This window comes from Crinia signifera, chromosome 7 (genome assembly GCF_055691185.1).
Source record: "Crinia signifera chromosome 7, ASM5569118v1, whole genome shotgun sequence".
Classification (NCBI taxonomy): Eukaryota; Metazoa; Chordata; class Amphibia; order Anura; family Myobatrachidae; genus Crinia; species Crinia signifera.
In genome coordinates this window covers 126,094,541-126,230,847 of record NC_139223.1, presented here as the reverse complement: position 1 = coordinate 126,230,847, position 136,307 = coordinate 126,094,541, and the positions used below count along the sequence as shown (strand labels likewise).

Genomic DNA, 136,307 nt, shown 5'->3' with positions numbered 1-136,307 from the left:
GCTAGAGCAGTGATTCCTAACCTTGGGTACTCTGCAGACCTGTTGGGGGTACTTGAAAATAATATTGGTAATGGCGGAGGATAAAAAAGTCTCTCTATGGCAGAAGACCCATTGCCATGAAGACAAACCATGTTGTGTCACTTACGGTTCTGTCTTCAGCATCATCAGCGTCTCCTTGTGCTTTTGCCTGACCAGCAATTCACTGGGAGATTCTCAGACATCAGCAATCATCTGCCCTGCACTGACACAGGTGGAGGAAGCAGCAGCATTAATCCTACAGGCAGGACCGGCTCTACCATTAGGCAGCTTTAGGCAGCTGCCTAGGGCGCCGGGATCTGGGGGGGGCGCCACCAAGTCTGCCTATCAAAAAATCAAGGATGTCTATAAGGATCATTGTTGTACTTAATGCAGGTGCCAGCTGTAGAACGTCTAAGACCTCACCGCCATACTTACCCTTGAGGCATACATCCCTACTTTGGTGCCCCCTCTTTCTTGTACTCTGGTGTTGGTGGTAAAGGGGAGAGTGCTAGGGGCCTCCAGGGAAAGCAGGGGACTTTCCACCTTCCCGGGGGGCTGGGAAGACCACCCGATTTTTGGGAGCCTCCCTGCCATTCTGGAATGTTAGGCAAGTATGCCTTAAGCGGTTGGAAAGTGGTTATTGGTGGCAGTATGGGGGGAGGGGCAGTAGGCTGAAGTTTTGCCTATGGTGCTAAGAAGCCTTACACTGGCCCTGCCTACAGATGTTAGCGAGAACCCTGGAGACATTACACAACTAGTGGCCAGACATGAAAGAGCACGATTCCTGGCCGCATACTACTCCACCGATACTCCTTAAATATAAGGACATGCATACTGCTCACTTTCAATCCACTTGTAAGTACTGTCTATATTTCAAATTGAGAAGAGGGGTACTCATCAATGAAAATTGTGGAAGTTTGTATTCCTAAGAGAAAGGGGACAACCCAATCTCCTAAGAGCCCCGGCGCTAATTAATAAAAAAGTATGCAATTAATATAAAAAACTCTTTATAAGTAATATATAAAAAATGGTGTTCTGATTGGCTGCTGCAGAAGTGAGAAGTCTGCCAGACTTCAAGGGATGGAAGAAAAGCTGGTTTTTCTTCACACAACGATTGTATGTAAGAGGATACACACTGCGCTGTCAATCAGAACTGTGGTTGAGAAGTAGTTTTTAATAATATGGTATGAAAAAATGAAAATATAAGGCACACCAAGCACAATGAGTAGAGGACACGCTGAAAATGAATGTAAAAACATTTTTTATGTATATAGACAAAAATTAATATAAGAATAAGGTGGGTAATAAACTAAAATTGGAGTATAATTAACATTTATACACATACATATGAATACACAAATAATATACTAAGATTAGAGGTGGGTAATCAACTAAAATTGGAGTATAATGGGCACAATTACATATGTTAATACACAATAAAATGCTTATATCTGGACCAGTATATTGAGGATAAAAATAGCAGACTTGGTGAATTTCATGTACCACAGTAAGCTGGCGTCCCAGCGGGAATGATGATGTGGTGTTGAATAATAAAACTGAAAATGTCCCCTCAGAGGATTGCCGTTTTGGAGTATACACAATAGAAAGCCTTTAGCAGCAAAAGGGTAATAAAGCCAAGTTGACCTGAATTAGCGTGTAAGCTAACACGCACAAGAGTTCATGCAGGTGCTGGTAGGCAGGACAAAAAGCAGGCGTCTGTGTGTTAGTATAGCGTAGCAGGCACAGTTAGTGGTAAGCCCAAACAGCAGGAGTTACAAGTTGCGCTTTAGATTGCGGGTATAGAAACACTCACTGCGTCTTGAGGATAGAGGTAGTGCCTCAGCGGGCTGCTTGTAGATAGCGTGCCGAATGGATGCACACTAGTAGCCGATTCCTGTGTAGAATTGTGCGCCAGGCTGCGTGTTTGAAGATACGGCAAAGCGTCCAGCCGGGTGTAGTCACGGCAAGAGATCCTGGGACTGAGGATGAGGGCGGAAGTCCGTCACAAGTCTGCTGTGTAAACTGGCGGAAGTGGGGCGGAAGTGGGGCAACGCGTTTCGTCTCCCAAACAACTGGAGACTTTTTCAAGCTTGATGTTGGGTGCAGTTACGTAGTTTACGTAGTGCTGTATTGAGAATACCAAAGCAGCACTATGCTGCCTACGTAAACTATGCTTCTCCCAAACAACTGGAGACTTTTTCAAGCTTGAAAAAGTCTCCAGTTGTTTGGGAGATGAAACGCGTTGCCCCACTTCCGACAGTTTACACAGCAGACTTGTGACGGACTTCCGCCCTCATCCTCAGTCCCAGGATCTCTTGCCGTGACTACACCCGGCTGGACGCTTTGCCGTATCTTTAAACACGCAGCCTGGCGCACAATTCTACACAGGAATCGGCTACTAGTGTGCATCCATTCGGCACGCTATCTACAAGCAGCCCGCTGAGGCACTACCTCTATCCTCAAGACGCAGTGAGTGTTTCTATACCCGCAATCTAAAGCGCAACTTGTAACTCCTGCTGTTTGGGCTTACCACTAACTGTGCCTGCTACGCTATACTAACACACAGACGCCTGCTTTTTGTCCTGCCTACCAGCACCTGCATGAACTCTTGTGCGTGTTAGCTTACACGCTAATTCAGGTCAACTTGGCTTTATTACCCTTTTGCTGCTAAAGGCTTTCTATTGTGTATACTCCAAAACGGCAATCCTCTGAGGGGACATTTTCAGTTTTATTATTCAACACCACATCATCATTCCCGCTGGGACGCCAGCTTACTGTGGTACATGAAATTCACCAAGTCTGCTATTTTTATCCTCAATATACTGGTCCAGATATAAGCATTTTATTGTGTATTAACATATGTAATTGTGCCCATTATACTCCAATTTTAGTTGATTACCCACCTCTAATCTTAGTATATTATTTGTGTATTCATATGTATGTGTATAAATGTTAATTATACTCCAATTTTAGTTTATTACCCACCTTATTCTTATATTAATTTTTGTCTATATACATAAAAAATGTTTTTACATTCATTTTCAGCGTGTCCTCTACTCATTGTGCTTGGTGTGCCTTATATTTTCATTTTTTCATACCATATTATTAAAAACTACTTCTCAACCACAGTTCTGATTGACAGCGCAGTGTGTATCCTCTTACATACTCATCAATGAAAAGCCTAATCAAGGGGTACGGGAGAGAAAAAATGTTGTGAATCACTGGGCTAGAGCATCGGCACCAGGGGGAACCTCTGCCAGTATGTGATCTGGCAGATGGGTGATGTGTGCTCCCCTCCCATCAAAGCCCTCAGTCTGGAGACTAGTCCAGCTACTTACTTGTGTAGCCACGCCCCCACTTCTCACAGCTTCTCCTCCTGCTGTCCACCTGACCTGACTGAGAGGAAGTCAGAAGACATTCCCCAGCGGTCCCTTTCCTGTGTGTGTGTGTGTGTGTGTGTGTGTGTATGGTAAGTGCTGCACTCTCAGGTCTGCCATCAGCTACCACCTGCACATTTATGTCACTGTAGTGGGGACATACACCCAGCACTAGTCGGGAGACAGGGGAAGGGAAGGAGGGACTGTGGGTATTTGGTGAGCTATCTGAGAGAAAGGGGTTATTCTTTGCTAAGGGTAAAATGATGTTTCTGAGGAGGGATCTTTTATACTAAAGTGGAAATGATGTCTGAGTAAATGAGGTGGAAGGGTGAGGGGCAGGATGGAATGAGGAACAAGGGTGAGGGATGGAATGTGCAGAGGTGAGGGTCGAGGGAGGGAGGTGTAGGGGTGATGGGTGGAGGGAGGGAGGTGCAGGAGGTGAGAGGTAGATGGAGTGAGTGAGGTGAAGGGGAAAGAGGTGCAATAAGGGAGAGAGGTACAGGGTTTAGAGGTGCAGTGGGGGGTGCAATGAGGGAGCGAGGAACTGGGTGAGAGGTGCAATGATGTAGTGAGGTGAGGGGTGCAAGTGGGAGTGAGGGGTGAAAGGAGGAAGTGGGGTTACTGGGTGAGGGGTGCAAAGAGGGAGTGAGGTGCAGTGGAGAGAAATGAAATGAGGGAGTGAAAACTGTGGGGTTAATTTACTAAGATGAGGGTTCTATTGAAGATGGGATGTTGTTGCCCATAACAAAATAAGATTATATCTGTTATCTTTTAGAAGGAGCTAAATAAATAAGAAATATAATTGAATTGGTTGCTATGGGCAACAGCACAGCTACAATAGAACTCCCATTTTAGTAAATTTACCTCTGCAAGAGGGACAGAGGGTGTGAAAGGTGCAGGGGAAAGTGAGAGCAGCAGCGGGGATGAGGGAGACAGGGTGAAATCAAACAGATATTAGGAAGATATTAGCAACCTCCTCCAATACAAAAACAAAAACCAGGACAAGCAACTGAACGAAGTACCATTCATCACGAACTACTCCAGACAAGCAAGCATACAAAAAATAATACGCAAACACTGGCCCCTATTACTACAAGACGAACAACTAGCAGAGCACATTAAAGAAAAACCAAAAATCATCTTCAAAAAAGCACCAAATATCAAAGACAAACTGGTCCACAGCTATATCCCACCGAAATCAACAACCCAAAGCACAATCACCGGCACAAATCCCACAAATGGCTTCTACCACTGCGGAAAATGCATAGGATGCAAACACCAAAAAGCATGGAGCACTCAACCAGTCAAGGGATTCACATCTTCAGAAACAGGAAAAACATACCCAATAAAGAGCCGAATAACATGCGACAGCAAAGGACTAATGTATCTGTTAGAATGCCCCTGCAAGAAGCAATACATAGGCAGAACCACAAGGCCACTAAAGACACGTTTGAATGAACACATCCGCAACATCAAGAAAGGATTTGAAGACCACAATCTATCCCTACATTACAAAGAACACCATAACAGCAACCCAAACTGCATAACATTCATAGGAATAGAAACCCAATGCAACCCAATTGGAGAGGGGGGGGGGGAACTATACACAGCTCATAAACACAACTGAACTGAAATGGATGTACGAACTAAGAACACTAAATCCACGGGGCATAAATCTGGACAATGAAATAAAATCAATAGTCGGCAAGAAGTAATTACCTAAACAAACCAAGCAACAAACCAACACGAAAAGGACATTGTAACCTGACGGATACCCAACCCTGATAGCCTTTTTGAACCCCGAAGAACAACAGCCCGCTCCCCGACTCCCAACCACAAAATCACTTTGCACAGCTTGAATTAATAAATACACATCATCATCATTCTATCCAATTCAATCCATCCTAATCCATCTCATTGTCATTTATACTGTACTCATCACCATACACTATAATATATCACAAATTATTCAAATTGTTTAATTTTATTATATTTTGTATTATTTTATTGTATTCCATTATTGTATTATATCACAGTATCAGCAACAACTATTATGTACTATTTTATTGTATTCCATTATTGTATTATGTCACATCATCAGCAACAACTCAGTTCAATTTCTTACCTGACACCTACAATCCCTAAGATTATCCCACAGATGTAATCACCCGAACAGCCAAGATGTCAACCAAACAATAAGGACATCCACCATACACCACATGTATTCCATTTTGAAGGGACAGCATCACACCGACATAACCATGACACTTATGCAGAAAACTACATGAACGAGAACCACTTAACGCAACTTAATTGAATGACAGAGGACCAATCAGCACACTGCCACAAGCACCAAGCAAAAGAGCAACAAGAGAACCGCCCCCAGCCTGTAAACAGGAGAAAAGACAGACACTCTGTAAACTCCCTAGAAGAAGGCCAGCACAAGGCCGAAACGCGTTGGGTGATACAAAGAAAAGAAACACCGATCACAATACACCAACACTGACCCCAAGAAAGAACCAGGGAGAACACGTCGCCCGCTGCACAAAGACGTCCAGCCAGTCACGGAGAGGCTACGTCACCGGCATCCGACCCCAAGAAAGAGCAAGGGTAAACACCGCCCCATACTAACATCAAGCCGGGCACTGAGAAGGTGACGTCACCAGCAGAAAGAGACCGCTGCTGAGAATATGGGGAGCACCTGCAGCGAGACGGAAGGAAGAAGCGTCGTTGGGAGCGGGAGTAGGTGAGTTGGTGAGGTCCGTAGGTAAGGAAACGGGGCAGGAAGGAGCGATCAAAAGCTCCACCTGCCCACGGCCTCTGCCAGATGCTCCATGTCCCGCAATCCACAACAGCCAGCAGCAAAGGCATACGGTGAAAAACTGGACACCTGCGCAGCAAGGCAGAATTGTGGAAAGGACACAAGGAGCACCCAGACCCGCCGCCATCACCCCCCACCCCGGCCGCATTCGCACTCGCTCCTGCCCCTGCCAAGGAGGAAAAGAGAACCTCCCACACTCCGCAATCGAAACATCCACCAGCTGGGTTCAACAACTCAGGCGGCAGCAGCTACATGGCACAGCGGGACGCCGCAACCTTGCGGACACATCACCACTGACTGTAATCTCCCTGGACTACCCCAAACCCTGAGGATACACTGTCCCCCAACCTGCCCATCCCCCAAAGCCCCAACCCAAATCAGTCGTGACAGAACTGCTTTGGGAATAAGGGAATCACGCCTAGAGGGGAATTTGGATACAGTAGCAGAAAACCTTGCAATCAATTTATTTGTAACAACTTTGGGTACTTATGTATTATCTGGGCTCCCATGTTAAATGCACCCCATTTTTTCATACCCCTACTATCCAACTACGCATGGAGTTGACTTTATATAGTGTGGCGAGCGCAGCGAGCCACCATGCCCGAAGCGTGGTGAGTGCACGCGGTCTCATAAGAAAAACGGGAGCCCAGATATTACATATGTACGGTTTTTTTCAGCAAACAACCAAAAAAAAAAATTACTCATCATTTCAGAGACCCAAACCCCACCAAAAACACACACACCATAGGAGCAGAGCGCTTCACTAAAATCCATTTTGCAAATTGCCAACCCTGCCCAGACTGGTCAGCTGGAAAGTGAAGAAGTTAATTGAGGATAGTGCGCAGACACCAAAAAAACTTTAAGATATTAGGAAGAGGTGGATGGACACAAATGTGTTGGTAGGGAAATTTATATCATATAATATGGATTCCTTTATACCAGGGGTGGGATACCTCAGGCCCGGGGGCCGTATGCTTTGCCGGGAGTCAAGTATAGGGGAATTCTCGCGAGATTCCTCTTAATCAACAGCAGCCGGAGACTGTCAGTCCTATTCAGTGGCAGCCGCCGGAGCCTGGGACGGCTGCAGCAGGACAATTTGTAAGAGAATTTTTTACATATGACCCCCGAATGCTTTTCTCCCCATACAAATGGCCCTTGGCACAAAAAAGGTTCCCCACCCCTGCTTTATACCATATATTGTTTCAAAAAATTGTTATCAAAATCCCTAATCCCTGGGGTTTTAGGTGTATAGCAGAACCACGGCCATTATATAAATTCTCCACACCCACTAAATTCTCTCTGTGACCACTGTGTAAAATCCAATAGGTTACATTGTGTTTCTGAGACTTGTACATTGTAATAAAATGGTTAAATACTTTCTAAAATGTAAATAGATTTTTTCTCTTTGTTGCACTTAACTGTCGTACGTGCTGTGGGGTACGTGGAGATTGAAGTTTTTGAAGGTAGCTGCTAATCACACTCCCATAGAACAAGCCACACCCCCTATACAGCCCACACACCCCACATCACTTGTCACACCACTGCAGTACTGGCCACACCCCCTGTGGCAGCGCTCAACAGGCCTTTCATAATTTTCAGCTCCAAGCCCATGTGGACCTTAATCTGGCACTACCACATTATGATATGTACTCAGTTTTTTACCTATGTTGACTATATAGTTAAATCAGTAACTCATATAGCACCCTGTTTATGCACCTAAACAGTTATAGAAAAATCCCTAGCAATACTACATGTAATAAGCTACATTTCTGCATAAAAGGCTTACTGATTTGTGAATGGAGCTTTCTACAATAATTGCCGTTTCCTTGTTTTAATCAACAGAATGATACAACCTGATTTTCAAAAAATTGACGTTTCCCTCTAAGGGCATTTTGATATTTATCTCTTACGGCACTTTGCCAATTTATTTTGTAGTTCCACTTCTAAAGCTCCCAGCTGGTGGATTACACTTTAGTGCGTTTAAGGACATAACTTCAAAGTCATCAAGTCTTCTGTATTTAACAGAAATTTGTTTAAAGTACAATTTCTTGTGAGCAGCTTTACCTACTAGCTAATGTATTCATGTATATAACCTCAGTGCTGCATCATCACAGATGCTGCAGACAGCAGCACTGTACAAAGCCAGACTAGGAATTAATAGACATACAAATATATAACAATCTAAATTACTTTTTTCACAAGAAAAGCTGGATCATCCTTTAGCCCAGAGGTGTCTCTGCCAATACCGACCAGGCTTTAATGATTTCCATGTTTAAGCACAGTTGACTACAGTCAATCTGCTTAAAGCTGTGTACACATGGTGCAATATATTGCTGAGTGTCCCGTTTTCATCAGCGACCAGAGATGGTTGCTGATGAAAAGGAGACTCTGCCGGGGGAGCCGCAGAGGGAAACGGCTGGTCGCAGGAGAATGCTTCTGGGACCAGCGACCATTAGGGGGCTGAACACGGGAGGGCGCACCCGTCGATTTATCCATGCAGCACAAACAAATCACTGGCAATATGGTCGCTCAGCGACCATATTACCAGTGATATTGCACCATGTGTACACAGCTTTAGGGAATCACAGCTCTTTCCTAGTGCTCTTTCATAGGGTATGAGGATCCCATATTATTCTAATCTTTTTTAGATTTTTAAAATTTATTTTTCAAGGGGCTAAACATTATTGTGATCAGAGCTTAACCGCAAAAGACGCCATTGAGGGAGCATCCAATCACTGGCGAGACTGCAACCTATGTAAAACATACTTTCTGTAGTCAACCCTCTAATTTAGGGTAAATTTGCCTCTTCCAGGACAGTGGACCAGTAATTTCTGCAAATAGTGTGTTAATAGTAAATTCTAATCATTCCCGGCCTTGGCAAAATTGAAAATGATTATTGTTTTGTTAAACAAGTGTGACTGGAAACAGAGAAATGGTTCTCTGGACCGGTCACGGAACTGTGCCCTTCCTTGGAAGCAAGAACCTCTACCAAGCTTGAAATGGTTAACAGGTTAAGCTGCCTCTCTTTACAGAACGAAGAGGTTTTTATATTATTTTGTCACGTTGGCAGCTCCGAAAGGGAAGCCCATCCCTGCCCACTATTGTTGTTTGACAGAGTTAATCAGATCATTTAATCCTGTTGTGGAAATATTGGGCCTCATATCAAAACAATAGAGACCATAGGCTGTTCTGGTTAAAATTCAACCAGCATCTAACACTGCTGTTTAGAGAGCAGCCTTAACCTTTATCCCAAAGGGCCAGAGTCCCTTTGTGTCTGTTCCTCTGATAAGGGGAGGTGCAGTAAAAAGGCCAAACTTCAGATTGCTCCTGGATTTGCAGCAATTGTGAAAATGACATACATTAACGGATGGGTTCATTCTGCCCAGGTGTCTGCAAAAGGGAGAGAAGTGAGTTCTTCTAGAGCAGAGCACTTGTCGAGAGTGAAATGGGTCAGTCCCATGCAAGAACAGATGTGCTTGTAAAGACTGCGCAGTGAATGTATCACTACACTGGTCATATTACAGTAGGTGGCCTCTATGTAGCTTTACAGCAAATCTATGATCCTATACTCTTTTACAGCCGATAAAACTAGTATGTGATGTACTGTATATCTGAAAAATGCTAATATGCAATAAATAATGTGCATCTGCTCACTACAAAATAATAAACCCATCTTGTGATTATGGTGGATTTAATTGCTATACTAAATGACTTTTGTAAGCTGTAGTAAAGCGACAGGTTTACAGGCTAACAATAACATTGTTAATAAACAAGAGATTAAGGGGCCATTTATTAAATTATATTTGCTGCTTTTTCTTCTAAAACATCCATTATGGGGGTTAGTCACAAACATTCTGGGGGGAAATGTAATAGAATGAGAGATTCAGAAAGTGAGAGATTTGTTAAGAAATAAGTTTTTTAAAGCGGCAATCATTTACACTGTTTTGCAGTGGAAAGGTCCATACACCCAGGGTGTATGGACAGCGATGATGTCAATCACCGCTGTGGGGAAAGCCGCTCAGTGCATACACACTGAGCGGCTTTTCCCCTGCTCGGCGCCATCGGAGGGGGGAGGACGGCTTTGCGTAGCGCAGAGCTATGCAAAGCCGTCCTGAAAGCCGCTCATCTGCTCATCGCCGGGGCATACACATTGGGTGGCTTTGAACTGAAAGCCGCTCAAACTGGGTGTTTTAAGCGACTTTTAGCTCAAAGTCGCCCAGTGTGTATGGGTCTTAAATGATTGCTGATTTAAAAAAACTGGAGATTTCTTACCAAATCTCTCACTTTCTGAATCTCTCATCCTATTAAATTTCACCCTATCAGTGCAATGTATGAAGAAGGGTCAAAAGCAGATATCTTTGATAACTGCTGCAATTCCTACATTCCATTCAGCAGCCACATCCCCTGTAGGTTCCTGTTGGGATGGGATGCTGCCCAATGCATCAATATTAGAATGCGAAGCAACCGCAGCTTCCAGCATCTGAAAATGATGTACTTGTTGTACTCCCAGAAACCTCCCCAGAATTGGGGTCTGTGAATGGGAGGTTAGCAGGAACCACGAATACGCAGCCACCCGGGCACCGCACTTCGGACATCACAGGGACGTTATCCTTTAGATTACCTGTCCCTGCTATTACAGGTAATACATTCACTCTATAAGGTATATTCAATGTCTTTTAGGTGAGCTATGATGGCGAGCAGTGCCTATTGTTCACCCTCATAGCCCATCCTCAGTGTTCAACCCACCGCCTGCACTCCAAAAAGCAAGGTGGAAAAGGCAAGTGCGGCCATCAAAACGGCGAGGCTGACTGCATTTGCAGCGAACCTTGCCACTCGGGGGAATCCTCGGCATCCTCTGATGGGTATATTTTGTTTGGTCACAGCAGAGATAGCCATTTATCTGGCTGAACACATATTGTTCTATTGTGCCTATTAATATATTATGACCAATATATATTATCTAGTGCCTCCTTTTAGTGAACTGATAAAGGCCCTACACACATAGCGATGTGTGTAGGGCGACCTAGCTATGCTAGGTCGGGCTGTGCTGCGCCCCTATCGCATAGTACACAGAGCTGACAGCCCACACACAGAGCGAGCTGTCAGCTCTGTGTGCTAAGCGAGCAGACAGCGCCAGTTTTCTCCGGTGGGAGAACCCTGCCAATGCCGAGATTGATGGACACTGTCCATCAATCTCGTCACGCGACAAAGACGCGCGGGGGCGCGCATCTCTGTTGATATAGCCCACACACACCGATGTGAGGGCATTTTCTAAGCGACCTTGCCAAACTAAGCAAAATCCCTTAGAAAATGCCTTAATATCGGCATGTGTGTAGGCCGAATGACTGCATTTGCTTGAGTATTTGTTCAGTAAACACAGTATACACTTATATTTATACACAGTTAACTGTATGTATCATATATGCACATCAATGAAATACTGCCCCCAAGTGTTCAAATCATCATGAAAAAGATGCGTGTGTGTTCTTATAATATGGAGTATGAGGAGACACAGAAACTAGTGATATTTGTTCTCATAATCAATCTTTTGGTGTGAATGTAACCTCTACTGCCTTTCAGTGCCGAGTACAAAAAGCCATGTGGAAAAACAACAGTCATTATCAGTATAGAATTATGGGCATTATACGATCAATCTCCATGGTGTAAAGTCAGTCAGGATGTGATTGGCTGGATGTTTATCTCTCTTTATCACCCTTGCATTTATCTCTTGTTAAGGCTTAATACATCTGCCCCATTGTAACCAGTGTCTCATATGGATGCTCAGGAAGGGTTGGGATCATTTGGTCTATACCATGGGTCCTCAAACTGCGGCCCTCCAGATGTGGTGAAACTACAATTCCCAGCATGCCTTGCCACAGTTTTAACACTCCCTTATAGGAAAACTGTGGCAAGGCATGCTGGAAATTGTAGTTTCACCACATCTGGAGGGCCGCAGTTTGAGGACCCATGGTCTATACCATGATGGTCGACAGTCATTGGGTCGACATGGGAAAAGGTTGACATGGGTCCATATCGATATGGGAAAAGGTTGACATGGGTCTAGGTCGAAAGGTCATTAGTTCGACACGTCGTTAGCTCGACCGGTCATTAGTTCGACAATGTGTAGATCGACAGTCAAAAGGTCGACAGGGGGTTTTTCACTGTTTTTTTTTACCTGAATGTCAACACAGTCGACATGGACACAGTTTCAAGTGCACCGCATACCCTCGCAACTCTCGCTGCGCTCGCAATGCGTCGAGCACGGTGCATCGATGCGCTCGGCACACTATTTTATTCTTCCACCACGCCCTAGTGGATGGTAGGGCATGAAATACCGCCTGTCGGCACATGTCGGCTCAAAACACATTGAAAATCCCCATGTCGACCTTTTGACTGTCGACCTAAACATTGTCGAACTAATGACCTGTCGAACTAACGACCTTTCGAACTAATGACCTTTCGACCTAGAACCATGTTGACCTTTCCCTATGTCGACATAGGCCCATGTCGACCTAATGGTGTTGACCTAATGACTGTCGACCATCATGATGTAGACCAAATGACCGTAGCCCCTCAGGAAAAGCAGAGTGATCCATAGAATATCAGGCAGAGGTGGGACAGGGTGTGGCCTCAGCAGGATCCTGATTTTTCATCTCCTCCAGCCAGCCATAGAAGATAGTAAAACCAATTTAACCCATACATATCTATTCGCTATATAATAAACACAATGCTATGGAATCCAAACATGCAAAATCAACATGACTGAGAAATGTAAGGTCCATAGTCTATAGATTTTAAGTTTGCAAGCAGGGGCCTCTTACCTTTATGCCTATTACCCAGATTTGTTTTACTGCTATATCTTTCCAATTGTAAAGTGCAACAGAATATGCAGGCAGTATATGAATAACTGTATATATATATATGTGTGTGTGTTTTTATTATTTATTAACAGTTTCTTACAATCTATAGGGAAATAGGCATTGATAAATAAGGATAGATACTGCATTCTTTTTTGCATTAATTCCACCAGAATGCAAGGTTCCTGGTGTGCTCTAAAATACGGTGATCCGGCATTTTTGGGTATATATATATATATATATATATATATATATGTCAGGTCAGGAAATTGAGCGTCGCTCCGGGACTCCAATTTTAAAGTAAAGTGCTGTGCTTTTTAATCAATGGCGTTTCAGTGTATCCTGAAGATGGGCTGTTGCCCGAAACGCTGTTGATTAAAAAGCACAGCACTTTACTTTAAAAATGGAGTCCCGGAGTGACACTCATTTTCCTGACCTGACTGCGTATACCAAGGACCCGTACATGGGGAGGAGGCACCCAGGCACTTAAACTGTGAGCAGCAAGGAGTGCCGTGCATATCCTAATATATCTATCTATCTATATATATATAAAAGAGCCAATGGGCTCAGAAACATTGGTAACCCATCGTGGTGTTATTCTTTTGTGCCAAGTGCCGCCATCCTCACCTCTCTCTCTCTCTCTCTCTCTCTCTCTCTCTCTCTCTCTCTCTCTCTCTCTCTCTCTCTCTCTCTCTCTCTCTCTCTCTCTCTCTCTCTCTCTCTCTCTCTCTCTCTCTCTCTCTCTCTCTCTCTCTCTCTCTCTCTCTCTCTCTCTTCTTCCAATATGCTGGTACATGGAGCAAGCACTCCAAACATACATTATATCAATTGTCTGAGTTTAGGTAAGCAAAGCTATACCCAGGATCACTGAAAAACATAATATAATATATATATTTTTTTTCAATATTAATAAATAATTTACAGTATCAATATCTTTACATTCGAACATATGTCTTTTCCAAATTAACATGAATTATAATATACATAATATAATATTGGCAAAAAAAAAAAAAGATTTTACGGGGTATTTATTAAAGCTTTCAAAGAGGTAACTGTAATTTTTCAAATACAGCCTGTAAATGGTAAGGTAGAAGCTGATTGGCTGGTATTTTATCTCTGACAAATTTTATCTCTCTCCCTGCTTAGATAAATACCTCCCTTGATATGTTTTTGTTTAGTTTTTTTGTTAATGCTCCAGCATAAGTCCTACAGTAATAATATCATGTGAGCCCGACCACTTGTCCTGCAGAATGTCTGTGTCAGTGTGTCAGTTATCTATATCTCTGACCAGCAAGCATTCTACTTTTACAGGAGCTGGAGGCTGGAGGCTGGCTGAGGTGCAGTGTACAGGGAGAGGCACCCTGTAACTTTCCATCCAATAAAAAAAAAAAAAAAAGGGGGGGGGGGGGGGGGGGGTGGTAAATGAACTACAAGTCCCAGCAGGGTCTGACTGTTACATTCTGGCTTGTCAGACCCTGCTGAGACTTGTAGTTGTACACCAGGTGGAGTGCCATTCTTGGGTCCCATTGTGCCGCAGGACAGTGCCCCAGTGTGTGAGGGATGCTGTGTTCCCTAGTGTGGCAGACATCACTACAGACTGGGGGAGCCACCCCCGGGGCACAGAGCGGCAGAGTAGTAGCCAGGTACGTCACCCAGGGGGAGAGACCGCTCATTCATCCAGTGACAGCCCCATGACAGCCCATGAAGACAGCCCGAGACAGTCTATGTGACAGCCCCACACACACCTCAGTCACAGAGGCTGACGCGGGCAGCCCTGAGTGCGACTCCAGTAGTGTCATGAAGTGGGCGTGAGAGTGAGTGTGAGCTCCGCAGACCCCGATATAACCCCCACCCCCCGTCCTGTGATCCATGTGCCAAAACAAACCGCCTTTCCTATTTATTGCGGCCAGATAGTGGCAGCTCCCAGACGGAGAAGCGGTGCACTCACAGTCCCGGGATACTGCAGCAGTGCCGGCACTGCGCTGGGCAAGGGGACCAGCAGAGACAGCAAGCACCTGCCGGGCAACACCGGGCACCCAGCAGGGACGAAGCGCAGCCACCCGGGACCACTCATCTCCTCCCTGGCCGCGGGTGAGGTGTCAGACGGCGGATGGAGCTCCCGTGATCCGCAGCCCCAGGGAGCCCCGGACGCCCCATGCAGCTGCCCCTGATCGTGCTGCTGCTCTGCGGCGCTGCGCTGCTCCTAAGCCCGGCGGTGCGTGGCTGCGGGCCGGGCAGAGTGGTGGGCAGGAGGCGAAGACCTACCAAGCTCAGCCCGCTCTCCTACAAGCAGTTCAGTCCCAATGTGCCCGAGAAAACCCTGGGGGCCAGCGGGAAGTACGAGGGGAAGATCGCCCGCAACTCGGAGCGCTTCAAGGAGCTCACCCCGAACTACAACTCGGACATTATCTTCAAGGACGAGGAGAACACCGGGGCGGACAGGCTGATGACACAGGTGAGGGATGGCAGTGACGCGCAGGTGGGGGGCTGTGGGCGACGTCTGGGCACGGGTGAAGGAGATGAGCGCAGGATGGCACAGGTGAGGGAGCGGGAGGTGGCACAGGTGAGGGAGCGGGAGGTGAGCGCAGGATGGCACAGATGAGGGAGGTGAACGCAGGATGGCACAGGTGAGGGAGCGGAAGGTGGGCGCAGGGTGGTACAGGTGAGGGAGCGGGAGGTGGGCGTAGGATGGCACAGCAGGTGAGGCTTTTATTTAGGAATGGTGTTGGTGTGGGCACTGATCCTGGCAATTGCGTTTTCCAGGGTGTAATATGACAGGTAGGAATATGAGGGTGAGACTTTGGTCTCATACACCTGTGAGGATGCCCTGGTTATATGGCAGCACTGGACAGTGGCACACATGGGAGACCGGCTGCTCCGTGCTCATGTGACATGTCAGGCAGCGCTGGCTAGGGTCCTGATAGACGAGACTACACACCTGACAGTAGCGCGGAGAAGGAAACCTACTGTATAGTGGGTTATTTACTAACAGAATGCGTGTGACCGGCATCCCATCTCACCCAATTACCACTGCTGCTTCTAGTGCCAGTTTGAGGAGCAGACTAATGGCTGATATAAGACACTGATCATTTGCAGTGTAGAAATCTCTATCAAAATGGTTATGGCTTCTGGTTCATTATCATGGACTAGCTCCGTTGCAGTGAGTATTCCCAGAAAAGAACCATTACAGCTTGTAAGTAGAGACTATATATATAGGATAGATCTCTTCATGTAGAAATCAGTGTATCACCCACAGAAAGATTGTCCTAAGTCCTATGAAGGGTCATGTTGATGATGATGTCTGTGCCAAAGTATGTGTCATTACAGGACAGTCTTCATTAACTGCACAATAAATGTAATTCAGCAATGCAGATCAGACATTGCCATACCTTCTATTAGGATTATTGTGTGTATTTAATGACTGTATTTATTGTGAAAATCAATAAGAGCAGGATGTTCATCACAAACTGTACAATGCAGGTGGTAGTGGATCCTTGGAAGATATAGGAGACTTCTTTGTCTGGAGAAAATATATAGCTTCTGTTCAGCAATGGAAACCTCTTAAATAGAATTAAAACTTGCAATATACTTTGATCTATTTTATTAAGAGATTAATGTAATCTCAAATTATAAGCAGAAACCATCAGCAATTGCTTACTACACTCAGCCATATTTCTGGAAAAGTCAGAATCAGAAATTCTTAATCACTAGTCTGTAACCTTGTGTGCTGGAATAATTTTAGCTGGTGTTTCTATTATTTAGTTATTATGTATGACCAATTGTTTATATAGCACATGCTTATTTTGCTGCTCCTTAAAGAGTATATTTGGCCATTTTCATCAGTCCTAGCCAAGTTGATCTTACAATCTATATTCCATACCATGTACATGCACACATAAATACATACTAAGGTTAATTATTTCTTGTGAACCAATTGATTTACCTGTATATTTGCAGTCTGTATTACTTATATTTTTTTCTGTTTAGTTGTAAGAACTGCAGACAATCAGAGAGTTATAAGTTTAAGGAGCCTATTTATCAATGATCAGGTTTTAGAACTGATAATTGTAGTGTTTTATTGACTGTATTCATGTGCAATAAGAAATTAAGGTACATCTTAATGTCTTAATATAGATATGCAGGAACAGAGGCTAGAAAGGAGACCATCCCTGCGATGTGTAAGAAATGACATGATGGCTAAAAGGATCACTTCACTCTTCTTTAGGGAGTCCTGTGCCCTACTGCACATGCGCAGGGTAGTAACTAGTCACCACACTTGTGCGGTTGGCATTGTCAGGGAGGGTTCCAGAGTAATGCCTGGTACACACCAGAATGATCCTGATTGTTAGCAGATTGTGCATACGATCTGTTGACGATCTGAATACGATCCGATCCCAATCTGATCTGGATCTGTATCCAGTTGAATGGATCTTTTACAGATCCTACCTGCAGCAGTGAGGATCTGCAAAATGACCAAACGACCAGCGGGGACTCGCATCGGATCAGAATCGGATCAGATCTAACATGCCAAAACATGCCCAATTTAGCTACAATCAACATACAATCAATCGGAATTGGATTGAAATTGGGGGAAATTTGGCCAAATTGTTCTGGTGTGTACCCTACATTACCCTCTTATGGCAATTTGTGTGAAGTGAAGCCCATAGGCTACAGAGCCTAACACCATCTTCCGATCTCACTAGTTGCCAATGCCAAGCTCTTCATTCTAGCGCTTGGTAAATCTAACCGCTTTGCAGCCCCCTATGCGGACTGTAGTTATTGGATATTATTATTATTATAATTTTATTTATCAGGCGCCATAAGTGTTTCGCAGCGCCGTACAAAGGAACAGTACAGGGAGACTGGAGATGTTTACCGCCGTCCCTCCGTGGTATATTCAGGGGGTACTTAACATTTGTGGGCATGGTTCCAAGAATGTCTGTTTCTGAGGTATATCCTACAAATATTGTTTAATAAATATGCCCCTCTATGAATAATTTTTTGGGTCTATTACATTTTGTAAGGAATACTTGGGGGGGGGGGGTTATTTGGGAAAGGTAAAGTGGAATAAGCACATGTTCTGCAAATCTGGAGAAATTCTGGCACTGCAAGTTATTGTTAAAATGTGTAAAAGGGGTAAAATATGAGGAAGTTATGAATGAAGCAAGTGTACAACTTGATATAATTATCCTTATAAAACATAAATTCATAATACACACAAATTAATCTATAACTGTGGTTAGAAGTAATGAAGTAGGGTAATATAGGTCTGCCTAATTCTTAGATGAAACATTAATTAAGGTGAATCAGGAGCCTGGAAAATAATAGGTTAAATATAGGGAAATCTTTTTTTTAAGTTGTTAAAAAATTAAATAAAAAGGGCAGTATGCTGAGAAGTCTAGAACATATATGAACCTTAAGATAATATCAAGAATAGGGGCTTGATTTAGAAACTATAACAATGTAACAACAACGTGATGCACTAGCTCATGTTTGATTTTTTTTTAGGTAGAGGCAAAGAATGTAGGCATTGTACAAGTTATATGACAACTCTATATAAAGTATTGTACAGAATGAGAGACAGACTCGTGCTGTATGATGCATATAAACAGTTTATGCAACCTGTGGTACTATAATACCCAACATCCCCTGCAACATCTTACACAGCCTCTCTTGTGAAATTACACCCCAGTTTAGTTGAGCTGTTGGCTCCCTGGCTGTAGTAGAACAATATACACAGAAAAGCCAGCTTGTCACCTAAACCTAGGTGTTAAATGAATAATTATAGTTGTTTGCATTTATTCCGCAATTTATAAGGAGTCAGTGAGTTTCTGCTTGGGGATCCCTGATTTTAGATGTGGGCAATAGCTATTTAATTGAAAAGCGTTTACCATGAAACGCATGGCAATTGTTTGACAGTTAGCTGTGGGGTAAACACTGCAGCTATTTGAATATGCCTGAATGTTTCTTGTCAGCTTTATTATCACTAATTAGCCTTTGCTTGGCCATACAACTTTGTCAGCCTGTCCTCATACAGCATGGTTGCCTACCTGACCCTCTCCATGAGGGAGAAAATGCTCTGTTCCTGGACTTCGCTGGTAATGTATGATTGCCATCACCTGTGGGAAGCTAGGGAATTGATAATAAGGGTGTTTCACCACAGGTGAAGGTAATCCTACATTACCAGGGAAGTCCAGGAATAGAACATTTTCTCTCTCATGGAGCGGGTCAGGTAGGCAACCATGAAATACAGTAGTTTCCAGCTCCTATTTGACTGGCTGGTGTGGCTGGGGATAACCATTCACAATCTAAACACCACCGTTTGTCACCCACATGTCCACATTATCACCTGATTCAGTGATTGTATGTTCATTGTGAGGTTTTATTAAGGCCTATAAAGACAGTGATATGCATCCATTGTCATCTAAAACTACCATGTGTTTCATTAAAAGAGCATACATTGCACAGCTAAGAAATGCAAGATCCAATCAGAAATGACAATTTGTGGTAGTGGCAGGAAGATTGCTCAACTTTTCTACTAAATGTGACATCGGAGATGTTAGAAAGTGACAAATGAGATGGTAGGATGATATAGAAGGATGTTAGTGGCCATAGGAAAGTGCTGTAGGTTTTTAAAAGGTGTCAAATGGATGTTTTTTTATACTGGTTGAAAAAATGATTGTAAGTGGTTGTCATGATGACAAAGCCTTTCCAGTATTCTAGGATACCGAAAAATGCATTCAGTGGTTCTCTACAAATTTGTAAATTCTATAATCCAGTGATCTGCAATGTAATCCCTCTGCCATCTATGATCCCTTGTGTACCTGTTCCACAGCATTTAACACGTTATTTGGGATTTTTAGTGAAATTCACCAAAACCTGATTTGTTTTTATTGGCCAAATTATGCTATTTAGACCTCTCCAAGTGCATGATTGTTAATTAGGAGGGGTGTACCAGTGGTATTGCACTGTGTCCTGGCATATTTTACCTGCGCACAATGTGAACTACATCTACAAAATCAATTTGAGTTTGGTACTGGATTGCAAATGTAATTTGAGTTTGGTGTGATATCTCGCTGGAACCAACTCTCACCTAATTGGATTAATCCTAGAGAATCTTTGCAAAACATTTTTTTAATGACAGATGCAAGAAGTATCTAACTATTACTGACCACGTCTACTTAAAAGGACAAGATTAATTTTCCACTTGAGCTGCAGCAGATATGTTACCTTTTGGAGTTGATGTAACTCTTTTAGCAATGAGTTTCTGTTAATGGCATAAATACATCTCTCTAAAATACTACAAGGCAGCCCCAGCTGCCGCTTGGGGGAGCAAGTCACAGTGGGGTCTGTGTGGGCGCCGGCACCCGCTCGATGCACTGATATGCTGCTCCGGAGGCGAGTCAACTGCAGCAAGGGTGCGGCCATGGCAGAGATGACAAATCCCTCCACTGATTCAATTGACTGTACACAGAGACGGCTATTGGCTACTGTGTACAGGATGGGCGGGCAGATGGACGTGCTAGGGCGGACTGGGATGCGCTGGAACCAAGGGAAGCAGCAGTGTCTGCTGGTCTCTCTTACTCTATCCTGCTTCAGCTTCTCCGTTATGTGTGTTACGTCATCACGTCAGGCAGGGGGGAGCAAAATTTATAGTTACGCCACTGCCCATTAGGAAGTTATCCCCAAAAGTATTTGTATTGTATAACATCCAGATCTTTTTGTTTGCTCTGATTAATTGCTCGGGGCAACATCCCATCGTCAATAGAAGTCCCATAGTAGTAAAGTTACCCCATTGTGTCTTACAAAAAATGTTTTATGGCCAGTGTATAATTCTACAAAACTGTCCTTGTATATTGATTATACAAAAAAGATTACTTTTCTTTTGCTTGCTTTGCACAGTGACTCTCATCAACAGAGATTGAATATAAACAAATACTAGGAGGTTTTTACAGGCTGAAATCATGTGCTTTTTGGTCTAACTTTTTAAGATAAAAATAAACATAAACTGTCCATGAGCCCAAGCCACTGAATGAAATGGCTTTACAGATGGCTCAATGGAAATTGTGATTGAGTCTTCTATGAATGTATTCAAATCATGACAATGGAATCATTTAAGACAAAGGTCAAACAGCCCGATCTGTACTCTTTTGGGTCCTCCTCTACCTTTTGGTACAGCCTGGAACAGATCTGTACATTAGTGAACTGATGCTTAGTGGCATATGGATGGACCTTGTGATATTTAGTACTGAGCATGCTCCATGACGGTGTGTATGAACTATAAGCCAGTACAGGTGATTCCAAGTCATGTGCATCACCAATTGCAGGTGGATGTATCTGGATAATAATGGGCAGAGCAGTGGCATATGAGTTCAACTCTGCATATTGCTCAATATCCTCCTTTATGTTTGTCAGTGTAATGCATCAGTCAGGTGATCAGCAACCAGATCACTGTTTTAGGGATAGGGCATCTAATCTGAATTGCTCTGTGTATTGTACCCCAGTGAATACATAGGCTATAATACCTACTTTTGTCCCATAATATCATGATTATTTTAGTCACCTTTGCACTTTAGTGAAGCAGCAAACTATATTCACGTAATGTAATGAGTTCTCCATGGATTGCTGTTAAAGCAGTGGTGGGATTCAAATAAATTAACAACAGGTTCTATATCCTAATGCCGATTGCGCATAAAGCCGCATGCCATAACGCCAATAACACATAAGGCCACACACCGTAATGCCCATTACACATTGTGCTACACGCCGTGATGCCAGTTACACATTTTGCCGCACACCATGATGCCCATTACATATTTGAAACATGTGCCACTTACCTACATGCTCATTGCTAAGGGGGGTGTTGCTCGATGCCAGGGGCTTCATGCTGGATGCCAGGGGCTTCATGCTGGATGCCAGGGGCCTCATGCTGGATGCCAAGGGGGCTTCATGCTCGTTGCCAAGGGGGAATACATGCTGGTTGCCAGGGGCGTAACTAGAACTTGTTGGGCCCCATAGAAACTGCAAACATAGGAGACTGCAGGGACACCATGGAGCGCTCAGCTAATAGAAAGGAGAGGCGCTGTAAGCAGCTGTGACAGCCGGGCAGAGAGCTGCGTGCTGCCCGGCTGTATACTGAACTGAAAGCAGGTCCCCGGCTATTTTGAATTCTCCCGCTGGACCGAGAGACAGTAGGAGCTTGCGGCCGGCAGCCAATAAGAAGCCCCCATTGCCGCTCCTTATTAGCTGCCAGACCGCAAGCTCCTATTGGCTCACGGTCCAGCAGCTGCAGTAGCATTCAAAATAGCCACAGACGGTGGCGGACCTGCTTTCAGTATACAGTCGGGCAGAACGCAGCTCTCTGCCTAGCTGTCACAGCTACTTCAAGAAGTTCAAGTACCTTGTCAGTGCTCCTTTAGCCACCGGTTCTGCAGAACCGATCGTATATTAGGTATCGGTTCTGCAGAACCGGTGCGAACCAGCTGAATCTGAATGGTAATAAGGGTACACCTTGGAGTTTGCCATGAATGTTTAACAGTAAAGATCTATCTATCTATCTATCTATCTATCTATCTATCTGTCTATCTATCTTTTTTAAATGTGTTTTTTTTTGTTAACTTCATCTCATTGCGTTTATGATGCGCTCACATTGAGATGGATGTACATTGTAGATTACGTTGTTATACCTCAGACCTACTGAAATGGAGCAGAAAACATTCAAAATAAGGCCCCGCTGTCCATGTAACATTCCACATGGTTAAAGGATCTGTAGGTCACCTGTATGTTCATGCATTTAGCCTGTATTAAAATATAACGTTTCATTAGTAATTCCATTAGGTTTGTAGTGTAAGGAGTGAAAGAGTTAAAGTTACAGTATAAAAACTACTGTAAAACTTACTTACAATTTCCAGGTTATATTTTTAACTATATGGGTTCTTATCTATGGTAGTAAATCTGTGACCATAACTGTGGAATGTCAATTGCTTACAACATGAGGAAGTTTTCTCAAAAAAGGGATTTCGCCAAGCCGATGGAACCTTCTAAAGCGCCTTCTATTCACAAAGGAACGTCCTGGCATGCCTAATAGGCTATATACGTAATATTAAAGTGTAACCCCATCTTAAAATCTATAATAAACTAATGTTTCCAAAGAAATGTATGTGTTTGTGTATTATTATGATTAGGATGATGATGATGATGATGATACCGTAAATACCTTTTAAAACAGCTCCTGTTTTCAGCATTCAGTCCTAGTGGGGAAGGGCAGCAATTGGTAATATCTCAGCATTATGGTCCTTATTCTGGTTTACTCGCAAAGGCAAACTCCTTCTCAAATGTACAAAACCCATGTGCACTGCAGGGGGGGTGGGGGAAGATTTAACATGTGCAGAGAGAGTTAGATTTGGGTGGGGTTTCACTTCAAAGTGAGATCTATATTGCAGTGTAAAAATAAAGCAGCCAGTATTTTCCCTGCACAGAAACAAAATAACTCACCCAAATCTAATTCTCTTTGCACAAGTTATACCTGCCCCCCCTGCAGTGCACATGGTTTTGTCCATTTGAGAAGGAATTTGCCTTTGCGAGTGAACCAGAATAAGGACCACTGTTCAATGATTGTGTCAATAACAAGTTACAACATGTTCATTTCACTGTATATATATCAGGGTTGCCGACCCTTCCGGAATTTGCGGGAGTCTCCCGAAAATCGGGTCCTCCCTCCCGGAATCAGGGGGACCCCCACTGAGCCCCCCGATTGCGGCATTTATATGCCGCAATCCGCGGGTCTCAGGGGAGGGGGCGGAGCTAAAACGGCACAATCGTGACGTTTTAGCCCCGCCCCCTCCATGGATATCAGTTATTTAGGCTATTTCCCGTAATGGGGGTGGGGCTTAATGACGTCACGGTTAAGCCCCGCCCCCAAAATCGTCATGAAAGCTTCCTCTCCGGGCTTCTCCCGGAGAGGATTTTCTGAAAGTCGGCAACCCTGATATATATATGGGCAGAGCCTGAAGAAAACAATACTATGTCCATCATTATTCCAGGTATTTCACAACTCCATGCTTGCTCATGACAATGCAGCCCCTGTAATGTACTTTCTGTAATGTACTTTCTGCATTGAGCCCTTTAGCTGACAGAGAGGGAAAGTACTGTACACTTCAGAGCGCTGTATCATCCCAGTTTGTCTACTTTACAACTTTTAGTAACAGAAGTCCAAAACGTAACCAAGTGACACATGGGTTCCTATATAATTAACAATTGGGTAATACTCTACACCTTACATAATGCAATGGGACTGTTAAAGTTTTACAGCAGTTCTGAAGAGTATCTGCCTTACATCATCACTAAGCTGACTGCAACCAATGAAACAGTATTACTGTACATGAGACCAAGCACTGTCAGATCTTCTAAGTTTAAGTTCACATTTAGCTACAATAGCTTACTATAAGAAAAGAATATATTGCACCCCAGAAAGAACAGTCGCTGTGAGCAGCACTTGTATTTTTTACGGATATTTTGAGGATCAACAACATTAGCACTCAAATGGGTTAATAAAATGATTGCTTGTCAATTTTCACACCTATTTTGACAGAATCCCTTGGCACTCAAAGGGTTAATAACATTGGGTATGACATCAATGGGGTTATTCTAATTGAATTTTTTTTAAATCTGCGCATTTACAGGCGCATTTCTGTGCATGTGCAGACGCTGGGTGCAAGCGGGCGTGGCAAACTACATGTTCCCTGTCCCACTTGCACCTAGCAGTGTGGGCGGTGGGCACGGGGAAGCGGCAGGGGGCACAGGCCATGGCCATGCCCAACGTTTCATGGACGTTCCCATAAAAACACTGGGCGTTCCCCTTCAAATGGGCCGATGACGCGGTGCGGGGGGGTGGGCAGCTGACATCAGCGGATGTCAGCTGCTCGCCCATTTCCCACACAGGGGGCTCTCAGATCTGAGACACCATAGAGGTGTCTCAGATCTGCAAGCACTGGAAAAATCATTCGATGATCGAAATTCACAGCCTTGTGAGTCAACCAGAATAAGGGCCAAAGTGTGCCGGGCAAGGCATCGTATGACCCTAATAAGGTTGTTATGCTCTTGCACATTCAGGGGCAGATTTATTAAGCTTGGAGAAAAGATAAACTGGAGATAAAGCGGAGAAAAGGTAAAAGGAGATAAAGCTCCAGCCAATCGGCTGTGTTTGAAAAAGACAGTTGGGAGCTGATTGGCTGGTGCTTTATCTCCTTTTACCCTTTTCTCCGCTTTATCTCCAGTTTATCTCTTCTCCAAGCTTAATAAATCTGCCCCTCAGTGCCCACACTGCAGACTGATCAATACCATTACAGGGATCCGTTTTTTCTGTCATAAGCCCAGGAGACAATTGGACATTTACCATGTTGTCTAGTTGACCCTAATACATTCAGTTTAAGCCACTGGTCTATGGATGTAATTTTCATTTCCAACATGTGAATAACAAGTATGTTGGGACACTGCTTTTAACCAGAACACTGCATAGATTTCTCTACAAAAGAAATGTTGCTGCGTTTGGAATTCCCCTAATTAGAAGAGTGTTGTTGGAGACTGAACAATCACTCCCATTGGAAGGGATATTAGTGATACATTTTTTAATGTTTTGTTGCTCCAGAAAAATCTAGGAGCGGCAGTACTCTGCATGTCCCTCTCTCTAGTAGTGAGGTGTGTGTATATTTTGGAGGGGGCTTATACCAAGTGAGGTATGTGAAATATTTATTTGACACTGTAAAATGTACAGGAACAGCAAGTCTCTTCTCTCCCATTCTCTCTGGTTCCTGCACAGAGGCACAGTAGCAGCACTACCATTAAAATAATTGAGATCATGTAAATTAATGCTAATATGTAAAGTATTTTAAATATACTAAGTACAAAACAAACATCCACAGTGGCAGTACTTATGGGGCAGGTCCAGGTACCCACGGTGTCTGAGCTTGTCTACATTTTTGGAGAACAGGCTGAGACAGATACAGAGGGTAAAAAAGTGCCATGTGCTGCGGACCTGATGACAAAGGGATGTGCTTCATCAGGTGGCAAACGGGCATGTCTGAAGCTCACATAGGGACACTTCTATACCAATAAAATCTGTAAGTTACTGTATTTTTTTCAATGTTTAATTTCATGTATTTTTTTTTTTTAAGAAATTGAATTATTTGATGTGATTTATTGATGGGCTAGGCAGTGGTGGCATAGGTGCGACCAGTGTGTGATTTACTTATGTGGGCCTTTAATCAGCTCTTTGCACCCTACTGGCTGAGCCCATTAAATAATTTTATTAAATTATTATAGTGTAGATGCATGTGGCAGACATGGGCAGTATTCAATGGTCCTGGCGAGCAGCGGCGAGAGTGGTTTGTACGGTATATAGCACCGAGCTTCACCATTTTCACGGCCGCTCTTGCTGTTTCCAACTCGCTGCAAAAAAAACAGATAGGTGGAAATGGCGAGTGAAGGGGGGGGGGGGGGGTCAGTTAAATACTGACCTGCAAGCTAAGGATGGCCATCGTTACCATTGCCATCGATGGTTGCCATCGATGGCAATTTGGCAACTGGCCATTGATAGTGCTTAACTATGCAATGGATGACCATCAATATTTTTACATATCGATGGTCATCCATTGTGTTTGATTGATTGGCCTCTGGGCCAATCAAAACACGGGGGCGGGGCTTTGCGGGTGTCGGGGGCGGAGCTATGCTCAGTGTCGGCACTTTGGAAAAAAAAAACCAGCAAAACATTGTTTTGCTATTCCATCGATGGAGGGAAACCATCTGGTACTCCCCCATCGATGGCAAAAGTATTCGACATCGGCCATGAACCATCGATGATTTCAAATCATCGATGGTCGATGGCCATCCCTACTGCAAGCTATGACGGCAAGCTATCAGCACTGCTCGCCATCATAGCTCACCTAAACGATTGAATATATCCCTAACTGTGGTTCAGCCCATTCCACCTTACTCTTGGAATAACCGTGAAATAACAAATATTGGAGTCCGCACAGTGATTCCATAGGAGTCACAATGTTCACTGAGAAATGCACAAATGGATGATGATGATGATGTTGAAGCATTTTCCATCTGGTTTCCATTTCTTACAACTAAACAGGGAATGGTGTCCAGTTAGACCATTTTTCACTAGATGGTGTGAAGGGTTTTTTTCCATGAGATTTGCTGTTGTCTGATTCAAGTTTGTATGTGTGAACTTCTTGTTATTTGATGTGGAGAAAGAAAAGAAATGGCATGTGTACTTACAGGAGGAGAACCTGGTTTGTTTTTTTCTAACACTTATGCCAGATAACATGCTATTGCATCAGTGTGTAAGGTTCCAGTGGAAGCTTGTAACTAACTTAATCTCCCCTGAAATCTAGTAATGTTATAATAAATGGTTGTAAAGAAGATTACCATTTTCCATTGGTTTGTTTGTACAGGCTGCTATTAAGTTTTATATTTTTGTACAGTGCCATGTGACTGCCTTGGCAACCACAGTCACACAACACATTATGTAGTGAGTAGAAAGGCTTTGGAAAGGACCTTCTGAACTCCACTTGCCTGTGTACTTTAAACTCCTCCCCCTCCTCCCATCACAAAGCATGGTGAAAGGTGTTATGCTGGGTACACACCAGGACGACTAGGGCCCGATCCCCTCAATCTAGATCCAATTCCGACCAATTGGATGTAGATTGTGTGCTGATTGGGCCCTTTTCTGTCCTGGTGTGGACCGATACCGATCCGATGCGCGGTCCCGCGGGTCGGTCGGTCGTTATTGAGATCCTACCTGCTGCAGGTAGGATCTCAATGACGACCATACAGCCGGGTGCGGGTCGCCATCGGATCGGACCCGCTCACGGTGCACATCGTGAGCGGGTCGTGCCCCCCCCGCATCACCGTGAGCGGGTCGGACGAGCCACTGACGACCCGCTCACGATGTGCATCGTGAGCGGGTCGTCCTGGTGTGTACCCTACATAAGTCTGTCTCTGGCAGACCTTTTTATTATTTGTTCTCAAGAACAGTTTTGAAAGGAGATAATGATTTGTAGGAGTATAGGTAAGAAAAAGGGCTATGGGATGAAAAAATATTAACATGCGATGTAGAGAGAAGAAAACGTAACTTATTTTGTGGCATTGCTTCTTAAATACGCCATCTGTGATTATGCTTATTTCTATTACTGAAGGCTAGGAGACTATCAGATAAGCACTTTTAACTATGGATGAGCAAGTTCGGATCTCAGAGATCCGAGCACCCAGAACTTTACGATCTGAGGCGGGATCCGAGTCTGTCATACTCGGATCCCAGAAGGAGGCAAAATGTCATCATCCCGCTGTCTGATTGTTGGGTTTTGGATCCTATATAAGTCCTCTCCGATCGGCTCCATCTTCACTCCAGCATAGGAGAGTGTGGGTGGTGGCGTTGGGTGGGTCTTTGCTGTGTCTGTCTGCTATCTTACTCCAGGGTACCCTGTCTTCCTGTCTATAATTGTGTGCTGCCACTGTGGGGGAAATTTACTAAGATGTGTATTCTACTTCACATGTGATGTTGCTATGGGCAACCAAACAGATCCTGTCTTCTATCTTCTAGAGGGTAGAAATAAGAAGTAGATTCTGATTGGTCGCCCAACATCACATGTGAAGTAGAATACATGTCTTAGTGAATTTCCCCCTGTGTGTCCTATAACTGGGTGCTGCCAGTGTCTGCCCATTTAGGTGCTGCTACTGTCTGCATTATAACTGGGTGTGGCCACTGTTTGCACTATAACTGGGTGCTGTCATTGTCTGCCAAATAATTTTGTGCTGCCACTGTCTGAGTGGGAAATGGAGGATAAAGATTTGGAAGGAAAAATAGTAAAAGATCAAGAACCATTTTCTAGTGCTGAAGCTGCTGCCACTAGTCATGACATTGATGATGCAATTCCATCAACGTTGTCTGCTAAGGCCGATGCCCAATGTCATAGAGGGCATGTAAAATAATAGTTACATAGTAGTTAAGGCCGAATACAGATGTGCATTCATCGAGTTCAACCTTGGTTAAAAAATGCCCTTGTACCCACTGTCCACTTAACCACGGACATGTGGACAAGTGGAACAGGGCAAACTAAGGACTATATGACTGTCACAGCCCACTGGGTCGAATTATTCCCTTCAGCAGCAACAACAGCAGAGGCATCTCACAAATGCCAACTCGTTCCTCGGCTGCAAGGAAAAAACGTACATTTCCTAGACAACCTGCTGTCGGTGATGCAGGGTAGTCAGGAGCATGCACTTTATCGCATGTAATAAATGGCACATCAATTGCCAAATCTGATGTAAGGACTCTCGGGGACTGCCAGGGAAGTTTAAGGGAAATCAGTTCTGACTTGTCTGAGCCACAAGTTGGACAAGTGTATGGGACCTTTACAACTTTGCACAACTTGAAGCGCAAGTCACTTTAATTTGGATCACTGATGGTATTAATGTACCCCTAATTTTTTCCCCTGTGTTCTATATTGGCTGTTGAGCCTTTAAATGTGAGTAAAGAGGAGCTGGAACAAGGGGATGGAAATATACTGATATAAGCTTGATTAATTTTTATATCTGGTATGCGTATAGAAAGGTTTTCAATAAGAATAGTTTTTCAGCACTGAGTTCCACTTTTTTTTTTTTTTAAATATTCATTTATTTGAGAACACTTTTAGTTGCCACTTTAATAGGAGTGCCGCTTTAACACGTTGTCATTTTAAAGTGTTGGAATATGGTATAATGTCAGCATTGTGAAAAATATCCATAGGTCACTAAGGGTGTAGTACTTTTTTTTTATTTTTTGCATTAGAAAAAGAACATACATACATGCAATAAAAAAATAAACAAACTATGACAAACATGCATACTGTGTACAATTACAATATCTCATGAACAATTCTATTATGACTATCACCATATTGTTCTGCCAACTTTGCTACATTAACCAAATTCTTTATGTTGTGGCTGAAACACATGGCTACTTTAATTTGTGGCGGCATCCTCCTCTGGCTACTAGCCCGATACAAACTTATCCATTTTGCACAGTTAAATCTACCATCCAATTATAGGGTAATGATTTGTTATTTTGTTATGCCCATCGTTTTGTCTACCTTTTTTTTTATTTTTTTATCTACCGTGATGAAGGACGGGGGAGAATGGGAAAGAACGAGGTATAGAGGGCTTACTTCTTTAGCTGTCTAGATACGAAGGTACAGTGGTGTTAGAGGTGAATAATTCTCTTTTTTTTTTTTTCTATTTTATTGGCAACCTATAGGGAAAAAAAAAGTGCCATAGTGTTTGAGGTAGCTTATTCTCCTCCGTGTTTGGTCAAAGTATGGCAAAAGATATTCTGTGTTTTGCTATATATTAGTGTTTACTTATTTTACATCAAGTGCATATATTATTATTATTTTTTTTTATTATTATTTTTTTTTTATATCTGTGTGTATCTTTTTAATTAATGCACGTGATTTCTCCAATACGCGGAGGTGATCCAATGGTGCCATATTTTTTCATACTTCTCTATTGTGTTACGGTTTAAGTGCACTGCTTTCTCACATTTAATTGTATAGTTTACAAGTGCCTTCCAGCTCTCAATTTCTGGGCCCTTACTCGATAGCCACACTCTGGCCACTATGACTTTTGCAAGTGAGCACATGTTTATTACATACTGTCTCTCTTCAGATTTTAGGCGTTCTTTATCCACTATCCCCAGTAGACAACATTTAGGGGTAAGGGTTTCCCTTCCAATCCCCGAGTCGGATTCTGGCCCTTATTCTTATCGGCACGGTACGGCCCGCGTGCGGCCGTACCGCCGATGTTTGTGGTCTGCACATGCGCAGAGGTCATTCTGCGCATGTGCAGCCCCCTTCGCCGCAGACGGATTTCGTCCGCCGCAAAGGGGGCGGATAGGGGCGTGAGAGGCATCATGCCCTCATTTCCCTATGTGTACGCCCCGCGTTTCATGGGCGTTCCCATGCAAACGCGGGGCGTATGCATGGTAATGAGGGCATGACGCCCTCATTACCATGACATGGGGGCGGAAAGCTGACGTCGCCGGATGTCAGCTTTCAGCCCCCATACAAGCTACCACACGGACGATTGTCCGTGTGGTCTTAGCTTGCGGGAGCTGCCGCGGCGTGCGGGCCTGCCTTCGATGGTCGTCGACCATCGAAGGCAGGGGGCAGCTCCCACCATGGTGGAGGCGTAGCCTCCACCATTTTTGAGCGGATCGCCAGCCGTCCGTGTATGGACGGCCGTGGCGATCCGTCTGGTGGGCGGCCCTAGGTTTGTGCGGTCGGAGCCCCGTGTGCGGCTCTGACCGCACCAACCAGAATAAGGGCCATTATCTGAATGATTCCCTCCCAATATTCAGCCATCACACGACAACTCCAGAGCAGGTGAATGAAAGTACCGGGTTCATTTTTACATTTAGGACAAATGTCCGACCTATTTTTATCAATTTTTAACATACGAGTCATTGACTGAAGGGTGTAGTACTTTTGACACTATCGTATGTGTATATTTCTATAAGTTGTGCACTTATATATTACTCAGGAATTCTACTAAGGCTAAAGTATTTTTCTGTGACTTCCTTAAAATGTTCTTTATGTTATCTCTTTACACCTATGTTTGGATTTTGATCATAGTTTGTGTTGTCTTCTTACTTCTAATGAAATATTTGTTTTTCTTTATTTACTGATCAAAGTAATTCAGAGCAGTTAAGGTGAATAATACATGGTACAAGCGATTGGTCTAATTGTGTCCCTGAAAGAGCCCACTTGCCTGTGAAAACAGAAATACCAACTTCTCCAATGTTTTAGTGTGCGGATATTCTACAATAGCCTGAATATTGGCTCATCAGACAAAAAAAGTCGATATATATTTTTTTAATCTTAAAACATGGTTAATGATGTGGTTTATACTGCCACATGGAAGCGGTACATCTGTCAGAATGAACTTAGGTCTACAGTCATTAGGTCGACCCCACTAGGTCGACTGGCAGGAAGGTCGACCTGACTTAAGGTCGACATGGGCCAAGGTCGACATGACTTAGGGTCGAATTTGCATAAAGGTCGACATGAGGAAGGTCGACTGGTCATAAGGTCGACGTGGGTTTTTCACTGTTTTTTTATCCGAATGTCGACACAGTCGACATGGACACAGTTGGCAATGAGAATCGGACCCTCGCATCGCTCGCCATGCTTCGGGCACGGTGCCTCGCTGCGCTCGGCACACTATTTTATTCTCCCACCACTCCCTAGTGGATGGTAGGGCATGAAATACCACCTGTCGGCACATGTCGGCTCAAAAAAACAGTGAAAAATCCATGTGGACCTTATGACCAGTCGACCTTCCTCATGTCGACCTTTATGCAAATTCGACCTTAAGTCATGTCGACCTTGGCCCATGTCGACCTTAAGTCAGGTCGACCTTCCTGCCAGTCGACCTAGTGGGGTCGATCTAATGACTGTAGACCTAAGTTCATTCTAATAGATGACCGCTTCCCCTGCCACATATACTGAACATTAGAAGTAGATTTTCCATAAGTCAATAATAAATTATATAATACTGTTTCACAGTGGATGAAAAGTGTTGTAGTCAGTGTGGATCAAAGCGTTGACAGTCATTAGGTCGACATAAAAAAGTTTTTCACTTTGGATGTGGATCCCACATTGGTGTAGCACGTACCCTCACTTGGCTTGCTTCACTCATCAAGTCAAGGGCCTGATGCCACGCTCCATTACTGCTGCCCTCAGCACACTCTACCGTTCCCAATTGTAGTCCACATGGATTGTGAAGCAAACGTCCAACAACAAAATTTGTGGAAAACGCACATCGACCTTGTCATGATAACATTTAGCTTGTCGTCCTTTTGTTAGTGTAGACCTAGACCATGTTGAGTGTCTGCTGATGTGCGGCCAACCCCCATAAGCATATGGGAATGCCCAGCATTTTATAAGCGTTCGCATGAGAACGCTGGGTGTTCTCAGGCTAATGAGGCCGTGATGGACATCACTGGATGTCAGCTGCCCACCCGGACATATAGGTGTCTCTGAACGGCAAGCGCTGGAGAGATCATTTGATGGTTGGCGAATGGATGATTATGTAAATCATCCATTCACAGCCGTGCGGGGGGGGGGGGGGGGGTTTCCTGAGTGCAAGGGGGGGCGGCCGGGACTGTGGGCGCCATCTGTTGGACTCACAAGACTGCAAAATGTGCAGCCTTGCCAGTCAATCAGAATAAGGTCCTGTATGTGCAGCACATACTTTTTAAGATGTGCGCTGAGATGTGTGACGGGAGCGCACATCTCATCGCACCCAGCAATTGTACCGTGTATGGGCACCTGAAGTCTCACTATTGGTTATGTTATTAGTCCACTATTTTTGGCATAGTGCCAAAACGCTGTCAATCACAACTTCAAGGAATTACATTATTATGTCTATATATCAGATTATCCTTTCATTTATCTTTTTCCATGAATAGGTCTCAACTTCAACTTAAAATGAAGCAAAATAAAATGATGCCAAACTTAGCTAGGCGATAGAGGGTGATTCTAAAATTGTGGTTTGGAAAATTGCAGCTTTGGAAAGAATTCAAGGTTCACCAGGTGAATTTTAAGATGTTTGCAGCATTTCTAAAACTGTGCAGTGTTTGCCAGCAGAGGTGTAAGAAGTAATGGGGGGGGGGGGGGGGGGAAACTGATGGTGGTATGGGTTTATTTTACCACAAAGTGCTATTATTAACCTTACCATTTATACAGGGGGCATACACACAAGGCAATCCTGTGCTTAGCGATGTGTGCTAAGCGATCGAGCCACGGCAATCTGACTAGATATTTAGTGCATACACTAAATATCTGAGCCGGCAGTGGAGACGTGCGGGACCGTGCATCACCATTGCTATGTAGTGGACACACAAACCAATCGTGTGCCTACTTTCTAAGCGATCATGTGTATGCCCCATTAGACAAACTACTAAAAATGAGACTGTAGTAATTATTATTTTGATTAAATACTTCACACTGGGAATACAGTGGCTGCTGTGCAGTGCCAAACAGCCTCTAAGCAATGTTAAATGGAATGGTATCCTGCAACACACAATGCTATATAGACCCTTACAGTATATAAAGATTGGAAGGGTATTAAAGCAATATTCCTGGATACACTTTCCATTTTCCTTGAGCTCGGCGATACTATACACATTTCACACCACACCTCAAACACAGGTTGTTGCCGAGTCGACATAGCAATTCAACCCTCGTATATAAGAAGGGTTAAACTCAGGTCGCCCTGTGTATAATGGGCAACCCGGGTTTAATGTGAAAGTGCCTGACCCGGGTGGGACTCAGCAAATGCCATGTGAAAGCTGTATAAGTGGAAACCCCAGAGACCACGGCCGGATTGGTACAGGGAAGGTCTACTGTATATCCATTTGGACATATGTGTAAAGGTACAAGAGTGGGTGTAACAATTTGGGTGTGTAACAATTTCTGGGGTGTTTATGGGCACCACTGGGGGAAGAGTGGGGATATTTGGGATATTATGGAAATAATTTGTTTGTCTGATTTAGAGGCTTTGGTCAGTCTCGGTGGGGTAGGCGGGGTATTTTTTACAAATGTGGAGGTTTATGGTTTGTCAGAGCAGCTTAGGGGCCAACTAGACTCTAGTATATTGAGATCAGTGGTGTACTGATGTAGTCTAGTGAATCCCACCTATTTGGTATTGGTTCTGCCTACATTTGATTTGGTACCACCCAACAGAAGCCACTTCTAGAACATTTTCCAGGGCAGCTTTTAGTTCCCAATCTGTCCCCGCCCAAAGACTACATGATGAGATAGTGGGCCAGTTGTACTAAGCTTCAAAGAGTGATAGTTCCAGTCAATCACCTCCCAACTGTCATTTTACCGGCTGGGTTTGAAAAATGACAGATAGGAGCTGGTTGTTTATCACTCTCCACTTTATCACTTTTTGAAGCTTAGTACATCTTGCCCAGTCTCTCTAGGGCAGTGGTTCTTAAACTGTGGGTCCTGACCTTCTCAGCATGGGGTTGTGACTCCATGTTGCTGACCATCAGGATGATGACTTTTCTAATCTCAGTCAATGATGAAAGGATTCTGTAAGATCTGTTGAGTTGTCTGTTACTTCAGACTCCTCCCATCATTTTGTGCCTCCACAATGCTGCCATGTATGTGCTGTCTGCTGACTACACATGTGATGTGATGACCTTCTGCAGTAACTTGTTGGGGTCCTGTAATTATTTTTATTGTCTGATGGAGTCCCAGAGCAAATAGCTTGAGGATCCCTGCTCTAGAGTCCTGGTCTAGACACCGTTTCTCTACTGCTTTGGATGGGTGGCAGCCCTGATTAAAATGGAGCCTGACAAAGAAAACTTGGATAAAAAGCATTTGTTACCGTAGATGTAAAGTTGCTGTATTGCGACCAATCTGTAGTATAGTGAAAGTGAGTCTATGGTCAATATGGTGAATTACTGCATTATGTAAGTAATTAGCACAGTCATTTGTCTGGTTTATGTTAGCTACAAAATGAGTTATCAGTGGAATTGAAAGACAATATTTATCCGAGCAGCTGCTATTCCCTGCTGCCCTGTCACTACTGGCCGTCACTACTGGCCCACAAGTCTTTGCAGATATCTGAATGTGTAACCTGGCTATGGCTTCACTTGCAGGGGATTGATACATCAAACGATGAAAAGAGTGGAGCAGGGGACCAGTGGAAATGTTGCCCATAGCAACTAATCAGTCATCATCTACCTATCATGTTATAGAGCAGGCATGCCCAACGTTGGCACTCCAGATGCTGTGAAACTACACATCCCAGCATGCTTTGCCACAGTTTTGCTATTAGAGAATGCTAAAACTATTGCAAAGCATGCTGGGATGTGTAGTTACACAACATCTGGAGGGCCAACGTTGGACATGCCTGTTATAGAGTGTACTTCACAAAATGTTTCCTCAGAGGTTATTGGCTGCAATGGGCAACTCCTCCACTGGTCTACTTCTTCACTGTTTTTACTGCGCGATATATTAACCCCTTAGAGAGACATTTATCAAGCAATATTTGTGTCTATTTCGCAGAAACCACTCATTTAAGGAGGTTAGGAACAATATTAGGTATCACCTGGATGTGTGAAGTAGGGACCACAGCAGGTATCTCTACCTATGGTGATCTATCCATTCCCACTTGCAGCCACATGCCCCATGGGTTTCTATGGGGGATGCGATGCTGCCAGATTTAATAATATCTGGAATGTGAAACAGATCCTGCAATCTCCAGCAGTAGCCAATAAGTGGCGTAGAGAGGAGGGGTCTGAAGAAGAAGCTCGGGGCCTGCTAACCCTCCTCCCCTGTTGCAAATAACTAGACAGTGGGAGAGAATGCCATGTGCTGAACTAGGGAGAGAGATAGCTGCAGCGGAAGCCTGTCCTTTGTCTCCCTGAGCAGGCATCATCGGCACTTGCCACACCCCTTCATTTTTACCGGGGCTGTTAACATTTTGGCAGTGCTGTTGGCCAACCTGCCCGTGTAGGTGAAGTTCCAGCAGGGTTCCTCAGATGAGAGGTCGCTGTGCATAACTCAGTGGGGTCCTTGCAAACCCTCCACTGCATTCCATATCAGTCAGCGGGGACCTCGCATGACTGCCATGCAGCCCCTGGATACACACTGTGTACATTGCTGTGTGCACATTTCGGAGCCTAAGCTGGGAGTTACATTTACCCTATGTGATCAGATTTTGCAAATATAGTAACTGATAAATGGGCCCCATTGGGGGGTCATCAATTAGGTCAGTTTATTGCAGCATAGGCAAAAAAAGGGAACTAATCTGACCTCCGACTATTCAATTGCGCCCATTCTGCACCAGTTGAAGGCATTTTTCATCAATGCTCATTCACTTTTTTTTTTTTGAGCGGGACTTGCAAATAATGCCTCAAATAGCAACAAAAATGGACACAATTTCTCTGGTAATGTGGTAAAAATGTGGATTGGGGGCTAATTCGCTGATCCAGGTGCTTTTTGCCACTTTCGCATTTTTCACTTAGGCGAAGAATTGACCCTCCAGTTGTATAGGGTGAATCCTCTTTCACCCTAAAATATGAAGGATACTTTGGTTCCAATAATGTAGAAAATTAGAGTAGCCCAGACTACTACAGAAGTTACATTTCCAGTGCAAATAAAACGAAAATAATATAGATGGAGTTAGTGAAGGTGCTTGTTAAATATTCGATAGTTAACATCAACCTACTTTACATGGTTACTGCCGGTTATGCACTACACTGGATATAGGGGCTTTACTGACCCTCATAAATAAATCCCGTCAACCTGTTAACAAAGCTAAAGTAGTACTTAAGTGTAAACTCTATTATACTGCATTTATGGTGCTGATACGTGCACTTCTAAATGAGGGTACCTGTTTTGCACATGCATTTATATTGCTTAAATACATTCCATGTGCACTTCCTAGATCTGACTCTACCTCTCTATTGAGTTTCATATTTTTACTGAAATAAACAGCAACAGCACTTTAAACTAATATTTTTTTTTTTTATTATTGGAAAAAGGCCAATAAACGAATGAAACTCTTTCCCTAGGTGCACTATCTGCTGATCGCTTTAAAGATTATTAGTGGATGTATTAATTCCTTTTACCCAAAATGCTTAGTCAAAAAAAATAACATTAATCAAAAAGTGATTAGGACCTCTGCTTAACTTAAGTCTTTGATCCACATGTCTTACTGCATGTTCAGGGCAATTAAACATAATTTATGCAAAGGTGAAGCACTTTGGTAGCAGTGTCATGTGATATAACAACTCGTGTTGTTAGGTCACGCTAGTCTGTCACCTTAACTGTGCTACCCTTGTCCCTCATTGGAAACGGCCAAAATATTATTCTATTTCATAGACAGTAAATGTGAAAATGGCATTTTTATTGTATTGCAGTCCTTGGGACTTAGAATACCGTGTTCCTGAGGTAGCATGCTAAACGTTGTGCTGTGTGCACAGTGCTGTTGAAATTTTAGCTTAGCTTACTGTACCATATCATAAATTATGTCAGACATGTACAATGGGTTGTTAAAAATGTTTGTTGGCTCAATGCACCATACTCTGTTCATTTGTTAATACTTAACATATGCAATTCAGCAAACAGGATCTACCAATACAAACTTATGAAGTGTGTTATATGTAACATGGTGCATGTGTTTTAGTAGTCCAGGTTAGGGAATGTACGCATCCATCTGTCCCTAGTATTAGGGACTAAACTTGCCTATCAATGCTCAGCTCCATCACACTAACACAGGGTGCCGGATGACGCTCTGACAGTGGGGATCCTGACAGTCAGGATCCCGATGTCGGGATCCCGACTGCTGGTGCTCCGACTGGGGGTTCCCGACTCACAGGGGCTATTCCCATAGAGGGAGAATTGAACCTGTGGCGAGCGGAGCGAGCCACTGTGCCCGCAGCGTGGCGAGCACAGCGAGCACGCAAGGGGCTTCTTTGCACTGGTCCCCCTGTCGGAGCACCGGTAGTCGGGATCCCAACTGTAGGGATTCCCACTGTCAGAGCCCCATACCACACCCCTAACTCAGATGTGCCCAAATGTGCTTCTCAAGCCATACAGTTTTTAAGTATATCTATGCTTGGCCACAGGTGATTGAACCCTCTGTGCTAAACCATGGATACTCTCAAAATATGGACTGTTGAGGTGCCTTGATGGCCATGTTTGGTAACCTGGACTAGCCTACAACAGCATTAGTACTCTTACTGGGTTCAAATACACTTACTCCTGAGTGCCAAGGGATTTGCTGAAAATAGCTGTGAAAATTGGCAAGCAAACTTTTTTATTAACCCTTTGAATGTCAATGTTGCTGGGAGAGATCTTCAAAATATCCTTTAAAAATGCCTCTGCCGCTTTCAGCGACTGTTCTTTTTTTGGGTGCCATATTTAACTAAACTTCATTTCATTGACTTGGCTGTATTTGTATTTATTTTTACTAAAAGAACAGTCACTATGAATGATGCAGGGATTTTTAGTTATCCCCCCAGGCTGCGCAGCCTGACCCTATTCCCCCATCCACCATCACTGCGCAGCTTGACCCTATTCCCCACACCACTATCACTCTGCAGCCTGACCCTATTCCCCCACCACCGTCACTGCGCAGCCTGACCCTATTCCCCACACCACTATCACTCTGCAGCCTGACCCTATTCCCCCACCACCGTCACTGCCCAGCCTGACCCTATTCCCCACCAGCACCATCACTGCGCAGCCACTCTATTAACCCCACCAATGTCACTGCGCAGCCTGACCATATTCCCCCTCCCACCACATCATTCCGCAGCCTGACCCTCTTCCCCCCCATCACCGTCACTGTGCAGCTTGACCCTATTTCCCCCACCACCACCATTCCATAGCCTGACCCTATTCCTCCACCACCGTCACTGCACAGCCTGACCCTATTCCCACCACCACCCTCACTCCGCAGCCTGAATCTATTCCCCCCACCTCCGTCACTGTGCAGCCTGACCATATTCCCCACACCACCATCACTGCGCAACCACTCTATTAACCCCACCGTCACTGCGCAGCCTGACCATATTCCCCCTCCCACCACCGTCATTCCGAAGCCTGACACTATTGCTCTCACCCACCGTCACTCCACAGCCTGACCCTTTTCCTTTTACCCACTGTCACTTCGCAGCCTGACCCTTTCCCCCCACCACCCTCATTTCGCAGCCTAACACTATTCCCCCACTCATCAATTGCCTCAGCATTTCCCCTGCATCACTATCTCCCCATCACATTGTCTCCTATCACCCTCTGCTTCCCCAAGACAGCACCCTCTCATACGTATTCTACATTTTCATTGATGTCCTTGTTGAAAGGCCACATCCATTTGGTACTTGTTTCCTAGCACGGCGCCCATCGCATCATATACCATTACACTAAATAAGGTATACGATGGTATGCGATTCGATGCAATGCGACGCGATATTGTACAATATCGATTGTGCTTGTATACGATTGTATAAGATTTTTGATTGTACAAGCACCCTGATGGGTCCTTACAATGTTGAATGGCCCCCCCATAGTGAACGCCACCCCCAGGATCAACGCCAACCCGAAGCGTGGCGAGCGCAGCGAGCCCGCTAGGGTGGCGGTACGCGTTCTCCAACCTTTTCATACCCCCACTATCTACGTCGGCGTGGAGTTGATTTAAAAGCCCCGTGAGGGGACGCACAATACATGTAAAGTAATCCGTGCCACGCTTCGGGCTCGGTGGCTCGCTGCGCTCGCCACACTATCTGAAATCAACTCCACGCCGACGTGGATAGTGGGGGTATGAAATGGTCGGAGGACACGTACCGCCGCCCTTCGTGGGCTTGCTGCGCTCGCCATGCTTCAGGTTGGCGTTGATAGTGGGGGTGGCGTTGCCAATGGAGGTGCATTTAACATTAAAAGCACCCATCAGGTGCTTGTACAATTAAAAATTGCATGCTGCTATATTGCATGCGATGCTATTGTATAACATGTAATACAATCAAAATCGGGGGCGCCGTGCTAGGAAACAAGTACCATCCATGTTAACTGGAGTGGTGCAAGTAACCCCTACCCCCTTTCATGGTTTTCACCTTGTGGCATGTGTACGCTTCATTCATTGTGCTGTTAAGTATCCATTTCCTCCTATCTAGTGCAACAGTGGTGTTTTCCAGCTGTCTTTTCTGGACGTTTTAGGGTTTACAACTCCCATCATATTTAGGCCATTATAAATATTTGCTTAGGTCAAAATAACATTCTGAATAACAGCCTTCTGGCCAAGTAATTTGTCAGTATTGTATGAAACCAGAAGTGTTATTTGATAGTTCTAATGCAAATGATTATAAAAAAAAGCATATACAAATGGCCCTACTGGTATGAGTTTACAATCTTTCTGTTTCTTTATGAATCCATTATTGTCACTTGTGGAGTGCTTTATAATAATCTTACTTCTAAGGGAAGAGCCCGTTTTGTACCTGACTGTGTACATTTATTTTTTTACCTGGTGCCTCTTCTTCTGCTCTTCATACTAAGGCCCTTATTCTGGTTCATTCGCTGCGGCCTCTAATTCGCACAGGGACCGATGATTTGCATACACAGCAGCATTTCTGCGCATGTGTATACACTGGGTGCGTGCGAACTCACCGAATAGTCTGTTTGTCGGGTGCATACACCCAGCCTTGCGAGCAGGGGGTGGAGTCGGGCGTGGGGTGCCGGGCTGGGTCATTAGCATATGTGAACACCCAGCATTTCATGGGCGTTCCCATGAAAATGCTGGGTGTACACATGCTAATGCGTCCATGACGCCCATGTGGGGGGCGGACAGCTGACATAACCAGATGTCAGCTGCCCGACCAATTCCCTGCAATTTCATGCGCATATGTAAGGGTGGTCTAGACCATCCTTACATATGTGTGACCATCGAAAGATGGGGGAGGTTCCCACTGACATGCAAATGGATGTTCATGTAAAACATCCATTTGCGAGCCTTGTGAACGAATCCCGCTTGCGAATGGGTGGTGCTGGCTAAACATTCGCAAGGCGGGGTTAGGGTGACTCGCAAGAATGCAAATTCATATCCGATCGAGTCAACCAGAATAAGGGCCCAAATGCATTTTCTTTTCATAGATGTTTAAACACTGGCAAATCCAACAAACTGAGGCTGTAGTTGATAATATAACCGGAATGGCCTTAAATATATATATATATATATATATATTTTTTTTTCATATATGTTTTTGGAAATGGTGGAAGGTACTCCGTCATGAAACTTAGTTTTAAAATTGGAATTCCTAGGCACAGTAAGGTGAAATGTTCTGGTCTTTGCTGTATTGAAAATAGAAGAAACATACTAAACTGATAAATATGTAAACCTGCCATTGGAAATTTAGGGACCATTGGCCAAGTGGTTTTCAGGTGCATCAGCTTATACAGTATAGTTAACAGCAGTGGTCGAAGTGGAAATTTTAAAGTGTGGGTATGGAAATTGAAGGTTGTTGTTATGCGCGTGCTACAGGAAAAGGGGGCGCCGTCACTTATAGGGGGCGTGTCCTTGAGTGTGGTGTACCACGCAATATACCTCTAATACACATTATGCAACACAATAGTAGACCCCCTTATACTTGCACCATAAACATTATGCCACACGGAATGAGCCAAAATTCACCTTATGCGACACACAATGAGCCAAATTTCAAATGGAATGAGCAAAAAATTACATTATACCATCCGGATGGCGCAAAAATTTACGTTAAGGTGCCAATACATGGAGTGATGTGCGTTTTGAACTAGATCACATTGCATCTAGTTAAAAACATATACGATGTACTAAAGCAGCATGCGTTTTGAACTAAATGCGATCTAGTTCAAAAAGTATATCCAACACATTCACATCCTGGTACACGGACTGAGCCAAAATTCACGTCATGCCATCCAAATTGAGCCAACATTCACGTTTTGTCACACGGATTGAGCTAAACTTTATACAATGCCACACAGATTGAGCCAAAATTCAGGGACGCAGAGACAGGGACCTCAGGGAGGCAGGGACCGGGGAAAGGCGGGGGCAAGGACAGGGACTCTGCAGGGATGTAGGGACAAGGGTCTCGTGATGAGAGAGAGTGTAGGATGAGATGGGACAGTGGTACAAGTAGAATTTTTTTCTTGGTGGTACTGATAGCCTCCACCAAAAATGGGTGTGGCCATGTGTCATAACTGTGATGAATGACTAAATGACAATAGTGGCGTGGCATAAGGAGACAGGAATGAGAAACAGAGAATTACTGGGGGTAGGTTGGCTCTTCCTTGGGGTAGAGCCGGGCAGCTTGTGCTTATAATTGTGGAGCCTGCTCTTCATGCTGTCGGCACCGCTGATGCCTGTCAATGTGACAGGCTAAATCAGCAGTAGCCGGTAGCTGCATACAGCACCAATCATAACGCTGGGTGGGAGGGCTGCGGATGCATTATATTTAGACTTAAAATAAAAATAGAATTGACAGTGGGTCAGGGGGTAAGTTGTACTGCGTACCTACAACATATTTCTTACAGGTACTCCGTACCATGCCGTACCCCCTTACTTGCAACACTGGATGGGACACAGGGTGGTGGCAGGATACAGTGAGGGGGGGGGAGGGGGGAGTTTAGCACGAGAGGGACAGAGAGAGAGAGGGGGATGCACAGAGAAGATGAAGGGTGGGAGGAGGACATATTGGGGAGAGGGACAGAGGAAGGGTGGATGTTGGGCGGGAGAGGGACATATTGGGGATAAGAACACTGGTTGAGAGAGGATTCCGGGCGGGAGAGGTACATATTGGGCATTGGGACATATTGTGGTAAAGGACGCAGGATTGGAGAGAATGCAGGGTGAGGAGGGACACAGAGAGAGCGAGAGGGGGGATGCAGAGAGAGGGGGGACGTAGAGAGAAAGAGTGGGAACACAGAGAGAGAGAGTGGGGAAGGAGCACACAGACGCTGGCCGCAGAGCGGACAGAAGGTCACAGTCACCGGATGCAGTGGAGAAGCACACATATGCTTGGCACAGAGGAGGACTGCGGATCGGGGCAGGTAGGGGCCACAGGTGCCGGTCCGGTAAGAGCAAGGGGGAGGTGGGAGCATAGACACAGCTACAGCCACCGGATAGAAATGTCTGTGGCCTCCAAATCGCTGCTGGCCATGGTGATCGGGAGCAAGGGGAACTGAATTTTTTTTTTATCAGTGCTTGAAGTGCCGGTATACCATACTGTCGTATAATGACCCACTTTGAGCACTGGTTTACAGTACTTGATTATTTTTACCAGTGTTCCAAATTGCTTTAGCTCATTCAAGGCTTGTGTAGGCTTAATTAAAATGTAGCATATTAATTAACAAGAAAAAATGTATATAAATTGTCCCACCAACACTGTAAGCATTCCTACAAGCTTGTTGTGCAAGTTGTAGCTAGTTGTCAGACAATGCTAAATGTTAGTTAACCAACAAATATAGAGGACCCAATGTAGAAATGGTAGCTAGACACTTCAGATTAGTTAGTGGTCCGATTTGTAAACACTGATTAACAATAGATCGCTAACCATTATGGACAGAACTTGGTACAATCTCCACATTCTTGTCCCTTTAAAATAGTAAATTGTTACACCACTTATTATGTTTTAAAGTAAGGTGTGCATTACGTTGTTTGGTATCTACCCTAGTTGGCTTTGTTCTTGGAATTCTTGTTTGACTTTATGTAGATTTCCCATGGTATTGTTATTAATTGTAGGTCTATAACATATTTTTACTGATGTCTAATTCCATAATCGACTGTTATGGTTCTCTGCATATGTCTTCTTATTGCATGCCTGTTATTGAAAATGTGAATATATTGATTTTTTAAAATAGATTAAAAAATAAAGTGTGTGATTCAGCACCACCCCATTAAATGAGGTCTGTCTTCGTCACTATTACCAGCATTAACAGATGTCTTTACATAGCAATTTAGCATACAGTCACACTAGGAAAGTGCATCAAATAGGAGCGGTGATGACTGTGTACCTTTGACTATTATCACATCTGTGAAAATCGGAACTTAACACTGTGTTCTACTGTGTATGACCACATATGCGCACAGTCCAAGAGCTTGCAAGGTACTGAAAGATCCCTCTCCAGTGGCATTGTAGCTGATATGTCATCTGAAGATGGCATTAGCTATCATGGCCAAGCCAATTTTTGGATATTGATAAATAAGTCTAAACCGAGACTTTTGCCTTTTGTTGGATATTTATTTTTATTAACAGTTTATTATATAGTGCACACATATTCCGCAGCGCCTTACAGAGAATATTTGAACATTCACATCAGTCCCTGCCCCAGTGGTGCTTACAATTTATATTCCCTACCACATATACACGAACACGAAGACATTCTAGGGTTAATTTGTTGGGAGCCAATTAACCTACCAGTAAATGTTTGGATTGTGGGAGGAAACCAGAGTACCCGGAGGAAACCCACGCAAGCATGGGGAGAATAGTTAGGATCATGGTGGGAATTGAACCCATGACCTCGGTGCTGTGCAGCATAAAAAAATGTTCTGAAAAGGTAGGCTTATACTCGAGTATATATGGTACATCCGTAATTACTCTTCAGTATTGTCTCTTTATATAGCGCACAAATATTCTGCAGCTCTTTACAGATAATATTTGAACAATCACATCAGTCCATGCTGTGGATCTTACAATATATATTCCCTACCACATGTACAGATACACACACACACACACACACACACACACATTCTAAGGTTATCATTGTTGAGACAATTACACTACCAGTACATGTTTGGTTTGTGGGAGGAACCCACGCAATATACAAAGTCCACACAGTTAGGGCCTTGGTGGGAATTGAACCCATAACCTCAGTACTATGAGGCAGTAATGCTAACCATTACACCATCCGTACTGCCACACTACTAGTACTCTCACAAGTTTTCAAGTCACTGCAAATGTTCCACTAGTTTCCACAACACAATAACTCTGGAATCTTTAGCTCTGATTCATTTTACCTCCATCGTGTGAATAAAGAGGAGGTAGACACCTTCGAAAAAATGGAGCGCATAAATAAAGGATCATTTTCTTTGTACGGTGTCTGGAATATACCGAATCCATACTTATGACTAGTCTGCTGGGCTGGGATTTCTCAGCAGTGGAAGATGTGCATTGCACATTGTATAAGGGGATATTGTAGGAGCTGCACCTTTGTATGAAAATGGACACAAATATTATTTTTAGTCTGCAAACAGCATGATGGTTTCTTTCCATTCAAAAGCGCTCAGAAAGGTGAACATTTTTCTCGTTGTGTTTACTTTGTTTCAACTCCGACTGAAAAGCACAAATTCTAGGTGAAAAGTGCCCGTTGTCAATGTGTTTACCTTGTGGGTCTGGTTCCAGGTCAGCAGAAAAGTAATAACCCAGCTTGGCTATCACTGACAGTGTAGCTGGGGGCTGCTGTTACAAAGCAGCTGACTCCTCTGCTGTTAATAGTGGGAATCTCTATACCAATACTTACCTATAGCTGCTGGATCTCCTAGTGTAAAATGAAGAATTATTGACTGACATGGTGAACCACCCTGCATGACGATGCAGCACAGATTAGTGGTGGAATTCTACCGATATCGTACTGCTGATAACAGATATTACACGTCTCCTCCCTGTCAGAGAACCACAGGCATAGGGCAAAGTTCTCCACAAACACTATATGTACAGTGTCGGGTATAGGGCACTGAGTAACTGAGTAACAAGACAGACAGGGCCCAGCAAAACTATTGTACAATAAAAATAGATTGTACTCTTCTTGGAAAAAGGGCTGAGGGTGGCTGGAGACTTTGAAGGTTATTCTGGTTGACTCGTAAAGCTGCAAATTTTTTGAGTCCAACAGACACCGCCCGCCCCCCTGGCATACCGCGATCCCCTGCAGGCATGTGCGCGGGGACAAAATAATTCAATGATCGCCGACCATCTAATGATTTTGGAAGCACTCGCAGATCTGTGACACCTCTGTAGTGTCTCTTCTATGCAGGCGCCCTGTGCGGGAAGCAGGCAGGCAGCTGACATCTGCACCCACTTCTTTAGGGAATTACGTTTTCATGGGAACGTCCATAAAATGATGGGCTTTCCCTTGGGTGAATCCCCGTCCCACTGCTCCACGTTCCCCTGGCCGCACATTTGTGTGCACGCGCCTGACGAATAATTTATTTGCGGCGCACATGCACATAAATATGCACATGTGCAATCGCAAAAAAATAAATAAAAATATATATATATATATTTATGTGTGTAACGGCAAAGTTCTTATTCAAGCATTAGGATACAGACCACAACATTTCAGGCAGTTAAGGCATGCTCAAAATTTTCTGGATTTGTAGTGCCCATTTCTCACTCCATTCAAATAAATAAAATATGTGTGTATGTTTATGTATGTTATAAAATGCAACGGAATATGCTGCGCGATATAAGAAACTGTAAATAATAATATGTATGTACTGTATGTGGTAGGCAATAGGCGGCTGAGTGTGTGTGTATGTGTATGTATATACTGTGTGTGTGTAAATATATATATATATATATATATATATCTATAGCAATCGGTACAAACAGAGAGCGGCACTCAGCGGGTGTCCAACGTTTTCGGAGCAGCTAAGCTCCTTTTTCAAGGTGTACAAAAAACAACATGTGAACTCTTACCTTAAATACCCAACCCGACAGCGTGCGCAAGGACCTCGCACACCGTGTCGGGTATTTAAGGTAAGAGTTCACATGTTGTTTTTTGTACACCTTGAAAAAGGAGCTTAGCTGCTCCGAAACATGGGACATCCCACCATAAATAATTTCTGCACCAAGACCGCTGAGTGCCGCTCTCTGTTTGTACCGATTGCTATCCTCCCTCCCCCCGGGAAGGCACCGACGGCAGCTGTTCACTCAAGGAGAGTGCCGGGCTGACATTGTCATATATATATATATATATGATGATATTGGACGTTGCTGATGCCCTCTTTGCTACATTTGTGCAGAACCACGGTTGCATAAAGCCACCATACAAGTGTTTTTACAGTAACGTCTGTTTGTGCGAAAGTAGTTCCATCTTCACCACCCTGTTCACCCTAGATAACATCTGGAAGAATCACTCTAGCATTAAGCCACCATATAAGTATCTATACAGCAACGTCTGTTCATGCGGACTTAGTTCCACCTGCACCATCTGGTCTACCCCAGATAAACATCTGGAAGAAATCTCGGTCGTTTGACCTCTTAAGAACGTCCATCCAGTCTTGTTCTATTCAGTCCAGACCCATTCAGACATTTACCTACATCATACGGCAGGTGCTGTTTTGATTATCCTGTGAAGATTCTCCACATCGAGTATGGGACCAACATTAGTCTCATCATAAAATTTTCTCACTCAGTTGTAACATCTATTTAAGATTGCGAGTTCGCTCTTGTCATTGAGTTTCATCATACATTTTGAAAATATTTGAGGCATCTCCATGTATTCTTTGTATTTTAAAAACCCCTGATGAAGTCTTTCTAAAGACGAAACGCGTTGGGTTGTTACCGTCTTCAAAAGAACTGAGACACCACACGTTTTCTCATAAACGTTTTAATAAAATATGTTAATTTTTAAAAACATGTTTTGATCATTTGTATATCTAATTCATGCACTGCACTTAAGGTGGTGGAAACCTCTGGCGCTCTCTACTCTTTCTACTATCCATACCCTTTGTCTCCCACTAACAGGGGAGTCTTTTTAGAGTAGCGGCCTTCTGAGTGGCGCGACTAGAGTCACCCTTAGTTATATATATATATATATATATAGCAATGTAATTTGGCAGAAAAAGTCAAATTGCTGGGGTGCCTTGCTGAGACCAAGCATGTATAAACGAGTCGGCCCTCCAGAGGGTAATCCAGTTGATGTATTCAGATAAGGAAAATATACATTACATACAAGACAGCATCATCAATGTTTCATGGCCCCCCGGCCATTTCGTCAGGATGTGGAGCTGCATGTGAATAAAGTGCAAGTGCAGGAGTGTGGACCCTCAAGTGTCAGTGGTGAGCTGGACACATTGGAGGACACACACGTTTTATTCTCTAGGACTGGGAATCATCGTTCATCATATCCCAAATTCCACGGTCTAAGGGAGGTGGAGTTATTGTTTCACCAGTACGATATTTTATCTTTCTGAATTGTCCATATGTCAAAAACCATCAATAATAGAGAAGCCTTTTAAAATAATCTGAAGGCGAGCCTTCAAGGGACACCCTAGATCACATATAGAGATATATATATTTCTGAAAACCATAAAGGTTCCATCCTCATAACTATGGCCCTTATTCTGATCGGTGCGGAAATTCCCGCATGCGGACGGACCGCCGATGTTGATCGTCTGCGCATGTGCAGAGGTCACTCTGCGCATGTGCCGGCGATTTCGCCGCACGGATTCTCTATACGCCGCACAGGGGGCGTAGAGGGGCGTGAGGGGCTACTTAGCCTCATTACCCTATGCATACGCCCCGCGTTTCATGGGCGTTCCCATGCAAACGCGGGGCGTATGCATGGTAATGAGGCCGTGACGCGTGGGTACGGGGCGGGCATCTGACATCGCCGGATGTCAGCTGCCCGCCCCCATACATGATTTCACACGGACAAGTGTCCGTGTGGTCTTGTGTTGCGGGACCTGGTGGAGCGTGCGGCCCTGCATTCGATGTTCGGCGACCATCGAATGCAGGGGCTGCTCCCAAGACGGAGGAGGCGTATCCCCGTCCAATTTCATGCGGATCGCCACATATCCGCGTACGGACGGCAGGTGGCGATCCGTATGGAAGGCGGGGATTCGCCTGCACGGTTGCGGCCGCATATTCTGATCGGGCCGCACCGATCAGAATAAGGGCCTATGAGATTCCTAATTAGGAAATACATATAACTCAATTTCCTTATACTGAGGATTTTTAATATTCTAAAGATCCCGAATATTCTGACTATTCAAACAGATATTCCTAAGAGATCACCATTATTTACCCCATATGAAGTATTTTGCATAAGACGAAACGCGTTGGATATGCTACATCTGTGATTGCAAACTACTGTGTACAACAATATTTACTCCAGCTACAAGGAGATGTCAAATGCACAATTTTAAATAAATTTTTTATGACTGTTCCAATTCTATTCTCTATTGTTATGGAATATATACCATGTAATTTTGGGCGCTGTTGACACTGTTGTGTTGGAGATTGGTGATTTAAGTTCTGACTAGTGGGAGACAGGGCCTTATTTTGGTTCATTCTTTCTGACAAAATCCTTCTTAGATGGGCAAAACCATGTGCACTGCAGGTGGGGCAGGTGTTACTTGTGCAGAGAGAATTAGATTTGGGTGGGGTTTTACTTCAAAGTGAGATCTATATTGCAGTGTAAAAATAAAGCAGTCAGTATTTTCCCTGCACAGAAACAAAATTACTCACCCAAATCTAATTCTCTCTGCACATGTTACATCTGCCACCCCTGCAGTGCACATGGTTTTGTCCATCTAAGAAGGATTTTGTCAGAAAGAATGAACCAAAATAAGGCCCTTAGTGCCGATAGCGACCTATAATCGGAACAATCCAATAATTATAATTGCAACTGTTAGAGATAATTCTGTTACACATATATATATATATATATATATATACAGAGGGGTGCTCACAGGGGAGCGATGGTCGGCACTCACAAAGTCTCTTCAAGGAATTCAACAGTCAACACAGCAGTGTTAAGTCAACGTTTCTGAGGTTTTTAATGTACCTCTTTCGTCAGGACAACTATATATATTCCCTGATGAAAATGAGCTGATTGTCATTAAAATGTTGGCTTAATGTAAGCAAACTGTCTCAGTTGTTTTCTTTTGGACCTGAGTGCCGCCGTACACACTGCTATGTTTTGGAGTAGTTTCTCGTTAAAATTACAGATGGCAACAGGCACAGTTATACATTAATCAGTGAGTGCCATCACCCTTCTCTGTTAATATATATATATATAAAAAGGAAAAAACCCTTTCCTGCGCTAATAGAGTGAAAGCAGCACCTCTGAAGGGTCCTCTGTTAGCAAAGACCCAATCAAATAGACATAGAAAAGAAGGGGAGATCAGAGTGCGCTAATAGACCAATAAATGTCACTTAGTAGAAGTATATTTAATATAAAATACAAATAAAAAGTACATATAAATCATGTACAATAAAAACCCTTCAAGGGGTATCACAAAATATACAGTTGGTGAACATCAATAATTGCTCAGAGATTTCTTAATCACAAACAGAAGGCCCAACGCGTTTCGTCTGAACCAGACTTCATCAGGGGCAGAAATTGCGGTCAGCAGTAACTATGGATGTTCAGTACAGATAATATTATGAATCAGATGTCAATAAGACATGATCCAGTAAATTTCCGCAATCAGGAAAAAGAGTATTCAGGCTTGAAATAACCAAAAAAATATGGTAATAGCCAGATGTGACAGAATCCTCAAATTAACATTGGCAATGTCAGGAGCAGTAGCATACAGCAGGAGTTCACCAGTGTGAACTCCTGCTGTATGCTACTGCTCCTGACATTGCCAATGTTAATTTGAGGATTCTGTCACATCTGGCTATTACCATATTTTTTTGGTTATTTCAAGCCTGAATACTCTTTTTCCTGATTGCGGAAATTTACTGGATTATGTCTTATTGACATCTGATTCATAATATTATCTGTACTGAACATCCATAGTTACTGCTGACCGCAATTTCTGCCCCTGATGAAGTCTGGTTCAGACGAAACGCATTGGGCCTTCTGTTTGTGATTAAGAAATCTCTGAGCAATTATTGATGTTCACCAACTGTATATTTTGTGATACCCCTTGAAGGGTTTTTATTGTACATGATTTATATGTACTTTTTATTTGTATTTTATATTAAATATACTTCTACTAAGTGACATTTATTGGTCTATTAGCGCACTCTGATCTCCCCTTCTTTTCTATATATATATATATATATCTATATATATATCTATCTATATATATATATATATATATATATAGGAATACAAAAATGCAGGCACTCCAGGGTTTAAATAAGCAACATACTCCGGTGCCAGAGAAGTAATAGTACACAGTCCAATGATTACAAGGTGTGGGACAAAAACGGCACTCAGAGATGAACAACTTTTGAATACTTGTATTAGAATACAAACATGTAGGGCATCACAGGTCTGCCCTACATGTGATGCCCTACATGTTTGTATTCTATATATATATATATATATATATATATATATATATATATATATATATATATATATTCCAGTGTCACAAACATTTGAGTGATGTCCTTGATCCTTAACATACAGTATGGATACTTTTATATAGGTTTATAAGAGCATGATATAAACTGTAATTGTGTTAACTAATAGAATATTGATTTTTAGTCAGATCTGATTTGTCGGAAATGGACGTAGAGTGTTGAATTCAAGGCCGTTTTTTCGATAATCTAAACTGTTTTCACCGATTTGTGAACTTTTAGACACTCAACAGTCGGTACATTAATTATCATCAACCGTCAAATTCCTTTAGTAAGGAACAAAAAACGTCCCAGATTGGATCGGGGTTTCCCGACAGTTGGAATCCGGGATTGAACACCCCCTTATGGTAAATTGCAGCAGAAAGACTAGTGAGTACATTTTAGGTCTCAAGTTTGGACGCAAATGTTTGAGCATCAAAATTTGTAGTGTTGCAGGAATTCTGTACTTTTTTTGTTAAAAATAATATCAGGACAGTCTATACTAATGTAGTGTACCTGTTTATTTACCAACTTAATATAAGTAGTTAAAGTGTTGTAACTAATTGGTTATTCAAACCAAATAGCAGATCTGCAAATTAGGTAGCTGGGGCGATAATTGAACAACGGTCGCGTGTGGTTACGGCTTGTAATACTTTTTTTTTATTGGTGAACGTAGGCAAGTTGAGTGACAGGAAGCCGGTGTTTGGAGGTGGTAAAAGGACATATTCTGGGAGTGTCAGGGAAAATGCAGATGTACCCAAGTGTCTGAAGGGAAGTCGTGTAACGTCAGCTTCGGCCCGAACAGCCTGTTTGAATCAGACCGGCTGAGTAAGTACTGGGTTATGCACAGACTGCACATAGTGGAAAAATCATACGATGGTGGGTGAGTTGTGAATGGATTTGGAGCTAATTGCAGGCCTGTGACATTTTCACAAGCCGTGCACATCAATTTGCAGCGGGATGCACAGGGTGGGATGTTGCTCTGGCTGGGTGGTGAATACCTGAGTGAAAGGCTTCTGCAAATTAGCAGCCGTGCAGTCAGGTCTGAATAACCCCCATAGTCTCAACTACACCATGGGTACTCTTTTTATCTTTAAATAAGAAATTATAATAATGATGATTCACTTAATCTGGCCTAAGCAGTCTGTGCCCAAGCTTACTTTGCACACCCTGATGTCACGCCCTGATTTAAGATCAACAGTGTTCTTCTAGGTCAAGGCTGTTGGCAGGTGGGCATAAATTCTCATGTTAACTAAGGTGTAATGTTCTAGGTATTGATCTGTGGATTCCTCAGTGTAATCTCATCGCTGATCCAGCTGGACTTTTGAACCTCAATTCAGAGATGACATGAGACGGGTGTTATTATGTGTGGCTGTGGGGTTTCTAGGTGGAACTCCACCTTTTAAATAGAGAGCAAACATTGGGCTGCATTCCAGCAACATCACTCACCACTGGGGTGGGAAGGAGCAAGGAGCTGACCTGTTAACCCCTTCTCAGACAGGGTGAGGGGCAAAAACCTATAATAACTAAATAAGTGTTAACTCTTTCCATTTTATATGATTTTTTTTCAGAAGCCCTGGGTCTAATTCAGACCTGATTGCAGGACAATTTTTTTTTATCAAAATGGTCAAAACCATGTGCACTGCAGGTAGGGCAAATGTAATATGTGCAGAGAGTTAAAGTCCATACACACAGGGCGATTTTGCCCAGCGTGTATGGTGAGCGATGTTTTTCTCGGGGGTGGATGACTATTCATAGCATGACGCTATGGAAAGCCGTCCACCCCGTCGCTCATCTGCTGGTAATACCAGCAGATGATTGGCGGGGCCAGTGATGATGCGGGAGTGCACATCAGCGCTTACACTGGCCCATACACACTGGGTGACTTTTGAGCTGAAAGCAGCTCAAATGACATAACTGAGCTGCTTTCAGCTCAAAGTTGCCCAGTGTGTATGGGTCTTTAGATTTGGGTGAGTTATTTTGTTTCTGTGCAGAGTAAATACTGGCTGCTTTATCTAAATAACACAAATCTAAAGGTGCCCATCCACATTGCGGGGATACCCCGCCAACTAACCTAGCAGCTCCCAGGTGGCTGGACAGCACACGATACATCATATGTGGCCCTTTTGCATACAGTGCATACATTTGCATACATATGCGATCCGAGTTATGGCTGCAGGATCAGATAGATCCTTGGTGCAGCGGGTCCGATATCCAGCTCCATTCCAATGGTTACACGATCAAAACACATCCGATTTCTTTGCCCGATCCTTCAAAATCGGATAAAAAGGACCCAAATCGGACTAGTGGATGGACACCTTAATTCTCACTTTACATATTACACCTGCAGTGCACATTGTTTTGACAAGTTTCAGAACAAATTTGTGCTGCGATTAGGTCTGAATTATGCCACTTGTACAGTGTTGTATTTCTTAGGGACCATACTTGCAGTGGCAGACCAGTTGGGGGTACTTGAAAATAAATTTGTTAATGGTGGAAGAAGAAGACTCCAGATGGCAGAAGAACCATGTTGCATCACTTCCGGTTCTGTCTGCAGTTTCATCAGGGACTCTGGGTGCTTTTGCCCGACCAGCAATCCACTGCGCTACCCTCAGATATTAGTGATCATCTTCCCTGCACCAACATGGTTGGCGGAAGCAGCTGCATTAATCCTACAAGCATTAGTGGGAACCCTGGAGACAGTACATAACCAGCGGCTAGACACAGAGGGACCCGATTCCTGACTATACACTACTTCTACGCTACTCCTTTATATAAGGACACACAAACGGCTCACTTCCACTCCACTCGTAAGTACATGTTTTACGTATATATTCAAATTGAGAGATGGGGTACTCATAAATGAAAAGCCTAATCAAGGGGTATGGGAGAGAAAAAAGTTTTGGTACTTGTTTCCTAGCACAGCGCCCATCGGGTCCCATCGCATACCATTAGCTAAGGTATGCGATGGGACCCGATCTGACCCGATATTAGAGTTTTAAGAGCTTCCTATACAATTTTAACATTGCGTCGCATCGCATGCCATTACAATGGCATGCAATGCGACGCGATTACACTTGATTTCACATTGTACAGGCACACTGATGGGTTAAATGCACCCCATAGTTAACGCCACCCCCACTATCAATGCCAACCCGAAGCGTGGCGAGCACAGCGAGCCCGCGAGGGGCAGCGGTACGCGTCCTCCGACCTTTTCATACCCCCACTATCCATGTCGGCGTGGAGTTGACTTTAGACAGTGTGGCGAGCGCAGCGAGCCACCGAGCCTGAAGCATGGCTAGCGCACGGAATACATGTGAATAATCCTCGGCCCCTCGCAGGGCTCGCTGCGCTCGCCACGCTTCGGGCTCGCCACACTGTATAACATCAACTCCACACCAACGTGGATAGTGGAGGTATGAAAAGGTCAGAGGACGCGTACCACCGCCCCTCACGGGCTCGGTGCGCTCGCCAAGCTTCGGGTTGGGGTTCATAGTGGCGTTAACAATGGGGGTGCATATAACATAGTAATCACCCATCAGGGTGCATGTACAATTAAAAAATCGTTTTGATTGCATTGATCCATCGCATGCGATCTGGTTGCATGTGATGTGATGCGATCAAAATGATGGCATAAGATTAAAATCGTGGGAGCCGTGCTAGGAAACAAGTAACAAAGTTTCTATGTGCGATGCGATGCTGCCCGTTGTCGGTAGCACATGCAGGGGGGTTTCTGAGTACCCAGAAACCCCCAGGAGTCTAGACTGAAAGCTGAGGGTCCCCTCTTTCCAGGGGTACAAGAATTTTAAAAATCGGCCCTTGGGAACTGGAGATATTTGACTTCAAAGCAGTGGTCCCCATCCAAGCCTGTTAATTGCTCTCCCCAGTCAGATATTTTAAGTTCTGTCTGACTTAGAGTTTTTCTGAGGGTATATTCTAAAAGCTAGGACTCTCCCCCTTTAATGGACACTAGGAGCTTGTCTCTACTCTTCCCAAAACCAGATATATCAGCCTTCCAGCAGCTGGTTACTGCTCCAGCTCCACACACCTGGTTCATACCTCCCAACTGTCCCGCTAAACACGGGAGCGTCCCGATTTTTGGGGACGTTCCCGCATCCCTCCCGCGGCCGGCAGTGTCCCGCTGCGGGGGGGGGGGGGGGGCAGTTGGGAGTCCCCCCCAATCTCACAGAATAGACGCTGTGCCCATGCACACAGCGTCTATTCGCGGACGAAAACTAGGGTGCGGCCTAATTTGCATAAACCGCACCCTCATTTGCATACACAACGCCCCCTTTTCGGGCGCTAGTGTCCCTATTCTAATCTTATGAAAGTTGGGAGGTATGCCTGGTATGTAGTTTTATATTCTCGTTGGCGGATTGCTCTGCCTCCTGAACTCTGATCCCCTAGTCCCCAATAGCATTTGGTAGGTGGGATTCTCTGGGTTTTTAGTTAATTCCATTAAAATCTAAGAAATCTATTTCTGGGAACTGGAGATATCTGCAGTCAAGCAAGCTGTCCTACCACCAGAAAATTATGAATAATAAGCCCCTCTACCACCCTGAAAGTTATGTATCAGGGCCCCTTCATTTAGCCCAATGCCCCCTTCTCCCACCCCATCTCCCACCATCTGTGCAGTAAAGGGGTAATTAGTGGAAATTACTGATCCAGGCCCTACATGCTTTAATTATTATTATTATTATTATTTATATACATTTGGTCTATCTATAATACTTTAACTGACCCGGCATATACTGGGTCACCTAAGGGGCCATCTGCGTGCTTTGCTCCGCCCCTCTGGAAACCCCCTTCTGAAAATCCTGTGTTTGCCCCTGGTTGTACATTGGGCAGCATCGCATCAGATCCCAGAGCTTCCGCCAAAATGGCGGTAGCGCATTGTAGCCCATTGCTGAGATATTAAACTACAGTATTAAAGCAAAAAGTCATGTCTATCACTGCTGCAGTGAAATATGCTTCGCTGGGGCAGCATCTTCTATTGTTATCCCAGGGGCACCACCATTTAACATTACATCATTCTTTGTTTTTTATATATGTAACACTTTCACATACCTATCTTTTCGCTTTTAACAATCAACACCAAGCAGCCATTTTTTTCACTTTCCTAACACTGATACTGCACTTCACTTTTATTTTTAATCTAACACTCTGATATCTCACTCCTTTTTATTTTAACACTTACACTCTGATACTGGGGTGCCCAGGGGTGAACCCCTATAATGTTAGGGACCTCATATATTACATATAAAAATGTAAATGGTGTATGGTGCACCTTCTACTCTGTTCCTATGTTGTAACACAAAGTCTCAGTTATTTCACATGGTGCCTATAGACTTGCAACTGTTCCCCCAATGCAAATTCTAACATAATGTCCCCAGTTCATATTATGCCACATTACAATGTTCCCTGTTCACACTGTGCCATATTACAGTGCTCATCAGTTAAAATTATGCCATGGTTCACTGTTCCAGGTTGTGCCACATAATTGCCCAAGTTCATATTGTGTAACATTATAATGCTCCCCCACATTACAATGAGCAAATCAAGTTATGCCATATTACTGTGCCCTCCAGTTCATATTGTGCCACATGATAGTGCCCTCCAGTATAAATGATTCCGCATTACAGTGCCTCCCTGCCATTATAACATCCACTACACACACCTCACTGTAAATGCAACATTACACAATTCAAGCACACCAGTGAATCAGTCCCAAATGCTTAGCAGGCACTTTACAACCTGGTCCCAGCCTCTGTTCCTCATAACAATGGCACCCACTGCACTGCACCCATTATTGTTAAGCTTATGGTACTGTATATCCTAAAACTGAATGCTATATCAAAGTATAAAGATGTGATGTATTATTAGTAGGATCTTTATTAGTAAGTAATTGTAGCAGCCAGTTTCCCCATTTTGTAAGCACATCTGTTAGATGCTTCCATAGTTACGGAATACAGGTGATTTGGAAATAAGGGTTAATCTTGTTACTCTCATACAGAATACAGCAGATCAATAAAGCTGTCAGTGGCCACAAGACACCTTCTGAGGCTTTTGCATATGTCTGCAGCGTACAAAGGGCAGCAGTGGTGACATTCTGGCCCTATGTACTTACAGGGATTTTTAGCGGATGCTATATAAAAGATGGTAGAATACGTGTTGTCTTTAACAATCCATAGCATTTGAACAAAGTATCAGAGTTGGATGACATTGCACAGCATCAACACATTCCTCTTGCAGGAATAAATTGTGCATATTTTTTTGCTACATTTGATCAGATTAATTTCTATTCTGATTATCTGCATAAATGTGGAAACAAAGGGAGATCACACTGTGCGATGTTATGCACAGACCTATACTAAATTGTGACATATCCACTATAACCTTGTAGATACCGGCAGGAATGCAGCAATGGGCCAAGCCAATGGACTGTACTGTATGTGTTTATATTACTTATAACCATTCTGTTTGCGCTGTGATACCCCAGGTCGGTATATAACAGCTGTCAGCTCCTATATCAATATAGAACAAAGTAGAACATACAGCAGAACAGGTAGTCGGAGTGCCCTTTATGAACATGTTGGGAGATGGAAGTAAATTGGCCATACAGAAATATTGTATATTTGCCCATATACAGAACTGCAAGCATCTCGGGATGTGGTTCCAGTTGATAATCTACAGTGTCTAGATAGACAGGTCAATAGGTCTACCCCAAAAGGTTGACATGGTCAAAATGTCGACAGGTTTAAAATGTTGACAATGCGCTGAGCATATCGATGCACCGGGCCCGAAGCATGGCAAGCGAAGCGAGCCATGCAAGGGTATGCGTTACACTAATTGGGGATCCATGTCGACAGTTGGAATGTCAACATTGGCAGCATTAAATGTGGAAAACCGTCCACCTTTTCACGTGTCTACTTTTTTATGTTGACATTTTGACCCTGTCGGCCATTCCCATGTCAGCATTTCCCATGTTGACATTTTGACTCTGTCAACCTTATTGTATGTCGACCTTTTAAGGTCGTCCTATTAAATGTCTATCCAGACACTGCCTATCTAATAATCCACACCCCTCGGGATGCTCCTGTGTTTATTGGAGGCAATGAGCATAACGATCCTAAAGTGTCCATCCATTAAAGAGCTGGCGGATTGTATTCTCCCTCTTTTGGCTTTTTTGACCGTCACTTGCGTCAAATGTTCTTAGCTACACCTCGGGCGGAGGAAGTATGCTTGGCTGCATACTCCAACAGCCAGGGACAGTGCTGGAGCTGTCAAAATCAAACAGCTGAACAAAACTAAGCAGCCGTGCCATTGCCCTCTTCATAACTTGCCCAACCACTTGGCACTGTGTCTGCTTAATAGCAGTGCTGATAATGACAGAGTGCCTTCAAATCACTATTTTGCATTATTTGCAAATAATGGAGATGATGCAGCATGGCTTGCATATGATAAACTGCTCGCAGTAGCTTAGCATATGTGATCCATCTCAATGCAAATGCAGGCATCTACACCGGAGTAGCAGCATACCTCCTCCTGCCTGCTTTTGTGGTTGATTAAAACTGTGATTGTATCGCTGTTCTATAGGTGGACGCAATGCTCCTATTCGACTGCAGCCAAAGTGAGCCATACCTTACTCAGACTACCACTGTTTCCGGCAACGCCGGCAGACCCCACCCCTCCCCCGGATGTATTTGCCTGTCAATCAAGAGGAGATGTTTGCTAAACTACTATGCAAAAGTAGGACCCATCCTGCATGTTCGCAGTTTACCGATCATCGAGAATCAGGCCCCCAGACCCTTTGTACTCAGGGCCAGATGTATCAAGCTTCAAAAGTGATAAAGTGGAGAGTGATCAACCACCAGCCTATCAGCTGCTACCTGTCATTTTTCAAACCCAGCCTGTAACATGGCAGGTAGGAGCTGCTTGGCTGGTGGTTTATCACTCTTCATTTGATCACTTTTTGAAGCTTGATACATCTGGCCCTTATTGCGGAAAAATGGGGATTGTGGTCCGAGGTGTTAGCTTGCCTACAGAGTTCCGGAAGTTCAGCCATTGTAAAATACTGTATGCGATAGTACTGTAATCATGCAGAAAGTGAACCACCATTTATACATGAAATGGTACTAATAAATAGGGCCCCCTAGTCACTGCCGTTCAATCTGTTGAAAGAAAAACAAGATCCCATCCCTTACTAGTGTGCTTTTTTTGACATTGATAATACAAAATATTGGACAATTTGGGACTAGGGTGTGACTACTCTCTGCACCACAATACCATGCTACAATGCAATGCAGGGAGTACAGACCTCCATAAAATTAGCAGTCTCTGTTACTATTTATGTGCATTATTGATTTTTATTTCACATCCTGCAGTGTGCTGCAGTTGTGTATACCAGCTTTTTAAATAGCAAGGACAAGGTCATAGCTGCTGCAGAACCTCTTATACGCTGTATTATTGGCACGATACTCATGTACATTTTATGTAAACTGTCTATTATGATAATGGTGGCACAAGCTGTGTACAGTAGGCTATGCTCACTGCAAAATACAGTTTAAACAATACTTGACGCCGCCGGTATAGTGGTCCAGGTATAGTACCTCCAGTACCCTAGTGGAGGTAGAATGCTGTTTTTTTCCACCTGAACGAAGACCGGTGTTCGGGTTAGTTCTCCTGGCACACAGAGGTCATAAGAACTGTTTTTGTTTTTTTCTCTTTTCACCCTGTGCAGCCCATTACCACATTTTGGTTTGTAAACATTCCTGCTTGTGATGATGGATGAAATATTAATGAATCATCCATATTTTATAAGTGTAGCTGGGCGAGGGCAGACAGCAGCTCCTATACTGCCCAATACTGGCACTGATCACACACCCCATGAGGGAGATAAAACAATCTATTAGATCCTGACAGGCTGGCTGATATTAGAATGTTTTTTACGGCTTTACTTTTGCTGTATGTTTATCAGGGGTATGAGCTGTGTACAGTAAGAAGTGGAGCTAAAATCCAGATCCAATTAAGAGCAAGAGGAGATAAAATCCACCGGGTACAAAAAAGGATCAAAGAATCTGTGGATTGGGGCAATTCTAATGGAAGCATGGATCTTCATTCCAATATAAATCTAAGTACTGTTTATATGATATACATAATCGGTACTTATGTAATATCTGGGCTCCCGTTTTTCTTATGAGACCGCGTCCGCTCGCCACGCTTCGGGCACGGTGGCTCGCTGCGCTCGCCACACTATATAAAATCTACTCCATGCGTAGTTGGATAGTAGGGGTATGAAAAAATGGGGTGCATTTAACATGGGAGCCCAGATAATACATAAGTACCACATAATCTATTCCTGCACAATAAAGTCTCCGTTTTGTATACAGTGACATCGGAGATCAACATTCACAGCTAGGAAGACACTTCCCAACCTCCCCAGCTTCTCCACTTAGAAAGCACCGACATACTGCCTTTTAAAGTTTATTATTTTCTATTGAATTCTAGTACGATTAATAGCATTGTTTATATGGCAATACAAATTTCCACAGCACACGCGCATAAGCTCAGTGCAAGCGGTCACGGCAAACTACTAGTTCGATGTCTCCTGCACACCCAACAGTGCGAGTTGGTGGCATAGGCCGGTGGTGAGCAGACGTGCCCATGGGAACGCCCAGCTTTTCATGTGTGTTCCCATGAAAACACTGGGCATTCCCATGGAAATAAGGCAGTGATGCAGCTGCCAGGGACCGCACCAGCAGACAGCAAGCACCTCCGATTTGTGCCCCCCCCCCAGCCCCCCGTGCTCCCCCCTTAAATAAAAATGTGACTGGGGTGGGAGGCACACGCATCACTCACCCTGAACCGCCTGTAGAGCATCAGGTAGTGCCCAGAGCCGGTGCGCTGCCTACAGTGCGTGCCCTCTCTGCTCACCGTCCGCTGCTCTCTGCTCATGTTATCAGCAGCGCTTTCTGCTACATGGATGTCCAAACCTGTGCTTGGACCATTTACACCAGCCTCTACCCAGGTCCTGCCCTTGTTCCACCCTGGTCAGGACCTGGGCAGGAGTCCAGTGTAAATGGACACGGGTTGACTCCTTTTACACCGCCACTGACCCCCACGAAGCAAAAGCCCGGGTTTTTGCGGTGGTGTAAAAGGGGTATTCGTGTTCTGTGGCCTCCGTCTTTCCTACATCCGTTCAGGACACAACTGCATCCACCTCTACATGAGATGCAGTTGCAATTGTATTTATTATTTATTTGCTATTACAGTGCAACTTATATACTGTACTTCTGTGATGAATGAATTCAGTGTAAAAGATGAATCTCCCTGCTCTGTAGTCCTGTAGAAGACAGACTTCACTTAGATGGATGGAAATGGGGAAATGATTCACATTAGTGTTGTGCTGATATACGTCAGTCACCACCAGGGGAGGAATCCAATCAGCTAGCTTCACTAATGTATATGCATTTTCAGTTCAGGTGACATTTTCTTTTTGAACCTGGTTACACTAATAGGATGTAATGCAATGTGATCAGAACTATGAATGAGAAGTTTGCTTTGTGGGCAGGGTAACTCCAGGGCAGCCCAGCAGTATAGTGGGTACAATTCAGTTGTATAAAATGAAAAATGTGCATTAAATACATGTTTTATGTAGACAGACGGTGTTTGTGCGCTGGAACTGTAAGACCACTTGTGACTTTCTGTGTTTACTCCTATGAATCAAAAAGAACGAGCTACATTCCTCTAGCCAATCAGAAAGTGGCAGACACATGGCAGGGACAAATCGGTTACTTTCACTCCTTTCTCTCCATTACTGGCGTCGATCTTGATACTGATCTTGAATGAGTCTCCTATATATACAATCAGCGAGCTAACCAAAGAGAACACACTTATGATGCAGATATTAAAGTTTGGCTCACAGTTCCTGAGTACTGAATATAAAAATGAATTCCAGTTACTTGTCATTCTTGTCTATTAAAATATAAAATTCTTGGGGTTAGGACTAGGACAGTGCACATCTATAATGGGTAAGAAAATGTGCAGGGGGTGCGACCTGCTCGCCCCAGGGGCTGTGATCTGCACACTTTGCACCTAAAGAACCTGTCCTGTGACAAATGGCACCAGTGCAGTATTTATGAAGCAATCACCAGACAATTGGTGCCGGCAGCACCATATTCCAGAGCTTAGAGCGGAGTGCTAAATGTATTTATTTTATAATTTTTTTATACTGATGTGTAAAGTGCCACAGTGCTCATCAATGCCTGACAGTGGGGAAGAATGGAGATGCATACAACAGGGACACTGGTTTCAGATTTGAAAACAAAGGGGGTGATTCAGACCGGCAGAGGGCTGGAGCAGGACAGCCTAGATAACAGGCCTGAATCAGGACCAAAGGGTTCTGTGGGGGCTGGTCCTACTCATGAGAAGGGAATAGTTACAATGTTGATGACACGACACTGTTGCTGTACACATTTATTACAGCATTTTAACGGCTTCTGTATTAAAGGTTGTAAAGTAAACATGATGGTAAAACATGATAATTAGTGTTAATTAGCATCAGCTCGTCCTCTATGCCAGTTTTATGATGGTGACATTACACTTGCCACATAATTGCTGCCATTGTCGTACCAGTCCCAATGAGAGAGCTTGAGTTCAAATTGGAAGAGGGTGCAGCTGAAACCATAGGAAGGAATGTTATTCAAAGCGATTGGGGTCATTGTGAGGCTGCGTTAGTGTGGGTAGTAGGGAATATAACAGGGTGTTGTATAGGTGGTACTATGGTAGGTGTAAGGAAGCATAGTGTGGGAAGTACAGGTTGAAGTAGGGTAGATGTGTGAAGGTATAGTAGTATAGTTGTGAGTAGGTTAGGCAGAGCCAGATTAGGGGAAGGGTTTAGGGAGTGAGTACCCCTGTCTTAATGGGGTCAAGGCAATCTCCAGCCTCCGCTCTGCTGCAGCTGGCAGCAGAGGCTGGAGATTGCATGAATCAGTTGTGCTGTCCAGGATAATGGGATAGCGCACAGGCCCACACTGGACAGCGCACAATCAACATCCTAGAATCTCTTTCCCTGCACCGGGTGCCCTGCCCCCAACAGCTACTACGGGATAGGGTGGGTTTTCTGATTTAAGGGTTTGTGCATCATTCATGGGGAGGCACACAACATGTGCATCTGTTGATCTGGGGAGGTTTCACCTGTTTTGCGTGCCCTGGGCCCCCGATGGCTTAATCCAGCCCAGAGGGTAGGTAAAAATGTGCATTTGTTTGGTTAGTATACCTGTGAGTATGATAGGTGTGATGGTGCATTAGTGTGGGTAGTAAAGGTGGCAGTAGGGTAGGTGTGTAAGTGTGAATTAGTGTTATTAGTATACATAAGAGTAGGATAGGCTTGAGGGGGCATTAGTTTGGGTAAAGTAGGTGGGAGTAGAGTAGGTGTATGGGTGGGTAGTATAAGTGTGAGTATGCTTCTAGATTAGACTAACTTGCCCTTTGTCCATCCTTGATGTATATACTGTATAATATAAAACTTTAGATGCCAGTTTCCCATTTATTTGGAGGACACTTGTGACAATCTGGTTGCGCCACTCTCGGAATACACTATAGTCCATCCAGAGTGATGTAATTTGAATCCCCTTTTTTAATGGCTTGGCTTGTCCTCCAATGTGTTGTAAGAAAAACTTGACCTTATTTCCTATCTGACTCCTTGCTGTTTATAAACCTGTTTGGCCAGCCCTGACAGTGCCCCTATGGACTAGGGGGTGCCTGGTAAGGGGCATACACACACGGCGATTTCTGCCAGCGACGGGTAGTTCTACGCCTCTGTTGCTCAGCACATAGAGCTGACAGCCCACACACAGAACGAGCTGTCAGCTCTGTGTGTTGAGCGAGCTGACAGCGCCAGTGTTCTCCCGGGGGAGAACACTGGCGACAAGCGAGATTGATGGACACTGTTCATCAATCTCGGCCAGCGATATCGATGCGCGGGGACGCGCATCGCTGTCACTATAACCCCTACACACACACACACCGATGTAGGGCCGTTTTCTCAGCGACTTTGCCAAACTAAGCAAAGTCGCTTAGAAAATGCCTTAATATCGGCATGTGTGTAGGCCCCTCTAGATTCCATGCTCCCAGGGAGCCTATGCCAAGTACTGGTAGCACTCATGGTCCACATTCAGTGCAACTTCTGCAATACACAACACCTTACTAGGACAACACAATATGGGAATGTTGTGCATGCTATACGTTTCCGTGCTGACCAGATGGTAGAACTGATTAGGCTCCTAATAACAATCTAAGTTTGAATTAGAGCTTTGAGGTTGGAGATGCGGAGGAAAGTAATAAGCAGAGCGTAGCAATAAATATAATGAAGAATTTGTTCTCCTCTATCCTGTAGCTTATGGGTTTCTTCTCTCTTACAGCGCTGCAAAGACCGCCTAAACTCTTTGGCCATCTCTGTCATGAACCAGTGGCCAGGCATTAAACTGAGAGTGACGGAAGGCTGGGATGAGGATGGTCATCACTCTGATGAATCCTTACATTATGAAGGAAGAGCGGTGGACATCACCACTTCTGACAGGGACCGCAATAAATACGGAATGCTGGCTAGATTGGCTGTGGAAGCTGGCTTCGACTGGGTCTACTATGAATCTAAAGCTCATATTCACTGCTCTGTGAAGTCAGGTAAGAGCATTGCTCTATATAAGCTTAAAAAATATGATGGTGGGAAATATACTAAGATGGGAGTTCCTTTTCAAATGGGATGTTGCTATGGTCAACCAATCAGAATCTACTTATTTATTTAGCACCTTCTAGATTAGAACCTTGATGACTAACCTTGACACTCCAGCTGTTGTTCAACTACACATCCCAGCATGCTCTACATCAGATTTAGCATGGCCAAATAGAAAAACTGAAGCAGAGCATGCTGGGATGTGTAGTTCAATAACAGCTGGAGTGTCAAGGTTAGCCATCAAGGTTCTAGAGCATAATAGATAGTATCTGATTGGTTATCCATAGAAATACCATGTGGAATAGAACTCTCATCTTAGTACATTTCCCCTGATATGTTATACAGTATTAAATATTTCATCTAAGGCAGAAAGAGCTTGGTACTTTTTTTGTGTATATTTCATATCCATTGACTAATAATAATATTAATCATGTCACTATCAGTATTTCAATGAGCAGTAAAGCATTAAGGTGGAAGTAAACTAAACTAAAAATGCAAGAAAGTTAAGAATAATACAAATCTATGCAAGTCAACATGTAATAATACACTTTGAGTTTATACTGATGTATATCAGTTCTACAGTCCATGGCTTTCCTGACTGATAGCTGCGATTATCATATATAAGACAGAAAAAAATATTCACCACCATTGGTTCCCAAATTATGTGAGTAAGCACCCTGGGGTGCTGTGAGACACCTGCAGGGGTGCCTCAGGTTGGTGGCCCAGAACCAAAATAATTTTTTTATGGTGAAGTGATAGGTAAAACCATTGATATTTCCTGCCAAAATATTGGAAACTGGAACTGCCACCACATAACAACCTAAGGGTGCCAGGTAAGCACAATTTACAATTCAATATATATATTTAAGTTTGTCAATAAGAACTGTTGGACTAGGAGTGCATTGAAAAAATAATGATCCTCTAATGTAGAGGTAGCCAACTCCAGTCCTCGAGAGCTACCAACAGTTCATGTTTTCCAGACCACCTAGCTGGTGCACAGGTGCACTCTTTACTCACTGGCAAATTACAAAAGATCCACAGGAAGAGATAATTACTTAACTTGTGATTCTGTGAGGAGACCTGGAAAATGTTAACTGTTGGTAGCTCTCGAGGACTGGAGTTGGCTACCCCTGTTTTAGGGCACCATACTTCAAGAACCGCTGTTCTACACGAATGCAATATTTCGTTTTTGGTTGTTTTTTTGTGTGTGATATCTAAATAAATAAGAGGCAAGTACCACTGTCTTTCTACTATACTTATCTGCAGTTATTCATCCAAGTGAGTAACTTGTGATGGATTTCCACAGAAATATGTCAGTCCTTAGTAAATAATGTCTGGCTGACATCTTGTTTAAACAGAATTCTGATAGAGTACATGTCATCCTCCTTTACAACTTGAGACCATAGGCGTGCACACATTGAGAGTTAGGGGTGCACAGGCACCCCCTAATGCTGTGCCCACCCTTATGAACACCTCCCTGCCGCTAGCAACCACCAATACCTTTTACTAAAGACTTCTGCTTTTTAGAACTGTATTCTATTAAAAGAAGCACCCATCAATCAATTATGTATGTTTTACATTATTACTTGTACTAGACCATTGTCATATCACTACATACCGGCATCATCCATATATATTTTTTTAACTTTATTTGCATGTACTATTACACAGACTAATTAGAAGATTAAAACAGAAATAGGTAGGAGATTACGGTGTGGCTGAGAGATGTTTTATATTGTAGTGAGTGCCAGTAGATGATAGGAGACACGCTTGATTGGTGCTAGACACAACCAATGGCAGTGTTAGACATGCTCAATAGGTGGTGCACCCCCTAATAAAATGTGCTGCGCACGCCTATGCTTGAGACCAACCAATATTGTTAAGATTTTGGTCTAAAATATACATATTTCTTGTACAGTGGTGAGGTTTACTGTAATAGAATAGAGATGGAAGTCTTTAAAGCAGTTTAAGTCACTACCATTACAGCACTTAATAGAATAAAACATAGGACAAAAAATTACTAATTATTAGATGAGCATGTTACAGTGTGTAAGGTAACGCACCATTATTCTGTACATAATTCCACCTGTATATTGCAAGAAGCTTTTTTTTCTTTTTTCTTTTTCGCTTCCCTTTAAGACTTGCTAGCCAATCAGACAAGTTCTTGCTTAAGATAGAGAAGTGCCACCCAATGTTTGCTTTCTCAAACCAATAAAATATGTAGGCCTGCTGTGTATCAGTCATAACTGTAAAACCACTGACTGGTGAAGTGAACAACATTGTCTACAATGGCACCTAGTGGTGGCATATATAAGTCAGCAAGGGATATCAGCTGAGATTGGGAGTAGGCAAAATGGGTAAGGGAAAGTGACTTTAACAAGAGACAGATTGTGATGGCTGGGTATTGTGGGGTGTTCCCTGTATGCAGTGATTAGTACCTACCAAAAGTGGTCTAAGGAAGGGGGGTCATGCTGACCCTGTCCACTGCTGTAATGCCTACAATGGACACAAGGGGGCTCGGAAGTGGACCATGGAGTGATGGGGTATATTTACAATTGTGCAGGTTTTTGGAGATGTTGGACATGAAGATGTTGCCCATAGCAACAAATCAGATTCTAACTTTTATCTTCTAGAAGGAGCTAGATAAATAAGTCTGATTGGTTGCGTTGGAGAACATCTCCACTTCTAAAAGCCTGTTTTTGAGTAAATATACCCTAAGGCTTGATCTGATGAACTCTATTTTCTTTTACATCATGATAAGGTACATACACACCTGTGATCCCCTTAGCCATCAATATCGGTGGTCGTGTGGACGTGGCGGGCTGACGGCATTGGCAAGTGCCTACACCCTTGCTGATGATGGCAGGGGGAGGTGGGCACGCTGCATTCTGCAGGGGCAAGTTGCTCTATGGGGGGTGTGTGATGCGGCGCCCGCTGTGTCGTTCCACGAGGCATATGAGGGGGTGATGAGGTGGCCGCCGAGCCACTCCACGGGGGAGGGGGGGGGGGGGGTTGCAAGCGCCGGTCATCTGGATCCAGGGGGGGGACCTGCTCCCAAGTTCCGCCCTCCAGTGGCTGGCACCCCCAGGCAAATGCCTAAAGCTGCCTAGTGGTGGCGCCGGTCTTGCGGGCAATTTGACTTGCGAGTCCATAAGTGCCCATACACGTGTGTTTAGCAGCATTACAAGGGGAGTTACATGTGAATTTGCCTAGGGCACCTGGAACCTTTAATTAGGCCCTGACCCTACGTGTGTGTGTGTTTATCTATATATATTTGATATATATGATGAAAATGTCATAATAGAATTGAAACGCTAAGCTCTTACCCGCAGTAGCTTGTATTATTTCAAACGCCGTAAGTGCCGCCATCCATACCTCACTATATATATATATATATATATATATATATATATATGAAGAACAATTCTAAGATGGCGCCCCTCTTGTTGATCTCACAATTAGATCAATATAGCCTTATACATTCACTGTCCTTAGAAGCATACAATAGAAGTCTGTATAGTTCAAAAATTTATTAAAACAGTCTCTTTTTCTAACATTGATGGTAATATTCCAGACAATATAGATGTATTTTCTGGTATTTCAAACTTCATCAGGGGTTTGCAAGTATGTTATTTGTGACACTATTCACAAGATGAGTATTGTCTTAGTATACTGGTTGATAGGTCCTTATATAGGTGGAATACCTGAATATAAAATGATATGACACTATCTGGATCAATGTTTGATCTTATTTTGAAGAGGGGAATAATCTTCTTAAAGGCCTTCTAATCCGAAAAGATTATATGAGGCAAATTAAAAAGTGGAAGTAAAATATGGAACTTCTTATCCTTCCTGTAAGGCCGTACCTTTATTTGATTGAGGTTGGGGTAATGGCCTCGTTGAGGACTGGGTGGGCTCAAAAAGATATTTTGGGCTGTTTTAGCCACCATTACAATTACCGTTTAAAAGCTGCAGTGGGAAAGGGTCTTTGTGGCTCTTACCCGGGTAAAGACCCATTTAAAAAAACGGGTCTTTACCCGGGTAGGCAGTGGGAAAGCAGCATAACATAGAATTCCGCTTTGCAAATAATTGCTTGTGCCATCATGGGCCGGGGTATATATGAATATTATATTATTTCAGTATGCATAGACAGTATTATATAACACAGTATTATTATTATTAATAATAATAATATTTATTGTATTACTTCCAGTTATTGAAAGCACATACAGTATGCTTTATACAGTAGGTCGACAACACAACTCCAAGACTGTAATGTATGTTCTAGTACAAAACTTACATCTAATTTGTGTAGAAAAAAAACAAATATTCCTACAAATCGTCTTCTCTAGCCCTAACCCTAAATATGGGTGCAGCACATTGAGAGTGGTAATCACCCCATGCCCCTCCCATACTGTATGTGTGAACATCTATGCACCTACAGTATGTATTATATAGAAAGATGGTCAGTTACAGGGTGAGGGGGAAGGGCTTGATGTATTTTATATGCTGCTTGAAGGACTGAAGTTCTCTGATTGAAACTGTGCCAAATGTTTAATTGTACAAAATCCATAACAAAAAATAGTAAAAACTTGGACGCTCTCCTAAAACTGTTCAGGTGTTTATTTGTTATTGACAAAGGTTAAAGCGTTACTTACTCTACCTCCCTTTCCTCTTCTGTAGAACAGGAGATCAATAATGAATCAATAATGTACTGCTCTCTTTCTTTAGGTGACAAGTAAATCTCATATACAACAGCTCTAATGGAAAATACAGTAAAACATTGGCAAGTTATATTACCAATAAAAATCAGACCATTTCTGCAGTGCCCCCTACATTGTAAGGAAGATAACTACATGAAATGAAGCATTTGTGTAGGTTGAAGTATATAATATGACAAGTACTTCAAAGTAGCTGGTGTTTTCCTCATGAAAAGGTGCAGAAGATGTATAGATTGAATTAGAACAATTACAGATATTCTTATGGATTAGGGGAGCATTCAGTGCATTTTGTCAAATGCCTTGTGATCTGTAGGCATTCTTTATAATACAGTACATGAGTGCATAAATGAAAATCGTCCATCACCGTTGTCTGGTATATGTGAATCCTACCATAGTTTATTCAGTGCTGCGGGCGAGCTGTGACAGCTTGCAGGGTCAGTATTCAACTGACCCCCTGCATACGCCGATTCCCCGTTGCTCATTTTCTGGAGCGAGGTGGAATCGGCGTATGTGGCCGCTAAAACAGCAAGACTCGCGGCCAAATGCAGCGGGCTCCCTGCATTAGCCGTGAGCCTCGCTGTTTGGGGGAATCCTCGCTGTCCTCTGACAGTGAGGATTCCCCCGGAACATTGAATAGAGTAGGCAGCTGACGCGGGGGTTGAACAGAGAGGATCGCTTGTTTTCTGTGATCCCCGCAGTTTAACCCCCTCGCCGGCCGCATTGAATACGGGTCATAGTATGCAGTTTTAATTGAAGAACTCTCTCATGATCACCTGAAATTCTATGTTCACTTTTAGTATTTTAATATTCATTTTCTTGGGGTATTCCACAATCGTATATCCTCCCCTAAAGGCACACAGCAAATAAACACTTGTATTCTAAATGACAACACAAGACATTGACAATGCATCTGATATCACAAGAACAACAGTCAAGTAAGACAGAGGAAGTCTGTTTCTATGTTCTCATGGCTTGGTACAACTATAGGTGAATTGTGGACCTGGAAATAGGCCTTAATAAAATGATGCATATAAAGCAGCTCATATGCTGCTATCAGAGCTCTGTAAGGGAACCAGAAAAAAAAAAGAATTTGCTTAGTCTTCCTGACATTCCATTAACCAGCAGTTTAAGGTCGGAAGTTTCTAATCTCCACTCCTCACACAGCCCCGGGACGCACTGTTATTACACGTTTTGTCACTTGCTAACTTCTAATTCCCATTTGCCTTGAGATTTCCTTTGTAAAATTAAAAAACAAACATTCCACACAAATATTTGCAGAGTGTTCTGGCAGAGTCTGTACATAGCTCACTAGACCGTTCTAGACGTTTGCATAATGTGCCGTACCCCCTGGGGTTTCAGACTGGCAAGGAAGGCGAAAAAGCCAGCGGTACATGGTCAAATGTGCTGTTGTATCATAGGCGATTATCAAATATATGCTGCTGCTGAGCAAAAGTAAACCTAATAACATAGCGATACGAGTCTCAGGATTACGTATATCCTGCCTGTGAGTGTACTTTCAGCAATGTTACAAAGAAAACCATAGTTTATAATGGTTACCTGCTGTATTTAATGTGGCTGCCCCAAATAAAATAGAAATGCACACATTGGTGAGAGTCATTCACTGAGAATAGAATACGTTTTTGGAATAAATTTGTGTTCTGGCATTTTTACCTCAAATCTTGTTGCGGCATGTCCTACTGGTGATGCAGTGGTAATGGATGCTGCACATCATCAATGCAGTTTCGGACAGTCATGTATGAGTGTGGGATGTAGTGTGAGTGTGTGGTATGCACAGGAGTGATACGCTGAGAATGTAGCAAGCTGCCCTATAGGTTTTGTTTTATTTTGTTGATGATGATCGTCACAGGGGTACATGGTTGAAGACCCATCCCCTTTTGACTTGGTAAGTATATTTTATTTTAATGTCTTTCATATTTTTTGGTTGTGGCCCTCTGACATGGGTGTGGCTTATGGCAATATGTCTATTTTTTTGGCAGAGTATTCTCCAGGAGGACACCCGCCAAGTACCCCCAAAGACCAAGCCAGGAAGTCTTCCGTATACAAGGGGAGACCAGAGGATGTTCAGGATCCACACTCTGACTGGAGAACACAGGGGGCTTCTGATGTACGAGCAGAAGGGGGAAATGACCATTGGAACAAGCAGCTAAGGTGGGTGAGGTGTCATACTGTATATGGATTTACTCATTAGGGAATAGTGTGAGAGCTAAAATAAGGGCCCATAAATCCATAGATGCTCTAATTTACAAAGGCCATTTTCTTTTACACAACTGGAAACATTACTGCACACATTGGGTTAGATCAGTGGTCAGGGAACTCGGTCCTCATTACCCCACGCAGTGCATGTTTTGCAGGTCTCCTCACAGAATCACAAGTGAAATAATTAACTCCACCTGCGGACCTTATAAAATGTGTCTGAGTAATTAGTACACCTGTGCACCTGCTGGGTTACCAGCAAAACATGCACTGTGTGGGGTAATGAGGACGGATTCAGTATTGAATCCCGGTGGTCGGGATCCCGGCGTTCAGAATCCCGACGCCGGAATCCCGACAGCCGAAATGCCGACAAGGGGGGACGTGGATCGCCCCCCCTTGCGGGCTCGCTGCGCTCGCTACGCTCGGCACACTAATTTATTCTCCCTCCAGGGGTGTCGTGGACACCCACGGAGGGAGAAAGTGTCGGCATTTCGGCGGTCGGGATTCCGGCGTCGGGATTCTGAACGCCGGGATCCCGACCGCCGGGATTGTAACTGCATCCCATGAGGACAGAGTTCCCTGACCAGTGGGTTAGATGCTTAGATTGAACCAAACATATTATTTTGTCAATTATCACCCCAGAAGGGTCAATTATTATCCCAATTTTGGGATGCAGAAAAGAGAAGGGGCGAGAGACTAAACAAAAATTACCTCAGTACCAGAAGGTAATACAAAAGAAAAAGGCATAAAGGGAGAAAATAGAGCAGTAGTACAAAAAACAGCATCACAATGAAAACACAATATACATGGGTCTTGAGCTATAAATATTGTGTCTAAAGCCATTGGATAAAAAAAAAAAAAACACGGTACAGGTGTAGTTTCACAGCACCGATATATCAGATGCGATATCGGTCGATATATCGGATGTGATATCGGCCGATATATCGATGCGATCCAAAGCGATTTTTGACCTGTTCATAACCCCATTATCCACTACGCGTGGAGTTGATTTTATATAGTGTGGCGAGCGCAGCGAGCCACCGAGCCCGAAGCGTGGCAAGCCCTGCGAGGGGACGGGGATCGCTGCGCTCACTACACTATATAAAATCAACTCCATGCGTAGTGGATAGTGGGGCTATGAACAGGTCAAAAATCACTTCGGATCGCATCGATATATCGGCCGATATCACATCCGATATATCAGCCGATATCACATCTGATACATCGGGCGCCGTGAAACTACACAAGTACCAAAACCACAAGGAAGAGGGAGCATTTTGAAAAGAAACACTTCAAAATTGAGATGTATTGTCTGTATGAGACAGAATCTTCTACATATTGGGCATACAAACTAGTAACGTAATGGTGACTACAAATGCAGAGATTTTGCAGAGCAATCTGAGTGATGCAAGATCGCTCAGCAACACAGCACTGCACAGCGATGTGTCAGTGGTGTGTGCTGAGCGATATGTTAAGGCAAGTGTTCTCTGGTGAGAACACTGGCCCTGACCATAGATCTAACTAGATTTATCCAGAATAATTAATTTTAATCCCAGGGCGATATCAAAGCATGGGGCAGCGCATCGCTATCGCTATGGCCCCTACACACGGATCGATGTAGGGGTATTTTCTAAGCGATCTAGTCAAATTGAGTGAGATCGCTTAGAAAATGCCCTGAAATTGCCCCATGTGTATGCCTCATTAGTCTACAAAGTAATCCTACACTTTCATGGGACAAACTTTTCTGAAAGATTTCTACTCTGACATAGGTAATATCTGCTGCCTTGACAATAGAAGACATTTTATTTTTGCATAATATAAGCTCATTCTGGTAAACAATCACTTTGTACCTAAATCCATCAGCAACAATATAAATAAATCACCTACAATTACCATGATTACCATGCAGGCCATTGGAAATCTGGTGGGTTATAGTGGGCGGGATGTATCAACATACATCCCCGCCCTTCGCACGGCAGCCGCCGCGATGCTACCGCATATGTACTAACATATGCGGCCAGCATCGGGCTGCGGTAACGGAGACCCCCGCGATACCTGTGATGTTGGCTGCGGGGGTCTCCGTCACCTCCCGGCGGCTGCCAGCGTCCCCCTGCATCTCCTCCTCCCCCCTGAAGCCGGATGTCCTCCCGGCTGTCACACCAGGGGGAGGAGGAGGTTAAAGGAGGACGGGAGGGGGGGGCGGCGCGCGGACGGCGCACGTCGGGCGGCGAAAGAAGCCCATAGGCTTCTATAGGGTATCGCCACCCTCTGGGTGGCGATACCCTGGCCTGCGAAAACGGGGCGAACCGGTGATAGTACATAGGAAAATGCGGGGGTTTTACCGCATTTTCCCTTTAGTTTCCGCATTTTCCCTTTAGTACATCCCGCCCACTGTGTTTGTTATTGTTACAATGAGTTTTTTTCCCCCATATATGTGGTGCCAACATTTTTTAGAGACTTTTATTCACTATTTACTAACAGGTTTTAGCATACCTCCCAACTGTCACGATTACAGCGGGACAGTCCCGATTTTCGGGTCCTGTCCCGCTGTCCCACCCGCGGCAGGCATTGTCCCGCTGCGGGGGGTGGCAGTTGGGAGACCCCCCAATCTAATAGAATAGACGCTGTGCGCATGCGCACAGCGTCTATTCTCGTATGAAAATGAGGTTGCGGCTAATTAGCATAAGCCGCAACCTCATTTGCATATGCCCCGCCCCCTTTTCGGGCGCTCGCGCAGCAAAGCCGCGCGAGTGTCCCTATTTCTGAAGCACAGAAGTTGGGAGGTATGGTTTTAGTCTAACCCCCAATATAAAGTTATTATTTTAATTTTCTAAAAGAAAAATCCTTTATCTTGTATAAATGCCATCTAGAACAGTGACAGGCATCCTAATACACTTCATTGACTGTGTGTGACCCACTCTTTTTCAAAAGGGCTTCACATGACCCTTCTTGGCAAGAAATTCAAATAATATATATTTAATAAAAGTAAAAAAACCTGTGTGAAGGAATGTTATCAGTGTACAAACTATAACAAACAAAACTGACAAAAAAACAAGAAAGAGTCTGACGCAGCAGGCAAAGTCCCAGAGAGCCTCTTGCAGCCCTGAAGCTACCTGTCGCACATCAGTGATCTAGATGTTTATTTTTACAGATTTTCTTCTGTGTTTTTCTAGTGATGTACAGAACATTTTTGTATTCTTGCTGCCCAGTTCTAGATACATCTTGTCAGTGATAACATGCCACTTAGACTGCTCCAGTCACGTACATATCTGTGTTTTATCTCTTGTGCCACCATTATGTACGGTCTTCTGATGCTGGCTTAGAGTTCAGGAATATTCCTTGTGAGCTGTGTACAACCAATTCCAGAAACAATTAGAAATGGAAACTTATATGGAGGCTTTTTATTTTTTATATATAATAATATTAGGCATGGAGGAGTAATGGGAATTATACCCCTTTTGGAATCTATAAGCAGGAAGAATGGGAATGGTAGATGGGTTAAAAATTTTTTTTTTTTATATATATATATTTGTGTCTATTCTGGGATCCTAAAGAGGGATTTCAATAAGCCTCAATATTTTTTCATGTACTTTCACTTTTTTTCCCCTTAATTTTTTCCAATTTTGTTTAGTTAGCTTCCATTATTTGTGCCTGAAAAAGACCCATTTTCAGATGAAAATACATAGAATCCGTGATAAATTCATGGAACTATCTTTTTATCTGCCAGCTGAGGTCCTGAAAAAAATGTTCGATAATAGTTGCCAGCTAACTGGAATGCCCACAGGGATCAATTATCCCGTGGTAAATGAGTGCGAGTATTTGAATCTCACCCCCCACCCCAAGTAGGATATGTGTACTCTCCAGACGTATGATAACGCGGAGACTTGACAGTTTATTGAAACACCATATAAGTTATCCATGTTATTTATCTTCTTAAAGAATATAAACCAGCAGCAACATACAAAGTAATTGTACATTATATCATAGATTTATAATTGTGTATCCACCATAAGATGTGTAGCATGTTAAGATCCATTTATCAATTAGATTTTAGCAACTGGATCAATATTTACACAGCACAACACTTGGAATTTTAAGGGAATGGTGGAATTCAAAATTGCCCACTGCCTTATGAAATTTTAATTGCTAAACCACAGGTTCTCAAAGTCGGTCCTCAGGACCCCACACAGCGCATGTTTTGCAGGTCTCCTCACAGAATTAAGTGAGATAATTACTATAGCTCCACCTGTGGATCTTTTAAAATGTGTCACTCAGTAATGAGTGCACCTGTGCACCTGTCGGGTGACATGGAAAACGTGAACTGTGTGGGGTCCTGAGGACTAATGTAAATAGTCCAACACAAAGTAGTGTAACAAAATGCGCTGTCACAAAGAGTGCACTACGCAAAGGATATTAGTACCAAGGAACAGCTGATCAGAGCCCCTCAAAGCAACATTAGTGTATTCAGTTTACATTAGCGTATAACCTTCATCATTCTTTATATTATTGGAGTTCTGGATACTACATATTTATAGGTTCTGAAAGCAAAATATATTACTCCTATTCTTCTACTATAGACAAAGAAATTAAATCAAAACAGCACCTTTAAAACAAGACCAATTCACTCTTTTCTTTCTACCTTAAACATCTGGTGCATTATATACCTGGCACACTATTAATCATTGGGGTGTATTTAATGCGGCCGGCGAGGGGGTTTAACGGCAGGGAGCGCAGAAAACAAGCGATCCTCGCTGTTTAACCCTTGTGCCGGTCGCTCACCCTGTTCGCTGTCAGAGGACAGTGAGGATTCCCCCAAACAGCAAGGCTCTCTGCTAATGCAGGGAGCCCATTGCATTTTGCCACAAGCCTTGCTGTTTTAGCAGCCGCACACGCCGTTTCCGCCTTGCTCCAAAATCCTAGCGAGAGGGGAAACGGCTTGTGCAGGGGGGTCAATTGAATACTGACCCTGCGATCTGTCACAGCTTGCAGAAAGCATTGAAAACACCCCATTATCTTGAAGGTGGTAGGTATATTCTCTGAAAACCCTGCATTGTAACTGATCTTTGTCAATGCCATTGAAGCAGTGCGTTTACTAAAATGTGTGTTTTCTCCAATAGCAACCAATCATATTATAAGAATATAATAGTGAGAATTTGATTGGTTGCTATGACTGGTTGCTATTAAAGTAAGTAAAGTGTTTGATACTTAGGATAATACGTTATTGAGGTCACCTGTTTCTGATGTCTGTTTTTCATTACTTCAGGACTCCAGGTGCAGAAGAATTAGGCTCCACCAGCTGGAAAGAACTGATCAAGAAGAAGAAGAAAAAGAAAAAAGAAGATAGAAAGAAGTATAAAAAGGAAATGGAAGGGAAGAGGGAAGGTGGTGATGAGAAAAGAGCCAAGAAACTGAAAAAAGAAGGGAAGAATGCAAGAACATTGCGAAAAGAGAGGAAACAACAAAAGGGAAGAGGGATCACAGAGGACTGAAGGAACATATAAGGCTGACACTGGACAAAGCTGGAGAAAGTTGATGGTCTTATCATGCACAGGCAGAGGAAAGATGCTACAGTCTGAGACGTTAGACCTTCCTAATACCAAACCCAGCCTGACACCATAGAAGCAAAATCTAGAAGACCATGAACAGAAAAACAAGATCTGAAAAGGCAACAAGAACAGAGAATTCATCAAAGAGCAGGACTAGCTGAAAAACTTAAGGCATGATAAACCTAAATGTTAATTTAGACATCCAAAAATGAATATTTGGCCAGTCATTTCTAGTTATTAAACTAATAAGCTGAGCAATCATACTAAATGCATCAATATTTCTGACTTTCTCCGTTAATCAAAAAAAAAAAGGTTGTTGTGGATAACTTTTGATTCTTAAAGCTATGGTCAGATCGTACTGCGTTGATAAGCGTATGTGAAAAACATGGAAAGGCATTAATTTTTTAAGTGGAAGTATCTGAATATATTTGTGCTGATTAAAACAGGGACCAGTATTGTGCCACTCAAAGTATCATGTGATAGTACTGTACATCCCCAAAGCAGTCATCAAACAATTATTAGCATTGTCAATAGCTAATATTGGTATTCATTTATTTATATATCATGTACTGGACACAGAGAAAGACAGTGTAGCATATGGAACATAAATATTACTAAGACTAGTAGTAAAATCTAAAATGACTATATTCTAGGTTTGATGAATGGGGAGAATTGATTATGTTTGCAAAATGAGAAAATTCGTTCATAATGAGATATATTTGGGGATCACCGTGTCGCCTACTGCTTTTAAAAATGTCTCTGAAAATGTAAATAGAAAATGATCATGAAAGGTTTTGGTGGGAGACGAGAGACAGTATTGGGGTATATGATTGGAGTTAGCACAGGAACAAAATAGCATTATAATGTCTTTCTAGAATTTTAGCATTGAAATGACAGCCTGTCACTTATTTGCAGTGCAGCAATTGGTTAGATATTTTGGTTGAGTATTAGTTGTGGAGTAAGTACAGGTAGGAGAATTAAGAGGTACAGTGTTAAGAGTTTGCTTTTTTTATTAGGTCTGGTCATGAAATGTCCACATCTATATATAACCCTATATGTAAGCCAGCCATACAGTATATATGGCGCTGCCCTTTTTTTGATGAAATGGGGTAGAGAGGTGAATTAGCATTCTCACATGTACATCATAAGTCCCTTTGCACCCTGAAACTATCCCGCCCCCCTGTAAAAGTTGGTACTTGTGAGAGGTCTCATGGGGACTGCAGCTTACGTAGGACCTTGTTTTCTTCAGCACACAAAATACTGAACTTATTCATTGCGTTGACCCTTCTACTTTACTGTATGATGGTAGAAGAGCTGAACGTATAAGGTACGCCAGGACAGATGATACTTTCTGAATGTTCTTTTTTTTTTACGAGCTAATTTATTACTGTAAGCAATGTATATTTTTTATTTACAAAATGAGAGTGATTATTTGGTACTTTCACAATTGTAGAGTGTATATTTTGCTGCTGTAAAAAATGTACAATGTATTTATAATAAATAGATCTATGTGAATATATCATTTGTGTATTTTTCGTGCCTTTTGTAATGAGTATGTGTGTACAAATGTGTGCTGTGCAGAGTGTGCAATTCATATACATCAGCTAGTTCTGGGGTTGAGATGACAGATCAACAGTCAATAGGTCTACACCATATGGTTGACATTGACAAGATCAACACTGATATAAAGTCGACAAAAGCAACAGGATAATTTGGCAATGGTCGATACATGAGTTTTTTTTACAATTCTTTTCATTCTTTAAACTTTTTCAAAGTTTACTACAAATGGTTGCAGTGAATTGGTAACCTGGCCCGAACAATGGTTAATACACAAATAGGGGGTTCATATGCGCAAATCTACAAATTGACTCTAAGGAGGGTAATCAGTTATTGACGATTTTTTTAGAGTTGGAAAATCGTCACTTTTCAACGATTTTTGGTCAAATTTTTCTCTTTCTCTTTCTCTTTCACATGCCAACCTTTTGAGGTCAACCTAATGACTGTCGACATTATGACCAAGTTCTGTTGGGTTCATTCTTACATTATGCGTTTTTAAAACGAAGGATTTTAGACCCCTGCGCAATTTGCAGCTTTAACACTACCAGCAACGAGAATATGAGGGGGATATTTTCCACACACTCTGCTTATGCTGGGCATATGAATACAGATAAAATGCCTGTCAGACCGCAAGCATCTTATCTGACAGCCTTGGCCAGTGCAGATATCAGGGATATACAATGAGATCTCTCTCAGTGTATTGGCCATGAGGTTGGTGCTCCGCCCCCTGGGAGGTGACATTTTCCTGTTCCTTCCCATGTGAAGCAACAGGAAAAATGTCTGCTGAACAGCTACTGTAGGGCATACACTGCCCAATGCGGCCAACTTTCATCATTGTGTCGAACAGGCATGCCCTGTCCAATCAATATCTACAATTATCTGGGCATTTTACACTCGCCGGGGCATTTGCACAGAGGGGGCACGAAAACGGTGGACACACCCATAGAAACGCTGGGCGGACCCCTACGAATGCAGGTGTTCCCCTGCCTGTTCGGGCGGGTTGATGACGTCAGAACCCGCCCCCAATTCGCAGAAGAACGGGCAGCATAAAAGTACGTCCAGGCTTAACCTGAAAAATCATTATATGGTGAGTAACCGTCGGATGGTTTTTCCTCCGTGTGGGCGCATGTGAGTGGACGTGCAAGCATACACATCTGCTTGCAGCGCAGTGTGGGGATTTGGGCAGTGGGATGGGTGTGTGTTCTGCGTGGCAGTGTTGCAGCATTTACCTGCTCGCTAGGTAGTAAATATACGCAGCATAGTGAGCAGGTCTGAATTGGACCGTATGTGCTGTTTTGTTTTGTCTGTTCATGTTGTTGATAAGTTGTGGCGGAACATGAACTTCTTCTGCCCTGTCTTTTGCTGAGTGCTATAAAAGTAGCATTCTGAAATTGCTTACTACATGCTGCTAAACTTGTTTCTATTCCATGTCCCAAATCATCGGCTCAATACTATTTAAGACTTTCTACAAAATATGGCAGATTATTTATTTTTTGTCATTTATTTTCGCCCTGTAAGTGCTACACAGGGCTGATTTTCTCATTTATGGAAGTCAGCATGAAAGTGATGATTTTGGCATCCTGGCATTGGGGATGCCGGCATTAGAAAAACCAATGTTGGAATCCCAACACTAGTGAGACCAGCCCCAGAACTCCAACACTGCGCACATTATCAGCACCAGAATCCTGACTGTCAGCCTTCTGAGCATAAGTATGCTGGGGCTGGTTAGGGGGGACCTGTTAGGCAATATAGGGGAGTGTAGGGGATTCTAGGATAGGCTGCAGAAAGAGGGGAGGATTAGGCACTAGAGAGCAAAGGTTAGGCACTTGGAGGATAGGGTTAGGCTGCGAGGGGCGTAAGGGTTAGTCACGGGTAGACGGGGGGGGGGGGGGTTAATCTGCAAGTAGGGGGAGGTTAAGGGTTAGGCTGCAGATAGGGAGATTTAGGGTTAGGGGAGAGGGTTGGAATATATTGCTAGAAGGAGAGACTCTGTGCTTAACTACAAGGGGAATTAGGATAGTAGAAGCTGAACCCTAGGGTTACCCAAAGTCCCTATTTGCCAGCATATACTGTACAATTAATCAACTAACCATCGACTGTGGGTCACTGCTTGGAATAAATTATATGTAATTTTGAGTAGCATTTTATTATAAACTTTTATTATAACAGATTCACAGTGCTCCACATACATATGTGTATGACTACCAAAATGCAATACATAGGTTAAAATCAGGCAAAGTGTATAGATGGATGGATGCAGATTATAATGGGCAGTATGGATGGTGTAATTGTTAGCATTACTGCCTCACAGTGCTGAGGTCATGGGTTCGATTCCCACCATGGCTTTAACTGTGCAAAGTTTGTATATTCTCCCCGTACTTGCGTGGGTTTCCTCCGGTAACTCTGGTCTCCTCCCACAATCGAAAAATATACTGGTAGGCAAATTGGCTCCCAACAACATTAACCCTAGAATACCTGTGTGTGTGTAAATGTGGTAGGGAATATAGATTGTAAGCTCCACTGGGGCAGGGACTGATGTGAATGTTCAAATATTCTCTGTAAAGCGCTGTGGAATATGTGTGCGCTATATAAGAAACTGTTAATAAATAAATAAATATAATGTATAAAATAAGTCACAGTTGTCCTGAATAGAACGGTGCTGCAGGCTTCAAGTTGGTTAAAACTTATTCGGAGTAAGTGTCAGTTTGTGGTAGTGAAGACCAAATTTTGAAATGTTTTTCGAAAGTTTAAAAATATGACCATATACAGGTCCCTGAAGGAAGAGGACATTGAGTCCTTGATAAGTATACCCTTTTGGAGCCTTTTGCAGTTGCAGACCTCTGTGTGTCCTCTCCTTAGTTCCTGTCTCTACTGTGGTCCTATTCTTATCAGCGTGGAAGCCTGCAGACTGGCTGGTAGCAGTGGGGACTGCCGCGCGACTTCTGGGGTTAGCGATCTTGCGAGATCATGCTGTAACTCTGTGGCATGTGGCTGTTCCGACCGCTCAACTCCACCAGCTGGAGAGGAGTCTTAGATGGTGGTGGGAGGGAATGGATACCGGTGGCATGTCCGCGCAGTCCTACAAAAGTACAATAGTGTGTTTTTGAGTGTCCTCCAACGCGTATCGGCTTTCTGGCCTTCTTCAGGGAGTTCTAAGTGCGCCATCTTGGATGTGTTCAGGTTTATAACAGTGTCTTCTGGTGATGTCATTAGTGGTTGAGTCTCAATATGAAAAGCAGCTCTTAAAGGTTTATGCACACATAATTGTTACTGTTTAATTGATTGTATGTGTAAGTATTTAACAGGATGGTTTCACAGTGAGGGATCGGTTGGATTTTTAGATGATGGGCATATAGGTTTATAAATATATAGTATGTCTCTAATCTAGTGATACTGTGTAATTATTTACAAATTCTGTAGATAGTTCCTTCAATTTTGTTTAGGTTGTCAGTTACTGTATGGTGGGTAACTTGGTGTGTCTGACTGCTACCATCAGACCTAGTTGGATATGGCAAAAAGTGGGTGTTAATGGTATATATTCTGCACTTGGTTAGTGAATGTTGCCATATTCAAGGTAAAGTCTGGTTCACTGTTTTTGTCCCATAATTGTATTTTAGATTCTGTGGTTGACTGGTACGGATAAAATACTTACCACCTGGATGTCAGGATTCTGCGCATCCAGAGGCCACTTTCCCTCTTTAGACGGCTGGCGTCCCAAGCACCAGGATGCCGATACCCGCCCGTATAAAATACTTATGATTTTCATATCTGTAAATACCATAAAAGCTTAAGCTCAAAAAAAGAGAAGGTGAAAATGTCAGATTTCAACATTTTAATTTCAAATATGGCAAAACCAATTTTTTAATCATGATAGGTTAAAGCTGAAGCTTTTTGTGCAAATCAGATTGGATAACTCAAAGAAGAAATACACTTGGAGATGTCAGTTTTAAGTTAAGGCATTGTTTCCCAACCACGGTCCTTAAGGCAAACTAACAGTCCAAGTTTTAGTACTATATCCATTATCAAGTACGGATCGTTAAATAAAAATAACTGAGGAACTGATTAAATTACATGTGCTCAAGTATGGCCATTCTTAAAACCTAGACTGTTGGTGTGCCTTCAGAACCATGGTTGGGAACCCCTGCCTTAGGTTTGTGATTCAAGACCCTATCTATCATTTATACTGTAGTTTAAAGTGTTAATTGGTTACCATGACAACCACAGGCATATAACATATATGTCACACAGAGCCTTTGGAAGTTTATAACACATCCTCCCCACTTCTTTGTTGCAATGGACCACCAAGGAGCTTGGTTAGTGACTTTTTCATGTTGCACAAGCACAAATAAAATGTATTCACAAGAAACTTTTTTTACATTTTTTTGCAGAGAAAGTAATATAAATTGACAGTACAGACTCAGAGTGGTATTATAAAGTGAACAATGGTTCTTAATAAATCACAATCCTGGATATCTTTAAAAGGTGAACAGTAAATGGCCGTGGAGGACCAAGTTGCGTAAACACTGTACTAGTTTCTTTCAGAATTACAGTAAACACTTTTAGTTCCTATTAGTTTCCATTGCTTGGCAGGTCTGTGTGACAGGGCGAGGGTTAAGTAGTGGCATTAAGCATTGTGACAAAGGTGAGTGCTGTCACGTTATGCCATATCCGGTGCACTTAAGACAATGGGCTGGTAAATTCAGACGATTTTTGCATATCTCGATTTTTTTTGCAATTAGTGGTTAATGATTAGACACAATTTTCCTGTCCGTGCACTAGTGTGAGCTGGTCTGGGCAGGTCGAATCCTGCTGCACACCCCTTACTGTGATCTCACCTCTCTGGGTCAGGTACTCAGTGACAAACCAGGAAGTCCCGAGTGTGCCAGGCTGTGGGTGAACTGTGCAAAACCTTTGAGACTTATTGCCTACATAGGGTACCAGCACTGCACCACCCAGTTTAACCAGGACAGTCCCAGTCATAAGCACCAGACATCTGCAACCTGCAGTATTCTCTTTCCTAAAGTTCAGGCTCATGACATAATACCTATACTTAATGGTAATATGTTCCTGACGCTCTCTTACTGTGCTGCTGTGGATTTTTGGAATGGAGCTAAATACACTGCCAATAAAGACTAAAAGGAAAGCAGCAGTGACATAAATCTAGGTTAAACATAAAAAGTGCTGTTATCAGTATAGGAAGGTGGTTTACAGGAAGTAATGGCCATTATTGTAGTGATAATTACCCTGTTACTAATCACAAGGCTTTTGGAGGGGAGAACACAGAATGAGGAGGTTAGATAGGGACATACACTCTAAGGAAGGAAAGAGTGAACAGGAGGACAAGGTAGCAAAAGACAGGAGGTGAGAGGAGAGGGGAGGAGGGCATTGGCCCACGTAGTGACTTGCAGTGCCAGACAGCTCCCCTCTGTGGTTAGACGCAGCATCTTAAACCCACATCCCAAGACCACAGAGAACACACAGCCCAGCCCAGCAAAACAAGACGGATATTAAAAATAATCACAGTTAGGACCTTGGAAAAGTTCAAAACGACCTGATCACCTATATTTAAACCAAAAGCAAACAGAGTTTTAAGGCAGAGAGGCGTGTGTGTGTCAGAGGGGGGCAGAGGGAGGGGACCACTCCTCAAATAACACCTTTTATTTGCCAGAGACCTTAGCGATATGGAGGGCTTATGCATTGCTTTCCTGCATTATGAAATAAATATATACAACATGCAATTAATAATAGAACCGATGAATGCGGCATTTGCTATTGATTGTAGATTTCATATAACAGTTCTGTGTATTAATTGTTTAAGGGGTTCTGAGAGAGAGAAAGAGGAGCTAATTCAGGTCTGGTTGTAACTGCGACCATTGGCGCAAACCGCAGATTTTCAGAACTTTGTGTATGTGCAAGACCCGTTCTGTGTGTGCGTGAACTGGTCCTGCGGCACAGGATGCAGGTCATTATGAGACGCAAGTCCTGGGTTGATGCTCGTTCATGTGAAAAAAACGGAGATTTGCGTATTTCTGAAAGGGGTATGAACGATCCGATACTGCATCCTAGGATGCAGCTCGGATCACAACTGCAACAGGAGGTTACTGCTTTTAATAGACACCTCCTGCTGCATTAACCTACAGCAAATCCAGCTGCACCTGAATCTGTCCGGGAAAGTACTGACGCTCAGAAGTAGGATGAAGCTTGCTTTGAAACCCTCTGATTAGACATGTGCAATACACAGCGGCACTCCAAGACTTGGCAAAATGGTCTCACCAACATTTCCGAGCTACCGAGCTCTCTACAAACACCAAGTATAAACTTTATTTCTGTGTCTGTACATATTTAAAAAAAAGAGCTCAGTAGCTCTGAAAGGTTGCAGAGCTCTAATGCATTTTGCAAAGCCTTGGAGTGTGCTGTGTCTTTATTTACTGTATGTATATGTATATTTTTTAAATGGTAACATTAATGCATGAATCCTGGAGATGCCGAGGGAGGTATGATAAAGTTGGGCATGATGATGGGGTAGTATAAGATGAAATCAATTGTGCTACTAAATTCCTATATAGCCAAATGACCCGCATGTTCAGCGGATCCTAATGACGACACTGAACGATATCGTGTACCGATATCGTTCTGTGTGTACTCTCAATATTGGCGTGTTCTTCTGAGGCCTACACAGATACAGTATAAGTAGAACAACAACTGCCACTCCTGTTAGTGAATGCATCTGTGTAGAGAATGGAGGTGCTGTGCATGCAATGATATGGCTGATATGTTTATTACACACACAAGTTATAGAGATGGAAGGGATGCACCAACACCGTATATTCTTATTTCTATACTGGATCTTGCATTAGTTGCATCCCTACCTAAAACACAGCGATAACATCCCCTACTTAGATACATTACATGGTCCCTTTAGGAGATCTTTGTCCAGCAGGGAAGAGGTAAACCCTTACTTCTATTCTGAAAAATCTCACCAATGGGGACATTTGTAAAAAAAAAAAGGGCACAAGACAGCTTGCCCCGACCGCACCTGGCGCCTTTCCCGTCACCGCAGGCATTTCCATGCCCAGCTCAATATTTGTGATATCTTTTTTGTTTATGTTACTAATTTTTATTTGCGGCTTGTGGGTTGCGGGAACATCAATTCTTCACATGGGCCTGTTTGTAAGCACACATGGCTAATGCTGGACTATTTACTTGGCCTGTATGCTCTCTCCGGGGGTTCACTGGCAACAGTTTTATTTTGGGTACAGAGTAAATTTATGACTATTTTAGATGTGTCTTTCTACATACAGAAGGAAATGAAAAAATGATAATGAAACAAAAAAACACAATTAAACAGAAGCAACATTATAAGAAGCAGTTAAAAACATGTTTAATGTAAATACAATATAATTACATGCCCAAATATTATGTAGTCTTTTCATGCAGTGTCAATCCATACCTGGTTGAGGATGATTATTGTCTTCCCATATTGGTAATTGTCATAAACAATTCACATACCTGGATTTACTTTTCTTAATCTTATTTTATTTGTTTTTATCCAGAACATTCTGCTGCGGCAAAGACTGGAGGCTGCTTCCCAGGAACGGCAACAACCACCTTAGTGTCCGGTGAGAAAATCCCTATCTCAGAACTTCGCCCAGGCATGCAAGTGCCAGCCATGGACATCTACGGTCGCACGACCTACAGTGACTTTGTGACCTTTTTAGATCAAGATCCCAAAGCTGTGCTTACCTTCCAGGTAATTGAGACCCTGGACCCACCTCGAAGGCTTTCCCTAACTCCAACTCATCTCATCTTTGTAGCAGACAATTTTTCCACACCAGCTGCTGACTTCAAAGCAATGTTTGCTAGCCACGTAAAGCCTGGGCAATATATCCTAGTGTCTGGAGCACCCGGTCTTGTGCCAGCTAGAGTAAGCTCAGTTAGTATGCAGGAGGACACAGGACTTTATGCTCCTCTCACCCAACATGGGACAATATTGGTCGATGACGTAGTAGTGTCCTGTTTTGCTCTGGTACAAAAACAGAGGCTGGCACAGTTTGTTTTTTGGCCTTTGCGGGTTTTATACAGTCTAGGTGCAATAGTGGGAACAGAGTCCTCCCAACAGATAGGTCTTCATTGGTATAGCCAGTTTTTATATCAGTTGGGGCGCTGGATCCTGAACAGGAATGATTTCCATCCATTGGGCCTTCTGCAATTGGAAAGCTGACTTTCAGGCAAGAGACAATAGAAAAGAATCCATGATATAACCATGGACTGCATTCCATAGGGTGGATGAACTGTCTCATTTTATGTGGTCTACTGATCTCCAAAAAAGATATAGAACAGCTTTATGTGGCATGGAGGCCATATCTTCCTTCATAATTGGTCCAGGACATAAATAGAAGCTAGAAATCCTCTTGTATTAATTATCTTAACCTAACGATGGGACACATCAACACTCATAAAACAAGACTGCACTCAACAGTCGCGCAGAAACAACCTGATTAGCCAAATGGAACCAGGACAGTATCAGGATAGAGAAATCTTTTCTGTAGCATTTCTGTGGGCTAAAGATATCGGCTCCAACAAGCAGTCGGTGGTTTTGCTATGTGGGCATCACCCTGGCCCTCAAATGACTCGTTAGCAAAAAACAGTACTTTACTGGGTTCATAAAGAACCTAATAGTTACTAGTGCTATGTGTGCTTCGTCTAAAACTTTGAATAAACTCAGTGGTTTTCTCTGCTAGAGTTTAAATTTCCAAGGTACTAACCGAAGGAGGAACTGACACCCACAGAAAGATCAGAGATAAAAGGGGGACTTTCTGCTTTCAGATTGCAGTAAATCAGACTTCTGTATAGGAGAGGATTCCGAAAATGCACGGGAAGAGAAGAAGACTACAGGAAACATGAATGGTTCCATATGAATCTTAGACCGCATATAAATGCTAGACTTCTATATTGGTACAAATGAAATGTCTGCTACTATGTATCAGGGTGGTACATTCCCAGGGGTGGTCACTTCCCACTTACTGAGGAAGCCCTGTTAGATAATGACATAATTTATTAAAAAGAATCAGGATAACATTAACCCTTTTTTTAATGCTGCCTGCCAAGGCCTGTGTGTACTGGGGCACGAATTATATGCTTCTAGTCTACTGATTGCTCAATTACATCTCATTTTAAACCCATTCAGCTGGTGCCATGTAGCTTGTAAAATGAATTCATGTATGTACATACCCGGTATTTAATGTCTTCCAGTGAGAGGTTATAGAGCATGGCATCACAAAACAAATTGACTCATTTCCTTACCTCCCCCAACACCACCCTATTTATTTTATTATGCAACTGTGTATTATAGGTGTATAAATGTTTCTTGTTTATATATAAATATATAAGACAAAGTTATTAATATTATATTTCTGCCAGTACTTATAAGGGGGTAAAAGGATGTTTTTAAGGTAAAATGATTTAGTACGTTGTAAAAGCTCTGCGAATATTTGGAATATTCGTGCTCTACTCTAGTAGTAGCTGCGCACCCCAGGCGGAGAACCCATTTAAGCACATTTCAGCTCAGGTCTTCCAATAAAATTACATTCTGACTTATGTGTGTTTGTCTCTTTTCTTTGTGCAATGAACAACATGCCACGGTGCTTTAAACGACCAATCACCCCTGGACAGACAACATTTGACAAGTTGTCTTAGACACAAATCTGCTTTTCATATTTGTCCTTCACCAGATTCATAGGAATTTCATTTCACTACTCTGAGCACTCGTTCTGGAATGCTCAGAGTAGGGAAATAGACCATTGGGTAGGCATGCACTTTGTATATAGGCCCTTATTCTGGTTCACTCGCAAAGGCAAATTCCTTATCAAATGGACACAAAACCATGTGCACTGCAGGGGGGCAGATGGAACACGTGCAGACAGAATTACAATTGGGTGAGTTATTTTGTTTCTGTGCAGGGAAAATACTGGCTGCTTTATTTTTACACTGCAATATAGATCTCACTTTGAAGTAACACCCCCCCCCCAATCTAATTCTCTCTGCACAAGTTACATCTGCCCCCCCGCAGTGCACACTGTTTTGTCCATTTGAGAGGGAATTTGTCTTTGTTAGTGAACCAGAGTGAGGGCCATAGACCAGGACATGTCAGGAATTGTAATTCCACATAGTCTTATGGAGCCCACACACGCACCGTTGCTGGCGGTGCGATGCTGTACGATGGGGTGCACGCTCCCGCGGCACCTCATCGTACAGTACAAAAAGTATGTGCTGCACATACTTTTTGTATTAGCTTTTTCTAGCATAGCATCGCATGCACATCGTATGCACAAGGCATACGATGCAATGCTATGTGTGCTAGATAAGCCCACAACGCATGCTGGGATCGGTGCGTGTGTGGGATCCATTAGAGTTTTCATAGCCTGAAGAAGATATCAACCTGTTCCTTGAACATCATCTATGCCCATGGTATACAGTCCTTGTGCTGTGCAGATGCCTATAAATATCTGTTTAATAAAGTGGCTGTGTCACTGTGTGGTGGAGCCGCAGGTTCTGAAGAAGTGTGGGTCCTCACCACTATTATGGACCACTGTAATCTGGTATGTCTGCCAGTGTAGGCAATTTACTGCATACTGCATTAGTCTAAAGGCCCCTATACAACTATGCGATTTTGACTTTGGTCTAGTGTATGGTGCTTTAAAATTCCCCTAGCCTATCAGCACTGAGGTGTCTAGTGTAACTTGTATTTAAAATTGATGGACATGTCTGCAGATGTTTTTCAGTACCCAGGCTGCACTGAATACAGAAATGCTGAAGGTAGCAGAAACCAAAATCATGCTCCAATGAAAAAGAAATAATAATAAATAAAAAAAAATTAAAATAAATAAGACAATTTTCGGTACTTGTGTAGTTTCATGGCGGCAGCATGGCCACCGGCTACTTCCGGGTTGTGCGCTCGGCAAACTATCTAAAATAAACTAACTTAACTCCATGGCAACGTGGATAGTGCATACCCCCCCTCATTAGTTCGACAGGTCGTTAGTTCGTCAGGTCGTTAGTTCGTCAGGTCATTAGTTCGACATGGTGTTTTTCACTGTTTTTCTGAGCCGACATGTGCCAACAGGCGGTATTTCATGCCCTACTATCCACTAGGGCAGGGCTGGGCAATTGCGGCCCTCCAGATGTTGAGGAACTACACATCCCAGGATGCTTTGCATTATTTTTGCTATGTGGCCATGCTGAAACTGATGCAAGGCATGTTGGGATGTGTAGTTCCTCAACATCTGGAGGGCCGCAATTGCCCAGCCCTGCACGAGGGCATGGTGGGAGAATAAAATAGTGCGCTCGGCACTGTGCCTGATGTGGTGCACTTTAAACTGTGTCCATGTCGACTGTGTTGACATTCAGGTAAAAATAAAACAGTGAAAAACCCCATATCGACCTTTTGACGGTCGACCTAAACATTGTCGAACTAACGCCCTGTCAAACTAATGACCTTTCGACCTAGAAACATGTCGACCTAGACACATGTCGACCTTTTCCATGTCGACGTAATGGTGTCGACCTAATGACTGTTGACCATCATGCTGTAGACCAAATGATCCCAACCCACCTAAACAAGTACCCAATTTTCTTGTGTAGCTGTAATTGGGTGGATGTGAATATAAGATCAAACAGGTTTCTCCTATTTTCCTTGCTTTGCCTATATAATGCTTTTCTGGTCAATGCACCAACAGCAGGGGGCAGAGGAAAACAAAGCAACGCTGCGCTCATTTCTATCCAGTCAGCACTAATGTTAGAACAATGCTTGTCATTATCCTGCACTATCATCATGGGAGAGGGTCTGATGCTGCTCTGTTGGCAGGGATGCTATAATATGCCCTTAATCTGGGACATATGTGAAATGAAAAGGATCTGAGGCTGGTATCTTGAAGTGTATTTTGGGTATAGGAATTCAGAGATGGATGCGATGCTGCGATGCTGCGATGCTGACATATGCCACAGGATGCATCTGGCGACATAAGGCGCCCACTGCCGGTAAGGATACTCAGGATGTCCGTCTCAGCTCCATAGCTGACGGAGGTAGATCAGTGTTATGGGTAACATTCACCTCCCCCTCAAAAGGTATACAGTCATTATGTCAACAGTGTCTAGGTCGACAGCCAAAATGTCAACTGCTTTTGGTTGACAGGTAGAAGGTCAACAAATGAAAAAGGTCAAAACAATAGATCAACATGGTTAAAAGGTCAACACAATCAAAAAGTCGACATGAGTGACTTGATCCTACTTTACCATCCCAGTAGGCATAGAGGGAGAATATAATAGTGTGTAGAGCGCAGGAAAGCACCGTGCCCGAAGCGTGTCCATGTCGACCTATGTTGACATCGGCACCAAAGAAACATAAAAAATGCATGTTGACCTTTTACCACATGAACCTTTTCCATATCTACCTTTTGCTTGTGTTGACCTTTTGACCATGTTAACCTAATGCATTTCGACCTTTCATGTGTTGAACTTCTGCCTGTCAACTATCAGTGATCAACCCATCGACTGTCAGCCAAACGATCCACACCTCCCTCAAATGGCCACAGCCTGTCAATCAGGGGGCACTGCACGGGGACGCGGTACACTTATACGGTGTCCAATTCAACCTATGTCGACATGGGCACCAAAAAAAATGAAAAACTCATGTTGACCTTTGTCCATGTCAACCTTTTGCTTGTCAACCTTTTGACCATGTTGACCTAATGCATGTCGACCTTTTACATGTGTCAACCCTATGCCTATCAACCAATAGTGATAAACCAATTGACTGTCGACCAAATAGGGGTACTGCATCCAACCATACAGGATGTGAGCTGCACAAGCGCAGAACGGATCCTTTGCATGCACACAGGGCCGGCGCCACCACTAGGCAGCTCTAGGCATTTGCCTAGGGCGCCGGCACCTGGAGGGCGGCAGTTCGCCCCTCACCCCCAGCGAACTGTGTAAAAAAATTGCTGCCCCGGCGTCCCTGCAGTGCTGGGGCGGTCAGGGGTGTCCGTGCCGTAGGGGTACCTGCGGCGCCGTCATGTGTATAAAGCTGGCTGCGGCCGGCGGGATCCCTGTAGTGAATAGCAAATAACTAGCGCTATGCGCGCGGCAGCGCCGGAAGCGCTAGTTATTTGCTATTCACTACAGGGACCCCGCCGCCCGCAGCCAGCTTTATACACATGACGGCGCCGCAGGTACCCCTACGGCACGGACACCCCTGACCGCCCCAGCACTGCAGGGACGCCGGGGCAGCAATTTTTTATACAGGTACCACCCCCCCTCCCTCCCCCCGGCACCGGGGCGCCCCCATCCAGACTCGCCTGGGGCGCTCCGGTGCCTCGCACCGGCCCTGCATGCACGGGTTAGTACACAATGGAGACATAAACCCTCGGTTTGCACACATCTCTGATCCAAACCATAGTAGGTTATGTCAACGAGCCATCAAAGCAGAATGTTCACAGTAAAACTACCAATACCATAACAATGCTTATAGTCGACGTAATACCATACTTGCATTATTGTGATTAAAGGGTTATTCTAGCCGTCATATATTGGGGATAGATATTCCCTAGCATGTGCTGCTGCTATAAGGAGAAGCACTGGCATAAACGTGGTCTGGTTATAATATTATGAAATGTCCTGTTATTCTCTGAGGCAATGTAGCCACTGGGGGGCACTGTTCCATTGCAGTCTATGGAAGGAATTATAATTTGCAATAATATTGCAGAATAACTTAATTGAAAATAAACTCTGTAAAAATAATGTTTATGTTCCTTTAAACATAATCTTTAAAGTACAGTTATCCATACATAAGTGTTACATTTTGTGGTGATTATAAACTTCTCTTCACCAGGAAGTTGGGAAAGTTCATGAGCAACAATGTATCAGAAGGTATCTGATGATGATCCAAAAGAAATGTTTCTGTGCTAAATGCATTTCGTGGCTTGTTTATTTTCACAGAGAAAGCTGATCTCAATCAACATTGAAGTATTTTCTTTTTAAATAGCCAGACGTATAAAAAAAATGCATACACTAGCACTGTATTAGTGAGAAGTCAGACCTACGATGTTTTACCGTGTGACTATAAATTAGAAGTAGCAACCTTCATCCCAATGGTCATATATATTAGTATACTACTAACCTCATGCTGCTAGTCTGCCATGCCCCAGGGGGAATTCTGTAGTTAATAGTACTATACTGCCCTCTTCAGGCTTTCACTGGTATAACAACGGTACTTTAAGACAATTTGGCCATTTTTGAAACTGGGGCATACTTTAGTTTTAGGTCCTCTTCTCTTCACAGCTTTTAAAGAAATGTTGAATATTTATTTTGTAAGAATCCTGATTTTTTTTTTGTACATTAATTAATTTAGACTGGAGGTACTTGTGAGTTATCTGGACGCCCGATTTTTTGATTGTATGCCTTAAGTTAAGGCATACAATCAGATACGATGCGATGCGATATCGCATCGCATCGCATCGCATCGCATGCGACCATCGGATGCGATGACCCGATTTTTCCATAGGAATCAATGTTAAAATGATTCCTATGGAAAAAGGGGTCCTTTTCATACCCCTACTATCCAAGTGGGCATGGAGTTGGATATAAACCTGTGGCGAGCGTAGCGAGCCACCGAGCCCGAAGCGTGGCGAGCGAAGCGAGCCCCGCGAGGGGACGGTATTCCGTGTCCCCTCGCGGGGCTCGCTACGCTCGCCACGCTTCGGGCTCGGTGGCTCGCTACGCTCGCCACAGGTTTATATCCAACTCCATGCCCACTTGGATAGTAGGGGTATGAAAAGGACCCCTTTTTCCCATTGAATTACATGTTAAAATGGACTCAGTCCATTTTAACATTGATTCCTATGGAAAAATCGGGTCATCGCATCGCATCGCATTGCATCGCATCCGATGGTCGCATGCGATGCGATGCGATGTGCCCGATCCGACCCGATTTTGAAATCGGGCGTCCGGATAACTCACAAGTACCAGACTGGATTACCACAGTGGAAAATAGAAAGCAGAATGGTGGAATAGGTCATTGTAAAATAAATCTTGTTGACTCCAAAGCTGTGAAATATTAAGCATCAACAACTGAAATTTGAGTCTGTTAGAGGACGAGAGAGGGAGTGGCCGATGCGGTCAGTGAATAGCTGGGCTGCGGGTCAGCACTCACCGCACATGTGCAGACCACCCTTGTACTATATACTAGCAGCAAACGTCTGTTTTTTAAAGGAGTATCTACATGTATTGTATCGAGGTGTATAAAGGCCCATTTCCAGCAACCATCACTCCAGTGTTCTAATGGTACATTGTGGATGAATAGAAAACCCTTGTGTATGTTAGTACAGCTAAAAACTGGTTTGCTTGTTAGAGAAGCTACAGATGAAGCCAGCCTCCCCCTTGCTGCCAGCATGTCAGATTCCACTAGCTGGCAGGCACTTACGGAGGGTGGGCTGGCAGACATGGATGGTCAAGTGCACCCTGTCCACCAGTTGGTGGCATCCCAGTGTGGCAGGCCGCACGATGGTAAGCATGCCATACCCTATGGGCATCACTTGATTGGAGCCAATTTCCTCCTCCAACAGGACAATGACCCAGAGCACACCTTCAATTTATGCAACAACTATTCAGGGAAATAGCAGGCAGCTGGGATTCTGTCTGTAATGGAGTGACCAGCGCAGTCAGCAGATCACAACCCCATTGAGCTGTTGTGGGAGCAGCTTGACCGTATGGTACACAAGAAGGGCCCATCAAGCCAATCCAACTTGCGGGAGATGCTTCAGGAAGCGTGGGGTGAAATTCAGATCTAAGCAACTTAACAACTAGGCTTGTAAAGTATATTCAGATAATGAATCCATAGCGATCATATCTACGTTTCTATACCTATCAGGGCTGCCATTAGGAATTTTGGGGTCCGGGACTGATTTTCAGTCTGGGCCCCAGCACACCCCCCCCCCCTCCTCAGTTGACTTAACGCTTTCGGCTCCCCCATCCCCTCCTCCGATGTGCTGCGCTTAATGCACTGAACGAAGCCGGTCCGGGAGCGCAGGCTTCTTTAACTCTGGATACCAGCGGACAATTAAAATGCAGCACCGGCTGGTGAGCCAATCGGAGCTTGCGTACCGGCAGCTGCTCTGATTGGCTAACGGTCCGCAAGCTCTGATCGGCTCAAAAGCATGTGCCGCATTTTAATTGCCTGCCGGAGTCCTGAGTTGAAGAAGCCTGTGCTCTGGAACCTGCTTCATTCAGCACTCTGAGCGCAGCGCAGGCAGCACAGCGGAGGCAGTTGGGGGGAGGGGGGGGGCTGCTGTGTAAAAAATTAGATGCCCGGGCCCTTCCATATCTCTCATAGAGGTACCCACAGCACCCCCTAATAGCGGCCCTGATACCTATAGCCTTTTCATCAGGACGGGCTACAATGTGCACATAGTGCTTGTGCAGGTTAAATAAGCAGAATAACGCTTGTGACTTACCAGGTACCTTAAATACCAGAGACTGTTAGTGTGACGTGTTCCCGGCATCTGCTTGAGGTGCATCTGGGGGAGCACCAGAACATGCCCACCTATGACATCAGGCCCCGGTCCACCTTCCCATGGAGTCGCTGCCTGCATCATCTGCTCGGGAATTATTTTTTTTATTCAAGACCCACCCACAACCTGGTTGGAAACAAGGGTAATCCGAGGAGGCGCTTGTCATGAGCCGTTCTCGCAATAAAAGCTGCTGCTGAATAACAGGGCAGTCACATCTGTATATATTCTAAAGAAAAAAGTAATGAACCAATAGCAGCGCTGAGTGAATAAAAACAAATCTAGCAAATGGACTGATTTCACAAATTTGATCATCTTTATAAAAATACACATACATTAGACATACATAAAATATATATGACCCATTAAGAAGATGCCACACCAGAAAATGCAGGGACTTACCCAGGAATATGGTCCCAGGATCATGCAGAAACATTCCCGGGCTGGCCCCTTTGGCACTTGTTTCCTAGCACGGCGCCCAGTATGTATTTAGCGTACTGGACTATTCCCCGTAGTGAAACCGCATTGCATCGCATTGTATGCCGTGTTATAGTAGCATGCAATGTGATGCGATGCGATGTCCATATAAAGTGCATAGGAGCAGAGGCATAGCAAGGGCGGTGCCGGTGGAGCACCAGCTCCGGGCGCTGGAAGCTATCCTGGCGCTGTAGCCGTGTCGGCACCGCCAGCCCGCCCTCTCCATCTCCCCCGCTACCTCCCGGCTCCCCGGCCCGCTGTGTGCGGGACACGTGATGCTATTTAAAATTCACCAATCAACTGGTGGCTGCTGGACCGCGAGCGCCTATTGGCTAGCGGGGTCCAGCGGGAGATGTGAATCTTAAATAGCAGGCGCAGCTACAGTGGGGAGCCGGGACAGTGGACAGCTGGGGGGTCCCACTGTCGAACTGATAGATGTCGCATGCACAGCACATATACTGTGTATTGACCTTGGCTGCTGAGAATAGCAGTGGTGATCACCGCCCCCCCCCCCCCCAACGGTCCCCGGCCGGCAGATCTCCTCTGTAGAGTTTTTTTATCTCATACATATCTAACCTTAATGTGTTGTATCCTTCGTACTACTCACTCCCTCCTCCCCCTGTTCCACACTACTCCCTCCCTCCCCCCCTGTTCCACACTACTCCCTCCCACCCTCTGTCCCTGCTCTGCACTATCACTACCACCCTCCCTGATATATAGCAATATTAATCCCCCTTGGCAATGAGCAACTTTAGCCCCCCTTGGCAACAAGCCATTTTAGTCCCCCTTGGCAATGAGCATGAAGCTCCTTGGCATTGAGCATGAAGTTCCTAGCAATGAGCATGTAGGTAAGTGGCACTCATGTGTCAGATGTGTAATAGGCATTATGGTTTGTTATAAATGTTATGGGCATCATGTGTGGCTTTATGTGTAATTGGCATTACAGTATGTGGCTTTATGTGCAATGGGCATTGTGGTGTGTGGTATAATGTTAGGCCGTGTCCCCTTTTCGCCTCGGAAGAGCCCCGCCTACTACAAATGGGGGGGGGGGGGGTGAAACATGCCCTTGCTTCGGGCACAGTGGCACCTAGCTACACCGCTGCATATGAGTGCTTATACAATGAAATATTGAATCTGATCTCAGTGTACCAAATGCGATGCGATGCGATTCGATATTTAATTGTACAAGCACCCATGCCACAAAATGTGATGGGTGCTTACAATTCGATGTGATGGTATAACATGTGATGTGTGCATAGATGGGTGCTTACAATTGAAAGCACCTGCACCTATGCCATTGTTTAGCGTCAACCTCAGTATCAAGGACACCCCAAAGCGTGGCGAGCGGTGGCAGAACGCGTCCTCCGACCTGTTCATACCCCCACTATCCACGTCGGCGTGGAGTTGATTTTATATAGTGGCGAGTGGCCGTGCTTCGGGCTCGGTGGCTCGCTGCGCTCGCCACACTATATAAATTCACTATATAAATTCAACTCCACGCCGATATGGATAGTGGGGGTATGAAAAGGTCGGAGGACGCGTTCCGGCGCCCCTTGCGGGGCTCGCTGTGCTCGCCACGCTTCGGGGTGGCGTGGATAGTGGTGGTGTTTTAGGAACACATTCACACATGCAAATTCATACAGCTCACACAGTAATGACAACATGTATTAACTATTAACTAATTTACAGAAATTGCATCTCATCGCATGCTACTACTATACGTGATGCAATGCGATTTCAGTATGCTTGCGTACGTAATAAATCTGGGCGCCGTGCTAGGAAACAAGTACCGCCCCTTTTACACCAGCCTAGTCCCTGCATTTTCTGGTGTGAGGGGGTAGAGAAAACCAACCCCCCTTTAATCAACCGGCTATATCTTCGGAACCAACTGACCCATTTACATGAGACAGTATCATATCAAAGAACTTTTGAGTGGCATTCGAATGGTTTTGGTCCCGTGAAACTGGGTCATTCAGTTCCAGAGAAATCTGCCCTCAAACAGCATGAACAGCCCTGAAATTACATTTCAGAAATAAAAAAAATAGGTTTACCCGGTTTATCTCTGGAACAAATTAACCTATATGGACCAGCTTGGTATCAGATTGAAGGCCCAGCAATTTGGGTTCCCACTGGCGGAAGTTACGGGGCAGAAGAACAGGAGGCAGGGCAGTGATAGAGGTGTAGTAAAGGTTTTTGGCTGTTGCAGAGTAGGGATGGGCATTGGTGCAGATGCCATCGATGGTTGGCATTGATGGCGATTTTGCACCATGCCATCGATAGTAGTAACATATTACTCGGATAACCATCGATTGTTGTAGCTATCGATGGTCATCCAATATATCTGACTGAATAGGCCGTGGGTCAATCAGAACTCGGTGGCGGGACTTCCGGGTGTGGGGGGGCGGAGTTATGCTCCGTGTCCCGGCACCTTAAAAAAAATTGAAACTTGATTGGTTCTCCTTTGCCATTGATGTAGGGAAACCATCGTGGGAGGGGGGGTCGCGGGGGTCCCGCGAATGGGGGGAGGGGGGGTCGCGGGGGGGTGCCGCGAATCGCGGGAGGGGGGTCGTGGGTGTCCAGGGGGTTTTGCTGGCAGAGGGGGGGGGGGGGGGGTGTGTGGGAGTAATGGTGGATGGTGGCTGTGGAGTAATGGTGGATGGTGGGCGTGTACTGTAGCCCTGGCTGGGCAGGGGGAGGTGATGTCAAGGGGGTGGGATGTGTAGAACGTTATACACATAGAACACTTTTCCCTGGAGGGGGCGGATTTGTGTATCCTGCTGGGCGGGAACGTTACCTACACAGGGGATGAGTGACAGATCTGGCTAAATATATAAGAGATGTGTATCATTATTTTTTTAATTTAATTATATTTTAGTGTGACAGTCACTTGCTGCAATATATATATTGTGTTTTAACTTTTTAATATACCTAATATTACTACCCAATTGATTCTCCAGTTAGTCTAACTTTTAGCGCTCCACCACACCTTTTTGTTTTTTCACTGTGAATTTGGTCCTCAGAATAAGGTCCTCAATCAGAAGACAATCGCTAGGATGGCATCACCACCTTCACCCCTGCATACCTCCCAACATGACCCTCTCCAGGAGGGACACAATGCTCTGTTTCTGGACTTCTCTCTTAATTTATGACTGCCATCATCATGTTTTAAACAGGTTAAGTGATCAGAAAGGTGCTTTAACACATGTGATGGTAATCCTAAATTAAGAGGGAAGACCAAGAACAGAGCATTGTGTCGCTCCTGGAGAGGGTCATGTTGGGAGGTATGCCCCTGCATTGGCAAGTGTGTATGCACTTGCTCATTCAAGGTCCTGTCGTCTGTGATATCGGCCATGTTGTGTTTACACATTCCCTTCCAGTTGTACTGTAAGTCACAGAAGGGTTTGTAACCAGTCGCACAGGAGAAATTGATGTTAACCCCTATATCACTAATAATAGCAGTGTGCTGATAATGTGTGGGGTGTGCTGCCACTAAGACAGGGATTTGATATAATATAACGGTGCCGACACAACCCTCAACCCTCAATGTCGGCACCACAACCTTTTAGCCTAAGCCATGAGCTGAACAGCAGGCAAACTAACCTGAAAAAATGTATGGAAACGATGTTAGAAAAAGGTATCACCCAGATAGATACAACACAAGAGGATTGGGTTAACGATCTATATGCACTTAAGAATGTCTTGGCCAAACAGACCAAGACATTCTGGAACAAAGCAACCTTTGAGAGCTATGTCAGACAACAAGTCACCCCAAGAGGCCTTCAACCCAGAGTCTTTCCTTCATACGAATTGGCAACTAAAACCCTGAAAAAACGAATGGGAAAAAATATTGACCACCTGCTCATTCAACCTAATAAGTGTCCTCATAAAACATGATGAAATCATGTTAGAGAATTATGCACAAGAAATTAATAGCCTGGGCGAGAAATTAAAGAACTTTGAAGGCCTAGAGAAATTTCAGAGGACATATCAAAAAATTAAGGGAGAATTGGAGAATTGGAGAGCATAGAGAAAGATACAATTAGCCGTAAAAAAGGCAAATTACAGAGAGATCTCAACGATTTCAGAACCAACAGAGTTTATAGATGGAATAGCACCAATAGGAAAAGACCCATGAATAACACAATCTCAAACAGGGGAACTGACATTGGGGTTCACCATAAAAGGATTATATTCCCCTTTTTTAAAGTTTCTTACTTTCTATGTACCTCCTATGGTAAATGTTTTTATATGTCGCAGTTCTTTAAATGAAAATTATTAAAAGTTACATATTATGTTTGTTTTTTCTGATATCCTGAGTGCGCCACAGCACATGACATTCTTCTCTTTCTCTTATATTTATGTACTGTAAGTCACCAGAGGCCTCTGCAGCAAGTTGTACACACAGGTGTAAAACTATTTTAGGTGTAAAACTATTTTATTTGTGGAAGATTGTGTGGAAGATTAGTCCAACCAGTAAAAAAAATCAGTAAAAAAAGTAAAAACTAAGAGACTTTACCCCAAGATAGTTTAGGTGTCACATGCAGAATCCCATCCCAGTAACAATTGAAGAATAATATAAGTAGGCCTCCAATCTCTGTAATAATGTATAATTGTTAGCTTAAAAAATGACAAGTACAAAAGCTAGAGTACTGTTAGTGTCCACTAGGTGGCGAACCAGGCTAATAATCAGATAGTGTTATAATGATAATAGAGATGCAAAAGAAGTAGGTTGCATGAAGATACAAAGAAAAAAAATTACTATAACTGTATAGAAGCAGAAAGGCCACAGGCGCCAATACTGAGGGGAAGTGTGGGCAATATTGGGAAGGCGTGTTCAAGGCCCCTTTAAAAAAAAATTAAATAGTATTTGCGCCTCTGCCATGTGTGCGCTGTACAGCAATATCTGCACCATCAGGATGGTGGGTAGGAGTAGGGCACATAAGGATGATGGCCATGTCCACTGAAGAGGAAGTGTCTCCATGTAGGTGCATATGCTATGTGATCTACAGGGGATGCCCCACCTCCTGCAGATACACACAGCGTTTTCAGGGCATTTACTAAGCGATCTGACTTATATTGACTAGATCATTTAGAAAATGCCCCTATTTCGCTCCGTGTGTTCGACCATGCGCGCCGCTTTCGCCCAGCGATTAAGATCCAGCATGCTGGATAAATCTAGTTAGATTCTCACCAGAGAATACCGGCCCTGAGAGATTGCTCAGCACAGCGATCTAGCAAGTGCGTATGCTCCATTACAGTGACAAATTATTCATTACTAATCATTGATGCGCATGTGCAGCTGCTTGGTGCGAGCAGGCAAGGTGAACTGCTTGTTTGCCATCCCGATCGCACCTAGCAGTGCGTGTGGGAACACCCAGCGTTTCATAGGTGCTCCCATGAAAACGCTGGGCCTTTCCATGGAAATTTCCTGATGACGTGGGTGCGGGGGGCAGGCAGCTGACATCAGCAGAAGTGACCATTTAGAGGCGTTAATGGGGGAGTGGCTGGAAAATGCAGGAGTGTCCTGTATGTTTTTAGGACATGTATTTGTGAGCTGAGCTCATACCTGCTTCAATAGTCCCATGTCCAGTCTGTATAGCCAAAGGCCTACCCAGGGGCGTAACTAGATATTCATAGGCCCCATAGCAATTGTTTGTAAGGGCCCTCTATTTAGCAACTGATGGTGACATATGTATGTAAAACATATTAGTTAGACCGTAAAGATGGGCCCCCTTCAGCTCTGGGCCCCATAGCAGCTGCACCCCTTGCACCTATGGTAGTTACGCCCTTGCGCCTACCCTTAACTCCAATGTTTCCCATTTTTGCATATAAGCTTCAGATGTGTCTGCAATGCAAATGAGTTTCTAAAAGTTTGTAGGGGAGGGGGGGGGGGGCTCCTTTTAATTTCTGGGCAGCAGCTCCACTTGCTTTAGTAGCTTTATAGCCTAGAATATCACAATTGCGTACAAACATGAATTAGTATCACCTTTTTTTTAATATGTATGAATCAATGGCTGCTGACTTTCCAATGCAGAGGGTAATGTCAGTTTTTCCGCATGCCGTCACCCCGCAATACTCACTCTGCCCACTCACCTCAGTCCTGGCAGCCTCTGCACACGTTACCTGCATCCTGTAACCCTCTTCTCCCTAGCAACACTGACAGTATCTTCCGGGTGCAGGGAGGAGGAGCACAGGAGTCACTGTAGCCATCAGCATCAGGAGGCTCCAGGGGCTAGGAAGCAAAGGACATCTGTGGGCACCCTCTCACCCAGCGACAGTGGCGTTGCAAAGGGCAGCTCTTTTTGGCAGAGCTATCCTTTGCGTTACTCATCGCATATGTTAAAACATATGTGATTAGTATCTTTGAGATACTTGGCTGGATGTATTTCCCACTGTTAATACATCCCACCCTTATGAGTTAAAAAAAAAACAACAGTTGCCAAACAGTTAGCTCTATGGATAATACAAGCTGATAGCCAACAATTAGAGATGGCTACTGAATAAATGGCCCGTATTTAATGGTACGGCGAGCGCACAGCACTTTGGATTCGCCGTGTGCTTGCCATGATTCTTCGGGGTCCCCGTTTTGCCGCCAGCCCCTCTTCCACCCTATTCAACTTGTCAGGGGCTCGCTGCCTCTGACCGCGAAATTCAACCTCACCGGCAGACGGAGGATGGCAGAAGGCAGGGGTATAGCAGCCTCCCTGCCAGTGCCACACACAGCAGCAGGGGGGACGGCAGGGAGGCTGGCAAAATGATGAAACTCGGCGAAAATAACGGTGAAAGCAGTTCTCCGTTCTAGCTTTGAATACACTCTTGGTGAAACCCCATTGAAATACACCAGCGAATTGCAGCGACTATGAAACGGAGGCCGGCATTCATTGTTCGCTTTCGGCGAACAGTGAACATTGAATACAGTAAATATCATTTTTGGTGAAAAAATTCACAGTTTCGCTGAAAAACAGCCCAGTTCACCGAAAAAAGCAGTGAATCAAGAGCATTGAATACTGGCCAATGTCTTGTCACGTTGAACAAAATTCTGTATGTGTTCAAATCATTTTAGTCACAAAAATTTGATGTGTAAAAAACAGCAGCTTCGCTCATGATTCCTCCTCTTCAATTCAAAGTGCTCTGCATCCTGACAGTTTCTCTGCAGTGCATATTTCCAAGGGCTGGGTGCCGAGACACTCCACTGCACTGATTTATGTGGATTGAGACTAGGGTGGCCAATCTCGGGAGCCTGGTAAATTTAAATGTAAGGACATATATAGCAAAGGTAGGAACACTAACGTTTTTAAAAAACGGGTCCTGCTTCTCCTGCATAACGTGGAGCACCCGTTACAGCCTTATGTATTAATCGCCCCCCAGCCGATAAGGAGAGCCATTATGTCCTGTCTCTTGTGCAGTCAGTGTGCCTCAGCTCCCAATGCTCAGCACCATTAATCATTGTCACATCGGCAGATAGGTGAAGCTGCAGCACTACCCCACTGCCATGCACAAAACCTTTAGCTAAAAAATACATGCCAGCCACAGGGGGCCACTAGATAGAGGGGGGGGGGGGGGGGCAGGGGTATTGACCCTCCTGAGCTCCCCTTAATCCAGACCTGACCTTTGGGATTGCTTTGCACCTGTGCAGTTGGATATTTAAATGCCGGGCAGCTCTAAGCAGCAGACGATTTAGACAATGTCCGGGTGCTCCTGCCCATCAGCTGTACTCTAAACTTGATAGCAGAGGTCTTACTGCGCAGTCCAAAAGTCTCCACACTGCCTGACTGCTGAGTCATCTGACAAGATGCCTGGCTGCCGGTCTGCCTGCCCACCATGGGTCCTCATGGAGAGAGTCAGCCGCTGAAGAAGCACACAAGTACAGGGAAGGGTAGAGAGATAAAAGTACTGAGGGGAGAGACAGACAGAGGATGGGATGTACCAAGCATTTGCAGTATATCCGACCACAATTTGCATTGTTACTAGATGTACTAACATATGCGATTAGTATTGCGAAGGGCAGCTCTTGCGATAAGAGCTTCCCTTTGCGAAGCAGCCAGCGGGGGGTTGAGCGGGTATCCACAGCCAGTGGCATAACTATGGAAGGTGCAGAGGATGCAACTGCAATGGGGCCCAGCCATTGGTGGGGGCCGAGCCCAGTTGGCAATCCCCTGCACCCTTCACCCTTTAAAGTTTTAATAAGTAGTCCCATAGGATTCCAGTTCTCCCACAAGCGGCGCAGTACCACACTCCCCTCCCACTGCCAGCAGTGCCTCCGCTGTCCCATGCTCCCCCCCGCTGGTTCTTGTAAGAGGGAGACCTAGTAGCTGGCGGGCACCAAACGGAAGACCCGTCACCAGTGAACCCAGGCGGCAGCCTGAGATAAGAGGCAGGTGACACCTGGTGGGCTCCGCAAAGAAGAACCGGCGGTGCCAAACAAGTGACCCGGTGCATGCGAACTGGAGACCTGGCCTCAGTGGACAGGGGACCCGGACGGACGAACGCCAGTGATAGAGGTGGGGTTGTAACTGAATACTTAAACTTCTTTCAAGTACACAGTGCCATTTGCATGGGAGGGGGGGGGGGGGTTGATGCTGGGGGGCTAGTAAAGTCATGGAGGGGGATTGCTGGTGAGTGTACTGGCCTGGGTACATCCCGCCTGTACTGTGGGTGGCTGTAGAAATAATTGTTGTAAATAAATGGATAGGACAGCGTCTATGCAAGAAACACGGGGCCTGATTCAGACATGTTGGATAGGCTGTGGCCAAAAGGGAGAGAATAATTTTTCTCTCCTTCGGTAATAAAAGTAATTCTAGACTGACTTTTATTCCAGCCGCTATCCGCCAACGTCAGCTGCCCCCCCTCCCCCCACACCTGAGCAGGCATTTTTTAGGAGAATGCCCACCGGAATTATAAGGGATGCCCATAAATGCTGGGTGTTCCCCTGCTGTGCTGACGCTCCCTGCCCATCCCTGCTTCTACAGAATGAACGGTGGTGGAGGGGGTCCCATTCAAGATTTTGCTATGGGGCCCACACAGTTCTAGTTACGCCCCAGCCCACAGCTCTCCCCTTCCTGCTGTTCTCAGCAGCCTTCTGCCTGGGCTGGCTCTCTGGACTTGCACCTGCATGGACTACTTTTACTTTCTGGACATTATTTTGAGGTACTTTTCTGTGGTGAACTCTCTGACATTTAAGACCGATCCGGAAGGTCCAATGTCTGGAGAGCTCCTTTGCATCATACCACTTACTTCCATCTTTTGTTCCAGTGGACTTTAAGATTGTTCCTTTTATATAGGTTTTTTAAAAGAAATTACTATTAAAAAGTTTTTTAATTATTACTATTGGTCATTTGGATTTTCTGGATAAAGATACCTAGATGTGTTTGAAAATCCCATTGTGAATTATGAGTTCTTGGTACGCTCATCAAAAGAAACCGTTATATGTATTTACCCATGTTTTCTGAGTGAGTGAAAAAGGTATGTTCTAAATCTTCGTACCACCTGGTGAATTTGGTGAAGGCTTCCAACACCATTTAAAAGATACCTTTATGAGCTTTCCTTTACACACTTTATTGTGAGTGTGGTACGTTCTGTGAAACTCACACCCATTTCCCTTTTAAACGTGACAACTATTTATAAATGACAATCCTACACATTTAATTCTTTTTTTCCCCATAAACCCTCTGGTGAGAATTGGAGAAGAAAGTTCCCCTTCTTCATTTAAGCGTTACGGATATATCCTTAAATATTTTATTACATTGTTATTTCACTTGTTGGTTGAACAAGTTTCTGGGATATAGTGGAGCTGCTCCTCCTGAAATTGCGCCTTGATTACTTGATTACTATCTATACTTTTTTGTATTAAATCCCAAAACATGCACACAAAAAGGGACGTGACATGGATGAGGATGGAGTAGGACACATGTCTCTGCACACTTTGGTCCAGATATTCTGTTACCTGCTGATGCTCCTAACTGTTCCTCACCAGCAATTGGCATTCCTGTGAAGGTCCAAGGGGTCCTGCCTGGTCTCTAGTTGTGTTGGCCTTGGCGATATCTCCTGGGCATGGCAAAGTTGAGTATTTGCCCCTGTGAGTTTCAGACCACTCCTATATTTTGTTAGTAGAATTCTCCTAATGTTGCCACCTTCTAGAGATTAGAGGGCCAATGTATCTGATAATGGGGCAGATGTATTAAGCCTTAACAAGAGATAAATGCCAGGGTAATAAAGAGAGATAAACGTCCAGCCAATCAGCTCCTAACTGCCATGTTACAGGAAAAAAGTCAGTAGAGAGCTGATTGGCTGGATGATTATCTCTCTATATCACCCTTGCATTTATCTCTTGTTAAGGCTTATTACATCTGCCCCAATATTGGCAAGATTTGCAGTTTGCAAGAAAGGTCTGTCCATGCGATGGGTTTCTGCTGCATTATTGGGGTATTTTTCATGTTCTGTGCATGCGCCACTGCCATCACTGCCGCAGATACCCCACTCCATACTTACCTACCTGGGTATCGATGATCATAGCAACTGTAGCTGCTGGTCATTGGGGATTCCTGCTTCTGTGACCTCTGGCACTGTAAAGTGAGCTGGCACTAGAGGCGCTTTAGGAGAGGAGCAGGCCATGTGCAGTCTCCACTAGCTGCGTCCCCTCCTCTCTTCATGCTGCAGTTCCCAGACATAGTGCAGTAGAGTCTGAGCACTAGAGCAAAAATTTCTTTGTCGATTCTTGCAGTACTGCTGCCTTCATCTCGGGACAACGGACAGGTAAGTATTAAAAATGGGTGTGGTTTGGGCCCCCCTGGGACTCAGGGGCCCATGTGCACCGTGCACATTGCACCCATTATGAGTATGTTACTGTCTGTCACATCAATGCATCAGGTTTTCAGGAGTAGTGCACAGCCCTGATAAACAGGCAGTCCTCATAGGAGCACTGGTTATTGGACCCTGGCTAGTTAAGTAACATTTCTTTGTTTACATAGTGATCAGATTGTGTATGGACAATCCAAGATGATCACACAGGCCCCCCATCCCTGCGCTGCTTTCTCTGACTAGGGGACTGATTCAAACCCTTTCGTTTGGGTCCGAATTCGGCTCCGTGTCCCTTGGTGGGGGTTTGTGCATGTGCAAACCCCAGGAGTGAATGGCTTGGGCGAGTTACACACTAGCAGAGCCATTGGCACTGGTCAGGGAGGTTCCGGGGTCGGACAGTAGGTGGCAGCAGGGGAACACCCAGCGTTATATGGGCATCCCCATATAAACAAAGGTTGGTTTAGACTGACTTTTATTACTGAAGGGAAGAGAAATATTTTGATGGTGTGTAACCATCAAATGATTTCTCTCCCGTTCAGCTAGCGAGGGGATTCTGGCACCAGGGGGGGGGGGGGGGGGGGGGCATTTACCTGTTCACTAGGTTGCAAACATACGCAGCCTGTCTAGATCAGGAACTAGTGGTAGAGAAAACGGTGCCTGGGTAGGGGATTTGCAGTGAGCTGAAGCTGTTGTTCTTTTTACTTTTTTCTTAGTAAATTCACCCAGATCACATTTCCCTTTATAAGTATCAGTGGCAGTTTTTACCTATGGGCTGCAGCCCCCCCCCCCCCCCCCAGGTAAAATCCGCCACTTTAGTGAAACCAGATGCAGTCTAATTGGCTAGCGGTCCAGCGGGAGACTTGAATTGAAAATAGCAGCAGGGACAACACATCACCCGGAACATCGAGGAGCGGGGAGCCAGGAGCGGGCGGGGGAGCTGGTAGGGAAGCAGGCGAGATGGTGGTTCAGGCACGGCTAAGGAGCCCTCTGATCTTCCGGCACCCAGAGCTCATGCTCCGCTGGCTCCACCCTCACTACGCCCCCCGACTATCACCTCACGTGCAGTACAGCAGCTAGACACAGTGCTATGAATGTTTGTATACTATATATAGTATACAAATGGAGCCCACCTCATCTAGCTGGGGTCTGGCGGTTGGATCGCCAGCCCCTGCCAGCTGCCGGAAGGGGACGCGCGCACGAGATGCTTGTGCGTCCCCTTCCAACTGAGCTCCCAGTCGGTTTCTGCTGCCTCCACGCTGCCTCATCACAATCCCCTACTAACCCTGCCCATCTCCCTGAATCAGAGATGGGAAGGGTTTCCATTTTAAGAATGTTTGTTTACGCAAATTAATTTAAATATTAAACACACAGTATAAGTAACATTAGTCGTTTCGTTAATTTACGTTAAAGTGCAGCACATTATGCATCTCCTGATATACTCTGTGCTGCTACTGCCATATACATATATATACAGTGCCGTCTTTCCCATTGGGCACGATGGGCAGTTGCCCGGGGTGGGTGATCCGGCAGGGGGATCAGGGCATCGGTGGCGGTAGCTAGGAGCCCGAAGCGGCGAAGCGCTATTTGCCGGCAGGGGGGGCGAGAAGCGCTTCTGCATTTAAAATGACTGGCTGAATGCTGATTGGCTGAATTCAGCCTAGCTACCGCCGCTGCCCTGATCCCGCTGCCCGGATCCCCCAGCGAAGATGATCGGATCCCCGGCCGCCGGAAGCTGACTGGCTGCCGCACGGAGCCAGAGAGGTGAGGGTTGGGGAGGTGACTGTGGGCTCCTGGGCAAACTAATTTGGGGGGGGGGGGGGGGGGTCCAGTGAACTAGGTTGCCCAGGGGCCCTTCCTAATGTTAAGACGGCCCTGACTATATAACTGTCAGTGTGTGGGTTCATGCTATCTCCAGTCCCCTCATCACATCATGTCACTGTCCCTGTCACATGCAGCCCTGTCATTACTGACATATCATGCATGTCAAGGGGCCCAGTGGGGCCATCATTACCTAACTATAGCAGCTGCAGCAGCTCTTCTCATCCCAACACTTTCTGCTGTGTGCTGGGCTGCAGTGTTGCCAAGAAGGTGCCTAAAGTCCTATTTTTTCTTTGTTTTATTATAATGTTTATGCCCCCTGCAATAAAGTCATGTCCCCTGAAAAGTACCTGGGCTCAGCCAGGGTCTCTACAGCCCTGCCTGGGGCCACTTTAACTTAGTCCAACCCTTACTAAAGCATATGATATTACACAGTGGCATTTCTTTGTGCTGTATATGTAAATGCCTATAACAGTTGTCATATTGCTTTATTTATCAGAATGGTTATATATTAACAGAGGCAGTAAATGTCATATGTCAGAATAGATTCAGTAAAGTGGTCTAGGGACCAGTTGCAGAGGACAGATGTGGTTATACCAGGCCAACAAACATGTGTCACTGTTATAAAGCTGATCCAATATCCCACTTTCTCACTTTGGCTGGGATGTATCAAATGAAAAATGCATTTTCTTCTTCATCTATCCTGGTGACGCAGCTGACCTTGGGATGTAGTAGGGTCCAATAGGAGCCAGGCACCTATGCTAAACATTTTGAAGATGGCAGGCTCCTACCTCACTGCATCCCATCATGCCCCAGTTTGTTTTAGGTGCCCACAGGAGTGGGTGCTATGCTGAACAGGCTGCTCCGCAGCCAGAAGATTAGACTAGCTAGGTGTTTTTTATGTTTCTTAATTTTACACTTAGTTTAGTGCAGGCGACAGTGTGAGGATTCTATGAGAATCCTCATGCTGACAGTGCAGCAGGAGCTGACAGAAGCGCGTTGTGTCAGCGTCCAGTACGCAGAGAGACGCTGTCTGGTCTCTCTGCATAGCGCTTTCAGCCCTACAGTGATAGAGGCTGCCTGGGCTCATGGGGACTCCGGATCTGGCTCACCGCAGGGGGGGGGGGTCGTAGGTGAAGGTCCCCCCAGGATGGCGGCCGCCATTTTTATTGAGCTTATAGGCTGGACTCCTTCACGGAGGGCACAGACTATTACAGGAGCCCAGACACGGGCAATCCCATGTGATCCCCAGCAGAGGGGGATGCACTAGGGATGGGAGAAGCAATGGTTGGAGTGGCTCTCAGGGGGTAGATGACGCCAAAGAGCCGCGGACTCCGCTGAAGCAGGGACAATGGTCTCTTCCTAGTCCTCTGTTTGGTGCCTTTTGGAGGCACAGTACTGCGGAGCTGAAGGCTGCATATACAGAGAGGCAAGCTGATCCTGGGCATCACTACCCCCGCTGACCAGAAGGAAAGGTCCACCGGCAGACAGCTAAGTACACTGGCATACTTTATCTCAGTACTCTTGCCTGACATAGTGCACTGTGATTTTTATCATGACTGAAAAGTATTCTGCTGGTATGGGGGAGGAAGCTTAGACCAGGTATTTAAAACATTTTTTAAAACGGGTCAGAACAAGTTTAACCAATACAGTGAAAGCGGTAAAATTCACTGTCGCCCCCCCCCCCCCCCCCTTCCCCGGAGGACCCCCAGGAGCCCTGATGCTACTACTATACACGGCCCTGCACCTGATGCTGCTGTTTTTTGGAAACGGTAAAAACACTCTGCACCTTTCAGACCGCACATATTACATATTACCATTTTAAAACAGTTAAAATCGGCAAAATACCGTTTTTTTTGTGCGGTCTGAAAGGGGCATTAGCATAAGGGGATATTTGCCCTGTTTGTGAGGCTGTACACAGGGAGCACAGGCTCAGAGGGGGGATCAACCAGAGCCAGCCTTAGGCAAGTCTGTCACTGCGTTAGTGCAAGCATTAAATAGACAGAGGGATGATTTAGTGAGGTCCCCTAGACTACTGTCACCCTCTCAGCAGTCCTCTGGTTCTTTACCTCTGCCTCAGGGGGAACTGGCCCTATTTACAATTCATGCAGGACACTGCGCAGGGCATTCACAAGTTTAATGCTGTCATGGATCAGTGGTCTAGAGAGCCTGGAGAGTCTTCCAGGCATTCGGCATCTTCTCTGCCTGCTCCTAATGTGGAGAAGGAAGGAGAGTGTGGGCCAGAATTGTACCGGGATCAGAAGGAGGATTTGGATAGTTCTGTACCAGGTGTTGAAGATCTTATTATGGCGGTAAAGCATGCCTTAAATGTATCTGATGAGGATAAAGCTCCTTTTCAGGAAATTTTTAAAAGACAGCGCAGAGATGCAGTTACCTTTCCCTCACATGAGGTATTTGAGTTTATACCCTATGCCAGAGGAGCATATAAAAATTTGGAGAAGGTTCCCTTGGTTGATGTGCCTGTGGCGACACTGTCGAAGGCCACGGTTTTACCAGTGCAAAGGTGGTGCAGCATTTAAGGACCTGGTGGATAAAAAGCTGGAAGGGTGCTTAAAGGCAGCATTTGAAGGTGTGGTGCTCTCAGACCTGTAATTGCTTCCATGTGGGTTTCTAAGGCAATGATTGTGTGGGCTAACACCATATGCTCTTCCCTACAGCCTGATTCAGAGGCCTTGGCTTGGGCGGAGAAATTGAAGGCTGCTGTGGAATATACCTGAGAAGCTGGTGAAGAGGCCGTTAAGATGCTTTTTAAGGTATCGGCAATTTCAGTACATGCTCGTCGAGTGTTGTGGCTCAAGGCCTGGGAGGCTGATATTGAGTCCAAGAAAGCCCTGAAAGCTTTAGCCTTTCAAGGGGAATTTCTGTTTGGATCTGAATTGGAGGAAAATATTAAGCAGGCAAAAGGTGGGAAAAGTACCTTTCTTCCTACGCCTCCTGCAAAACGGGGTTCATCCAGGTTTGCTGCTTTTTGTACCTTTAAGCCATCCTTTTGAGGAGGAGCGTCTTCAAGGGGCCAGTCCAGTAGAGGACGGTTTGCTATAGGAAAGGGGAAAGCTCCAACTTCCCGCTTCAGAGCCTTTACTAAGAAACAGGTAGCAAAGGGGGAGAAGCCCTCAGCATGACGGGTTGGTGACTCCCCATTCTGTACTCAGTGTGGGTGGTCGCCTTTTGCAGTATCGGGATGCCTGGACCTTGTTGGGTCAGGATCCTTGGGTCCTCAGGGTTGTGTCCCAGGGGTAGTTGCCCCTAGAAGGTTTTTGCCCAGAGAGCCTCGTATAAGAACTGCCCTTTTGGGGGCGGCGAGATCTCTTCTGGAGAAGGGAGTGATAATCCCGGTACCGCAGGGGAAAGGAAGAAGGGTTTTTACTCTATTCTTTTCTTGGTACCAAAGCCGGATGGAACATTCCGTCCTATTCTAAACCTAAAGTCGCTGAACCTCCATTTATGGGTGGACCATTTCAGGATGGAGTCTCTGAAGTTGGTGTTGCTGAGCCTGGAACCAGTGGAATTTCTGGTGTCCATGGACATTCAGGACGCGTATTTGCACGTTCCTATTTACGAAGATCATCAATCCTTACTGCGTTTTGCGATCGGAGAATGGCACCTGCAGTTTCAAGCACTTTCCTTTGGGTTGGCCACGGCACTATGTGTGTTCACAAAGATTATGGCGGTAATGGCAGCTGTCCTCCAGATGCAGGGTATAGTGGTCATCCCATATTTGGACGATCTGTTGTTCAAGGGTCGGCGGAGAAATTGCATCAAAATGTATTAGTGGCAACTCAGTTATTACAGAACCACGGGTGAATCCTGAATCTCCAAAAGTCTCATTTGGAACCAACTCAGAGACTACAGTTTCTGGGAGTTATCCTGGATACTCACCTCCATCAGGTATTCCTTCCGGAGGTAAAAGCCAAAGACATCTGTCAGCTGGTTTGGTCAATTCTGAGGTCACCAGGTCCATCAGTTTGGCATTGCCTGAAGTTATTGGGCAAGATAGTGGCATCTTTCGAGACACTGCAGTATGCAAGATTCCACTCGCATCAGTTTCAATGGAACATTCTGGCCTGTTGGTCGGGAGACACACAGACCATGAAATCGGAGAAAGTAGTTTTGTCTATGGAAACGAGATTGGAGTTACTTTGGTGGACAGATGTAGACTCTGTCCAGTGGGGTCACTCTCTCCAGTTGTGGGATTGGCTGGTGGTCACCACCGACGCCAGTCTCAGGGGCTGGGGAGCAGTAGCTCTGGACTTGAGACTGCAAGGCTTATGGTCAGTAGAGGAGTTCCGATAAATGTGCTGGAGTTGCAGGCTGTGTGGCAGACACTGACTGCTGACGCTGCTGCGTGAACAAGCCCAAAAGCGAAACGTACGTCCTCCGTGCCGATCACGTGGGCGCTCACGTGACCGGCTGCCGGTCTCCGTTCCGTCCCAGGATTATACCAGCGGCATTTAGGAGACACGTGCATCGATTCCAGATCTGGTAACCGGACCCCCCCTTTTTGTGCCTGCGGTTATCCCCACTTGGATACCGCGGGTCACAGGAGGACACGGTCCGTTTTTCTTTCCCTCTAGTAATTGCTGCTTTCTTCTTGTGTGTCTGCCTACTTTCTCCCTACAAGGCTGCATGCATATAGCATGAGCGGACTAAGTAATGTGGAGAGTATTGGTAACATTGTAGCCAGGCACACTTTGTAATGCTAAATCTTGCCCTGTAGAATATTTGCATGACAATATAAGGCTAAAGTATCGTGGAGACTATTAGTAACATCTCAGCCAGATACATTTTGCAATATTTAATCTTGCCTTGTTATTTGTAAAGAGCACTTAGAGAATGGACCTATGTCTCATGTAAATGTTACAGCTGTTTAAAGCCTCTACAGGAAAGGGTTAATGCATGGTGCAAGTTAAATTTCTTAACAGTATATTATTTATTGTATGCTGAAAGTGTGCATGTTTTATTCTGAGTGCTGTAAATGTAATGCATGAGTTGTGAAACCTATACACAATACATGAGACATTTCCATTTCAGCTCTCACTACATGGGACATAAACATTTGATTGCGATATGCGGCAATTCCAGGAGGGAAATATACAAATACAGATGGAAGCCGCTCAATTGTACATATGTATATAGAGATGGTGTAAATACTTTGTTTGATATGTTTTGCAAATTTTTCTAGATATTATTTTTGACCAATGATTAGACCCTGATCACTTGACATTAAGTGATAACACCCAGAACATCGATGGTGATGTGTTTGTTGGGGTATATGATGGTCAATCTTTTATGATTTATTAATTATTGGCAAAACATCGAACGATACCTTTTCTAAACAACTATACCTGTATCTGTTTAAACTAATCTAAGAATTCGCAGGGTTTCTGTACAAAATTCTTTTCACATAGCCCTTTAGATCCACTGATCTATTAGACACACATTCACCCTTTGAAAAAAAGCTTAAAAGATTAAAATTCATAGAAAAATATAAATAATAATAAAAAAATATATAAAAACTTTAAATTTATTAAAATTAAATTAAATTTATTAAATAAAACACAGTAAATATAAATTAATTGGGCACAGCAGATAAAAAACAAAAAATTGTTATTCTTTTTGAAAAACTAAAATACAGATGTATTAACAGAATAGTTTCAATTAGGGGGATCTAGAGTGCACCCCACCAGAGTTTCTTTTTCTTCTTTATTGTTGTGAATATGACTTGCTATAACTCGGGGGTGCACCACTGAACATCAATTGCACGACAGACAAACCAATTTAAGATAGGTCGAAGTTTGATGTTTAATAGTGAATTTTATCATTAATTGTTATCAGTTATATCCCCCTAAGTAATAATTACTAACAAATATTCCCCACATTAGTGCAGTTCCCCTAATCCATTTCGTTTTACAAGCAGAAGAGAGGCAGAGAGGTTTTCCGATTCGCATTCAGTCGGACAATGCCACGGCTGTGGCTTACTTGAACCACAAAGTGAGTTGGCAATGACGGAGGTGTCAAGGATTTTTCAGTGGGCAGAGGTCATTGTTCCGGCCATATCTGCTGTATTCATCCCAGGAGTCAGGAACGTGGAGGCGGATTTCCTGAGCATGGAGAAGCTCCTGGAAGGAGAATGGGCATTGCATCCCCAAGTTTTTCAGGAGATTGTGGCTCGATGGGGGCTCCCGGACGTGGATTTGATGGCATCCAGGTTACCAGGTTTTGTGCTCGGACCAGGGATCCTCTGGCTTGGGCAGTGGATGCCATGACAATTTCTTGGCGGTTCAAACTGGCTTATGTTTTTCCCCCGTTTCCAATGATTCCCTGTGTGTTACGGAGGGTACGGTCACAGGGGATCACTGTGATATTGATAGCACCGGATTGGCCAAGGGGATCTTGGTTTTCCTGCATTCTGAGGTTGTCAACACAGTTGTGGCATCTTCCTCTGAGACCAGACCTCCTCCGTCAAGGTCCGTTTTATCATCAGGACCTTGCTCGGCTGAGTTTGACGGCTTGGCTTTTGAGTCCGCTATCTTAAGGAAGAAAGGGTTTTCAGAGGCGGTCATTTCAACGACGATTGGTGCCAGAAAACCAGTGTCATCAAAGAACTATCACAGGGTCTGGAAGATCTACATTAGATGGTGTGAACGCCAGAGGGTTCACACACTAACTGGTTCAAAGTTTCTAGATTGTTGGAATTCTTTCAAGATGGATTTTTGTCGGGACTGAGTCTTCGGTCTCTAAAGGTCCAAGTTTCAGCCTCGTCTATTTACTTTCAAAAGAAAGTGGCTCTAATTCCAGAGGTACAGTGATTTTTGCAAGGGATTACTAGATTGAAACCTCCTTTTAAACACTGGTGGTGCCTTGGGATTTGTCTTGGTGTTGTCTTTCTTACAGAAACCCTCGTTTGAACCCTTGAGGTCGGCTGACCTTAAATTTCTTGTTTGGAAGTTAACCTTTTTGTTGGCAATCACCTCGGCCAGGCGTGTTTCGGAGTTAAGGAGCGTTATCCTGTAAGGCTCCATTTTAAATTTTTCATGAAGACCAGGCTGTGCTTAAAACAGTGCCGAAATTTTAGCCTAAAGTTGTTTCTGCATTTCACTTAAACCAGGAGATTGTTCTTCCGGTGTTTAAGTCTCAGAAAGAAAGTAGGAAAAGGGACAGATTGAAGAATTTGGATGTGGTGCGCGCATTGCGCATTCTCTCTTGGTGTTGTATGATGTACACAAATTGGGCTGGGACTGCTTCTAATCAGACCATTGCAAGGGGGTTGAGATCGGTTATTGCCTTTGCCTATACAAAAGTGGGCAGACAGTGCCTTCCAGGATCAATGCTCATACCACGAGGTCAGTGGCTACCTCTTGGGCGGTGCAGGGCTGCAACTTGGTCATCTGTTCACACATTTACCAAATTTAAAGGTTCCATGAGTTTGCGTCGGAGGACGCATCATTCGGGCGAGCAGTGATGAAATCTGCAAACCTGAGCGTACCCTCCCAAAGGACCGGCTCTTGAACGTCCCTGTATGTTATTGTAATGTAGTAAAAACCAGAACGGTCTGGACCAAATGGGGAGGCTTTAATCTCTGCTTCCCCATGTCCCCAATGAAAAGTGTCATAGGCACCCCCTGGACCGACACCCACACCCCCTGCATGCACCTGTCCGGTCTGGTGTTCCTGGGTTCTGTCCGTTCCCGTTTTTACTTAGTCCCCTAATGGAGCGCGTAACGTTGCTTCCAGGTGGCAAAAAAAAAGGAAAGGCAGGAGATTGTAAAATCTGTAGCATGGACAATTTTTTGCATATTTGGTGACCTGATACAAGTACTGAATGAGTCATTGGGTCACCAAACATGGCACTATGGCCCTCACACTGGTTGGCTCGCAAAGCATTAGTTTGCTGCTTTGCAAGCCTTGTAGCACTGCCCGCCCCCTGCTAATTGCTGATTTTCCCTGCAGCGCTGTTTTGTATAAACATCCATTCACAGCCTTGCGTGGGTGCCCGAAATCATTTGGGTCGCCCAACCATCAAATGATTTTTGAAGCACTCGCTACTCTAAGTCACACTCTGGTGCCTTAGATTAGCGTCCCTCTGCTCCGTGAACAGGGTGGGCAGCTGACATGCAGTGACGCAAGCCGCCCGCCCCCGGAAGGCCGGTAGCTGCTCCCATTCGCACGGGGACGATCAATGTTTTCCTGGGCACACCCAGTGTTTTAGTGGCTACGCCCACGGAAACGCATGCGAACGCCCCCTGCAATGAGCGCCACGGAGTCTATGCAAGTCTCGAGGGCACCCGCAGTGAAAACCTGCACTTGGGCATAATCGATTATGCCCAGGCTGAAAAAATCAGTGGCTATTGCAAATCGCAACATAGAGACCAGACCAGAATGAGGGCCTATATGCACCCGACATTATATAATAACCACTGAGCACAGTTGACATATACCCATCAGCTACAGGCTGGACTTAACCAATATCAGTTCATTAGGAACCAGTGACACTACTGAGATTTGAGGCATGGTAACTATTACCTCTCATGTTTAATATTTATGAAAATAGTATTACGTTCAACAACTATATATAGTCTGTTTCCTATTAAAGGAGACCATTGTTTCTTTTCTTCTCATTCATTAAGGGGTGTTATCTCATTGCTGATAAATGAGTATTTGTGGGAGGTACTGCCATTAATCTGTGGCATTAACATGACAATACAGTGACATGTAGACAGGGAGGGAGGGAGGGATATGAACCCACCTTGCCCTCTTTGCATCTCTGTTAGTAACTGAGAAGGCAGAAAGTTCCCAGCAGCCATTGCACCCTAATACTTGCCTTCTGTCACTCATATTCCCTGGTGCGCTTATCCCTATGCTCATCACTGTACTGTCACCTTTCTTCCCTCACAAGAATGATTACCTGATATAGGGCCTGATTCAGAGTTGATCGCTATTAGAGAAATCAGAAATTGAGCGATTATCCAATAGCAGCGCATGCCTTATCATCGAAACATGCATACATTGGAGGAAGTAGCAACAGAAAATGTGTATGTGCATATGGATTGTAATAATAATCCTCTCACAGTTTGACTGACAGGAAGCCGACGTTTGGTGGTGGGAATCTGCCACTTTCTGGGTGTGTGTCTGAAAATAAGGCCGGTGTGCCAAGGTGTTTTTGAGGAGGGTCTGTGACGTCAGCGACCACTTCCAGTATGTCTCAGTCGCAGATTATTTGAATCCTCAGACTTACATTTGCAAATACAGTGATATCCTTTCATTGGTCTGTGAATTGCAAAGGGCTTTTTCTCTTCTGTGTGTGCCATGAGTTAATCCTGCAGTCCGCTGCTAATTCTCACATTAGCAATCCCCTCTGAATCAGGCCCATAGGTGTGTATTTTGGTAATTTTCAAGAACTAAAAGCAGGAGTCATTGTGACTGTATATAATACCAGGTCGACAGCAGGGGCGGATTGGGATGAAAAACCAGCCCGGGAAATTTATGAAAGCAGCCCTAATGGGGGTGGAGTCTGCTGAGGGGGTGGGGTCTGTGAAAGGGGGCGGGATCCCTACTTATAGGTAGAATTCCAGGTTGCATGCAGTTGCGGCCTTTCTTGCAACTTTTGCTGCAGTTGCATCTGCAGCTATATGCTAATGCCATTACACTGCCCTGGTGCATGGCCGTGCACCAAATAATATGGACTGGCCCCGCAGGAAAATACAAACACATTTGCACCAGCAGAAAAAAAAAACATCAAAATCAATTTGCCCCCCACAGGAATAAACACATTGTCACCCCTCTCCCCCCCAGATAAAACACTGGCTCAAATAGAAAACAATGATATTTACTGATAGCCCAAACAGGTAAAATAAATACATTGACCCCTGACAGGGCAAACATTAACCATTAGCCCCCACAGAAATAAAATAAAAACACATTGAGCTCCACACACACAAAAAAGTGTGGAAAGTATATGTCCCTGGGGTGGGGTACTGTGGCTAGGAGGACTTGGGGTAGCATGACAGTGTATGTTCCTGGGGGGGCAGGGATATTGTCGGTAGTGTACAAGTCAGAGAGGTATATACTGGAAGCCAGGGGTTTGAGCGGATAGTGGCTATGGGTGGGTACTGTACAGTGAGGCCTGGAGGGGAGCAGGGGGCAGGCTGGGAGCAGTAGTCGGAAGCAGAGCAGGCTGGAGTAATAGTAGTGTGGATAAGGGGACAGGCTAGGAGCAGTAGTGGGAAGCAGGGGCAGCTGGAGTAGTAGTGCAGATAAAGGGACAGGCTAGGAGCAGTAGTGGGAAGCAGGGGCAGGCTGGAGTAGTAATAGAGAAGATAAGGGGACAGGCTAGGAGCCGTAGTGGGAAGCAGGGGCAGGCTGGAGTAGTAATAGAGAAGATAAAGGGACAGGCTAGAAACAGTAGTGGGAAGCAGGGGCAGGCTGGAGTAGTAATAGAGAAGATAAGGGGACAGGCTAGGAGCAGTAGTGGGAAGCAGGGGCCGGCTGGAGTAATAGTAGTGTGGATAAGGGGACAGGCTAGAAACAGTAGTGGGAAGCAGGGGCAGGCTGGAGTAGTAATAGAGAAGATAAGGGGACAGGCTAGGAGCCGTAGTGGGAAGCAGGGGCAGGCTGGAGTAGTAAAAGAGAAGATAAGGGGACAGGCTAGGAGCAGTAGTGGGAAGCAGGGGCAGGCTGGAGTAGTAATAGTGAAGATAACGGGACAGGCTAGGAGCAGTAGTGGGAAGCAGGGGCAGGCTGGAGTAGTAGTAGTGTGGATAAGGGGACAGGCTGGGAGCAGTAGTCGGAAGCAGGGGCAGGCTGGAGTAGTAATAGAGAAGATAAGGGGACAGGCTAGGAGCAGTAGTGGGAAGCAGGGGCCGGCTGGAGTAGTGGGAGTGTGGATAAGGGACAGGCTGGGAGCAGTAGTGGAAGCAGGGGCCGGCTGGAGTAGTGGTAGTGTGGATAAGGGGACAGGCTGGGAGCAGTAGTGGGAAACAGCAGCAGGCTGGAGTAGGAGTAGTGTGGATAAGGGGACAGGCGGGAGCAGTAGTGGGAAGCAGGGGCCGGCTGGAGTAGTGGTAGTGTGGATAAGGGGACAGGCGGGAGCAGTATTTGTATGATTATAGCTAGGCTGCAAAGAATTATTATTAGGGTTAGGCTGAGTTGTGTGTAGAAGTAGGTTTAGGCTGCAGGGGGGCAGGGGGTGTATGGTTAGGTTGTGTGTGTGTTTTTTTTAGTTAGTAGGCCTGTGAGGGATATGAGTAGGGTTAAGGTTAGGCCGCAGGGGTGCGAGTATGGTTAGGGTTAGGCTGTGTGTGTGTGGGGGGGGGGGGGGGGGGGGTTCAGTGGCGTAACTAGAAATTTTGATCCCCTCAGCCAAAAACAATTGGACTGTTTCTTGGCAATTCGGCTCCCAGTGCAAAAAGTAAAAAAACTGGAACAATGGCCATGGCCTTACAATGGTGTGGTCTCAAAGGAAATGATGTAGAGAGGCAGTGGGTGACAGTGAAAAGGTAACAGGAAGAGGCAAAGAGTGATGTCTAAAAAAGTCAGAGACCAACAGGAGAGAGAGGGAAATGGGGAGATAGTGACAGTCACACCGGGGAAAGGTAGAGGGTGATGTAGTGGACGATGGGGATGGATAGTGGGAGATAGAGTGGCAGTGGTTTACAAAGAGAGACAAAGGGTGATAGAGATAAGCAGTGGGTGACCTCAGGGAGAGAGTAAAAGAGGTAGTAAGTGGATGATGCCAGGGGAAGGCAATGTGTGACAGAGGATGGCAGGTAGAGGCATTGGATGACAGAAGAGAGAGGTGACAGAAATAGAGAGTGGGGAAAGAGGAGGGAGGGGGGAGAGGGGACAGAGGGAAAGAAGGGAAGGGGGTAAGAGGGAAGGGTGGAGTGGGATAGAGGGGAATGGATAGGGAGAGAGGCGGAGAGAAGGGTAAGAGGGGGAGAGAAAGGAGGGAGATAGAAAGAGAGGGGTAGAGGGAAATGACGACTGTCGTCTCTCCTCCACCCTGATCACTGCTTCCCATGCTAGAGTACAGGACTTTGCCCGTGCTGCACCCCCTCAGTGAACGCACTCCCTCGCTCCATTAGACTCTCCCCGACCTTGCAAAGCTTCAAACAGGCACTGAAAACTCACCTATTCATCAAAGCGTACCCTTCCACTGCATAAACCAGCTGGTTCTCCGACCCCCTGCCTGTTTACATCCTGCTATCTAACCACCACCCACTCGCTTGCACCTCTTGCAATCTGTCTGTCTCCCCTTCCTACTAGATTGTAAGCTCCTCTGAGCAGGGCCCTCTTCCCTCCTGTTGTCAAAGCCCACTTCTCTTCACATTTCACTCACAGCTCTCCTATACTCCAACACTCAGTGACCATCTTTGTCCGCATACTCCTCTCCATCATTGGCATCAAGCCTCTAGTTGTATGTTGATTGAGTCCTCACTACTTATATCCAAGCTGTAATGTGTATTGATCTGTGGCGCTCTTTATTTGTACTGTATTTTTGTTATTTATTCAATGTTATGCCAAGCTTTGTCTCCCTGTATTGTTCCTTTGTACGGCGCTGCGAAACACTTGTGGCGCCTTATAAATAAAATTATAATAATAATAATGGAGAGGGAGAGACAAAGTAAAAGAGGATGAGAGGGAGGGAGATAGAGAGGCTAAGGATGTAGAGAGAGAGAAGGGGGGAGGAGGAGAAGGAGAGAGAGGAAGAGAGAGAAGGGAGAGAAGGAGAGGAGAGAGAAGGAGAGGAGAGAGAAATAGAGAGGAGGGAGAAATCAGCTGTAAAGGAAAGGAGAGAAAGGAAAAGAGTGACGGAGGGGTGGATAGAGATAGAAAGGGAGAGTCGGAGAGAGAGAAAGAGGGAGTTATGTAACATTGGTGCAAGTGTGGTGTGAAGCAGCTTGTGAGGTAGAGGGCCATACTGCCACATCCTAAGCTGCGCTCGACCCCCCGACTTACCTCCGGCTGTCAGCTCCAGGCTGCTGCACAGCTCCTGCTTCTAGTTGCCAGCTCCCGGCAGCTGCGAGTGTCCGATCCGATCTCCAGGCTCGTGCTTCTAGATATCAGCTTCCGGCTAGCACCAGGTTCATACCTCAGCTCCTGACTCTTGCTTCTGGTGTCAGCTTCAAGCAGCTTTGTGGGTCAGGCTCCCGTCTCTAGCTGTCTGCTTCCTGGTTCCCGCAAGGTTCAGACCGCAGTTCCCGTCTCTGGTGTCAGCTGCAACTTAAACTAGATTTAAAAAAAATAAGCACCTAAATGACGGGGGGATGTTAGCGTAAAGTCCCTTACAGCCCTACCACAGAAGGCATTCTATACGGCATAGTCTACCCTCACAACACAGGACCCCAGACTCTCCCCTTACTATGTAGCATCCATCACCCCTCACCCAGCACAGCACCCCTCATTTATAACCCCTCTTCAAGCACAGCACAGATCACAGCAGAGCACCCATCCCTGTATGCCATCTCGCCACACTCACCCAACCCTGTTCCAGCACAACACAGCAACCAACACCTATCCCAGCATGTCAGCACCCCTAACCCTTCTTCCTGCACAGCAACCCCCACCTACCAGCACCGCACAGATCACAGCAGCAGCACCGATCTCCTACACAGCACTCAGTGGGCGGAACTAATGTCTAGTAGGCCCAGGTGCAAACATATGTTTTAGGCCCCCACCAACCTGCCTCCCACCACAGGACGTCAGCCGCCCGCCCAGGTCTAGGACCTGACTCCGCAAGTCTAAGCCAACCAGAATCAGGTCCTACAGTATATCTCTACACTGAAAGAAATCACTACATTACAGTACATTGCCCCACTCCTCTACACTACATTGCCTCCACTCCTCTACACTACAGTACATTCCCTCAATATGCAGCACATATATCACTACACTGTAAATGCTACACTACAGTGACATTACAGCTTGTCTTCACTCCCTCCAGCTCAGTGGCCAAAGTCTGCAGTATGCTGTGCCCTGACCCTGCTCTTACACCCCCCCCGGGAGCCCAGGCTTCTGCCTACTGCACCTATACTGTTAGCTGAAATATAAGTTACAAAGCATGGAGACGCAGTTGGTTAGACACATCATCTCACCGCTGGCCATGCCCAGAGCCCCATTCTGCCTGTATCAAAGCATATGACAGCTCTGGGATGGGGGAAGGGATTAAGCAGATTAAATTGGAAGGTAGGTTGCACTGTGGCAGAGGAAATGCAGATGGCATGCCTGCCCTGCAGAAACTGTCCCTTAAAGCAGTGGTTCCCGACCCTGGTACTCAAGTACCCCCAACAGTGCACATTTCCAGGTCACCCAGCAGGTGCACTCATTATTCAGACACGTTTTAAAAGATCACAGGTGGAGCTAATTATGTCACCTGTGATTCTGTGTGGAGACCTGGAAAATGTGCACAGTTGGGGGTACTTGAGGACCAGGGTTGGGAACCACTGCCTTAAAGGATGGCCTCCCCTTTTCTCCTTCAGTCTAAACTGCCCCCTCCTTCTTTGGCTACTGTACTCTAATGCATGATCCAGATGAAAAAATGACAGGGGGTGCACTGTAATTGGGGGGAGAATGGTTACTAGTGTGGCTAGATACGGGAGTATGGAGGAGGATTAGTGGGAGAAACAAGAGGAGAGAGAAGGAATAGTGGGTGGATGGAGCAGGAGAGAGGAGGAAGAGTGGGTGGATGGAGCAGGAGAGAGAAGGAATAGTGGGTGGATGGAGCAGGAGAGAGGAGGAAGAGTGGGTGGAAGAGCAGGAGAGAGGATGAATAGTGGGAGAGTAGGAGAGAGGAGGAATAGTGGGTGGGTGGATGAGCAGGAGAGAGGAGAATTATGGTGTACATTGGGGCAGTGGGGCCAGGGATGGTAATCTCAGAGCAGCTAGGTGCCATTTTGCAGTGTCAGGGTCCTGGCTGAAAGCACCCCATTACAGCTGCTGTAATTGAAATGGGCAGGGGAGGGCAAACTAACATGCACACACAGTGACAAACACACTGTACAGTGGAAGTGCATTACCTGTCAGTACCCCGATGAATCATACCCTCAGCCACCACCTTTATAGAACTGGAGCTTCATTCTTCTGACACAGGAAGTTCAGCAGCACGCAGCAGCAGCCTGTGCAGGGAGAGTGTAGAGTGGAGCCCCCAGGCATACAAATCAAGTGAGGAACACATTCGATCCCTGCCTGTTCTGCTTGTCACCAAGCCGGCTCCTCTGGCTGCTGATCCCCCGAGGTAGGCACCCGACCGCTGCAGCGCTGCTTCTGATTCCCAGCAGCAACCATCGCCCTGAAGTGCGGATTCTTCAGTAATGTCCACAGCTGTGTCTGCTTTCATTGCCGCTTTGAGTGCCCTACTCAAAGCATCAATGAAAGCAGACACAGCTGTGGACATTACTGAAGCATCCGCACTTCTCTCTCCCAGCAGCCGCTCACATACATTTAATTTTTTGCGCGGCTTCAGAGCTCCGCTGGCGGGGAGAAGGGTGGCGCCGCAAAACCCGGAAGTGTGTCAGTCGGGCTGTAAGCACCGCGGGAGGTGCTGTGTGCGGCCGCACATGCGCACCAGCCCTCCCGCGGCCATTTCAACTTCGGCCACAGCCGCGGCCATGTTTATTCAGGGCATTTTGCTGCGGCCGCGGCCGGTAACCGCGGAGATGGCGGTTTGGTGGCCGCGGCCCAGCCAGGGAGGGTGGGCGGCCGCTATGACTCTAAAATGTGCCGGCCCACCGGGAAACGGCCCGGTTTCCCGGTGGGCCAATCCGCCCCTGGTCGACAGTCACTAGGATGACCACCAGGGCTATTTTTCAGTAGTAAAATATTTCTTAGATGGACAAAACCATGTGCACTGCAGGTGAGGCAGCTGTAAAACCCCACCCAAATCTAATTATCTCTGCACAAGTAACACCTGCCTCACCTGCAGTGCACATGGTTTTGTCCATCTAAGAAATATTTTGTCAGAAAGAGTGAACTAGAATAAGGGCCTCAGTTCCTGCTGGAGCCTACTGATAAATAGCCCTGATGACCACTAATGGTTAACAGTGACTAGGTCGACCCTGAAAAAGGGTTGACATACCCTAGGTCGACTGCCAAAAGGTAGACACAAACGTATTATTATTATTACCGTATATATGTACCGCGTCGCTCGTCAGGCTGACTGTGCTCAGTACACTATTATATTTCCACTTTATACCCATTTGGATAGTAAAGTATGAAATCCACCTATTTCTGGTCCATTTGCAAGGACAGTATGTTCGCACAGGGACCGATGTGTGAATTGTGTGCATGTGCATACGCCGGAAGCATGTGGCCACAGCAAACACTGACTGTTTGCTGGGTGCACGTACCCAAGGGCATGACGCAGCGGCAGATAGTTGTGCCCATGGGAACCCCCAGCGTTTCATGGGCTTTCCCGGTGACGTGGGGACCGGGGGCGGGCAGCTAACATCACCGGTTGTCAGTTGCCTACCCACTTCCTTCTGAATGCCCACGCACATCTAAGGCATACTTGCCTACCTGACCCTCTCCTTCAGGGAGAAAATGCTCTGTTCCCGGACTTCGCTGGTAATGTATGATTGCCATCACCTGTGGGGAGCTAGGTAACTGATAAGAACGGTGTTTCACCACAGGTGCTGGCAATCATATATTACCAGGGAAGTCCAGGGACAGAGCATTTTCTCCCTCATGGAGAGGGGCAGGTAGGCAAGTATGATCTAAGGCAGGGGTAGCCAACTCCAGTCCTCGAGAGCTACCAACAGTTACAATTTTCCAGGTCTACTGACAGAATCATACCTGAAGTAATTAGCTCCACCTGTGGATCATTTATAATGTGCCAGTCAGTAATAAGTGCACTGTTGGTAGCTCTCGAGGGGTGTGGTATAAATCCCCGACGGTCGGGATTCCGACAGTCATTAGTCAGACGTCGGAAGTGGACCCCCACGAGGGAGCAGTCAGGATTCCGATGTCGGAGTAATGACTGTCGGAATCCCGACTGTCGGGGAGCCATCCGGCACCCCTCTCGAGGACTGGAGTTGGCTACCACTGATTCCTGAGAGTAACCTTAGATGTGCGTGTGCCTTCCACATCATTCAATGGTCGGCGACCATCAACTGATGTGGGTGTTCCCCCACAGCCTGCAAATGGATGTTAATGTTAAACATCCATCCACAGCCCGTGCAAGGGGGTAGCTGCATCGGCATTCGCAGGGCTTCATCTGGTGGAACTGCAAGGCTGCGAATTCACAGCCTTGCGAATCAACCAGAATAAGGTCCATTGTCTATACACTCACTGCATACATTTGGTTAAGGAATGCTCAACCTGTATTTAGATTTATTTTCTCTACATTATAGGGGAAAAAATTGTATTCAAATGATTGATACCATATATATTATTAACATATGACATTTATTATCACTTAATTTCTAAAGTCTTACAGGATTGGTAGGAGGGATGTTTCTGTTAAGTTTCTTAAAATATATATAATTTCATTACTGTCAGTGCTGGAGCAATTCACGGAAACCTTTGCTCATTAATGAATTAATGGGTCAGATCAATGGACATGATATATAAGGGATGAAGTGATAAGTGTGCCCTATTGACCCTGTCACTCTGCACTGACCCTTTAGACATTTAAAGATCTATATGCAAAATGACCCTTTACACAGTGGAAAGCCAGACACTTGGTCTTCTTGTGTTAAAGAACAAACCTCCAATTGCATTAATAGGTGTTAATGTGTCTAAAGAGCCAATTGGTAACAATGACAGATGAGGTGGCTATTGTGGTTAAAGCAGTAGCAGATGGGTCTGGGAGTGTGTTGGCTTTCAGTCTGGTGAATGGAGTGAGGGGATACATGATTACCACAACCAGGATAGATACAGGAGTGTGCAAGGCAGGTGTGCTACAGAAGTGATCGCAGATGCCTGCTCTGCACATTTCATTATCCTAATTACTGCAGCCGCTCCTCCAGCCGCCAGTACAAGAGGGAAATAAAGACTAATGTCAATTATCAAGATGGTAATGAATGGCTCTCAGGGGGAAAGGCTGGTTAAAATACAGAATAATTAGGGGAGTGCACAGAGGTTCCAATGCTACTGGCCAGCCGCTCATGTAATTCATTCTCCAAAACGGTTAGGAAAAGAACAGCATACATTTAAATGTGGATTAGATTTTGTTACATTAATTAGTTGGAACGAGTGTATTGTGATTCATTTTGTATCTGAGAGTATTAGTCACTGACAATGTCTTTATTTATATTTGTCTGAAGAGAGAAGATTATAATTGTATGGCCACGTATCATAGTCGGGTCATTTTGGAGGTATAGAGGGAGAATGTATCAAAACTTGGGAAGAGATAAAGTACCAACCAATCTGCTCCTATTGCAGTCTGTAACGTGGCATTTAGGAGCTGGTTGGTTGGTACTTTATCTCTCTCCCTCTCTCTCTCTGAGGTTTGATACATCTCTCCCTCAGTCTCCTATATATCGAGCTATGAATTGTATTATGAGCATATCCAATGGTCAGGTCATGTGGGAGGATGTATTTTCCTGTCTGTATAAAGAATAATAAATTGTATTATTGGACGGTGCAGTGGTCTATGGGCCTGATTCCGGTTGGCTCGCAAAGCGGCTAAATGCCAATGTCCCCACAGCACTGGGAATGGATGTTTTGCATAAACATTCATTCACAGGCTTGAGTGAATCAGTCTGCAGTGCTCGCTAAATTAAGTCAGTCTATAGTGACTTAGATTAGCAGCGCCCTGCTCCGAGAACAGAGCGGGCAACTGAGTGACGTCAGCTATTCGCCCCCAGAAGGCAGGTACGCCCAGGAAACGTTGGACGGTTGCTTACTCCATGCCCCCCCCCCCAGCCCCCCCGTGCCTCGGAGAGTATGCAAGTCCCCGAAGGCACCCAAAGTGAAGACCTGTACATGCATATATTCGCTTATGTGCATATGCAGATCTTCAACATTGAACTCCCTGTACGAACAAGTTCGAAAATGAGAATCACCCCCTATGTCTCTATGGTAAATAATAGAGTTGCATTATGATTATGTCCAGTAGTCAGGTCATGTTGGTAAGTTTGGTGTTCTATGTCTATATGAAGTATATTAGAAGTATACTATCAGCATGTCCAGTGTTCACCTCATGTCGGATGGATAAGGCCTTATGGTGCATACACACTCTACAATTTTTATGACCAATATCATTCATTTTAGCCCTTATGAATGATATTGGGCAAAAAATTGTACAGTGTGTATGGAAGTCCCGATGAGCGACGAACGACGGTGCGCGTACCCGCCGGTCGGTCATCACCCACGTTCGTCGCCCGTACAAGGTAGGTCAATTTTTACCTGCTCTGCCGTCGTTCTCCGCTCGCCAGGAGGATGCCCGGGGAAGAACCAGCAGACAGATTTGACTGGAGCAGGTTGACTCGGAGAGGCGCGGTGTGTGACACATTGCAAGAGCCTGGACACAGTCCGGGAGGCCATGCTGGCAGGCACTGTCTGTGTGATAGTATGTCTAACAAAAGTGCCTGCCACTGTAAATAAACAGGCAGTTACCCAGGGCCAAAATGGTGGGCCCCTATAACAGACACTGCAGCCTTCCCCCTACATGAGGTGAGGGGTGGAGGGGTGAAGCCCCAATGAGAAACATTAAAAAAAACACAATTGAAGCATATATAGGGTGACATTCTATGGGATGAGATAAATGCACATTTTTTTATCTCGCTCCACATCACCGCTCTTCGCACTTTTTTAAATCGCATTTTTTGGTAATAATTCGCATATTTAATGGGATGCGATTTGGAGGCTGAAAAGTGCGATGTAGTGCGATTTGCAGCGAAGTGGTGCGATTTTATGACACAAAAAAGTGTGATTTCTTCGGCCGGTCATGTGCGAGTTTTGGACCAACGGGAGTGCGATTTACAAGACTGTCTCCGCATGACTAAGAACCCCCTAACCTATTGGCCCACCTCTGTCCCCTCCATTATGCATCACACCCCCTATATAAAGGGGCACTGGCGCCATTTCACTCTTTGATAGGAAGTAAGGAGCATGGAGAGGAGCAGTGGCAGTGTGAGCAGAGGAAGAGGTGTTGGTAGCAGAGTGAGGAGTGGCAGAGTAAGGAGTGGCAGAGTGAGCAGTGGCAGAAGGAGCAGTGGCAGAGGGAGAAGTGGCAGAGGGAGCAGTGGCAGCAGCCAGCCAAGTGGGAGAGGCAGCAGAGGACTGCTGAGGTCATCCTCCATTACAGGGAGTGGCAGCAGTGTGGCAGGCAGCATGGCCACAGCAAGCCAGCCTCAGACCAGGCCCTGGCGGACCAGCCCCAGCAGGAGGAGGTGGAGGATCCGCTGGCATCCCCATCCTATACCCAGGACCTATTCCGTACTCCAGAGCAGCTGCAGGAGGGCCACATGTCAGAGGTGGAGGAAGATGGAGGTGAGGAGGAGGAAGACACTGGCATGGAGGAGGAGGGGTACATGGCTGGAGTAGAAAATGTGGAGGAGGTAGAAGCTGGCCGCACAAAAAGTGGCCGAAAGGTCAGATTCTCTTGCGAGGAAAATGCTGCACTTGTCCGGGCTATCATACCGTGTTTGACCGGTTACTGGGGAAAAGTCACCACAAGACCACTGCACAGCGGAAAAGGGCTATGTGGAAGGACATCACCCAGGCGGTGAACGCTGTAAGTCAGCACAAGCACCTGGTCAGAAACGTCAACGATATCAAGAGACAGCTCAAAAGTAAAATGGCCATGGAGTTGGAGGAGGCCACCAAGACTGGCGGAGGAAGCCCCACCACTGTCTGCTACACGTCCTATGAGGTCAAGTTAAAGCGAATCATACCCCCTGAGGTCCTGCCTGGCATGCACGTCGCGGATACCGATAGGCCGCCGACACCACCCAGAGCTGGTAAGTGTGACCACATGCAATCTTAAACATACATGGCAATGTTTTCAAACTGTAATGTTCACTTGTATTGTTATGCTAAGTAAAGTGCTGCTGTGGAACTACATAGCCCAGCAAGGTCAGGCAAAAAAAATTGCCTGCTCCTACTCTCAAATTGGTCATAATGCTGGGCCTTGTAGTTCCACAACTGCTGATATTGATCAACACTTTAACATTCTTTCTAGCAGCTTAACATGTATGTGGCCCAAAAAACATTGGTGTACTGGTGGTTTAGCTGCCATGCCAACATACCACAGATTTTCCACCAGTTGTAATGTGACAAATAGTTTAATAATAATCTAACAAAAAATTCAGGTGTAAAACATATGTCACATAATGTGGGGACTAAATAATGTAGTCCTTAACCAAAGGAAGTATTGTCCAGTAATGTCATTTCAATGCATATTGGCATAAATGTTTATCAATTGCAAGGTAGATAATGGCTGGCCATCTTTCCTTTCACAGGTTGTCCGTCCCGAAGTGCTCACGCATCAAAGAAAAGAAGGCCCGTTGCAGCAGAATCTGTGGAAGCAGGTAAATGAACAAAAAACAGGCCATAACACATACAGTACACACACCCATGTCACATCAACAATATCTCACACTACATCCATCTCCTGCTGCTACATTGCAACGGTAATCTGACCTAGCCATCTCACTTATTATTAATGTCAATGTTACATGCAGTATCGGGGTACATGTGTAAGTACATAATACCCCTAGGTATGTGCGATCAGCATCTCAAGCCCTTTCAAAAACAGTACTGAAGAGAGACTGGCATATATATGCATCAGTACTCACCTCTTCATCTGTATCCACAGGTACTGTACAACTAGGAACACAACCAACAGAATCCTCTGTTATGATGTTGGACGAAATGGACATCATTCTAGAACCCGTGGAGACCTTTGCAGCTGAGGAGGAAATACAGACGTCATCACAGAGTGATCTTCCCCCAAGTGGGGTGACTCCCAACCCACCCCCATCCACAAACACACCCCATACAGCAGCTTCTGATGCACAAGTAGCTAACTCCTTGGTAAATTTCAAGGAGAAACAAATTTAATTTATGGCCTCCCAAAGCCTGCAAATAGGGAACATCCAGGGGTACATGCGTCACACTTTTCTTCAATTAAGAAAAATTTCAAGGAGTGTACGGGTTGGTGTAGGTACTCATGTGCGCATGGCTAATAGCATTGACACCCGTTTTGCAGATCTTACTTCTGCTGCAAGGGAACAGAATAGCCATATTGGCAGCCTTGCGCAAAGTATAGCTGCACTTAGCCAATCGTGTACAGCGCAGACCAATGCCTTAATAGGTATGCAGGCACAACTTCAGCAGATGGAAGGCAATGTCATAGGTGCAGCAGCAGCACTGAGCACTGAGTAGTGTATGTAGTACCCCAGTAAGTGGCTCCCGCACTTCCCCACCCCGTCGGAGTATTAGGACCCGGGGTGGCCTGGGTGCAGCTTCAAGAAGTGGTTTAGGGTGGCCTGATGGTGGGAGAAAATAATTTATATTTTTTATACATTTTTAATTTGCATCTAATATGCAATACATCTTGTTACATCCCCCGACAGTTCGAATGTTTGAGTGACAAAAATGCAGGTTGTTTATGACATACTATACTGCAGTAAAAATGTCTAAACGCATACAATTTTGTCTGTGTATTATTTTTAAAGCAATTGTTGTGTGAAATATGACATAGTGTAATGGTATATGACAATGGGATTGCTGAAAAGTAGTGTTGGGTAACTTCTGGCCCGTCAAAGGTTGTGGAACTACATATTCCAGCAAGCTCTGGCACTCATTGATTGGACTGTAATGGTTATAGTGTGTCAGGGCATGCTGGCACGTGTAGTTCCACAACACCAGGTGAGCCATGTTTTAGAGCAAAATTAATTCATACATGTTACAAATGTACTTACAAGGTTGATTACAGCAAGGGATATGTCAGCACCACCAGCTGCATCAGTTGGGCTCTGTGTATTAGGCTAAATGTGGGTGGAAACAGATGGTATTGCTAAATAATTTGTTTATGAGTACACTTACAGCAAAGGTACATGTTGGAATACAGGGCACATGTGCTTACCAGAAAAGTAACTCCTGATGATTTGTGTACGCACCAGATTCCCCCTCTGCGTACCCCTCACTACCCGAGGTGTGGTAGGTTGGGCTTCCTGCACGACTGCTGCATGTTCCTCCTCCACATAGGCAGGTTGGGACAGGGCTATGTTGTGTAACATGCAGCAAGCCTGGACGATCATCACTACTTTTGCTGGGTGGTAAAACAGCGTACCCGATGACCGGTCCAAACACCGTAATCTACTTTTCAATACGCCAAATGTATGCTCCACCACATTGCGGGTTGCAATATGGGATTCATTATACCGGTGCTGTGCAGGGCCCTCTGGGGAGCGCAAAGGTGTCATGAGCCAGGAAACACACCCATATCCTGAGTCACCTAAAACACAGATAGGAAGTTATTGCCTTATATGGTAAGGTATGTGCATTGTGCAAACAGGAGACACTGGGACAAGAGCAATATGCTTGTGAAACTGGAAACACACACATTTGAGCAGGTACAAATAAGGACAGAGAGGGTAATATGTAAAAATGTACTTACCAAGTAGCCAGCCCTCTGGCATTTGTTGTTGATTGAATCGGTTGCAGAGGGCTGAGTGCCTCAGAATATAGGCGTCATGGCAGTTCCCAGGGAAGCCTGCTACAACACTTAGGATTTTGAGATGAGCATCACATACCACCTGAACGTTCAAAGAGTGCCGCCCACGCCGATTGACATCCCGCCACGTGCGGTGCCCTAATCCCAATGTGTGTGATAGAAAGCCACCTTGTGGTCCTGCCACTCCAACTCAGAACGTGGGAATCTGATGTATGTCCGCCACAACTTCTTTAAAGCAAGTAACACTTGAGTAAAATTCTTAGAGAAAGTGATACCCCCAAGGACCATGAGGTCACAGACTGAGTGGAGCCTGTGGCCAAATAGTAGAGGGTACACATTAATTTCTGCAGGCCAGACACTGCATAGTTGCCACCCCTGAAAGGGTCCAAATCATCTCTTATATGAGCAGGTGAGCTCATGTAAGTCCAACAGGTTATTGCGGTTCAGCCTAAACATCCCCACAACCTATTGATCCGAGAGGGAGTCCAGGTACAGCCGAGCACGATACATACGTGGGGTACACAGTAGTCAGGCGGCTACCTGGATCTGGTGTGCAGCTTCCTCCCTCCTGCGCAGCTCCTCCAAATGGGCCACATCACAAATCAGCAACTCCAAACCACTCTGCAAAATCTCCATGTCTCAAACCCTCACAGGTGTCCTTAATGATGTTGGGGTTTATGTAGGGGTGTTTCTGAGTGAAATTGAGTGCACCTGTGTTGAAATTAACCATTTGTGCACTTGACCAAAGTGAGTTCTGGGCCAAATAGCCCAACAGAACCTGGTCTGAAAAAAGTGCGATTATTAGACACCTTAAAAGTGCGATTTGCGAAAACGCATCCCATTAAATAAGCGATTTGTATACTTTTCTGTACGAAAACATCTGGATGCGATAAAAATGTGATTTTTTTTTTTCTCAAACTTTCGGTCCGCATGAGTTATCGCACATAATATGCGATATCTGTCCCTATTAAATATGCGATTTCAAGGAAAAATGCGATGTCGCCATTTTTTTTACTAATATTCGCCAAAAAACACAAATCTCATCCCATAGAATGTCACCCATAGTCTTTACAAAAATAGTAAATTGTTTACTAATTATAAATGAATAATAAAAAAATAGCACATGCTGAATAGCGTATTCATAAGCAAACAATAAAAATTAATTTGCCACAGTGAGAAAAGTTTGGTAGGTTTGTTCCCATAGTCACTGGTGGGACCAGAAGTAAGAGAGCAAGGCAAGGAGGTCTGGTGTTCTCTCTCTGTAGCATCTAATAGAGTTGCATTCTGATCATATCCAGTGGTCAGATCATGTTGGTGGTGTGTTGTCCTCTGTCTATGTACAGTAGCATCTAACAGAGTTCCATTATGAATGATCATATCCAGTGGTCAGATTATGTTGGAGGTGTGGTGTCCTCAGTCTTTGTAGCATCTAACAGAGTTCCATTATAACATACTTGCCTACCTGACCCTCTCAACAACTCTATTACATGCTGCAAAGACACAGGATACCCCACCTACAATATGATCTGACCACTGGGTTTGAGCATAATGGAACTCTATTACATGCTACAAAGACAGAGGGCACAACACCTCCAACATGATCTGACCACTGGATATGATCATAATGCATACCTGCCTACCTGGCCCTCTCAATGCGGGAGAAAATGCTCTGTTTCTGGACTTCCCTGGTAATGTATGATTGCCAGCACCTGTGGGGAGCTAGGTAAAGGTGTATCACCACAGGTGATGGCAATCATACATTACCAGGGAATGTATGATTGCCCACTACAGTTAGTTCGCTCATACCCCCACTATCCATGTCGGCATCGAGTTGATTTTATAGTGTGGCGAGCGCACGCGGAAATCCAAGCAAATAGCGGTACTTGTGTATTATCACGGCGCCCCCGATTTCCATCGCAGGGCATTGTACAACCAAAAAAACGCGTCGCATGCGATATGATCGCATGCGATGCGACGCGATTGTACCCGAATTTTAATTGTACAGGCACCCAGATGCCTGATTCCTATGTTAAATGCCCACCCCCCCAGACCCGATTTTAGATTGTACACCCACCCTGATGGGTAATGACTATGTGAAATGCCCCCCCATTGTTAACGCCACCCCACTATCAACGCCAACCCTAAGCGTGGCGAGCGCAGCTGTACGCGTCCTCCGACCGTTTCATACCCCCTCTATCCACGTCGGCGTGAAGTTGATTTTATATAGTGTGGCGAGCGCAGTGAGCCACCGAGCCCGAAGCGTGGCGAGGGGACGCGTAATACTTGTGAAGTAATGCGCATCCCCTTACGGGGATCATTGCGCTCGCCACGCTTCGGGCTCGGTGGCTCGCTGCGCTCGCCACACTATATAAAATCAACTCCATGCCGACGTGGATAGTGGGGGTATGAAAAGGACGGACGACACGTACCGCCGCCCCTCGCGGGATTGCTGCGCTCGATTCCAATCCGATGCACGATCCCATCAGATTTGAGCCGCACTATAGATTTATCAGATTTGCATCCCTTGCTGTGATTGCATGCGATATATCATATGCAAAATGACTGCATACAAAATCTTGTGTGTGATCCTGCCGTCTGGAAGCTGACCGGTAGTTCAAGGGTATCATATGCAACTTCTCTCCTCGGAGAAGTCGAATGAAAACACATGAAATGCAATTGCTGCATACTTGCTTTACAATTAGGTTAGATACTGGCTGCTGAGTAATAATAACATAGCAACTAGTCTTCAGTTTCTGGTTATAAATCCATAAACCTGCATGGGATCTTCCTATGAATAAAACCAGGTTGGATTAGCTTGATAACATCATATCCTCTGGTCTTAAAACATATGAATCAAGCATTACCTGGAATAATCAAGACCTTTGGCAAACAGTGGGGGACAAAGCACTGGTGTAATCTGCTTTTACATCTGTCAGGCAAACTTATGGCTGTCGGAACAATTCATATTACAGAATGCGTAATGCCTAAATTATATGCAAGGCTGAGGCACATCTCACTAACATTTACCTTAATAAGCAGCTCCTGATATATCTCCTCAGCTGTAACTGATAAGCCAATCATGGTAATGGGCACAGAAGGCTGTGAGTAATGGACTCTTTATATTTATGAGGTCCCTGTATTTGTGTTGAAGGTGGTATAATGCTGCCAGCAGAAAACACTGTATAATGATTATGGAAGTGCAGCTTAACTGCTTATGTGCTGACAAGCGAACAATGTCCATGGTCATGATAAATGTGTTGTCCCAGACCATGGCAGAGAC

The 136,307-nt window shown here is 44.7% G+C and overlaps 1 protein-coding gene across 2 annotated transcripts; it reads left to right on the top strand.

Annotated features, from left to right (window-relative positions):
• Nucleotides 1-14,691: 14,691 nt before the first annotated feature.
• Nucleotides 14,692-89,333, top strand: IHH (Indian hedgehog signaling molecule). Of its 2 annotated transcripts, XM_083153735.1 has the most exons (4): nucleotides 14,692-15,528; nucleotides 65,388-65,649; nucleotides 72,417-72,588; nucleotides 77,897-80,349. In XM_083153735.1, the coding sequence occupies exons 1-4, from the start codon at nucleotides 15,229-15,231 to the stop codon at nucleotides 78,120-78,122; spliced, it is 960 nt and encodes a 319-aa protein (XP_083009861.1). In that variant the 5' UTR covers nucleotides 14,692-15,228; the 3' UTR covers nucleotides 78,123-80,349. The 2 variants fall into 2 exon arrangements, with proteins under 2 accessions (XP_083009861.1, XP_083009860.1); XM_083153734.1 differs by lacking the exons at nucleotides 72,417-72,588; nucleotides 77,897-80,349 and adding an exon at nucleotides 87,290-89,333 and having other exon boundaries at nucleotides 14,698-15,528.
• Nucleotides 89,334-136,307: the final 46,974 nt, after the last annotated feature.

What these genes read in the sequence shown, in the direction of transcription:
- IHH (XM_083153734.1), top strand. Translation starts at nt 15,229, where the DNA reads ATGCAGCTGCCCCTGATCGTGCTGCTGCTCTGCGGCGCTGCGCTGCTC. An exon ending in CGGACAGGCTGATGACACAG is followed by an intron (nt 15,529 to 65,387) that starts GTGAGGGATGGC and finishes TCTCTCTTACAG; the next exon opens with CGCTGCAAAGACCGCCTAAA. An exon ending in TCACTGCTCTGTGAAGTCAG is followed by an intron (nt 65,650 to 87,289) that starts GTAAGAGCATTG and finishes GTTTTTATCCAG; the next exon opens with AACATTCTGCTGCGGCAAAG.